The sequence below is a fragment of the Anomalospiza imberbis genome, chromosome 6 (genome assembly GCF_031753505.1).
Source record: "Anomalospiza imberbis isolate Cuckoo-Finch-1a 21T00152 chromosome 6, ASM3175350v1, whole genome shotgun sequence".
NCBI classification, from domain to species: domain Eukaryota; kingdom Metazoa; phylum Chordata; class Aves; order Passeriformes; family Viduidae; genus Anomalospiza; species Anomalospiza imberbis.
Window position 1 is genome coordinate 59135490 of NC_089686.1, and position 144179 is coordinate 59279668.

General features: G+C 39.8%; 1 protein-coding gene and 3 long non-coding RNA genes across 10 annotated transcripts; 3 read left to right on the plus strand and 1 right to left on the minus strand.

Annotated features, from left to right (window-relative positions):
• Positions 1–47284: 47284 nt before the first annotated feature.
• Positions 47285–110382, minus strand: SYT9 (synaptotagmin 9). 4 transcript variants are annotated; one of them, XM_068194693.1, is made up of 8 exons: positions 109888–110378; positions 79598–79949; positions 76971–77517; positions 51924–52044; positions 50724–50895; positions 50011–50140; positions 49238–49394; positions 47285–48242 (listed from the first exon to the last, which is right to left on the minus strand). In XM_068194693.1, exons 1-7 carry the CDS (start codon positions 110033–110035, stop codon positions 49287–49289), a joined length of 1578 nt encoding a protein of 525 aa, XP_068050794.1. In that variant the 5' UTR covers positions 110036–110378; the 3' UTR covers positions 47285–48242; positions 49238–49286. The 4 variants fall into 4 exon arrangements, 2 of the variants coding, with proteins under 2 accessions (XP_068050794.1, XP_068050796.1); XM_068194695.1 differs by lacking the exon at positions 49238–49394; XR_011000367.1 differs by lacking the exon at positions 49238–49394 and having other exon boundaries at positions 48218–48242; positions 50011–50135; positions 109888–110382.
• LOC137476428 (uncharacterized) lies at positions 109771–115104 on the plus strand. Of its 4 annotated transcripts, none has more exons than XR_011000370.1 (6): positions 109771–109924; positions 110985–111122; positions 112548–112713; positions 114133–114280; positions 114428–114549; positions 114769–115104. It is a non-coding gene; the product is annotated as an uncharacterized lncRNA (long non-coding RNA). The 4 variants fall into 4 exon arrangements; XR_011000371.1 differs by lacking the exon at positions 109771–109924 and adding an exon at positions 110640–110858 and having other exon boundaries at positions 114133–114341; positions 114390–114549; XR_011000372.1 differs by lacking the exon at positions 109771–109924 and adding an exon at positions 110645–110877.
• Positions 115105–127184: 12080 nt separating this feature from the next.
• LOC137476696 (uncharacterized) lies at positions 127185–129568 on the plus strand. The gene is made up of 3 exons (XR_011000531.1): positions 127185–127475; positions 128695–128847; positions 129385–129568. It is a non-coding gene; the product is annotated as an uncharacterized lncRNA (long non-coding RNA).
• A 7584-nt stretch (positions 129569–137152) lies between these two features.
• On the plus strand, positions 137153–138899 carry LOC137476429 (uncharacterized). Its single transcript, XR_011000373.1, has 2 exons — positions 137153–138186; positions 138687–138899. It is a non-coding gene; the product is annotated as an uncharacterized lncRNA (long non-coding RNA).
• The last annotated feature ends 5280 nt before the right edge of the window (positions 138900–144179 follow it).

Below are 144179 nucleotides of genomic sequence, written 5' to 3' on the forward strand. Positions count from 1 at the left end.
TTAAAACTATGTTCTGCTGCTGTTCAGTGGAAGTTGTATGTGAAGTTTTGACAAAAAAAAATTACCAGCAGGAAATTCAAAAGGCATTGAGTAGCTCCATTTTTGTATTACATAAAATGTGTTGCTCTACTAATAGTTTTCCTCGTGAAATAACATGGAAGTCCACCCAGGTATTAGGCATAATTTAATTCTTTGCTTTCATTTATCACAATATTTATAATATCAGATCTTTACTGGCTGAAGTGAGCCAGGAAGAATAGCTGCTTGCTTCTCTTGCTTTTTAAAATGTTACCACAAATCTCCAAACCTTTTTCTCTTTTCTTCCAATGTTCAGGGAATGCCACAGATAAATCAAAGTAGAGTATCCATTATGGGATGTATCTGGATGATCATTTACCTCTCAGATGTCCTTCAAACTAATTTGGGCTAAAATAAACACTAGAATTTTCTGTCCTGAGTGCTTCAGCCATGATTTCTCACTGACTAACTCAAATGAGTATTTTGTCATTTGGCTTCTTCACGTTAGGAGGATAAAAAATGAGCACTGTCAATTGAAAGCACTCTAAATAGCTTAGGAGCCATTTCCTTAGGCTGTACCTTTTACTCTTCATTTTGTCTCGATTCCAAGTATGACTTTATCATTTGTTGACTACTTTCTCAGATTTGCAGCCTCAGAAGATGAAGGTGCCTTCCTGTACCCAGGACAGCTCCCACAAAGCTGCCTAAAATGGTATTTTGGAAATGCATCACTATAAATCTTTAAATATTTGCCCTGGGGGGGGCACATATATAACCACCCATTAGGGGAGTGGTGCTTTCAGTGCCTGGCCTGGAAAAAAAAAAGGAGTGTATTGATGCTGCTGAGTGAAGCACTGATCTTTGGTTTTTATTCTTTTCACTGTTCTAGGTACAAACACAACCCATTCCTCGAGAAGCTGAAGGCATAACAATGTTCTCAAGGGTAATTAGTACCAGAAAATATTGTTTTCTCAGAGTCTCACGTGGTGTTTAATAACCACAGCAGGCTGTACATAAATGCACCATGTGATTGTCATTTATAGCCAGGGACCTCAACATATTTTATGGATATTAATTGTGAACCATATCCAGTAACATGTATAGGAGAAGAAAATTTATTTTAGTTTCATCTTCCTCTGAGTTTGAAAGTCCTTTTTTTTTTTTCACAAGCATCTGGAGGTATTAGGACCAACTTTAGTGACTGGGTTATTTATTAAAATCACTTTTAAATTTGAAAATTAGACCCCAATACTTAACCCTCAAATCCCATTTCATAAACTAGAACATAAAAACTGAACTCCTAATTCGAGGTGATTTGTCAAAGATGACAGAGTTTAAATAAATCCACAAAATTTTACAATTTAATGTTCTATTCTTGTTTATTTATTTATTCTTTATCCTTTCTTGGTAAAAAAAAACAAAAAAAAAAAAACAAAACAAAAAAAAAAACAAAAACAAGAATTTAAGTGTCCCTGTAAAAATGCTTCAAAATTACAGGAATTAGAGCTGCAGCTTAGAGATTGAAACAGCTTTTGAGAGACTGAAAGTGTTCTGGAAGCTGTCCTGAGCAAGCTGGTCCCGCTGTGAGCTGCACTGACTCTTTTTGGACACTTGCACTGCACGAGCTTGGCGTTCTCTCAGCCCCCACGGAACATTGCGGGGGAATTTCCCGCGTGGTTCCCACGCGGAGCCCCAGAACCTGCTGGAAACCTTGGGGATGCACTGGACAGAAGTGGCTTCTCTTTGGCTGGAAGTTGTGAGCTACACTGGCAGAATTTTGGGGGAATTGCCGTGTGTGGACACACAGGGTCATCCAAGGCACATCCAAGGTGTTTTTACTGATGGACTGTGAGAGCTTGGTGTGCTTTCTCTGCAGAAGAACAATAGAAATGGCATGGCTGGCTGAAGGAAAAGGACTCAGGATAGCAGAGACAGAAAATCCTTAAGAGAGGGCTGGGGTCAGCCAAGCTTGAAGAATGTGGGGTTTTTCTGTTTGTTCCTTGTGGTTTGAGGGAGCAGGTAATGCCAGCTCTGAAAAGGCAAAATTGAGTGTGGGGCGATATTTTGTTGAAGGTGACACTGATTTACACATGCAAAAAAGGACAGAACTGGTTTCCTGCACCAAGGCCAGGAAGGTATTTCTCTGGAAATCCCCTAAAATACACACTGAGTGCAGGACCAACATTCTCTGCGCCATTCCCAGCCTTTATGACCTGTACACTCCATTAGAGGGGTAAGTGATTGCTTCTGTGTATGACCAGATGTTTGATTTGAAGACCATTAATCAAGTTTCCCAAGGCAAAAGAAACACTAAGCAATTAATTAAGATACAATACTAGACTTGTAAGAGAGTTCTGACTGCACTAATTAATCAAACCACGTAGGAAGATTTTGTTTAAGGAGCTCTGAAGCACTTTCTGATATACTTCAGAGAAAGGAGCTGGAAGTATTGCAGAGGAGAGCTGAACTATTCAATGCACCCGTCTTGTACTCATATCTGCTGCCAATATGATGGATTTTGTGTTTTAAAGTCATGGTGAAATCAAGATTTATTTTTTGTAGTCACAAAAGCCTTTGTAATAAGCTGCACTTTGGTGACACAAGAGAAGCCCACCTTTCCCTCTGCTGAAGCAGAAGAAAACTGCTTTGAATTTTGAAGATGAAGCCAGGCTACTGTTTTAAGCATTAATTGTGGGGAAATATGTAAAGAATATACAGTTAGGAAAAGCTACATCATGATCATGCTCATAACTTTTAATGTTCGCTGCAACCGCATCTAGGATCCATGGTTTGAGGGCCCTCTCTTGGGGACACTGTACACTTCCTGACGAAGGAAATGTTCCTGTGTCACTAGCAGAATTTTAAAGCTGCAGAAGACTTCTTCATGTTTCCTCATGATGGGCACAGGCAGACTCTTCAAAGGCCAAAATGAGAGGTCCTTCAGATTTGTATGAACAGGACAGCAACTTTCATTTGGCACTGGAGGCAGCAAGGACTGGTCTGTTAGCTGATTCTCATTGGAAAGCTTTTCAAACAAGCTCTAATTTTAGAACTCCTGTTTCTTGGTCTGTTGTATGAAGGTCCTGGACAAGGATCTCCAGTGGTCAGTCATGCAGGAAATAAAGTAATGGGAATTAGATCAGATGGTTCCAAGACTGTATTTAAGAAATGTAACCATTACATATGGAAATACGTGAGGAAATCTCTCTCTTGACACATTAGGAACTGTAGCAAACAGGAAAATTAATGAAATATTGGTGTAAATTTTCAGACTAACAGTTAGTAAGTGAATGGATGCATTTGGTTCCTTGGTTATTGGAACATATTTTGGTTGGTATGTCAAGAGACTTCCACAAACTGACTTGACTTTTTGGGATAGGTATTTGTTGAAGAATATGTCTATGTAGAAGGCAGAGAAAAAGTTCATTAATCAAAAAGATGTGTAGCACTTGAAATTGAAAATTGAGAGCCTGCAGTTATTAAAAATTAAGAAGTACAAAGTTTTAATGTCCTGGAAGATCTTTGACAATTGAGGCAGCAAAATGGGTGGGTTTTTGCCAGGCTGAGTCAGATGAGAGGGCAGGAAGTGAGCTGTGTGGGGTTTGTGAGATGGGCTGTGGCTGTCAGCCACAGGGAGATTTGCAAACTCAATCAAGGTTGAACCAACAGCAGCCAGGACCAGCAGGCAAGTGGTGGCTGTAGCAGAATTTCTCCAAAACAGGTGAGCATGAGAATAAAATGTCTTTACAATGGTTAAGAGCAAAATAAAATAAAGGAACATGACTGGGGGGCTGACTTGGCTGTCAGCTTGGGAAAGCAGGCAGATGTATGTTCCCATAGAAACCAAAATGACAGATCTGTTTAAATGGTTGCTTCAGGGCCAGAGTCTTCCCTCAGTGCCCAGAGAGGGCTCACTGGCAGTGGATGGAACAGACAGGTGCCAAACTGATGAAATCATCACTGGTAATGAAACCATTAACGGGGAGGGAAATTGTGCAGGGGAAGCTGATACATTTGGAGAAATAAACAAGCAGTGCTCATCCATCTCTGCCAGCCTGTCTTTTTGAACTTTGCTAATTGGTCTAATAAAAGATATTACCTCTGTCCACAAAGTTTATCTTTATGCCATTGATAGATTATAATGGACCAAACATTGCCATTGAAAAACAAAGGTTACTATTTTGTTTTAGCTGTTATTTATAACACCCCTTTTTTTCCCCTGAGATCTTTAGATCTTTTAGGAAAACCCTGGACACCAGTATTCATGAACCAACTCAAACTGTGACATGGCTATAGGAGGGCTGTTATAGTTAGGATATTATTAAAAAAAAAAAAAAAAAAGAAAAACAAACAATATTTTTTATGCAGAAAGAGCTCCTGCTACCCTTATTCTATTTAATATTTAATGGTTTCAGGTTTCCAGTCTCCAGCAATTTTTTGTCCCTTAAATCACAGAATCTCAGAGAAATGTTGTATGAGACTGATAGCTGAGAAGGCAGATCATTCTGTGATCATTGTTCAAATTAAATAATGTTGGGGTTTTTTATCACCTATTTCTGCAGTATTTCAGGCTTAGAAACATGATAGTCCCACATTTGAAGAAGGATTAGGGCGTATCCTAAAATATGAAAGTCTGAAATGAGGGGAGATTGCATCAGGATATGGTTGGGAAGGTTATTTTCATCATAGCAGACATACATGTCTATACAGCTTGCCCCAATTAGTATTCATAAGTTGATTTTTTGAAGGTCATGCATGTTGCATTCTCCTGAAGTTAAATCTTAGATAGCATGTATTGGATGTAGCTACAGTGTTCATTATTTCATGTTGAGGTATTCAATTTTTTATATTTTTAATTTAAAGGCTGTGTCACTTGAGTACATTAGTTCTACTCCAGGATAGTTATCAGGCTAAAAGGGCAAAATTGTTTTATTTTTACACTTCCAAAAAATTCTACTTTTTTTTTTTGGATAAAATAAAAACAATTCCTTGAGGCCTATCTTCAGTAGATATTTATTTCTTTGAAGTGCATGCTATCAAGGAATTATCGTGAATATTTCTCTTTCTGGATAAAAGGTGGGACTGAAAGGGAGGAGAAAGAAAACAGGGAAAATCAAATCTGGACTCGGCAAAGTTTGCAGCAAAAGTTTCAGTCACGTGATTGGGACCAAACTTTCATGAAAAGTTCTAGGAACATTATTAATAACTGAATATCATGGCTTTTCATACTGTTTCTATGTGAAATCTGCTATACCACCTTGATCCTGTGAGGTTTTTTTCTCTTGTCTTTGAAACTACAATGATTTATGTAATACAGTTGACTTTATATTCTTGCACAGTCAAGTTGAGTTAATTTATTTTACTTATAAGATTAGTAAGCTTTTCCCTCTCACCCTTGCAACATGAAATATTTGTGGCTTTTAAGTGTACACAGCCAATACAAAATCTACATAAAACCAAAGAAAATTCTGATACACGAAAAAATTATTCGGTATAAAATTTTTTGTGAATTTCAGCACGAACATAAAAAAAACAAAAATCTTTTTTCGGATTAAAGATTGAGATGATTAAGCCAGAACTACTCTCCTGCTATTTAAAAATCCTTTTTCAGTAAGCGTCTTCCATCCTTCTCTAGATATTTTTTGCGTGGCTCTTTTAGGAGCCCTCACTTCTGTATTAATGGAGATGTAATTTAGTTATATGAAGTTTCTTTACTTTCATTTCCTGTGATGGCACCATTGGGACAATTTGTTAGCTGTCTTTTGTTATTTTGCATCCCTTCTCAGCTTTGATGCAAATGAGTGCAGCAGCTGCCACTCAGGTTGGTCCTTCCAGAGTGTGGGGCATGTCAAGATTCCAGCACTGGGCTCAGAGAGTGCTGGGAGACTGGGATGTGAACAGCCCAAATCCCAGTTTTCTCTGGAGCCCTTCTCCAGAAGCAATCCTATCAGTCAGATCACCACCAGCATACTGACATGTCTAGCAAGACAGCAAATAAATCTGGAATCTCTTCCCTTGTCTCCAGCTGTGAGCTCCATGCTGCAGGCACAGCCTTTCCAGCAGGCTGCAGGAGACAGGAGAAACCATCAGCCCAAGGAATTTGCATTTCAATCCCAGTTTGCACACTGGCTTTCTTATGATTTTGGCACACCAGTCCATTCTGACCTCTCACCACCTTTCAGAAATGCCTGCGTGCTCCACAGGCAGATTCCAGAGCAGGAAATGCATCAGGGCCTCGGCTGGGAAAGGCACGTGCTTTGTTATGGCAGATCTCTTCGTAGCCTCTGACCTCCAGTGCTGACAAGTTCTTTTGGAGCAAATGAGGCTTCACTTGGCTCAGTCTGCTGGTTCTGTTGTTGGGCTCTTTATCCCAGTGAGTTCCAGTTGATCTTTTCCCGAGGGTGAGCAGAAGCCCCCTCTGCTCTCTGCTGGAGCAGAGCGCTGGGCTCTGCCTTCTAAGGGCACTTTAGCGTGTGCAGGAAACTTCCCGAGGTGAGGAAATGCTGAAGTCACTCCCAGCATCTGTCACTGCAGGAAAAGGAAGCAGTGGTGGCTTACGATTTGTCACAAGACAAGAAGTAACCTCTGAATATTGGTCTCATTAGGTACAGGCTTGTTATGGTAATATTATCATCCCAGTTGATGCAGAAAACTGAATAGGGTCACAGAGCAGTAATTAGAAGACATGTCAGAATGAAAGAATTGGGTAAGAAATAGTCTTTCAGGAAGAGGTTGTTGGCAGGTTTCCCAGGAAGCTTCTAACACAGAGTTGCCTGATCCACCCAACTCCTTGATGCAGTCGACACAGCACAGCAATAATGTGTAATAATAATAATAATAATAAAAATAAAAAATAAATATATAAAAATTTAAAATGATATTACATTTTGCATAAAATTTTATTTTATTTTGTTTTATAAATGTATAAATTAATTAATTAAATAAATAAAAATAAAGTTATTAATAAAAAAAATTGCCTGCTTTCTGAAGGAGGATCTTGGGATCAAGACCATTCACTAAATCCTGAATGCACCACATTCAGCTAGGAGATTCTTTTCTCTACCTGTCCCATTTAGGAACAGGTAGACTCAGTCCTGCAGGCTCTTGGGGCTCCAATTATGATACAGAAGCCTTTCAAAGCGTTCAGAGTTTGTGAATGAGGTGATCATACTGTGTGTATTCAGTGTTTAATACATGCAGAAAGATGGTTGCAGAAGGGAAGATTTTGAAGTTGGTGCTTTTGAAAAGCTCGACAGAAGGCATTGAAAAGCAAAAAATAGTTTCTAAAGAGATGGAAGATTAGGGTTGTTAGCATGGGAAAAATCCTTTGCTGTGCAAAGAAGAGCTTTGTTAAATGAAGTGATTTTTTAACCTCATTTAATGAGCAAAGAGAGTGCTTAATTAAAACAAACAACAAGATTTAATTGTTGAGAGAAAATTTATCTGGAAGTTAAATAATATCAGTGGGCTGAAATTTGCTGAATGGTCTTGCTCCAGCCCATTTATGAGCTGATTTATCTGCTTTTGCAAGAGGCTGTAATGGAATCAGATCTAAGAGTTGTGTGAGAGTTTGGAGATCCTTACAGGTACCTGTTTCCAAGGCAGAGGTGAAGAAGCATTTTGTGGTTGTGAGGATATCTCATAAAGCTCAGTGCATTAGTTTTGAAAGTCTACAGCTGGATCCTGGTTAGGTTTGTAGGTAGCCAAAATTAAGAAGCAGCATCCCGTTCTCTTCCTGTCCCATTCAGCCTTTCTTTCTTAGAACAGGCACAAGCAGCATTCACAGCTTTTACAGAGGGCTAAATGCTGCCTATAATATTTTCCTGACCTTCAGTGAACAAGGAAAATGTTTCTACAGTTTAAAACCAGGCTTAGGACTTTCTTCTTAGGCTGAAAGAGCTTCATGCCTTGTCTTTCATACCATTCGAAAGACACAATCGTTTGCACCAACAGAACTGGTACAGCAATTTTGGTGCTTTTAACTGACTGTTTCCTCATTTCCTGAAAAATACCTTCACAATACTCTCATGTGAGGAATCCATGTAGGAGAACTTCTGTGTTGCCACTGTCCCTTTTCCAAGCCTTCCTCATGACACAGGATATTTAAAATTAAATTTTTAGGCCCCTGGAGTCCCAAACTGACTGAGGCATTGGTTCCTGTGCAACTTCTATTTCAATTAGCAGTGCTTAAATATGTACAGAACACCAGGTATTGGTGTGCAAGGTACAGGTATTTATCTACAAAGAACCTTTTTTTTTTTTTCAGTTCAAGAGCACTCAGGATATGTTGATTCTCATAAATTACACGGTGCCAGGGCACTTCAGTTTTTATCAGAATATTATTTTCTCTATTGCCACACTTTTCAAAAGGTCTCCTACTCCCCTTTGGCCTGAGCTCACTGACATTTTCCCATACAGGAGCTAGGCAAGATTCAGGCATCAGTGTTAGTCAGGAGCCTTCCCAATCTGCCATCTGAACAGAGCCTGGCTGGCAGGGAAGGGAGTTTATTAGTGTGACATGAGCCATTCCATGCCAGGTGGCCTGAGGGCCAACCAGCAGGCTTGTGCATATTAATTTATTAGCATAACAAATACACACATAAAGGTTTTTTTCATTTCCTTCTTTTTCTTCCTTTTTTTTTTTTTATTTTTTTTGTAAAATTAATTGTAATGAAATTCAGTTTCAAATTTTCATTAAAAAAAAAAAAAGTCAAGGCCTTTGTTTTCAAAATGCCAAAATTAAATGTTCCAGCATTAATACACATTAGCTGTCTGTTCTTTGATGAAATCACTCCAAAATTCATTTGTGTGCAAATAAAAACTCATTTTCTCTGAAATTGTTTGGAAAAAGTTTTAGTGGTCAAAATTCTTCCTAAGCGTGGAAGTGTTTTAGCTCCCACAATCCCTCATGTTCATAATTTGTTGTATGGAACAAGGAAAAGAACAGAATTATCCTATGATTTTCTGTGACGTTGATCCTTAGTAAAATGACACATTCAGAAAGATATGAAATGGTGAAAATAACCATGGGGCATGGGGCAGGGGGGAGCAGAAAAGCCAGGTCTGCTGAAAGAACACGACAGAAGCAGAGGCTGCACGTGGTTAAACCAGTGTCTGTGAGGGGGAATGACTTGGAAAAGCCTGGAATTCTGCCAGCCCTGCTCAGGATGCCCAGGGATGGATTCCCTGCAATTGGCACGTGCTGGTGATTGATGCTGCTAAGTGGTGGCTTGGAGCACAGCATCAGCACGTACGCAAGCATGTGCAGACATCCAGGTCCTGCAAACTGAGCCTGCTTTTGGGCAGCCAGGGTGAAACGTCCGTGTCTGCCCGAAAAATGCTCTTATCTGTCAGGCAGGGGTTGACAGACAGATGTGATGGGTTAGGTAAGGTGAAACTCATTAATTTACATCTTTTATTACAACAGCCAGTGAGTCCCTTTGCTCTTAGAATTTGAGGATCTTTAGTGAGCCAGATCCTAGAGTGTGGCAGAACCTCCCTCTCCAGGGAGCAGAGCAGAGTCCTAAATATAGCTGAGTCTGGAAAGTGTTTGGATGTCACTGGGGTAGGGAATGTTTTATGAGGTATCCATGTATAAATAAAAGATGAATGTAATTAGTCCTCACCATAGGATATTTCCTTCTATGTGACCCATATTTATTTTTTCCATGGCTTTCAGCAGGAGATGTGCCATCAAATGCCTTTTGAATATCAAAAGGGTTGAACGAGCTGCCATAAGCAGCTCCATAACCTTTTTTAATCATCTTTGTGCAGAAAAATTTTCCCTTTGAAATCCAAATTGGCCATTCTCTTTCAGGTTATTACTTCAAATATGTTTTGTAACTCTCTCCTAATTAGTGATTAGTGATTTTTTTTGGTAAGCTGCAGATGAACAGTGCTATTTTGGTCTCTCCAGGTCAGGGGTGCAGGCACATTATAAACACTGTGGCCTCATCTTTTGGACTCTCCACATTTTATTTGTGCCGGTGATCTCACGGTGATTGCCACAGCCTCTGAATTCACCCTGGTTTGAATCTGGACCATCAGGTTAATTCAGAGCCTAAGATTTTCATGAAGCTCCTGGTAGCCAGATCTGCTCAATCCCTCCAGTGTCCACATCTCATTTTCTCCAAAACTAGAATAGGATCAGCAGAGTTTTTAATGTTATTAAACTACTGATGTAAATTTCTGCTTTTACTGCTGTTTAATCGTGAAATCACTGGCATTAATTAGAATTGCTTAGAGTGCAAGTGCAAGCCCCATGTTTTCTCTAGGAGGTAACAATTTGAATGAACACTGAAGGATAATGAGAGCAGTTTGGGTCAAGTTCTTACAATTGTGCTCCTCTGTAACCAATCAGTTTTAGTAAAATGGTGCACCATCACCCTTCCAGAACTTCTAAAAGCCCCACTAATGGTATTACTCTGCACAAAGTAAAGGACAGCTGCTGGTACCAGCAGGGACACAGACATCCCTGAAAAGAGCTGGCCTTCCCACTCAGTTGCAGAGCTTTGAAATCCATCTTTCTCTGGGATTTCTCTCTCCTGGTCCTAATTCCTTACTTGAAACAATCATTGCCTGTTTCTGGTATTGCCACCTCTGAAGCCTTAAGCAATTATGAGTAAGAAATATAGAGGCAAGGGAGCATCATATTAAGGAATAATTTCTTTTCTCTGGATTTGTATTCCCCTACAACAGATTGAAGACAGAAATAGCAAGTCAAAACTCAAGCTATCACGTGAAAAATAAAGTGGGACACGAATGATTAAGATTCAAAATTCTAGACATTTCAGTGAAAGAAAGTTTGGAATGAGAGCTTTGAAAGAAAATGATGCTGGGTACTGCTGACCCTAGGTGTGGATTTTGGAATGCCATTATTCAGTTTTACAGAGGAAACGCAGAGTTTTATACCGTTTTTTGATAAGAAGCAATCTCCTTAGAAGCATTACTTAGTGAGGCTGTGCAGTGCAATAGAAATGCATCACACTGTTTCAGATTTCCAGTAATTGTGCTGCAGCAGTGGAGCAGCTCAGTCCTCATGTCTGTAAATAGTGTTGTCCAATTAATAATCTCAGTAGTTGTGATCTTCCAAAATCCCTCAGGCTGACGGAGAGCCAGGCATAAAAGAACTCCTTCTGTAGTGCTGAATAAAAGAGACTTAAATGGAGGAAATGAAAAAGACTTTATACGATGTGGAATCATCATCAAGTGCAGAAAGAGCATTTTGTCACAATGGAAAAATTTGTATGTGCTGAAGCTTTCAGCCTGTTTCACTCATTGTGTCTCACCAGTGCTGCAAACCCTTAGATACTGCTGAGTAAATTATGACTTTTTATTTGATTTTGCATTTGATTACCATGCATTACATTGTATGTCACAGCAATAATAGTGTTTCTGAGTATCCACTGGGTCTTCATGTTTTTGAGAAAAGGCAAGAGTGTGGTAGGTTGACACCACTGAACAAAGATGAAAAAGTCCAAGTATTTAGACAGAGTGTAAACCAGATCAGGACACGCCTTGTGCTTTTTGTGGAAAAAAAGAAGAGAAATTGATTATGCAGTCTATGACTTGCTGAGACTAACTAGTGCTTGTTGTAGAAATAAACAATAAATAAGCCTAAAAACATGGAAACTGGAGGTTTCTTTAGAGGTAAAATCAATTTCCCTTCCATAATACCAGTGCTAGCTTGGAAGCATTTGTAGATGACTGAATTTTAATTATCTAATAGAGTAGCAAAATATTTGTATCTTGATTTTTCATAAGTAAAATGGTGCTATATTGAGACAGGAATTCTCAGCTGAGTGAGATTTTAGCTCAGCTTTGGAGCATAAAGTGTTAACTGTTCCACAACCACTTATTATCCTCACAGAATGTCATATCACTAATTTCATATCATTTATCCAATTTATCTGTATCATCTTGTGTTATGGTCCTGTCACAGCAGTGCTTGAAATTCTGTTTTGTTTCATTAGAACATATTGGCAGCTTTTGAGAAAAGGTTTGTTTGGAGTGAAGGGAAAGCTTTTTCTTTTTTTTTGACAAATCCTTTGTGAATACTGTCAGGCATTGGCTCTTCACTCTCTAGTGGATGAAGCTGCAATTTTGCACAAGGGATTCCCACTGTCTTTGTTTTTCCTTTTTTAAAATCGGTGTAAAGCATTAAATACTTGGAAGCTTCTGGCTTTTTAAATAAGCTGCTGATTCAAAACTAATTTCTGGTCTAGGTTCAGATTTCAGATTTCCCATTGACTCTAATACAGAGATTGCTTTTGCAGTTGACTCTGCTGGTAAAAGCTGTGTTCAGTGGTGAGTAGGACTCCTAGCATTTTCACAGATGTCTGTAATTATTGTATGTTTATGGCAGTCTTTGCAAAATAACCCGCCATCAAAACAAAAATACTTTTACATGAAAAGTTCATGTATTTTCCTTTTTGGATTTTGAGCTGAGTGATTGTCATAAGGCTTATTTTGCAGTGGTGAAATTTGTGTCATCATTCCAGTCATTAAAAATGCCATTCCAGCTAGTAGGAATTTGATGTTTTTTTCAGGGCAGAACCAGTAAAAGCTTTAGTGCTGTTTGACAAGCAGAGATCCAGGCAGACTGAATGCCCCAGTGCCATGAGCTCTTTTATGGCTTTCAGGACTTCCTCTAAAGAACCACCGTGATGGATGTGGGGATGCTCTGAACATCCCTGTCCCTGTGTGCTTCCAGCATCCCACAGAGATCTCTGGAGCAAGCTGGGAGCATGAGGCTGGATGGTGCAGCTGAAGTGGCATTTGGGATGCTGATTTGGAAGTGCAGCAATCTGGTGCACTTCTGCAAGTTTTCTTCTGCAAGTTTGCAAGTGACTTCCCAAATTCAACTCCCCTCCCACATAAACTCCACAGTCTCTTTACAGAATAATTTTTTTGGTGAGCTTTTAAGAGAACTACTCCACAACAGCATTAAACTCTATTCCCATTTTTATTTAAATTAATCCTGATAAATCTAGCTATAATTCCTTCATGCATCAAGGGGTTTTTTTTCCATTCAATTTATGGCAATTGCAAATTTATATAATTATCTCTATTTCTCTCCCTTAAGACTGTACTGGTGTTATTGCTGCATTGTAGCCAAATCATTTTGTAGTGTTTTAAATACAAGTCAGCAAGAACGGAGCATCCCTGATTTTCCCTCGTTTTTCTTTTAATTTTGCTTTCTCATTTGCTCTTTCTCTGCTTTTCAATTTGGGAAGACTCATCACTACCATCATGAGGTACCTGCCTTGATTTTTTTTTTTTTTTCAGTAACAAGTTCCAGAATAATTTGGTAGTTGCTGAGCAAGTTGTGTGTGTTACATGCATTAATTTATCTGAGCAATGGTGTGACCATTCTCATTTTGCAAGGTAGTGTGCAGTTGAATGGAAGCATCACCTATTGGGAATTCTTGCAGTGGGAGATGATTCTGTGTTTGACTGTTTGGTACAATCCTGCACATCTGGTCCCTGCAGAGCAGCTTTCTAAACAATCTGGAAAACCTTTTTCTACCATTTACCAGCACAGGATTTCTGCTGCCTGATCACACTACTGAACTTGAACTGGTAGATTGAACAATGTAAATGGGAAAATTAAAACACAGTGAGATAAATAAACTGCTATCTCATATATATATATATATATATATATATATATATATATGGCACATATCTTGAGATATTTTACCAAAGCACTGTGTTTTTTCATCTGGCATAAATCTGCCACTGCCTCACTGCCTTTGCTTTCCTGTACTATTTCTCGTATCCACTGCAGCTAATATGCCTTCCTTACCACTAGATTCCACCAGTGCTCATTCACTTCTGCCACAAAAAAACAAAAAAAACAAAAAAAAAAAAAAAAAAAACCCAAAAAACTGAACAGAAGGAGAACATTAAGAATCAGAAATAAAATTAATTGAAATTCACATAAGTAAAAAAAGTTAGAAAGGTTCTTAACAACTTTCATCTAGGAAGTAGAAACAAATGTCTTAAGTTCTGTTCGCCAGAGAGAACGGGAATGTAGTTAGCATTTTCCTGTTCTAGCTGTTCTTGATGCTGTCATAAATTATGGGTTTGTTTTTTTTTTTGGGTCTTTTAAGTGTATATTTAAAAAAAAAAAGACAGAGGAGGTTTTGCTAGTTAAGTAATAGAAACACTGCTAGCTGTAAAATCCTGGCACAGAAACTCCCAGGGATTTCAGAGTCAGAGGGGCCGTGAAAACAGAGCCTGACCAAATATTTGAATTAGAAATTCACAGATTTTGGGGCACAAAATCATTAGCTTGAAGGCCAAGGTGTGGTCAGAGCAGTCGCACAGAAATCACAGATAAGCAGCTTCATCTCTGAAATTCTTGACAGCTCCATCATACCTGACAGTATCCATATGTCCATAAACATTCATGCTGTGCATTGTTCTTCAGCACAGAACTCAAACCCAGCCACACAGTTTACACTGAAGAGTTTGCTTCAACTTGTTTTAATGCCAAAGATGATCTGTGAAGTAATTGGAGAGTACACATCGAAGCTCCTATTTGCCATAAACGGAAAAATTGAAGTGATTGGAGGCTGCATTCTACTTTTATTGAGAGCAACAGAGGAAAGAGGCTAAAATTAAAGGGTTCTGTGAAAAACCAATGAGCATGTGCCTGTGTGAGTTAGTCTCTGCCTGTGCACATCCTTTGAGATAACCTGCCTCTGGGCACAAAAGAATAGCTGCCTTTGTGGCAGGGGCCCGAGAAAAGATTTCCCATTTAAAAATTCATCAGCTGAAAGTAATAGAACGTTACATAATCAGATTATTTTCATAAACTATTGATAGCTTAGTGATGATTTAGCTTTTAATGCTGGCTGGCTTTTGCTTACCAAAAATCTGTTAGAAATGCATAGTTCAACTTTTTTAGTGGCCACAATGATTTACCCCGTTCTTTATATTCTGTCTCAATGGTGATTAGTAAATGTGTTCTCAGTAATGAGCCTTTGCTGAGGATTGAGATATCACAGAACAATCTTCTGCAATTCTGCATGATGATCTCAGCATTTTCAGAACTGTGAATTCCTTGTCTTTGCCTGCACAACTGTGCTGTCACCTCTGTTCTGGTGAGATAAAGGGAAAAACCCAAGAACATGTAAATTGAGAGACAGGAAAACTGCAAGCTAACAAGCTTCTTCCCATGGGCTTTTTACCTCAGGACCACTTTTCCAGCTGACTTCCCCGACATTCACCTGCATCCCCGACTCCGGGGCTCTGTGGTGCTGCACACATCTGTTTTCACATTATCTCACAAGGAGAAGGTGCAGGTTGGCAAATTTTATGTCAATTGCTGAGAACTTCATGGTGGCTATGCAGGAACCTGTGCAAAACATGACCAGTGGGGAGGTTGGCATCACTGACAAACTGTTCTGGACACATGAGGTCTTCTGGGGGAATGGATACAAGGGCAGGTGTGCTGCTGCAAGCACTTAAAAACTGATCAGGCTTTTTTTTTTGTGGGTGGCCAGAGCAGTGGAATTTCCTCTGCCTGAGCTTGGCTCTGTGTTGGAGAAAACAGGTAATTAAATTATGGGACTGTTCAGCACTCTGGGTTTCTCAGATGCCCTGGAAGAGATTGGTAGCAGATTGCTATTAGGAGACTTGCCCCTAAAAATCAATTAGCTGGTCACTGAAAGTGATAGTAAGAGAATGTGAGCCTTCTTTTCCCAAAGGCTATGGATGAAAAAGCTTGGGAACAGCTATGTTTCTGCAGGTGTCCATCTGGGCAAAGCTAAGGGAAATTGAATTTGGAATTGAGTTCAGGAAACAAGGTCTGGAGTTCAATGTGGTTTCTGAGTATTTTGCAGAAAAGCTCACAAATAGTGGCTTTTAGAGAGCTTCCTGAGATCAGATGGAAGGTGACAGCTGTGGTTAGGAGGTGTGATAGATGGTGCCTGGGGAGCTTGAGCCTTGGCACCTTCAGAGAACACTGAGGTTTTTGTTCCACACATGCCTGTGAGGCCTGAGGCAGCTGTAGCTGGGATTGCAGACCTCCCCCAGACATGGTCTGAGCTCCACCAGAGTTGCAGGAGTAGATGAAGTGAGCCAAACTTATGTGACTGAGAAAAGTGGTATGTGAAATAATAAAGTGTTCTCCAAAAGTGCTCATGGTTAGATAATGAAGCCAACACAGCCAATTCCTCTGGAATGCTTCTTGCACTCAATGGGAATTTATATCAGATACTCCAGGCATAAATGCCCAGATGATATCGATTCCAAACTTAAAGAATGCTTTATGTAATCACTGGAATTCATATGGACTCTCAATATTTTGGAGGCTATGAAGATGCTGGGATATTCAGCTTTACAAGTACTATTGAACCTGTTGCAATCAAGAGCAATGATTCTTGGCTTGGTGTTTGCTGTCCCTGTCTAAATGTGCTAGAAGTGCAGGTTATATTAGAATTCCAAAATCTCTGCCAGGAATATGCCTCTGAATGTTTAATTTGCATGTGTTGCTGTGTTGTCTCTGTCTATACATAATCTGCTACGGATTCCCTTAAAACTAAAATTTAAAAATAAATTACCTTTATGTCAGAAAGGTCTTGGGGAATCAATCTCATAACATGGTTGAAAGTTAGTTCTACAGCAAACTCTTTCAGAAGCCTTGTATTTGGGAAATCAGTGTCTGGGACTGGAACCCCAAAAGCAATTTTCATCACTTAGAAATAACTCTGGTAAACAGCAGTGGCTGTGAGAAAAAGAGTCTGGGCAAGGCCTGGGGAGGGAAGTGTGCACAGGAACTGTGTGCCAGGAATGTTCAGCTTGGTGTCTTACCTAAGCTGGCTTTATATTTCTACTAGAAAAGAGACTTCTGTGTCAGGAATAAATATAACAAAATAAATAAAATTATAAAATGAATCTTATAAGATGCTAAACTTTTTTTTTTTTTTTTTTTTTTGTGGCAGCTGAACAAACATTTTGTAATGCATGTTTCCAGTGTGGTCAGACTCTCCTGGAACTTTTGTTGGATCAGGACCAACCAGCACCTTCCAGGATCAGCCCCTGAGTTTGCACAGAGCATTCCTGAGCAACAAAAGCAACAAAAACACTGATGACAGCCTGCAGCAAGTAAATTAATAATACCCATAAAACAGTCACATCTATTCATATGTCCTGTCTTCTGAAGGTTTCTGGTACTATTGATGACAAAGTGATTGGGACTTTGGAAGAGAATGAGAGGTGTGCCCACATGAATGCTGCACTCCTGGTGTGCTGCAGATTTCAATGCTGCAGCTCTGAATCACAGTGAAAAAAAATCCACTTTCAAGAAGACAGTGAGGTACTTGCAGTCTCCTGTTCCTGTGACCTCTTCCCCTCTGTGAAAGCACTTAGAAAATGACCCTATAAAGGGTTGTGAGGTGCTCAGAAACCATTGTAATAAGGATTATCTAAGTACGCCCCCTGAAAACATTCCAGATCAAAGCCATGTGGAATATGGGGATGATTTAGATACACACACAAAAAGTTTCATATTGATACGATATGAACTGAAGGGTCCAAGTTTTGGCTGGCTCAAAACTGCTGTGGGCTCTGAAGTTTTCTCTAGTTTGTGTTTTATCCACTTAGAGGCTCATACGTTCTTTCCATCCTCTGGACCATGAGGGCTCATACACAGCCCTGCCTTTTCTTGCTGAATTTACAGACTAAAATCTGCTTTTTGAAATCTTGTTGTGAGGGACCGTGCGCATGAAAACAGTGAGAAATTAATCAAATGGGAAGCTTGTTTTAAAGATGAGGGAATGTGTACCTGACTAAATGTGTAGTGTAAATAATTAATGCTATGTCTGTAGAATAAACAATAATAATGTACATCAGACTGAGCTTGCCTGGGGGTCCTGCAAGAGCTGTGCTCTGTGTGTGTGCCCCATGGGAGCAGGAGAAACCAGCAGAGGTTCTGCATTTCATTAGAGCTTTTAACAATTTTGTAGACCTCAGGCCTGCTGGGATAAGAGATTGGCCTTACATGACTTTCTCAGATGAGATGTAGTGTAAACATGTTTCTTTGGCTGGAGTTTTCTCAGTGTTTTCTATGATACTGGCTGTTCCTGTGCGGATGAGCAGGCAGCTGGCAACTCGTGTGTGCTCTGAAGAAATGCACTGTGAGGCATCCTCAGCCCTGATGTAAAATGATATAGGCCAGGTGTAACGATGTGTCTGGGTTTGTAAAGCCAGGTGTCTGCTAAGGAAGGCAGGAGCCTCCCTTGAAATGGAAAATGCAAACCCCCTCCCCCTGAATTATTAGAATTTTGAAATTAAGGGGCTCTCAGGCAAAGATATGGGAGTAGGTATAACATCTCCTTATTAGAAAAAAAAGAAACTAAAATAAACAGTGCAGTAATGCAAAACACCACTGCCAGAGTCAGAGCAGGCCCTGGCAGCCTGTGGGTCAGGGAGGTGGCAGCAGTCCCATCCCATGGTGGCTCAGCCCTCCTGCAGTGCCAGCTGTGGCTCTGCTGGAGCAGGGATCCTGGACAAGGATCCTGGAGTTTTCCTCTGAAGCTCCAGGGCTGGTGGGGATGGGCCTGGGCTTCCTCTGGGAATGCAGTGGGGAAGAAAGCTGCTCCTCTGGGAATGCAGTGGGCAAAGGCTGCTGTGGTGTTCCCAAAGTCAGATTGTATCCAGGTAGGAATGCTTTGCTCCTCCCCTGGGCGGAGCCTCTCCCCGTGGGATGATGGAATTTTCTCAGCCATGCAGGGACACTCACTGGCCATGAACAGAAGATAATTAATAATTAATGGCCCATGAACAGAAGAGATCTCCTGGAGGGAGGGTTGGCTGTGGGACAGATAAAGGAAACTGCCCAGTGAACAGGAGATTCCTGCCCCACCTCTGACAGATGGCAATAGAATACACACCCCCAGCCACATCTTCCAACCTAAGACACAATGGTAACATTCTGAGGGAAGTGGCTAGAAACTTTCTTTTTTGTTTGTTTTGTTTATTTCTGTCCACCCAAGATGCTACAGAGATTATGTCCTGCATTTCGGCAGTTGATGAAATATTTTATTTAATACATGTTCTGAAAACCTGCCAAGCATTGCAGGATCCAGAATCTAGTGTCCTCCCTCTGCTCTTTTACTTACCTGCACATCTAATCACTAGAACTTTATGCATTTTTCTTTGTCCTGTGTTAGCAGGACCTTCTGTGCTAAGAGCTGAGCAAGATCAGAAACTCAGGATTAATTTAGCTAATTTCTCTGATTATTTCATATAGTAATCAAAACCAACTTTTTTTTTTTTGTTTTCCAGCAGCAAGGGGAATACAGTGTCAGTTCCTATTAGCATTTCATTTTTGTAGCAGACAGATGTAAACTTTGCTACAGTTGCTGAATATGTTTAAGCTAAAATCTTTGGTTAGCTCTTTTTTTAGTTTTCACTCACTCAAAGCCATGGCGTGGATTTTTCCACCACCGAGGATGTCCACAGTGTTAATGTATTCAGCACTGAATGAAGCTAAAATCCTCTTCATGTCTCTCTTTTAGGTGGCTGTAGCTGCTTTGTTCATTCTGAGGGAAAGATTCTGTAATTAAGAAATAAATTTTTCATTCTGCTAGTACACTTTCTTCCTATTCCTCAAAAGTATGGAATTGTTCGGTAGTGTTTTTAAATGATTGTAAGTATCACCCTTTTTTTTTTTTTTTAAGAGATAGCAATAGAGGAATAATTTAAAATACATTCATATATATAAATAACACCATTTTAGGTGTTACAACACCTTTAAACTTTCTACCAGTGACATTCACGTTGGCTTTATTGCTCTGCTCCTTCTTCTATGAATTGCCTATGCTTTCAAGGTTCAGAGGGTGGAATTATGCACTAACAGTGCTCAAGGGGCCCCTGCTAGTCTTTGATTATGTTCTTTTCTGGGTCAGATTAATAATTCATACAATATTTCTCTTGAAAAGAAATATGTTGCCTGTCATCTCCTGTCACCTTTTTAAGGTTTGTTTCAAGCCTCTAACAGGGCTGAGGCCAGTATAAGCTCACTAGAGGATTAAATTTCAGGGAAAGGATAAATTCTAGGTTATTCGAGCAGGCACCAAGTAATGAACATTGTTTTCTGGATCCTCAGCTATCAGACTGCAAAGCATCTTCTCAGTGAAAATGATGGAATATCCATGACATGAGGCACTTAAAATGCAATTGATAACTTCTGATGAGGAAAAAAAAATATCACTGCGGGGAATAAATTTGCTCAGTGAAAGAGCTGTAGAGACAAATAAAATTTGCAACATATTTGAGGGAAGCAATGAATTTTTCATGCATCTTTTATCTGGCTGCTTTAGGCCATTTCATTGCTCATAAGATCTTGTTCGTGTTCTTTGGGGTACAAAAGTTATTTGATGTAGATTCTATATGTTTTAGTTTTAAAACATGGTGTTTGATTTAAGGAAAAAAAAGTATCAGTTTACCCCAGATTGCAACTGAGTGAGGAAATCCATTTTCAGGAGAGAAATTAATGTCATAAGCAAGGATTTGAACTAAACACTTTAAATCAGAAAATGATGGCCAGGGATCCTGGTTAGCTTTACATTGGCTCATGGTGCTTTTGGGGTTTTTTGTTTTGTTTTCCCCCAGTTACGCTCAGTTTGCCTGTAGTACTTGGGACAGAGTGTTTGCTGTTTGCTGTGCCCTTGCCTGTTGCCTTCTTCCTCAAGCAAAAGAGGCCAAGTGTGGCTTGGCAGTTTCATTGGGCTCCTTCTCCTCTGAAGTGATGCTCAAGGAGAACTCTGGCCAGGGATGAGATAATCTTGTGTAGATAATAGCCATGGCTAGAGATTATCTTGTGTAGATAACATCCATGGCTGGAGCAGCCATTCCTGCAGGGAACAGAGGAAGAGAGAGGGTTGTCCAGCCCCAGATGTGGCAATGCTTGCTGAAATCCTTGTCAAATAATGGAATTTTGTATGACTCTGGGAAAGTCACCACTGTTTTATATCCCTGCCTGTGTGGCCCAATCTGAGGAGAAGCCTGTTAATCTGATTTGTAGCATATAAAAACCTGTTAATCTGTTTATAACACATAAAAACATAAAGAAATAAAACATTCAAATTAATATCGAACAAAAACCTCCATACCAAAATAGACAGATGTTAAAATAACTGTGATCCTATGAAAGTTTAAACACAAAAAAAAGTAATGAAAATCCTATACCTCCAAAAAAAAAAAAAATCTCTATTCCCAGAAGTAAAGATAGTTTTAAAGGTAAATGAAAACAAATAAAATAGTTGACCTTTACACAACTCATCTTTAAAACAGTATCCCATAAGTTAGAATAACCCATAAACACAACTATGAGTAAAACTTATAAAAAATAAGAAAAACTACACAATTACAAATTTTCCCCAAACAACTACTATTCATAAAGAATTAAAAACTACAAGAAAACTATTTTTTTCCTTGTAGGGAAGTCTCCATAAAATCAGCAAAAAAGACTTCTCTCCCTAAGTAAATTGAAGAAAAACCATTCTAAAAATAGTAAGCTAACTAAAATTTTAAGTTTTGTTTCTTTACATTATCATTAAGGAAAAAATATTATAAAGAGAAAAAAGTATTCTAAAAATTTTAATCTAATTCCTATTACTCTTTCTTTTAGTTACTGTTAATAAAATTTTCTTTATGCCCTTTAAAAATTTTAAACCTACTTTGTCTTTCTCCTAATCCTACCTCACAACAAAAAATACATACACTAATAATTAACCAACACTAAACCCATCACACTCATAAATACATTAACCAAAAAAATCTCAAAATTAACAAAATCTCAAATTAACAAACCAAAACCACTACAACTCTGTACTAGAAAAATTGGACTATATGTGTTCTTCTTCTCCTAGAACCATGGCCCTGACATGGAAGAAGGCTTCTGCTTCAAAGCAGACATGCTTGACTCTTTAGCCAAAGAAAATGGTAATTTAACTTCACCTTAAATCTCAGTATCCAAGGCTAAAGTGATTGGGAGCACTAATTGAATCAAATGACTGGAGTATGAGTAATATTGCAGGACCAAGATAAAGTCTTGCTGTCTCTTGTTTGAAAGAGAAATGAATGTATGGAGGGTAATAATATTTTCTGCATAGATAGTTGATGAGAACTGTGCTTTTCGTTTACATTCCAAGAGCCTGGGAGAGACTAATTTCTAAAATATCAGCAGGGATTACAGCATAAAAAATACTGACCTAGGAGGGGCATAGAATTCCTCTCTTTTTGAACAGTATGGATATGGTTAAATTGCAGATGAGGGACTGAGACGTTTTAATTTAGCAGTGAGAAAAGGTAGGTAAGGCAAAATTATTCTTTGAGGCTCAGATTTCACACAATCACACTGAGGGAATGGCAACAGAACTTGCAAGGGAAGTATTAAGCACAAAGAAATTTCTGTGGAAATAGAAAGGCTTAATCATACATGTAAGTACTTAATCTGTGGCAGAGCTTGAGACAGCTTAGACTGCATCTGGAAGAAAAGGAAGTGACTTTGAGATGATCTGTGTTACATTTTCTAAGGAGAACCCAGGACTTTTTTTTGAGCACTAAAAGCAGGAGCACCTGGTTGGTATGAGCTGGAATTAAAGGTATCCTTAACCACAGCCTCCGAAGAAATGGTCTGGGGAGAATTGCCAGTGATTGCTGTGATCCTGGCTCCAAATGCTTCACCCTGTTCTTAAATTCTTACTGTGCTAGGAGGGTGAGGAACAACTGCCAAGAGATTTGCTCTGCCAGTGTTGGATCCTCTGAGGATCACTCTGGGCTGGGAGAATTCCATTTCTCAGCCTGGTTTGAAGATTTCTGGAGGTGTTTAACCCACATATCTTTGCCTCACACCAAGCAAAACTGTGCCTTGCTGTTCCTTGCTGTCTGGCTGGACTAGACGCAGCAGGAAGGTTCATGTTGGAAACAGTAAAGGATGCTGTGGATGAAATCCCTAGTGATTCATCAAAATGCATGTGTGGAACGGAAAAATGAGAGTTTTTTTCACTATGACCCCCTGTATCTTTCTTAATTCCTTCAGTGATTGTACAGAACTACAATTACCATCACTTTAAAGTCTACAAACACACTAAGAAAGGACAAAACTCTCCCTCTCCCTCCTGTTCTTTGCTCTCTCTTATTCAAGTATTCTGTTTTATACCAGATATTATAACACTGTTTAGAGGATAGCAACCTAATGATGATTACATGGCTGTCTTGCAGTCAATAAATCTTCTGAATAGATTAGTACAACGTCTTCTATAAAAATGCAACAGGAGCAAAATTAAGTCAAGCTTATTTACTTTTCTCAGAAGGCAGCCAGTATATTACTGAAATCAAGTACCTTGACATTACATAAACGAACTAGCTTAGATCACAACTTTCTCCAGTGCTTTTTATTCAAAGAAGACTATTTCAATGAAATACACAAAAGCATTTAGGAGAACTTCAATTTGTGTATGTAAAGCTGTATTGTCAAAAAGCTCTGAGCTAACAAATCAATCTTAGGTGCAATGGCTGAGATGCCTTCACTCTTTGGAGTGCAGAATCCATTTTCAGGAGAGTTCTGACGGTGATCACCACACCACCAATGCACGTTTCAGGAGAAAAATGAAACCCACAGCATTTCTACCCTGCTGCAACATTTTTTCTGACCTGTGCATTTGCTATGCTTCAAGAAGGTTTTGCCATGTGGCTGATACATAATTTCAGAGTTTCACAGAGGAATCCACAAGGGTCAAACAGTAAATTCACCCCTTGAGTTATTGTAATGTAGTTTCTCTGGAAGAAGCTGCCTTGCTGTGATGTTTAACAAAACTCAGACCATCGAAACAAATAAGCCAAAAGAGGTTAAAAAAAAAAGAAGGATTGAGGGTCTGGAGGTGGTTAGAGTTATTTCACAGGAGACCTATCATTTGTGGTTTTGAGTGGAGACTCAATAGGTTTCTCTGTTTTTATTCTTTCCTTGGTAGCAGTTAAAAAGCAGGTATATTTAATGAGAGAACATAATTTTATTTCTAATTCTAAAGACTGTCACTCAAAACTATGGCTTGTTGCGTTCTAAAATCCGTTCTCAGCTTTCACTTGCCTGAAAATGTGAAAATAAATAAAACTGAAGAGATATTCATGCCCAATCTTGTTTTGCAGTTTGTTATCCCAGTTATTGGTGCTTCTGCTTTAGGCTGAGTTTCTGGGGTGAGATTTTGGGGTAAAGGAATAAACTCTGTGCCTGCAGCATTGCAGGACAGCGAGAGGCCTGATGGATGGCAGAATTAATTCCATGCAGACCTTCTGTGCTGTATGAGATTTTGCTTAGTAAAGACACGTTGTTCAAGATCAGTGGGTATTACACACTCTGTAGAAGAGGAAAAAATGGAATTCTTGCCTCTCAACTCTGTCTATTCTTTGATAAAATTATTGGTGGCACATATTTATGCTTATACATAAAACAGGTTTTTCCACCGCTCGTGATTCAGAAATCCTTGACGTTTAGGTTCATTTAGGTTTACAAAATTTGGTATGATCCTACCAAAAGAGTAAGTTAAGAGAATCCCAGAATAATTAAAAAGTCAAGAAGTACTGTGCACTTGATTTATTAAGAAGGAGTAGCACATTTGATAGGTGATGTGCAGTCATAGGTGAAAAAAGAATGCTATTTATTTGGTTACTATTACTATGCTGTAAGGACTGGGCTATGCTCAAAAATTAATTCCTGCTAGAATTTACAGGTTTTGGGTTTTATTTCACTTTGCTTAGGATGTTGTTTTGTGAAATGAATTATATTTAATGCTTGCTTTCTATATTTGCACACTATTTTCTTTGCACACTCTTTTCTGTTTGGGCTCACGAATTGTCTTTCCACAGCTGTAAATTTGGGATCAATGTTTTAATAGACTTAGACACACGAAAATAAGATATGAATACCTTAAATGAACTTGTAAATTATCTGACACTCTTCATCTCTCCTGGTTTCATTGATGACTAGGTCTGAAAATTTAGTAGATACATCTTAAAAAGGATTTGAAATTGCCTTTTAGTTCACATTCTAAAATTATCAGAAAGTTTTCTGGTTTTATGAAGAGCATGTTCAAATGGCAGCAAATTGTAAATGAATTTTAATTATATATTTTAAAAATTGAACTAACCAATAAAGTAAAACAAAATAAGTTCAATGGACTAAGGAGGAAGACAGCTTTCCTGTCTAACTGCTAAGAGACGAAAATGTGTATTTTAAAATTTTGGATATAATTTATCTTGGAACATATGTCAGTTGAGATGAGATGACACATCTGTTAAAGAGAATATCCAAATTGCTACTCACAGTATTAAAGTCACAGTTCTGTTTCAGCAAGTCTGTTTAAGAAATTCCATGAATTATATTTTGAGAAATATTATGCCCTTACTGATAGTGAATGTTCTGGTGTATAGCTCTGGTGTCCAGGCACTTGGCTTTCATTGAGAAAATTTGTTTTGATCAGGTATTTCCTGTCAAAAAAGAAAATGTTTGGTCTCTGACTTCCGGCATGTGTCTGATATGGATAGGCAAGAAGAAAGCAGTGATCATAACGTTGTATATTTTTATTCTTTACTGAATTTTTCATAAACCTCTACTTTTCTGTCTTCCTGAGCTGCTTGTTACCTATTTGGTACCACACTGGAACTTTCTGCAGCTTCTGCTAGTAAGTAGAATAATGTTTAAATTGCAGATTTTGGCATGATTGTGGTTATCAGCCCTGAAAGCTGCATTTCAGTGCTGTTTGGGGTACCAGAGGTGGGGAAGTCACAGCAGCAAAGGCAGACTGTTTGATCATTAAGTAACACACACTCTGATGTGTGTGGTGAATTCTTTTCTGGTTTTTTAATAATCCTTACTGTTAAACAAACACTGCTAATCATCTTCTGAAGTTCTATTTGCACTTCACAATTAACTGTAGTAAAATCAGGGCTGTTTTTCTGCACGTGATCTCAAAACCTTTTGTTACGTGACATTTTTTGCAGTGTGCAAATAGAAAGTTTATCTGTATTTGTCCTAATTAGAATTATTTCTGGAGACCTGTTCTTTGTGTATTCAAATCAGAGCAATATGACCTACTAGCCTGTTTTAAAGAAAAGAAAACGAGGTGGAGATGCCATTACAGCAAAAACCTATCAAGAAATACGGGTTTCTTTTATTTATATACAATGATATGCAAAGATGCATTGAAGCTTCCTTTGAGAAGTGGGCTCAGACAATTAAAGGAGCATGTAAATTGTCAGAAATACAAAGACTTTTGGTAGATCTGACAATCAGGCATAGCTCATTTTATCTGGATTGTTAACAGCACATAACAGCTTTTAGCCTGAGTGATTAATCCCTTGAGGTTCCGTTTGGAAGCACAGATTCTTTCCAAAGACCTTGCCAATAACATCATCCCCTTCGATCCACACCTCAGCACAGGGATGGGGGTTAAAAAGTTGCTAGAATTATTTCCCTTCACCCCTTAATAAATGCAAGGTGCATAGATAGAAGGCAGAGAAGGCTTCAGAAATTCAGGATTCAGCTTCAGCCTGTATAATCAAGCAGAGAGTTATGTCAAATCAGAAGCAGAGTGTTTATCTGATGAAACACATTCCTCTCCACAAATCGTTGATTACTCTTTTCTAATGAGAGCTGACTCGGGATAAGAGCCAAGAAAAACCACTGTTTCCTTCACTGGAAGTTTAAAGAACAGCAAATGTCTTCATTCAAACCCATTTAGGGTGCAAGAAAAATTAGTCTTTGTCGTTGCAAAATCAGAAAGCTTTGAAGAGAAAAAAAGAGATTGCTACACTAACTGACGGTATTTTTTAATCTAATGATAAAAAGTCAAAGCTGAAGATTTCCCTTCTATAAATTAAATTTAAAATATCTGAATGAGAGCTATTCCTCCATAATCATTACTTTTGGACACACAGTAATATGTATTGGCTGAAAAAATGCAGAGAGCGTGAAGAATTATTTCACCAGATCACTACATTGCTGAAACTCCAAAAGGTTCAAACTGAAGTGTTTGAAAACCATCCTGTAGGCTAATTGTGTTTCCTCAAGCCCCAAGGGAACACATGATATCTCCATGGCAACTGCTCCTTACTTTTTTATTTAGAAAAGTGTTTATGCATCATACTTCACATATTGTCAGGTATAGGGAAAATGTAATACTGGAGGATTTTAATAGTCAGCAGCTTTTCCTTTTCCAGTATTGTCCTTAGTGTGGATATTATTGTTGTGTTTTCTGACCCTAACTGCCTTTTCTTAATGAAGTGTTCATTACATTTTATTTTTGCATTGCAAAACACTTGCCTGATACAACAACAACAAAAAGTCTCATTTCCCTGCGTTACTGCAGTGACAATTCAGCAGGTTTGAACTGCCCTTCCCACGTGTGCAAGTTTCATGTTAATTTAGCAGAGGTACCAGAGCTGTGGCAGGGATTGACATCGACACAGGATCTGAGCACAACCAACCAGATTCTTTGTGATTTTTTAATCCATACCTTGGGATTGGTACCTGGCTACTGCACTGACTACAGACTGATGCAGAATTAGGTCTAATATACCGAAAAGGGAACCCAAGTTCCTGGGAGTGAACAGGAAGCTGCTCTCTGTGGTGTTCAGGCTGGCATATTCAGGAGATGAACACCTAGAGTCTGTATTTGCCTTTCAAATGAACTCTGAAAATGAATGCAAACAACTCATTTTACCTCTGTAACTCAGCTCCTGCATCCACAGGTGGCATTAATGATTTGTTTTTCCAAAACACTGCAACATCTGCACTTCTGCAAGGAGATGAATTACAGCTCAAGGCTTTTGCCTCTTGCTGAACACAAACCCACTGGCTTTCTGGAAATATTCTGCCATCTTCAGTCCTTGCCTGTTTATTTACACTGATGATCCCAGGGCTCTGTGGCCATTGCAGTCACCTGCACAGCTCTTGTAGTTGCAGTCATTCTAGAGACTCACTCAGCAGTTTCACTTTTACCTCCTCAATTTTGTCAACCCCTCCTTTTGCTACAGCTAGAGAATTGTATTTCTTTGTGTTTGACTCTCACCAGGTTGGAGAGCTCCTGGCCAGTTGTCACTACCTGTGCTTTAACTCACAGCTAAAATTGTGCCAGGACAGGCAAGAGATATATTTAACCTGTTGAAGTCCCCTCCAAAACTATTTCTACAGCTTTCTGTTACTTTTCAATAGGATATTTTTTAATTTTTAATTTTTAAATTTTTACTTTACCAACAATTTTTTTCCCTTCAAGCATTCGACTGAAGTTTGTGTGCATAAACTCTACATAATGGCATGCTCTAAAGCCAGAACTGATTTAGATGCTTCATGGAATTGAAGTCTGTCCTCTCAGTGTTCCATTCCGATTTGTCCCCCTCTCCTTGAGGAATAAGATCCCAGAATGGTGATGACTACGCTGCTGCTATTGTTGTGGTGGTGTTTGGATGCACGAGAGAGGAATATTTTTAAGAACATTTCCTATTGTTTCAATTAAGCTTCAATAAATCAAGGAACAGCAAAACTGCTGTGTGACCTTGACCAAAAATAACACACTTCAATGACCTAAGATAGAGAAAGCAGTTCCCAGACAGTCTGGAGAGTATAAATTGCTGGTCCAGAATAATCACCCAGTAATGATCACATCTATAAAGAATTTATAATTGTTTTTTATGGAAAATATACAAACAACACCCCTGCCCCAACTATGCCAGAGTAATAATTTATCTATCAATGGCATCTGTACAATAACAAGCTGCGGTCTAAGTTCTTGCTTGTCCTGAGAAGAACTTTCAGACTCCTGTGCTAGAGGAAATATTGGAAGGCAGACTTAGACATGCATTTTGTGCCAGCTGATCTAGGCATTTTAGCTGCCTCCATTCAAACAGGTAAACAACTTGCTTGTGTTTTTCATTTGCACAAAAAGCACAGCCATAAATCTGTACATTGCCATGAAACTGAACGCCAACTACTTGTTACCAGTTGGCAGGAGAGAAAATTACTGGCCTCTGTTTGTTGTGGTATTTTAGATTTATTTTTCCCAACAGCAGTAATAAACAAGAAGGTGCTGTAGACTGACTGCATCCCATTCACAATGGCACTGCTTCTCCCAAAACTTAATAGCAACAACATTGTTGGCATTTATTGAATATTTACCTTTAATATCACCAAAGACATGAGCTATAATTTTCCAGGAATATTACAAACACATAGTAACAGTCCCTGCTTGAGACTCTCAGACCTTTTTCATCTAATTTTGATTTGTTCATATGTCTGACTTATTGCAGAAGACATTTCTTAATGTTTGACATCTCCATTTATGAGGTCTTCCTTTAGATCAGGAGCATTCAGAGCTAAGGCTTCAGCTTTTGTTTTTTATATAAAAAAAAAATAAAGTATGATCAGCTGTAGGAGCTTTTGGGGCTCCTAAAGAAGCCCAAAGAGAACAGGGAAGTTGCACACTATTTGTCAGCTGGGTAATTGTGAAAACCACAATACTGACTGCACACCACCTAAAGGCTCATGTCTGCAAGCAGAAAACCTGGTAGGAAAAATCTGGCTGCCTTCTGGTGCATTCTCAGTGCAGAATAACAATGGTGCAAGTTAATAATAGAGAATCTGCTTTCAGAATTAATAGTCATATCCACTTCAGGTGTTTTTAGTGATCCTAATGGGTTCTACATCTAGAGAAATGCTGGGGCTTGTCCCTTGTATCATAGAGGATGTTTCCAAAATGAAAGAAAAAAATTAAATTGTGTAGAAAAGAAGTGAAAATGTGAAGCATTCCAGAATGCATAATCCTCTCCCAGTAGCAATTTTAACTCTTTTGGTGAAAATCCAGCCCAGAAACACAAACGTTGACTTCAGCAAGCATTTCAAGCCAGGCTCTTACACCGTGCTGGGCCCTCTAGGCTTAACCTGAAACAAAAAGAAGTTGAGTGGCTAATAGAAATCTCTCTTTCTTGAGTAATATTTGTATCAGGTAGGATGTTTCAAATTAAGAATTTAGATACCAATTAAAACATTGGTATGCAAGATACAAGGAGGAATGATCATTAATGTAAATGTGAATTGAAGGGTTTGAGTTAAAGATACTGAAAAAAATCAAAATTTTAATAAATAGGAATATAACCTTTTTTTCTAAGCAAAAACTTCTGTGGATTGCAAACAAACAGCACTGAAATTTGGGGCAGTCTTTGTGGGAGAGTTGTAAAAGATGGTGACAGGAAAATGCAACACATGGAGAAAAAAGGATTACAGTTTCTTTTCTCTATCACTTTACTAGTTTTCCATTCCTTTTGTCCAGCTACCAAAATGATAAGTTAATTTCTATAATTTCCATTAATTGACAAATAGCCTTAAAGAGACTTTAATGTTAGGTTTAAGAGGAGGTTTATGGAAGAAATGTAATTATGTGGTAACATCTGGATCTTAACTCGAAAACAGAACCCCTGAAGGACCTTTAATATTCCTGCCATTATCCCACAAAATTCATGGGTGCAGAAATACCAGGGATTGCAACTCATAAGAAAAAAAAGAAATATCCTTTCCATAAACAGGCATTCATTAAAAAAAAAAAAAGGCAGGAAAGGAAACACAGAACTCAGAGAAAGAGATTGCTTTTTATGGCTGTATTTTTAGCACTTTTCACTGGTGACAATTACTGTGGAAAAACAGCTTCTCTAGTACACTTTTTCTCAGTATTGTGTGTGTGAGAGTACAAATATACATGCAGGGCTAATAGTGAAAGATTTTTAGCGTGGCATCAGTCATTTAGTGCATACATGAATTCCCATTTAAACTTTATTTGATCATGTCTTCTAAAGCTACGTTTCTCTAGAAAGTTAATGAAAGATTGTTTTTTCACTAGTCACAAACATCATCTGCTAATTTAAACCAACCTGGGGTTGTTTATTCTGTACCATAGAGGCACATAAAAGCTGATATTTCCCATTCTCCTTTTTGGTAGAGAAACAAGCATATTTCTCCCGGTGTGCCTGGAGATGAAATGGAGAATCAGAAGATCCAATTGATCCCGCATTCCTTTGAAGGTGTCACAACATCCTGATGTAGGTCAGGGTTTAGGGACCACAGCAGAGTCCTCAGTGCATGATTTGCACTTTTCACTTCTGAAATGTTCTCCTTTGCTATTGTAGATATATTGATTAAACTGAGAGCATTAAGAAAACTTGTTCCTCCTGTTTACCAGCCCAGGAAGAAGCCACTCACATGCACACACATTAATTGTATGTAGTCCAGTTAAACCAAGTAAATGATGAATTTGATTAAACCAATGATAATGGAAACCATAACATTATGGTTTCTTAGCATCAGAGATCATGGAAGCGAAGGGAATTTTCCAGGAGAAACAGACTGGAGATTTTGATGCAGGTTAATCTTTAGAACCAGTACAGGCTGCATATGTCATAAATTAAAGTAGCATTTCATAAACAGCAATTTTAGGTAGAGTTTATTAGGTAGAGTAGTTTAATTTTGGCATCCTAAAATAACAGATGAGACACTTTGCTCCATTTAATTTTTATATGTATTTATATGGCTCTGCTTTTTTTGTTTCATTTGTTTTGGAGCATTTGCAGATCTTCTTTGACAACCCATTAAAGCTGTCAGGAATTTTTCTACATCATTGCCTTTAATTCCAGTCCTGTCTCATTTTTTCCCATCACATTTTCCTCTCCTTTTCATCTCTCGTGCTGTTGTCTACTTTTTTCTTTACGGCCCTCTTGCTGTTTTGCTTTCTGATTCATTACTTGAAGTAAAACTTTCTCCATATGACGAAGGATCACAGGCATAAATAACATGATATATTCTTTCCTCCAATACAGGCATTTATCCCAAATGGCAGCCAGGAGCTTCTGAGTAATGTGGTTTCAGAGTATCTGTTGGATCCCTGTAGCTTCAGCAGAACATTGATTACTTCTCTGATAATGTTGTTCAAACTCAAAAAGGCTGTCACTAATGTAGGAAAGATAAGATGAAGACCACTCTGAATTTGATGTGAGGAGAAAGTACACTGGAACAAAATAAAATCCCCTAAAAAGCAAAGCCTCCTAAAAATAAACAAGGCTAAAACTGGGGGTGTATTTATTAAGGAAGGAGTTGCAGAGGCTCAAAACTTTGATATTTTTACTCGTGATCTCTCGAATAGCTGGGAAATACATCAAATAAATGCTGTTTACATCTAATATAGACAGACAGACAAATAGATTTCAAATGTCTAGAGCAATGGGAGCAGTTTGCAATCACACCCCTGAATTTGTTGCACTTAGATGGGACAAGACTTTCAGAAGTAATGAGTAACCTTGAGTGTCTACACTCTGATGTCACAAGGGGGCCTGCTCGAAGATCTTGCTGTAAATTATATTTTTCTCTTTCCCTCCATGTATTCCCAGCTAGGCACCAAAAATAGAAGCCAGCTGAATCAGTGAAACCTGTTAATTTGGCTTTAAATGGAATTCTTATGGAGAAAATTCTCAGCCTCCTCACCTGGGGCCTTCTGATGGAGAAGGGTCAGGATAAGGGGTTTGATAACAAAACAATGGGGCTGTTGAGAAGAACCAGCAGCAGTATTAGTTACTGTCCCTTCAGTGGCGTCCCTGTGCCACCTCAGCAGGAGAGGGGCAAAATGTTTCCATTTAATAACATGTTATCAGGGGAAAAAGGGACAGAAAATTGTGCAGTGCAGTTTCCACAGGTATGATTGTTGTTGTTTCTAATGAAGGAATGGGACCACGGTTGGCTTAAGAATGATTTATTGCTTAGATAAACATTAGTTTCTGAGGTTGTGAGATTTTAAAGGAGTAAGTAGTTGGCTATAGTTTAAAGTAGTTATAAGGTTTTTTTTATAAGATAATATGCAACTTTCTAGTTTAATGGATAGATGCTATAAAGTTTATTTTGTTTTTTAATGTATCACTTTTACTTGATTTTGCTATATTGCAGATACTTTTTTTTTTAAAAAAAAGTATCTGCAATACTTTTTGTACATATACATATATGTATATGCATGTATATGTATATGCATATATTTATATGCATATATGTATATACATATACATATATATTTCTATTATAACTTTTAAGCTCTTAGCTTACTTTATATAATTACACTTCTACATTATAAACTTTTCACTACCTTAATATAATTTTTACTTACTTAAGGTATATTTTTAATTACAACTATAGAAGCATAAGCTTATTATTTTTTTTACTGAATGTTTGTGTATTTTATTTTTTCACCAATCTAAATTTTTCCTAAGTCTGTACATCAAGCTCTTTAACATCTGCGGAAGTTTCTGTTCTTCTGATTCCCACACCCAAGACTGCAGAGCAAGTTGTCTGAAAACACGAGGGAGTCGATGGCAGAGGGACTGAATAATGACAGAGCTGCTTCCATCAGGCTGCCTGGTGAGTCCCCTCTGCTGGCTCAGGGGTGATAAGCCATTTGGAAAGTTATTAACTCAGAATTGAGCAGCCCTTGGACAGTTCAACCTAAAAAAAATAAAAAACAAACTCCAGGGAGACTTCCCAGCAGCCCTCCAGTGCCTAAATGAGCTACACGAGAGTTGGAGAGGAGATCTTTGCAAGGGTTTATAGTGACAGGACAAGCAGTAATGGCTTTAAACTGACAGAGGGCAAGGTTAGGTTGGATATTAGGAAGAAATTCTTACTGTGAAGGTGGTGAGACCCTGGCACAGGTTTCCCAGAGAAGCTCTGGCTGCCCCTTCCATCCCTGGAAGTGTCCAAGGCCAGGCTGGACAGGGCTCTGAGCAGCCTGGTCTGGTGGAACGGTGGAACTAGTTGATCTTTCAGGCCCCTTCCCACCCAAACTATTCTATAATTCTATAAATTATATGATTCTATGATTCCATGATTGTGATACAGATGTTGAAAGGTTAAAATTGTGAGGTGGCAGAAATTCCCTGTGGTTCATAATGGACCTGACAGAAAACATTAATTTTTTGCTACCAGCCAGTCACTCTACTTCTCCCCATGACTGTAACATATCCCTCCAATAAGGATGATTCACACCAGATAATAATATCCTTAAATGAAGATTTAGTTTTTTAATACTGAACAAAAAGAAGCACTGCAGTCCTTTGTTAATTTCCTATGTGTTCTGGACCTTGTAATTTAGGTATGAAAATAAATGAACAGGTTAAGCAAAACCATGTTAAGCAACTTGTTGAGTTATTATTTTATAAGCTGAGGCATATATTAAACCAGGTTTTATTTTTCCTCATTGTAGTCAATGGCAATATTCCCAGTAATGTTATTAAACACAAGAACAGGCCAGAAAGCTGGTTGTGCCTGAATTAAAAGAGGGTACAATAGATTATTCTTTCAAGAATTTGGAGCCTATTTAAAACATTTTTTATTTGGGATTTTGTTGTTGGTTTCTGATTTTGTTTTGTTTTTACTGAGATAGCATCATGCAGTCACTCTTTCAATGAAAAAGTGCGCTAAAACTTGATTAAAATATTTTAATGAGTCACTGAGGGACTGCACTGCTGCCTTCCTGTGTTAGATTATATGCAAAAGGAGGGACTGTGCCATGAAAACTCAGTGCTTAAATCACAGTGTAAAGCTGCAAAAGGAATTGTTTGCTGCAATTAGGGAGCAGCAACAGTTTGAAAGGCAGAGACTCCAGGTTAGCCTAAGAACCTTCTAGCAAACCCAATGGAAATCTTCCCTCAGAGACTGGATGGAGTCAGCAGCACTTTGTGTTTCCTCAGCAGATGGCCAGAAGGTCTCCAAAAATTAAATCTGAAGGAAGGGCTCTAATTCTGCCATCTCAGAGTCGTGGCTGTGACCAGGTTACAGCACTGCCCGAGAGCACCATGGAATCTGCCACGTGAGCTCCACCAGACACCCCAAACTGCGGAAAATTATAAACATACCAACAGAAAAGGCAAAGTTTCTTAGAAGTCACAAATTCAAAAATCATACATAATGTGGAGGCCACATGAAAAATCTTGTGAAGTCTAAACATTACTAATATGGATGAGTTAATTTACTCTCTCACCCTGAACATTCTGATTTTTCCAGATAATTTCTCAGAAACTCAGTGAAAGCTCACTTAGAGATGCTCACCCACTGTCTTGGTTCTACCTTGACTGTAAGGATGAATTCTGAACACATAACACTGATGAAAAAAAAAAAAAAGTGATATTTTATGTCACTAAAACCCAGAATGCATTTAAAGGCACAACAAAAGCATCTGGATGGAATTTATGTGCCCAAATCCAAATCCAGTTTTGAGTCTTTCAGTGCTACTGATATATTTTTGTGAGACTTGGGAAAGGATTAGTTCTGTGAGATGACAAGGATTTAAATAACTTATCAGAACTGGATGTGGAGAATCAGTGTCTGAAGAAGACCTGGATACCCAGGTCTTTATATTTTATATGAAAAAGATAATAAAATACAGAAAAAGCCCTGGACTCCAGCAGACCAGATATCTGCTGGAAATACAAGAGAGAGGAAACAGTCCTGGATGTTCCTGACTGTACACTGGCAGGTCTTGCTCAAATAACAACAGCTTATGCAGGAAATACCATAAAATGACATGAATTCTCTAAAAAACATGGCATTTAGTTTTATAAGTTTCCAAGATTTCTTTTATTACTGTTCTTTGACATTGTCAGTTATTTAGATAATCATATTTGTACAAAATTTTGAAGATTATAGCCTCCTAAATGATGCTTATTATGTTATGTAAATGTTCCCTTTTCTAATGTTTTTTTTGAAATTTTATAGTGGCTTATTTACAATTGGGAAAACATTATGATGGGTTATTGGAAATATCTCCATTTTCTCTGAATTCGTTTCAGGAGTAATTTCCATTAATATGGCAAAAATAGCATTTTTAAAATTAGTTATAAATAAACTCTCACTCAAATACCCTAGGCTTTCTTTACCACTGCTGGCACCCTGTCCATGTTGCAGTCTTGACAGAAACAAAACCATCTGATGGGATTCCAGCTGAAGTTGTGGAAATCAGCTTACACCTGTGAGGCAGCACAGGGTCTGACCTCAGTATAAATACCTAGGAACTTTCATGGACAGGCTTGGACCTGGAACTAAACTTAATCTTGAATTGCCTCTAAAGTCTGTTTTCAGGGGTAGGAAGCACTAGAAACACACTCAGAGCTGTGCCACTTGGAAATGATCTCTTCTTGATCTTCATTTTCCTGCTTTTGTTTAAGGCTTAGAGTTCAAAGCCAGTCATCTGAATTTGTATGAATATTCATGTTTGCATGTATGAGCCATGCAAATTTCATCCTGCACAGGAGTCGTTCTGGGGGACATTTCCTGATGCATTGGGCAGGAACAAGGGCAATGATGCTTCTTGCTGAGAAGATGAAATAAATGGTTGATCCTTTGAAATACATTTTTCTAGATTAGTGGGACACACTTTGAATAAATTCTATGTGCTTGAAGGAGAAATACACTTTTAATGAAAAATGTAAATACCCAGGGAAAACCTTCTATGTATGTGCAGTAACTCCTTCTTAGGAGTTACAGGAAGGCAGAGGAAGAAGGAAATTACTTGTAAAAGGATGTATGAAGTAAGATTATTTTGGAGATGAGAAATAGATCTACACTGTACTTTTCTTAGCATTTCCCAGGATATGTCCTGTGTTTTTCATTTTATTGGCTTACGGGAAATGCTTTTATTTCCAGGACACAAACCAAGGCACACAAGAGAAATGCCCAGAGTAGGCAGTGCAGAAGGAAATGTCAGGGACCGAAGGCAAAATACTCATATCAGATTGCATTCTTTTGTCTACAGTGGTACTGGAATTCATTCATCCAGCTCAGTAAAACCCAAACTTTCATCTTTCTAAAGCCACCACAGGGCTTTTTTCCAGAGACACAGTGAATTATGTGAGGATTCATGATAGAAGAAGGTCATCTTCCTTGGCTGGGTTTGTTCGGCATCCTCTACATAATCAGGAGTGATGCCCACCAGTCACGACACCAGGATGTTGGAAAACGTGTTTATGACTTTATTTAATTAAAAAACACAACATGAAGGAGAATTTGTTCAGAGGATTACCCGGGTTGTGATTTATAGTTAAAGAGAGACCAAAAGAAATACTGCAAAGCTCACTTCATTTTTAAAGATAATAGTTCTTGAAAAGTTAAAGTTCTTGAAAAGCTAATTTCAGGTAGCCTCAAATTAAATATTGCAAAGTCTCACCATTTTCCTATATAGAAGACACCACTCTAGATGGGTTTCCATTTTGTCTAGATTTCTCATCTTTCCATTTCTGATGTGTTTTCATGAGGGTATTTTTAGGACTTTATGTTTTCCTAGTGGAGTAGCATCAGAGTGCTGTGAACAGCTTAACAATTCACTGGAACTTTACAGTATCTTAACCTGAGAGAACAGATTCCTAATTATAAACTAAGTACAAACTGAGCCCTGCTGATACTTACTGGAAATGGGGCATTCCTTTCCATCCATGCCTGACCTTACTCAGAATTACTGTACCATAAGCACAGCCATCGGTAGGGGGATGCAGAAATCTTTGCATTGGAGGAGAAGTCTTTGTGTCAGAGATGATCTGCATTAAAAGCAGATAAGGGAAATTTTACCAGCAGCAGAAGGGAAAACACTTGAAACTCAAGGTCTCACACAGCTTGTCCATCAGCTTCCAGGCACTGGTGATGCTGTGAAGGCTCCAAAGCCCCATCCGGGGGGGATGAGTGCCTCCTGCTCTCACTCTGCTGCTTCTTTCCCCAGGATCCCCAAAAGGGAACGCTGAGTTCTCCCTGCAGAGCATCCCTGGCACAACACTGCTTCAGAGCTGTCACACTTGGCACAGGAATTGTGTCAGTAGGTGGAAGGAGATCAAGAGGATAAGCATTTGTTTTAAGCTCTTGAAATGCACACCAGTCCTTTGATTTTGCCTGACACACAGCCCTGGGCAGCACAAAAATGTGTGTTTATGCACCCCCTCTCCTGTCTTCCTTTGGTAAGCAGATCAGAATGGAGAAAGCTCAGAAGTTTTATGAGTGTCTGATGTGTGTGTCTGGTTGCAGGGGAAAAAAATATTATTGAATGTCAAAATTGGGAAGTCTGGGCAAAATTCTGGAGCAAAAAGGCTGTGCTGCCAGACTAAAGTTGTGATGGCAGATGCAGATTGGTACCCACAAAATAGGTTTGGGATCAAATAGCTTTTATCCCATGTACCTGCAGTGGATAAACCAGACTTGATTTTACCCCTCAATTAACAACTTGGTGATTGTATAGCACCCCATGAGGAAAAGAGATAAAAGGCTCTGCTTGGAGCTCCAATCTCCATAGAGGAAATATGCTTTCCTTTAGTTATTCAATAAACATGGTAATTTTTCACTTGGAAACAAATTTCTGTAGGTTCAGGAATTTGGGAATCTGTGCAATTCCATTTATATGAGCAGGATTAGATGGTAATGATTTAATTGATGGTTGAGCATGCAGACAAACCATGCGTAAAAGATCTTTTCAATAATTATATCTTTTCATGGAGCAACAGGTTTTTGTAATTTAGGTTCCAGACAGTAATTACAGACCAGATGCTATTTTAGGCACAGTCTGCAGCACACCCTTGGTACTTACTAGGAGATTCAAAACAAACAGAACACCATTGCTGGAACACTTGAGGCAGAAAGGTGAATTAAACTGAGGTAATGTGGTAGCACACATGAATTGCTATGAGAGAATTGTATGTATTATTATGACAACTTCTATCTGGGGTCACTGTCATGGAGCATGAATGGTTTGGGTGGAATCATTCTTTTTTAATGCTTTGCATTGAACCTTCTGTGTCAAAAAGTTCAGGTTTTGTTTGCAGACATTGAGTGCTTGGAAAAGAAGGGATGAACTGTTTCCTGGTTTGGAGGTTTGACCCTGGTGGGAGCTCAGGCACCCACCAGAGCTGCTCCCTGCATCTACCAACACCTTGCCATGTAAACAGAATACACAGATAAAAACTGGGGCTTTTTAGCAGACTGTGAAAGCCATTCACATCACAGGATGTCAGGGGAGTCTGGGTAAGAGAAATAATGCATTTTTTGAACAAGATAGTGCCATACTCTGAGAAACATGAGACTTTTTACTTCTGTGAGGAGCCAGGAATTGTTAGCACTGAATACAGGATGTTTTGCACGCTGGGGTGCCGCTGACTTGTCCCAAACCCTGAAATGATGTGGGGTTTGGTTTACTCAGGTAGCCAAAACAAATAATGATTTAATGATTTACAGCTTTTTTTTTTTTTTTTTTTTTTTTTGGCTTTGTCACAAGTAATTACCCTTCTTGAAACAGTTCTCAGCAGGCGCCAAAGGAGAAAGGAAATTAATACAGAGTAAATGGTAAATGCAAATCTCCTTTCTTTAGACATCCTTTCTCTTAAGGACAGCAACATTAGAGTTTGCTGTGCCTTTGGTTTAAATGAAACTTCCAGAAGATATTTATTATTTAATTGTTGTCATCTGGACAGCTGGATAGTTGTGTCTGCTCCCCTGAATCCTCTGGTAACTCGTTTTATAAACACAGTTCTCTCACTTGTCTATTTGCTCTCTGTGTGGCTGAATATTACATTAGACAGGTGTCAGAATGTTCTGACATCTCAGGCTGTGTTATGGCCTCAAACATTTTATTAAGATACTTATTCAAACACCTGAAGACACCAAATGTTTGATGTCTTTAGGAACAGACATGAGTAGCTATTGATTTTGTGATTTGCTGTCACCTTGGATTTTGCAGCATTCATCAAAAGTGTTTCAGGCCTGGCCATTACCATTAACTCATTAAATTGAAAACTGGCAACTTAATTCTACCATGTCCTCACATTCTGCAGCAGTCCTTATGTCCCTACAATTTCGGAGTGTTACCTGAAGAGCAAATGCACACTTTTGTAATGAAGATGTTATTGCTGTGAGGTGAGTGGCAGAGGAAATGTGAGTAAAGGTTGAAGCAGCTCATTACCAGCCTTGTCTGTTGGACCTGGGCTCGCTGGGAGAACCCATCTGTCCAGTAAAAATAACTGAAGGAAAGAGGATGAGGGAATGATTTTGAGGATAGGAGGAGGCAAAACAGCAGGGATCAGAAGTAAAAAAACCCAAATAACAATGATAATACCAGTCAGCAATTAAAATGAAAATCCATCAGGCATATATCTAGATGCAACTTGGAAATTATTTCTACTGGCAATGGAATTTCCAAGGCAAATGGTCTCAGATCTTCTGAAAAGCTGCAGAACCTTTGAAGGTTTAGTTGAAATGTGCTGTTCTGCCTTGGCAGGGCAAGGGCAGAAAAGGGAGTGGGGCAGAGTGGGACTCCAGTTCTCACCCAATCATAAAGATGCTCCTGATGAAATGAAGGATTTTTTTTTCTGAGCAATCTCAACCCATTATTTGGAACAATGAATTTTTATTAAAGATGGATTTATAGTAAGAGTAGGAGTAAGTAACTTCCTGTCCTTCCTCATCAACAGATGATACAGCTCCAGTGTCGTGTTGGAAATTGCTCCTTCTGTTTCAATCCACTTTGACTTTTCAAGTAGTTTAAGTAGTGTAGAAAAGGAAGAAGTCTTGGGGCATTTACAATTGGGTAAAGAAGCAAGAAATGAATTAATTTGGGGAAATCTGACAGAATACCTTGGCTCCTGATAAGAACAGCAAAACTTATTTTATTTATTGTCCAAAACTGTATTTCTAATTGATTCATGGCCAGACTTAGAAAAGATGTTCTGAGGACTTACTGTTCTCTTCCTGAGATGTGGTCTATATTAAACCCATTTGAACTGAAAGGAAAACACCAACATGTTTGGAGAGCTGAGGTTTTGAAGTGAGGAAATACCAATATCAAAGGTTGTTTTCTGGCAAATGGAAGAAATATTTCCACCGGAACAGCAAGTATTTGGACTTGACTTTCACTAAAATACAAAAACTGATTGATGAGTTTGGAATTTTTTCTAAGCTATGTGATTATTCAGGGTTTTTTTCCAAATACTGTTTTATATTGGGAATAATATATATATATATATTGTTTTTTTAGGAAGGAAAAAGTTATTGAAAAGAGTCCTAATTGTTACATTTTGAAAAGATGGTTATTAAAACTAGATTCCATTTTTGGGATGGAATGGCTACTTAATGTAGCTGAACTCTATTTAATATATTGCTTTAAAACTGCTTTTATGAGTTACCAGGCTATAAATGATAGGATTATAGTAACATTCTTGAAACAGAATTTTCCCTGCTAAATTGAAAATTACAAAATAAGGGTTCAGTATAGAATTTGTTGTTACTATTAAGAATGGTTTCTCCAACAAAAATATTTTTATTGACAGTTTTATCTTTGGGTGAAGATCTAACACTAGTTAGCTTACTGACATTTCTGACACTTCTAAATTATTCTTTAATATTAGACAGCTTTAGTCAAGCTCTTTGAACCAGACTCTTCAGGCACTTCTGATGTCTTGGAACATTTACAGTTTTTCCTACATGCGCTGGTATTGGAACATGAATTCACTGAATGTTTTTTGGCAAACTATTAAGTGGTTTAAAGCCACGACCTTTTGGATGGTGTCCTGGGCTAGACTGAAGTGTGTCGTTAATTAATATGAGAATTGTAAATGCATAAGTGCACCCAGAGAATTGTGTGATTCTGTTTAAATGGCAATATATACCAGTCAGGGAGAAAAAACCCATGTGCTGCTTACATGAGAAATCTCTGCTGGGGCCCACTGTGACAAATTTCAGTGACAATATTGTCAGAGGTGAATGGAATTTGCTCTCAGAACAAGACACTCTGTGATTTCCTTCCCTGGAAAGGTTACTTTTGGAGTCCCCAAGTTTCCTGACAGGATCCTGTCTTTGGAAGCAGAGCTTGCAGCCCTGCTCTGTGCCTCTGCTCCTTCCTGAGGCACTGACTTCTCTGTAGCAGCTCGTGTCCTCAGCTCTTGGGGGACATCCCTGCACTCCCACTGCTGTCACTTCAGGCACTTCTCAGGCTCTGCTGTGTCCTCACCAGGCATTCCCCCTGCGGGAAGTCACAGGCAGCAGCCAGCAGAGCTCCTCACTAACGAGGCATCTCCCTTAATTTTCATCTCACTGCTGATTAGCTGGGCAGCATTACAGGGCCTCTCAGGTCTAAGGCCATGTGGAATGCCTTGTTATTGATCAGGCTTTTCCAGGGAGGATTCTCAAACTTTGGCTTGCTGTCATTAGCAGGCTGTTGCAACCACTGTCCCTCTTCCTTGCAAGTCTCTAGGCTACGTATAAAGACTTAAAGGATGATTCTGCTGGAAAAGTGTCTCGGAAGAAGAGATGTGTGGGCCTGTTTTGACAGAGGAAGAGGCATTTGCTTGCTTATTAACAAAGAAACAGAGATGTGCAAACCAGTGTCACTGAAAGACTTTAAAAACAATTTGGAAGTCCATACACCTCCTCTGCTGAGGGGCATTTTATGGTGGCTTATGGGACAGAGAGGGATAATTAGCACTGCATTCACTGCCAGGTTAAAAATGCCTATAGATGTGTCCCTTGCCAATCTTCCACCTCCCAGAACCCCAGCAGGAGTCTACCCAGGGCCTAAAGGTGCTCCCATTATTAAGGACAGTATCAACTTCAAAACTACAGGCCTGTTCTCATCCCTTTTCCATGTGTCTGTGATATCAAATGTTCCCAAGGAGAGAGCAGAAATGAAATTAATTCCTTTGTGGCATGAAATATTGTTCTGGGCCTTAGGTCACGTGCCAGCAGCCCTTTATTAATATGGTGTGTGCAAGCAGGCCAGATCTTCCAAATGAGGAGAGACTGAGCTTATCCCTAAACACACAGAGAGGCTCTTGCTTAATTAAAGCCATCCACATGCACTCTTGCTGATGGACATGTAAATTCAGTTTGTGTAAAAGAGAAGGAAAAAGGACAAGAGTGTTACCTTTTTGGGTGCAGTCTGTGTGGTCATACAAGATATATTTTTGCTCTTTTCCATTTGTTTCTGGGCTCTGCCAGGGAACCTCTCAGAATTTCCTGGAGCTACATGTCAGGTGTTGACAGGAGGACTGCTAAATTTGCCAGCATGCCATGCTAAGTACTAATTTTTGTAATTTAACACAAGGTCACTTGATAGAAGCACTTCTGTAGCTTCTTGATTTTCTTCTTAATATGAAACATAGATGAGATTCACCACTGACATGTCAAATAATCTTTCTGCCATGATGACTGTAGACATGGGATGAAATACGAGGAGGTTTCAGTATCCAAACTCCTAAATTATGTGTGAGTGCTGTAAAGTTAAAAGCCTTTTCTCTCTGGCCTCATGTACTTTATCAAAACACACTATCTGTGGAGAAAAACCAAGCAAAAATATTTCCAAAGTGTTTACTGGCTTTCTGAATAATGAATTGAACTTTAATATTTATTAAATACAAAATAGTAATAAATTACAATTGCACAATTTCTTACAGTTTTTATTAAGATCAAAACTTATTTGTTCAGACTAGATTTATATAAATAAATCACAGTACATTTTTACTTGTGTTCAGAAGATTGTAATACATATTACAAAATTAAGATTTTTTTTTGTCCCTCAAACCATCACTGCGAAAAGAATCATGCATTATTTCTACTAAACAAACAAAATGCCCACCTAATTGAGAGAGCCTCGATACAGGTATGGCCCTACTCTCCAAAATTAGACATGAAACATAGAGATACCAGGACTATTTACTGAACAAGAAATAATAAAGTATAGTACAATGTCGATGTGTTACCAAAACCAAAAGTATACCAAAACAACACAGCTCTCTTCACGCACCTTTGCGATGGGTATCGAGGATGGCAGCTGGCCAAGCATGCAACCGAGTAAAACATCTGTTTTACAACGTCTATGTTTGAGCAGAAAGGAGGAGGAACTAAAGAGCCCAGACAAAAGAAAGGAACAAATGAAGAGCCCAGATGTTTGCAAGTCCTCCCGTCACCTCCCCCTCCGTGCCGCACGCGCCGCCTTCGCTCCGCGGGTGGCGCCTTTCCTGGGCAGCGCCACCACTGCCCTTTGTGCACCTCCAAGGAGATGGATGTGCTCCCAGAGAACTGCAGGGCCCTGGAGAACTTCCAGCTGTGGTTCCTTGCCCAACCCGCTGTATTAGAAAAGAACTGTAAGCACAACTCTTGGAACTAGCCAGCCTTGGGTGCCGCGGTGCCACTGGAATGCAAGTGGCACCTGGCACAGCTCGGCTCACGTGCTGCTGTCACCAAGTCTGTCCTGCTGCCCTTTTCTGCAGCACAGGGGGCTTCTAGTAAATTCTACAGTATTGTGGATTACTTTCTCTACATGATTTTTTTTTCCTACTAGATAAGAAATCCATTGTTTTCTCTCTTGATACTGAGATGCAATCGTTTGGCAATGCACTGTTCTAAGGGGAAAAAAGCATTTCATCAATGACACTTCAGATGGAGTCACCTGATCCACTTTTTTCACTTCCCTCTGTTCAAACAAAATATATTAACAGCAAAGTCATTTCAGATGGATTTCTAGCTGGGTCAAACAGATTTTTCAACTGAATTTCCTGGTCCCCGTTTATTGTTTGTTACTTTTAAATCAAAAGAGTTTTCAGTTATTTTTTATTTCAGTTACAGAAACGTCCCCCCAGTCCTTGAGTGTTGCTATGTGATAAGCATGTAAATCAATATATCTCTAGTGTCTCTGGCTTTGGGTGCTCATGTTAATATAGCTACATGCACATGCTTGGTGTTTAAAACACATGAATGGAACCAAACTAAACCAAACCTGACCAAAGAATAAAAACAACTAAAAGCCCCCTCAACAACCATCCCCTCAAGCCAAGAAGGGTGGACTAAATTAACATTTTTTTTTTCATTCTTTTGCACTGCCCTTTCTGTTGTTTCATTTTGTATTGATACAGGAGTTCCCCGACCAGCAGTTAAATTCTACCTGCATGAAACAAATGTCTCACACATGCTGCTTTTGTGTTTTATGGATCTGCTGGCATAGAAAACTGAGCCATGCAATGGCTGGTAAGAACAGTTTTAACACTGGGTCTTTTATGCTGCATATTGGTTTTGTGTTCTGGTAGTCCCCGCTTCCCCAGATTAAGATGAATTTTTGCTTATCCACTGCCAGGGCTATTTGCAGGGGAAAGTGAAACAAAAGAAAACAGCAATGTTTTAATGTCTTGTGAATCCAGTGGAAGCAGATAAAGAAATATTTGAGCACTCAGCTGCAGAGGAGTTGCACTTTTGAGTGTTTTGTCATGGGAATATCAGGCCACTGTCCATGGTACTCGCCTCACAGTCAGGAACTCGGAAGGTTTTCCCATTGCCACTCACTGCTTTTTCACAGAACAGCACCTGACACGAAGGCTTGTTATGGAAAACTAAAAGTAAAAATTTAATAGCACATTGTTAAAGAGCAAAATGAGATTAAAATCTTGCTGAGGTGCATTTCTAAGTGATTTTCTTTTCTATTTTAGAGTTACGGTACTTGTCATACAATGTAATAATGCATTCACAGCAAATAAGGAAATAAATGAGGGTTTCAGCTTTGAAAACATTCTTCAGTCACCACTGAGAATCATAGTTCAGAAAAGAAAGACTGAGCAGCATTGGGACCATACTTTTTCCTGGGTTTCTAGTTGAGTTTGTAGCAGAATTATCTATCCTCTGGTCCTTCCAGCAGGCTGTGGTGTTATTGTAATACAGTCCAAAGACAGCAGCAGTCTACTGGCCAACCAGAACCAGAACAGAAAAATATTTAGGGTCTAGGGAATACCACCGGTTGAGTGGAGTATAAAGATGAAGAGAGAAGTATCCAAATATAGAAAATATCTATCACTCCATAGATGCACCACTATGATAAGGCAGGTATTTGTAAAAAGCACATAGTAATGCCACAGCCTGAGTAGTAGTTTGCAAGTCATGAGCAAAAATTAGGAGAATTCAATAAATTTAGGGGTTTTTCCTCATCTCTAAGCCTTTGAAGTCTGCTGGATTCCACTTTAAATGCTCACTGGCACAGAGATTTCTTTCCCTGTTTTAGTAGAACTCTGTTCAAAATAATTCTTTTGATGCCAGACCTTTGAGCATTAAATAAACTGAGCATGGTAATAAAATAGAAGAAATGCAACCCACTGGCAATTATACCACTTTTCAGCTGATGTCCATTTGAGCTGCTGGGGACAAATCCTAGAAAGGTTCCTGCACTTTTCCATGGACACATGTTGAGCCTGCTGTGTAGGTGTTTTCCCCTCCCCAGCAGTTTCTGTTGCTAATATTGCAGTGGGAAGCGTGCCCGCTCTGCATTCCAGATAGAGATGAAATGTAGAGTGATTTGTCCAGGAAATCAGAGAGCTCCACTCCAAGGAAGAGCTCTTCCTCCTTTGCTCAGGCCCATCTCCCCTTGGTAAAGAGCACAGGATTCTGCCCTGGGGGGAGGCTGATGCATGAGCAGATATGCACATTATGATGGAGCACCTCCTGATAGGAAGCTGAAGGTGCAGTGAAACAGTTTTGCCATGGCAACATTATTTTTATTCTTTTGGAAATGCCCAGTGCTCGCCCTCCTGAAATTGTGCTTGGGCAGGTTTGGAAGTGCTGTTCAGTTTGCCAGGTATACCCCTGCCTGTGGTAGCTGTATTCTCCAGAGCATGGCAAGAGATTTTTAAAAACAGGTGGGCTTACAGGAATTCTCATTTATACCTGCCGAATACATTTACAACAGATCCAAGATCTCCTGCAAGTTCCAAGATATTCTTTACCCACAAGTAATTCTGATTTTGTGGAAGATCCTCATTGATAGGTTATAAAAGCAATTTTTTTAGACTTGAGGCCAAAATGTTAGATATTTCTTCAAATCTGTGCATGCATATTTGTGGCAGCAGAGTTGCAGATCCAAAATGCTTGGTGAAGACTCAACACATACAAGATGTGAAGCAATGTGTGTGCACATAAACTTATCTGATCTCTACATAAGGACCAGGGCTTCCTCTCTGTAAGTACACAGCAGACAGCTGTATTGTATAAAGCATCCATACTTTGCATTTGCATCTTTTAAACAAAAAATTCCCATGTAAAGACGTAAGTCAAGTTCTCTGTAGAAGACACTGGAGGATGAGAGAACAACATGCATGGCTAAATAAGTGGCAAAAAATTTATCCCAGGGTCTTCTGCTTTGGGGCACAAATTTCATTACGTGACAAAATGCAGCGCTTTGATTAATTTTCTTTTAATGGACAGAATTTGTCAGAATTTACAATATACCATCATGTAAAACAGCCCTGCTAACTCTACCACAAATAATAAAGGAAGTCTTCACAGGCACTATATATTTGGAACAGCATTTTCAGACGACATGGGGGGTGTGTGTGTGTGTTTGTTTGTATGATCCAGCATTGCCACCTGGGACACACTTCCAACAGTCTGCAGCGCCGTGGACACGACTCAGAAACGTTGACTGGAAAATCATCCACAAAGGTTGAGGACTAACAACCTCCATGTTATACAGATGGTTATCTCCTTTCTCAAAAAACATGTTGTCATTACAAATACCATATGCATCTTGTTCTCACCCAGCAGAACTTTTTTTACAGTTTTTCAGATTTGAAGGATTTCTGCAAGGAGCCATATTAATTTGTTTTCACGTCAGGTGAAAGGAGGCACCAGCTGAGACTGAGGATGCAACTTGTCATCAAAAAAATAGTATCTGATGGCAATCATTCTTGAAAACAAATACTTAGAAAGCTAATCATTCACAATACTGCACCTTTTTTGCAAATACAAAGACAATATTTGTTGCTGCTTCCCATATTTGTTGGTTTACATTGCTATCATTTTGCTTGTAAACCTGGGTTATTCTACTGAACAGAAATGATGACTTGAATTTGGGTAATTCTTACGACCATACAAATAATCTACCAGTAGCAGTAGTGTCAGCTGGAGAATTAATGCTACAAGTGGATAACATCACGCTATTTGAAACCAATAGCTCTTCACACAGTTGAAGACTGAGGGTCCTATTCAGCAAATATTCAGGGTCCTATGGCTGTGGCCACAGAGGTTCCAGAAGCTCTCGCTGAGTCTAATCCTGATTCAGGAACCAAAATGATATGCTGTGTATATATTTCTCTGCACAGCCTGGATGCGCTGGACACCCTCCCCCACTTGATTCCTGGGAAGGAAAAAAATATGTCTCTGTTTAGCTTTCAGTGACATGAAAAGCAATCCACAGTAATGAAATCTAAAGAAGTTAGCCAGGCATGTATGAAAAGAACAGGATGCCTGTGAAAAGGGAAGAGCTGTCAAAACCTAATTGTGGGCTCTGGCTGTAATGAAATTTATCAAAGAGGGAAGACAGGTTGGATATAAGGATGTAGACAACTTCTGCTAAGAGACACTTGTTGTGCTCTGGGCAACAGTAACCCTTACACCACACCTTGTGTGCTGCGTCAGGATACTCCTGTCAACACTTGGCTGCAGCTGAGAGCTCCCAAATGCCCAGGTCAGCATTTCAAGTGTGGCACTTCAGCCAGCATCTGCCCTGTCACTGGGGGCACAAACACCTGGGCAGAGCTGCCCCACTGCTGGCAGCACCTGCGCTGAGAAGGCATCGAGCCTTCCTCCTGCCACACAGCCTGTGGGCACTCCCTGCTCAGACTGTGCTGCTGTGGCACCAGGAAACACAATTCCTTATGGACACAGGACAAGACTGTGGGATTTTCCCCAGCTTGCAGCATCTTCATAATGCCTGACAATCTTTTCGGGAACTGCCTATGGCCAGTGCTCACAACCAAGCAGGGAAAACTTCAGTGGCACTGTGGTAACACAGCTGCACTCTGGTGCAGAAAGTAAACTCAGAGGGGCTGTGAACTGCCTGCCTCCAAGTATTAGTGCCCACAGCATCATTCCTGGCTCCATATGGGTACTGTGCTCTGTGCTCCTGCCTTTCAACATCAAGCATAACTCTGGGGCTGCTCATAAACAAGACACTTCCCTTTGACTGGGAGTACTGCCTGACTCAGCCAGTGAGAACAGCAATGGGAACATGGTAACTTTAGGAAGCAATTTAGTTTGATCTTTGATGAATTTCTGTGTCTCATGAATCAGGATTAGTGTTCCCTGTATTGGGGAGAGGATTAGACAGAGGGATTAAAAGGACATCTTTACCCCACTGGACTCTGTGGAATAGCCCCTGAGGATATGGCTAAGAAAGAGTTCAACAGGAATGCCAAATTTCTGCTGAATAGGTTAAAAGGGTGAGGAAGCCTCTTCGGCAGCCATCCAAGCGCAGAAGACCTGCATAACATTCCTGCTGAATAGGGCCCTAAAGACAAAAAACAAAACAAAACAAAACAAAAAAAAACCATAGGAACCTTGAAAAGCTTTTCTGATTGTGTCACTTCTTATGAGCGCCTCAGATCTCCAAAGACACTTAAACATATTTTTGTCAGTGCAGTTAGGCATCCTTTGAGATGTGCTAGTGCCACGGATGATATAATGTTACAAGAAAAGAAGTCAAATTAGGTTGTTGTATATAAAAAAAAAAAAAATAGGTGTTGATTGTTCTGTAAACAAGGTCCATTTCATTACATCAAATAACAGTGAAAGTTACCCAAGATCTTATTTGAAAAGCAAAACTAAACCCTCAATCAAGTGTATAATGCTTGGTCTTTTCATGTCAGTATATTATAGACAACAATTACCTTCTGTCTCCCTAAAATTGAAAGGAGCAGACTTAACTTGTGTGTCACATTTCAACTTTAAAGCGTTTCCAAACCCCCTTCTAGGATTTACCTCATGCACGCGGATCTTGGGTTTGATCATTAAACTTTATCCAACTTCTAATGCCATGTGGGAGAATGTTCAAGATTATTGCAAGGGGGAAGCAATAAATAATAAATAAATAAATAAATAATAAAGCTTCCTCTTGGAAGCCTTACCTCCACAAGAGGATGCCAGTGAGCGATGGGCTTCCGAGGGTACGAGAGCATTTCGTTCCAGTGGTCGCGACCTAGACTCTCTGCATCGTTGCCTACTTGACAAACTCCAATGACCTCATTGTGACCTACACTGTGAAAATGGTCCATAATATTTTTTTCTTAAAATTTTACCTTTGGAACCACAGCAGTTGCATATTTCATCAGAAACATTAATGGTGGATTTTTAGGATTAATTCTTGCCTGGAGAACATAACGCGCTCGGAAATACTTTGTATTGCTTGCTCTTTGTGTTTCCCAGTGCTCAGAACAATTTGCTATATCCCCCCTTGTAGCACACAAAAGGATCTTTCCCTGTGTTCTGTAATTAGCTGCAAAGGCAAACAGGCTCTAAGACACAACTTAATAAATGGAGCGTGTGTATGTAAAGGCTTAGCATAAATGTACAAACTGAACATCAGTGCTTAAATGCCCAGTTACCTCATTCTGCTAAACACATCTGTAGCTTACTGATGTCAGTTATAGATCCAAATCCACATTTTAAAATTTACTAAGGAAGTTCTCCCTGGCAAAACAAAAAATGTGGAGACTTCTATCAAGCCAAACCTGACATTAATTCCCCGCTTATAGGGAAAAAAGTAGTAACTTTCCTTCTGGGTGCAAATCTAGCGTGCAAGACTTTATCAGCCAATATTTGACAGCTACAGGCATCTCACCGGTCATAATCCATAACAGCTATCGACAAGTTAATTTGGTCAATGTTTTCTGGAGGGACGTCAAAGACTATGGCTTCATTGTAAACAGGATTTAGGGTGTTCCTCTTGGTGGAAGTTTTCCTTTTCTTTAGCCGCCTTCCTTCACACATTAAAGAAACCTTCACGTAGGGATCTGTGTGGGTCATAAGAACAATGTTGATTTTTGACAAATGCAAATGGAAAGTGAAGGGAGACTTCCTATGTGCCCATTCCTGCTTGCAGGATTAATCTCCTGGACCAGACTGGAATCTGAGCTTCTCTGTCACTAAGGAATGCACGGGAGGCAGTGCAGCTTTGAAAGCTTTACCTGGTTCACTGCTTATAATGAACTTTTTAGGTTCAAGAAGCTCCTTGTTGTGTACCAGCTTCTCAAAGGGTATTAAAATATCCACTGAAGCGTGTTATGCATGACTATTTTATACAACAGCCTGTGTATCAGCCTATTTATAGCAGCCTAATTACTTGTTAGATTTGTAGGACAGACAGAAGATGACAATGTTTTTCACAACGGGATTTACTGATGTATGGTTAAATACAATTCAAAGTGCAACAATTAATGGCTTATATTTCTCAAGAGAATGATAATTATTTTTAAACTCCTAAATGTAGCAAAAAAGAAAGCTATTTCTTTGTAGCTCCTTTCTGAGAGCTCTACAGCTCTCTGCTAGTACTTAAAAGACATCTATGAAATCTTATTTATGTTTCTAATTTTTATTGTGGGCTTTCGAAAGGGTTGCTGAAAGGATTCTGGGATGATCACTACTTTCTCCATATGCCAGCAACAGCAGAACTGGCTCAGTGGCTCGTGGGGACTGTCAGAGAGGGCCAGTCTGCCTCTGTGTCATAGCTGTAACAGTCTGCTGCACAAACAAATTCCCAGTGCTGGGAATGCATTTTGGCCAGCTTGTTTTACTCTGAATTACAGTAGCATTGGAAATAATAATCTTGCACTCTTTTTGAGAGAGCAACTTATTTTAAACTGTTCCTTGGATCTAAGCTAACTATTGTTATTTATTTCTCATCAACTCCTGCACTCAAGTCGAGGTCTCAGTATAAAAACACCCCTCTCAAAATTCATTCTGGGATTTGACAGTGTTGAATTCTGTGTCTTGGGAGGAAAATGGGACAGAAATCCACACTGAGCATTAAATTCATTCCTACCTGATGCTCCTGTGATATCCATTGCCTTTAGATTTCTTGCCTTTATTATTGTAATAGTTAGTCTACCAGCTGTTGGAAGGTAGCAGAGCGAAAACATAAGGTCACCAAGATCCACGTTATCCTGTTCCAAGAAAAGAAAGATCATGTGAAGCAATAATAACAATTTTTCTACTCCTAGCAGGATTTCAAGATGAAAATATACCTTTGGGGATCTACAGTTATGCAGTAAAAGCTGAATTCTCATTCTAAAACATATCTGAAAAAAAACACCTATCCATGTGCATGCAAAATTCAAGTTACTCTGTTGCTAGACCACCAAAGTTCTCCAGGACAAATGAGGTTATAGTTTCTAGCTTTCAGTCCTTGGAGAGGACACACATTTAAATGATGAAGTGCCCTGTGAGGGACTGGAAAATCTTTGTTCTGTTTAATGTTTTTTAGTGATTTGCCTGTTTCCCTGACAAGCAGCCACAAATGTCTGTGCCTTTCTTTCCGGTCTGCAGGAGGAAACCCACAGAGACAGTCATGGAAAAAAAACCCATGGTTTAGGCAGGACACAGCTTTTTCCAACTCTTAAGTTTGCATGAACTCTGGTGTGACAAGTCAGAAGTATCTATGGGAATGGGACAGTCTCCACCAGAAGAAGAGTAAGGGTAATTATTAATTTTTGATCATAATAATTACAATAATAACAACTTCCTGTGCCTCACACAGACAAGCTCCCTTAAGTAGATTTATCCATCTGTTTTATTGATAATTTGCAACCCTTTCTTGTGTTGATGGCATCAGAGTTCCAGAAAAGTAACAGAAAATTTGCAAACTCTGGTCGTAGTTACAAAGCAGCACTATTTTTTTAAGAGGGAAATCCAGCTCTTTCATTAAAAGAATAGCAAAGGAAGGATTGCATTAAATGATTTTTTTTATTTGATTTGCATTTTTTGGACTGAGCAGTGAATTCACACTTTCACAGACCTGCTTCCTGTAACTTAATATTTCATTCTTGACTGAAAAAAAAAAAATTACCTGATCCTTGAAATTAGCAGTTTCAAGTTTCATGTTCCAGGTTTTCTAGGGAAGGGAAATGCAGCTGCTGTGGAGTAGGTTTATCTTGCTTACTTAGCTTTTTGCAATAGCTTCTCATCTTTCCCAAGCTGCTTCCTTCTCTGTCAGTCACCAAAAGCTGGAGGGTGGTGGATGACAGAGAAGGAGAGGGAAAATACCTGGAAAGAGCTCCTAGCACAGGTTTGTCTCTGAGGCAGCTGCTGCTCAGACCGATGGCCGGAGCCTGTGCAGTCACTTTGTGTCACTTCATGAGCTAGCAGGGGACATAAGCAGGACAGAAAGCATTGCTGGCACAGAGCTGTAGAAAAATGTTGTGTCAGAAGGGAATTATGGAGGTCACTCGGTCCAACCCCTTGCTCAGGAGAGACATCTTTGCTTTAGCACACAGATCATTCAAAGAAAAAAACCAAACAGGTACAGTCATTCAAAAGCAGGTCCTTTCATTGTGCTGTTATTTAAGAGATGCAGGCAAGGAAGGAAAAGTCTGATATTATGGACCATTTGTCAGGAATAACCAGCTTTTAAGCCTATCACCTTTTCCATTCTGAAGATCAGTGTTTCAGGGTGGCTGAAAAGCTAATAAAGGCTGGGACAATATCGAGGTGGCTGCTATGACTCAGACTGTTTAGTGCCTCTTGATAGCTCCCACTTGGAAGCAAACCTGCTGCAACAAATTGTGTCCCTGACTCACTTGGTGGGAGGATCAAAGTGCTGCTTGGGATGCTGTGAGAAGTCCTACAGGTTAAAGAGGTGTCAGCACATCCAGGAGAAACTTCTCTTGGCTAACACCTGCCCTTAACATTACAGGAAAATAACTGACCTCTGAGATTTTCCCAGTGATCAGCTGGAGCTTGATACCTATGACCAGAAAAACAGGGAGCAAAGTTTTCACTTGTCCTTCCCACTGTGAGAGCAACTTCCAACATGTAAATGTACTTCCCCAGCTCTGAGGTGCTGAGATTCATAGCTGTGAAGTTCTCTCTTGTGCTGCAGCTCTGAGGGGGCCAGAATTACATAAGCCATTTAAAGCTATTATTGACTGAAGCCATCTTTTGGGAACTTGTCACTCTTGCAAATATTGACAAGTTGTTTTTCCTGAATTGGTCACTACCCTTTAGAAGACAGTGTTGTTGAATCAGTCAGGTTTTCCCTGACCACAGAGAAGCCCATCAGGCATCTGTTGTTTTAGCTGTGTGTTTTGGCATGCATCAATATTGTCAGCTGTGGCATATTTATATGCATAAATATGGACAGTTATTGATTGGGGATTTGACTTTTTTTTTTGTAATTTATTTTGTAGCACTTTGCAGTTCATCTTTATCGGATAGGGGTGGGTTTGACTTCAAATGTTTCAGAATGTACTGACACAGTATTTTGGATTTTATGTAATCATGGAGGTAATTCAATAAACAACAACTGATCTATGCACCACTGTGAGATATATATATATGTATATATATATCTGTATTGTAGAATGTCCTTCTTACATATTTTCAACCACATTGTTAGACACTCAGTACATTAGTACTTGATGCAGATACTTCCAACTGTTTTGTCTCTCTGAATACAAAATTCAGAGCCATACTCCATATTAAATACTCCATATTCAACTCCAGTGCTCCACGTGCTGACTAGGAATTCATTCTGTGAGTACTATAAATTTACTGCCGCTACCAAATACAGAAGCTTCCACTCCAGACTTGATCATCCTGAACAAACATTTAAAAAATTGTATCCAATTTTTATCAATAAGTTTATAGGTAAATGAAATATTATACAATTGTTTTCGGAATTGAATTCAGATGCCAAGGAAATCAGAAAATCACAGAATGTCCTGATTTGGAAGGGATCCACAAGGATCAGGGAGTCCAGCTCCCATCCCTGCACAGAACAGCCTGAAGAGTCACACCCTGCATATATAACTGCACAAATGGACTGCATAAATGAACTGCTTAGGAAAATAATGGATCTCATTTGTTGAATGCAGAATTATAAATTAGGCCATAATATACTTACCCACAAGCTTTGCCTTACAACTGAAAAATAATTGTCACCTGCACTGTGATGGGTTTTTTTTTAGCAAATGCTGTGCTATATATAGTATACACATGTGTGATATATATATAATATAGAATAATACTTTATCAATGCTTCTTGAAAAACTGCACTGGGCATTATATGGGAAAAAAACAGAGTTATGCCGGAAACGGAGTCTGTGATTTCTCTAGTCTTTTCCAGTTGTAAAAGTTGTAGGTGTTGTAGCAATAGGTCACAGATGATTGTGAGACTGTTCACAAGCCAATGCCTGAGAATGTGACTGAAGGGCAGCTTGCAGGCAGCAGCAGGGAAGAGACACCTTTTGCCATGCAAATCCTTCTCCCTCTCTGAAAAAGAGGCCCTATCTATTCATACTTTCATTTTAAATTGTAGGGAATTAATGACTACTCCACCCTACTGGCTACTTGTAAAGGTTTTCTAAAGTTTGGAAAGGATTTTTATAACAGAGAGAGCTTTTCCCCTTGCCCTGGCTATTCCTCCCTGTCTTACCCCTATTTTCTCTAATCAAAGGGCAACATTGAAAATTGTTGCAAACAATGGGTCCTCAAGGTTCAGTTAGAAAGGTTTAATGAGGGAGCGTTGCTCTTCAGAAAGTCCCACAAACTTTGACTGCCTCCTGTGGTGGTGAAACAGCAGCCAAAGGCCTAAAAACTGAATCCTGATTCGAGCCAACAGAAGCCACGAGAAAGCTGACAGCTCTTCGTTAGCATGATCTCTGGCTGATTGATGCATTATTTGTTCTTTGGCTTCTTTATTTACTAGTTGTTTTTCTAATGCATCTTGCAATCACTCTATGAACTGCAAACATGTCTCTGCAGCACCCTGCTTTACGGCTGTGTAGCTTTGCAATGGTGTGGACATGTTAGTGACTTTTACTATTGCTTGCAACCCCAGACTTTTGGCCTGCTGTCTCACTACCACAGCCCCCCAGAGTCTGCACGGGGGTGTTCATCTCTCTGGGGGGGGACAGGCACCGAGCTCTGTCACAGGCACGGCCCCCACATCCAGCGAACAGAGGTCTTTTCTACAAATGCAGCTTTCTTACAGAACCAAAGCCAATGTATCAGGGCGCAGAGAGGACTGCTGCACATCTTCACAAGTTTAAAATCACTGAGCTACACAGCTTAAGCCACGGATTGTCACTAAAGGTGTGCTGTATTAGCAAGAAATCACTTCGAGGAACAGAATTAACAAGCATAGAGGGCAGGATCTTCTGCAAGGATTAGTTCCTGTTTGAATTGAGTGCTAAGGCATTACTGTGTACGCTCCACAAAACGTGGCACTACAGGGATTACACTGCCAGAGGCATTTCAGAATTTCTACTTAGGAGAAGATTTCATAAATAATGTAGGCTATCAAGTCATGCATGTTGTACTTTCCAAATTTGTGCCTAACCTCATTCAGTGTGGTAGTAATACCATACTGGGCATGTTACAGTGCAACCGTGACAGCCTTAATATAACCAGACCTAAAGGCTGGTCAGTTTTATTAGTAACTCAAAAGAAAGTAATCAGAAGATAATTAAATTGAAATTCTAATTTACTTACATGTACATGCCCTATACTACTTTTCTTTTGGTCCCATTCAGCAGGAAGCATAACTGAATAAATATCCTCTAACAACCATACCGCTCTCCCGTTGTCCTCAAAACCTGCCCGGGTTCAGAGGTAGAAACACAGCCTTTATTTTTAATCTGTAACCTGCCTGTTCCTGTATTCTAAAAAAAGTGAAACAAGACTGGGATCAGCTTTGCATTTCCAGTGCACCAGTTTTGGGCCCCAGGCTTGGGCTGAGGGCTGAGTGCCTTGATGTCGTGAGCTTTGCCTCTGATAATCCCACCTGGATTTGTCTCTGAGCCCTTGCTGTGTTCATGCAGTTCTTTATTCAACGGAGCAAGAGCATGGAGCTTCTTCCTTGAAAATGCCTCAGTGTTACCTGGGAGAGTTCAAACCAGAGGTGTAAATCACAAGGTTTGCCTGAAAACTGTAAACAGGATGAATCTCATAATCCATGAAACCTCAAGGCAAATAAGATTGCTGTTAGGAGCATGGAGACATGCCCCTCTCTCATATTATGCTCCCTTCTTGCTCTGCTCCTGGTGAAAATACTTGATACATTATAAAAATCATATTTTTAAACTATTTTCAGTGGCTTCTACTGAAAGGGTTATCATCCCTGCTTTTCCCAGAAAACATTTTAGGTTTCCCCCCCTGTAAAACTAACCCAAAATAAATATACCTTTGAAAATGCTGAATTCTTATAGTAACATTAAGTAGGCTTTTAGTCTATAATCAAACATTACTCATAGTTTTAAAAAATTATTCAATTTTTCTTGAGATTAGCCTGCAGGATAAATCATTCCCCAGTACTGTGTCAGCAGCTCCATGCTGTTGCTTAGTGAGTATAACTCAGCATATTAAACAGGGAGATGTGCAACCTCAAAGAGCATGGTGACTAAGGGCTCCCGAAATGGCCTCACCTTTGATGCCTTTGAGGCTGCATTAAGCAGCTCAGGCTGGATCAAACCTTCCCAGTGAAACCTCCAAGTCACCTGGTTGTTAGGGACATTCTGACAAATGGGAGTGACATTCGGGATCAGAGCTCTCCTCTTCCTTCTCATAAATACATTAGAGTGCAGCAAATGGGTATGTAAAGCAGGCAGCAGGGGATGGAAGAAAACAAGACAATTTATATAATTTTGCTTCTGCCTCGGATCTGGAAGGAGATTTGCTGTCCCCGAGTTAGGCATTCATAAGGTTTGTGCTCATTTCTTTGGCAACTTGAGTTTTGTATTCCTGGAGCAGAGAAGCTGTGATGGGCCTGCACCACGCAGTGCCTGTGCCACTCTAATTAAAGCATATGTCTCAATTATACCAGGTTCCTCCCTTCTCCAGCTATAAAAAGACAGACACTACTTTTTCACTTCTCTGCTATGTTGCAAAACTAATTATGGGTTGTGAGGTGCCCACATGTATTTTTATGCATCTCACCAACCTAACATTAACTGGAGCACTTAGCAGGCACTGATGCCCTTGCTTATTTCCTATTAAGTTAGTAACTCTTGAGAGAGGTTTTCGAGGCAGAAATGGTTTTAGAGATTTGCTGAATTCCTGCTGCTGTGTCAGAGCTGTACAGCTCAGGCCATGGTAGCTCTGTATGCTGCCTCCTGTAGCAGTTGGACATGACTCTGCAAAGGACACGGGAAAACAGGAACACAGCAGAGGTGTCGTGGAATGAGAAGGTATCATTTGAATCTCACAGAAAGGACTTTTATTTAAGTCTCTCCTTCTCCCCTCCAAGCTGAGGAGCATTAGTTGCATTTTAAACAACAAAAAAAGTATTCCTAGTTCATTCCAAATCTTTCCTGGAATTAAGGGAATTTATGCTGGTATGGTGCAAGATAATTTTCACTGTACATCATTCTAATATTTACTAAGGAGGGGATTTGAATTTTGCAAGGATTTATTTCAGAGGAGGTTCACTCAGCTAAGCCAAGGATGAGTTAAGTACACTAGGTATATGTGTTAAGCCCAAATGACTTACACATGCTTTAAATAGTGTTATCTACTTTTTGGAATATACATTTATTAAATTGCTTATCTGTGTTGAGAAGCCTGGAATAAGATTTGAGGGATAAGATATAATTCTGCTGAGGAACATGTCCAGGACACAAATACTATACAAATCCCATAGACTATAATCTGTTTGGGAATGATAGTAAAGCTAAAGTATCTAATATGAAGAATTTGTGAAGTTAGCTCTACATTTTTTATAATTTCATCATAGAGTCATTTTGAGTTATATCTATGAGAAATATATACCGATAAAAACTCTTTTGAAATGTTGGATTTTAATTGAATTTGCATGTGACTAGAAGAGTGCCAGTTGCTTCTCATTACAGATTTTGAGATGAATAAGAAAAGATATGACTGGAAAATTCTATTTTCATGACATCTTAAATCAAAGAAATGAACTCGAGTGAAGGAGATATTTATTAATGCCTGAATCAATCCATATCTACAGATACGTGATTAAGTAAAGTAAGTGGAAAATGGGAATGGCCTATCTTTTAGAATTATTCTTTCAATACATCAACGTCAGGCTATATTTCATGTTTTAAGTTAATTTTCAAGGGGTACTATTTTCTCAATGTGATTTTATTTTTTAATTTTTTTTTCATTGCCTCTATTTCTTTTCTTTATGCTTTTCTTAAAAAAATGAAAGCAAATAAGCAAAGAAGCCTTTTGAGGTTGGTATATCTGATTTCACTTACTGGGAAAGAACATGAACAAACAATTCAGAAGCTTGTTTTCACTGCAGTGGAGGAACAGAAGAAAGCTGAAGTGTTTGCATGTAATTCACTCTGGATTTTGCACTCATAGTTTCCTGAGCATTTTGGCAACTTCTCTATAAAGACATTACCAAAAACAAAGCCAATACCGTATCCTCTGTCTTCAGAGTGTGAAGATCTTTAACATGGATTTTTAGAGTTTGTGTTTTGGGTTTTTTGGGTTTTTTTTTTTTTTTTCCTCTCCCGATTCCATTATCCTTGTGTCATGACTACTTTTCTTTAATTCAGGCCACATAAGAAGGATTCTCCAGCCACAGCTTTGTGCTGTGCCAGTCATTCATGATGCCTCAGAAATGAGGGTAGTGGGAGCCAAAGTAGGAGCCTTTCACTTCATGAAAGCTCCAGAACAAATCCAGTCAGTGTCCTTGAGGAGAACATACTCATAACTTTCTCCTGCCACAATGTCCTCAGCAGAATCAAGGACAGAGGCCTTTTCTGGTTGGTAATTAATGTACTTATCTCTCTAAAGACCCAACAACTCCACTGTCATCATTTATATAAATAAGGTGGCAGTGATTACCGAAACTTTCCAATTGCTGAGCTGCATACGATACTTGGGATGCATTTACAGGATATATTTGTTCTTAAAGTAATTTAAGACTTTATTGATAAATTATTCTGTATTAAGATCTTTTTAAAAAAAGCCTCCATTCAGTACAGATAAACTTTATCCCATACCTGTCCTTAAACATATGCTGAAATCCTGGCTTTGAAGCTTTTATGCAGATTTTCAGTTCACTACAACTACAGTAGTTTGCTGAATCTGGGCCTAACAGTGAATCTAATGAATTATCCTGTAGCTATCGAGAGAGAAATAATGTCTTAATTTGTTCCAAACTAAACTGATGAACTGCACAGATATTCTGAATTGAGCTAATGAAAATTAGCAGAGACATGATGGCAAAAGCTGGAGCACTTGTCCTGTTTATGTGTGTGTGCCTGTCAGAAATTGATTTCATGGGAAAACCAGAAATGAGGCCTTCTGAAAGTGAAACTTCTGTAGAAAAGTAAATAGAAAAAATTTTTAACTCCCTCATCAGTTATTAAGGAAACAAGAAATACAGAATTGGCTCTGAAGGCTTGCTAGATGGCATTGTTGGCCAGAGAGAAGTTAATTGAAGCCTAAGTTTCTCCTTGAAAATTAAACTCTTCCTCTGAAAGTTATGCTAGTTTCTTGAATTTTTAGTGTCTTTTATTTTTTTAAATTATTCTATGACTTGTCACTTTCTATAAAATGGAAAATTCAGTATAGATTTAATAATACAAAAATTCTGCCCTGGCCCTTGTTTTCCAGGCTGCCTCGGATAATTTTTGGTGGTGCTGGGAGGCAGGGGGTGCATGTGTGTTTGTGGGTGGGTGGGTGTAGGAAAAAGTAGAGGAAATAACTGCACCTTCATGATGGAATGCATAAAAATGTCATAACCTGCGAGCTGTGGGTTCACAAGCGCGGTGCTGTGCAGAAATTGCCTTCTCCTTTTCTCCCACCTCCAGGTATCCCACCTCGTCAGTGTTCACACCTTTGGAATGACACTTCCAGAGCCTCGTGAGGGTGGGTTTGGTTTCCCACTGCTAAAGCTTTAAGGGGGAGCACTCTGGCACAGAGCTGAGTCAGACCTTTCCCTCTGCAGGGAAGGCAGTGGTTGCTTCAGAAATGTTGACAAGCTTGGGAATAGCAATGAAATGCAAATTGCCCTAGACAGGAATATGTGTTTGGAGGGCATGTGCTTTCTTGAAAGGAAATGAGGAGGGAGCTCCCACTGGGAAAAATAAGAGTTTTGATGTCAGGTGAAGGTAGTAGAAATGGAAGGACAGGTAGGTCAGGCAGACAGGGAATGCTTCACAGAGGGCAGTGTCACAAGCCAGTCGAACAGTGCAATCCGTAAAATTAGGACAGTGACTGGATTTGTTCGGAAGCAGTCATTGCATAAATTAAGGACAAAAGTTTTTATGAATGTCCATCAGCATCTGTCGTATGAAACCCAGTAATTTTTCCGCAGACTGTTACCGATTTGGATTAGACCTCTGTTTTTTGTGAAAGAGTGTGACTGAAAAGACCAAAGTGAAGCAGAGGTTAATGGCATTGTAGTATGCACTGCCTTAAATCAGTTTAACCTGGGGGGGCCAACCTTGCAGATTAAAAAGAAAACTTTCAGTGAACATCACAGAGATGGAAAGAGAGGAGAAAATAAACCCCCATGGTTTCAAGGCTAAAGGCTGGTTCGTTGTATGAAGGAGAGGCTAAATTATGTGTTAAGTGTTCAGTATCTCTAGGCAAACATCAGGTTGAAGAAAATGAAGCAGCAAATCCATTCTAATGCATAAAATTATTTCTACCACGAATTATTTGCCAGTTACCCTTTGCTTCCATTCTGACATAAGTTGAAAGATATGTTCAATTATCTCCATATACCACTAATAATGAAAATTTCAAATACATCCAGGAAAAATTGCAAGGGAGGAAGCTGGTTTTCAAAGGAAGTTAACTAATCAAAATGTTTTAATCCAAAATGTCTTGCCTGTTAATTTTTTTCCCCCTAGTGTGTTAGAATGAAAATGTCAATTTAAACTAGATCTGTATGCAAATGAATGGACTGGCCTTTCACTCTACCTTGAGTTACAATGGCTGCATGTGAACTTACAGCTCCACTAAAATATGAATTTCATTCTCAGTGCAGGCATTTTGTGTTGTGCAAAGCAGCTGACTGTTACATCATCTATTCTCAGCACATCACTCTCAGAAGGAGAGAAACTAAGTATCTGGGTAATGCTGCAAAAAGATGGAGAAAGTCACAGTATGAGGAAAAAAAAAGTTCTTTTCAGTCTGCAGAAGCACTTATAATGTGTTGTGGATGTACACATGTTCATTACACTCACATTTGGTGCTCTGTACTGACTTTGCTCCTCAGGCTTAGCACAGGGCATTCACAAAATGGGTAATAAGGAAAGGCCATTTTCACAAATCTGGATCTTCTATTAGTCTAGCTTTTCACTACAATTTTACAGAAATCAATACAAAAAAAGGGAGTAGTCCAAATAGCATCATGCTTGAAAAAAAGAAAGTTAATGTCAAACTCTATGCTGCAGTAGCCTGCCATTTTAGAAATTTTCTTTGAGATATGTTAATTTTTTTTTATTTAATCAGATGTCTCTTGATAGACCTTTCCATCTGCAGTTGAATTCCATTCCAGGTGGGATTTCAGGGGGGAAGATATGATGGCCAGTGTAAAGAATGCAGTAGCTGGAGAAGCACATGTGCCTTGTTCCCTGCAAACAGGCAGCAAAGCAGCACCTTGCCCCTAAATCCTGACCCCTTGGATATACTGTGCTGCCTTCACAGACCACGAAAATAACTTTAGTGCCATTAATCCAAACCCTGTCTGGTCATTTAAAAATTCTGCTGAGTGGAACAGGAAGTGGTGGAGCCACCCAGCCCTGGAAGGACTTAGAAGACGTGGAGATGTGGCACTGAGACAGGCTTTAGTGGTGGCCTTAGCAGTGCTGGGTTAATGGTTGGACTACTTGATCTTTTCCAACCTAAACAATTTTAAAATCTTTTCCAACCTAAACAATTCTGTGATTCTGTGATGTCAGGATACCAAATCCACATTCAATGAAATCCCTGGTGTGTCTTTTCTCTGTCTCTCTCTGATCCTTTTTGGCTTCTCATCCCACTAAAAAAGTAATACAAGAGTTATTACCTAAGTTGGACTTTTCAAAAGCAATACTTTCTGTGAGCAGCTCTTTTTAAGTTCAGAGTCAATTTAGCAGGTGGGGAAAGCAGCATTGGCTTATGAATCTATTTCTCCTATTTTTTTTTCTATAAGTTACAAAGGGATTTTCTTCATTGCTAGTAAAAGGTTTTAATTTTTTTTTTTCTTTTCCTAGGCATCCTTGTGATTCTAAAGCCAATAATCAAGAGGTTTTCTGCTGGAATTTCTCCATGTGTTTTGTTTCTCTGGGGAGACAATTCTGTCATGTGCCATGCATGCCCTCAGGTCAGGCAACAGTGAGAATAGTTCACCTGAAGTAGTATTTTTTTGCTGCCAAAAAGCAACTTCATTTCTAGAGTTCTCTGATGCTGAAATTCTGTTACCTTTGACTTAGTTGCTATTAAGTGATGCCACTAAATACAAAAAAAAAAAAAAGTACACTTTGTGATCTGTCACCTGTGTAACAGTAATCTAAATAACAGTAACAGTTGTATAACACTAACAGTGCCAGACTCCAGTGCACCATCCACAGAAAGTTTCCTCCACCAGAGAAAAGGTGAAAAGGGATCATTATGACTCAAAACCAACTCTGAGAGCATTCTATGCAACCAAATTTAACAACGTGCATAGTACTAATAACACTCCTATATAAAATTGCCCACTTTTAAAGACAGAGAAAACAATTTCCATGGAAGTTTCATTTACTTCTTTTTACGGGTAATATAGAAAAGAAAATATCTGCAAATTTCAAAGTGAAGCAGCCAAGGTAAAGAGAATACTTCACTGCTGGCATTATTCTGCTAATGGATGGGGTGCAAAGGTGTGCAGTTGTAGTGCTTGGAGTGTCCTTGCACAGCCATTCTATTTTAACTGCAACTTAAATGGAAGGATAGAATCAAGGACTTTAATCCTATAAAACCCAGTTTTTAAATAAGTCAATATGGATGAAACTCCTACATCTTCGATACTGCAAAATTATCTCATTTTATAACTTAGAATCGCTCTGGTTTCCAAATACAAAAGGAATTAAAGCAGTAGTGGGAGGAAGAAAGAGGATGACAATAAAATTAATGATGACCAGAGAGCATCATCCCAGAAGTGTGGACAAGAGGACAGTTTTCATCCTTCGGTTCTCAAACCATGCTCAAAAGAAAATTACACATTTGAATCAGGAGAGATGTTGGGGTTTTGGTGATGGTTTTTTGAGGTACGAGGGGGAAACATGGGAGAGAAGGCTCTTCTGTTTCCTCCTAGAGGTGCTATTGAGGATTTCATAACAGTCTGCAAAACCTGCTGACTGCATGTCACGCTGAGATGCTGTTGGTATCTAACTCTGCCAGGGAAACCTCCCTACCTCACCTCCCAAAGCAATGCCATGGAATCCATACTGATCCACATCTCTCAGGCAGTACCAGGAACATTTCACTGTGTCTTGGGCTCTTCATTGCTGGTGCTGCCCTGGAGTTCATGCAAATCCAGCTGCCTGCTTTTCTTCAGAGACAGCTCTGGACAATTGTCATTAGGACCCAAATAGACACACATTGGCATATGTGGATCTGGTCATGGAGAATTTATGCTGTTGCTGTGTATCATCCACCTACCTTACAAATAAACAGAATATTTTAATCATGAAGCTGCTAAGCAGTTCACCAACCCAGCACTACATCTACTTAGCAGTACACAGAAAAAAAGGAGCTCTAAAGCAAAACAAAAGACTGTGAGGAAGCTGAAGGAAGATGAAGAGAGAGGACAGGAATCCATTTTAGAAAATGCAGACTCTGAAATCGAGTGTATCATCCATCCAGGTGTCTACAGCATGAGCAGGAGAAGATGTGATTGTGCAGAGTGTGATAACAGTTCTTTTTCTGTAACACTTGTTCTCTATCAGATGTGTTCCTGCCTCCCTATTATATTTAGACTGCACTGGAGGCAATTTTAGGGCCACTTCAGTGAGCATGTTTTTTCTCCCAAAGAATGCACAGAGGGTAGTGTAAGATGTGAGATAAAGAGAGCACTAAATATAGAAGTGCTTTAGTGCTTTAAGTCCATAAAGATGAGTCAACAGAACTCTCTCCTCCTAGCAGATTTTTCTGCTAACTTGTTTTACCTTACACATGCTACATGTGAAACACACCTAGAGAGGAAAATGACTTTTTTCTGCAGCTTGTTCTGCTCTTCCTCATGGAATTGAGATGAGTGTGGTGAGCTACCCAGACTTAGAGCTGGTTATGACTATAGTCAGAATAAATGGTATGATTCAGTACATATTCACTTATGGGTAGGGAAAAAAAAGTAGCACTGTTAGGCAGCTTTGTGTCTTAAAATCTCACGGTCACTTAAATGCCTTCTCAAGTTTTCAGTTTAGTTGAATCAGTTTGATTACTTTTGGAAATTAAATAATTTGATGGTTTTAGATTAGAGTTGTGAACTGGCTTGTCCTAAATTATGAACATACTTTAGAACTCTGTTAATCTGATTTTGGGGACTTGATCTGATACCTTAAGAGAGCCAAACTCCAGTTTTTTGGAAGTATGATTTTGAAAGAATTTAGTGTACTTACCTCTCACTGTCCTGACTCAAAACTGTCAGAAAAGAAGGATGTGTGTGCTGATTTAACACTGAAAGGTTTCTCAAAATAAGTGACTTTTGACATGATGATGGGGATGAAGACAGTGAGCATCTAATGCTATAGATAATTTTTTTTTAAAAAATACCTGTATTGTAATGAACAAAGTATTACTGTTACAGATGGGATAAGAAGCTTTTTATATGTCCTTTTATGATAAAAGCTTGGTGTCAAATGAAGTGTTTTTCATGGCTTTCCCAAGAATGCTGGTGTTCTAAACATTAAGTGAAGGATTTGGAAAAGGAGTTGGAAAATGAGAAACAATGCTGAGTTACCAAAAGGCATGGGTCAGAGTGCTCACAGCAGAAACCTTGGGGGAAAATAATGTGTCTTCATTCCATCAGGATGGCTGCAGCCAGTCAGAAACTGAAGAAGCAGATGTTGAACTCAGGTAATTTCTGATGGAGAGAACCCTATCTGCTTTCTTCAAAACCAAAGTTGATAGCTCACTCACACTTTAATCATCCGATTTTCGGGGAGTTCAAATCTTTGTTGAGTACGTCATTGTCAGGGGTTTCTTTTGTAGAGAGGAATAGAAGGGTGGTAATTTGCTTATTCTTCCTTTCTATTGCATTTTCTGATGTATATCTCAGGCTACCTGTTTACATGATTTCATTTGTCTTTTGGTACTGATACTTTACAAAATACTATTTCCACAAGAGGACGTGGATGAAATCTGAGCTTCAGTGGGAATTCTTTCCCTGACTTTACAGTACAGTAGAGTCAGGATCTAATCCTCAGCACTACTCATTTCAACCTGCATAAAGTGTGGTGGTCCCAAGAGAGTGAAGTTTATAGTTAAATTAGCATTTACTGTAAGATTCTCTGCTTAGTGAAGTGCAGATATTGAAAGGTTTTCATTATTTTTAAGTGATTCCTTTCTTCCTGATGATCATAAATATCTCTCTAGGGTGCTTGGAACTAAAGTCTTCTGTTCTTTTTCTATAATTTTTGTACACACTTTTGTTTCACTTTACAGCATACATATTTATTTTATTGTTGGGGTTATTCAGAAGAGTTATCATAATGCAGATCAGATGGTTGATTAAATCACAGCTGGCTTTTAAAAATACTTATAAAACCCCAGCATGCTTTTAAAGAGAAAACACATATAGAGTTCAATGAATTCTGAAAACAGATGTACAAAATACAGTATGGAGAATTGTTCTTTTGTTCTTTGGAGCTAACCTTCAAAGTATTTCTCCTATTCACTGCTCCTTTCCAAATAATTTTACTGCAGGAAACAGGAGATGTTAGGCAGGGGGGCAATGACTTTAGACACACATTCTGAGGATGACAGTAATTGGTTGCCCGGCAAGAAAGGCGATGTTTCCTGATGTTGTGATAAACCGCTATTTTCTTAGATGCCAGGTTTGCCCCAAATATCTGAGTGGGGGATTTTCCCCCAATAGTTCGTATAATCCACTGTGAAAACCTCCAGCTGTCAGTTGTTTTCTGCTTCCCTGACCATCACAAGCAAGATCCCACCACTAGTCAGGAATCCTCTTCCAGATGGTGTACGTAGCTTTAATTTGAAGTTTGCCTGGTGAAGGGAGTAGTGAATGATTGAGCACTCACTAAGGTAAGAGGTATTTTGTGACTCCTGTTTTCTTGAGTAAATAGAGCAAGGTGTTTAATCAAGCAATGAAGGACCAGGAGAATGTAGCTACACAAGTCTCAAATGTCATGATAGCACAGACATTGCTAATGCATTCCCATCATTTGAGCCTGTCACTTCTCCACAGTACATGGTGTGAAATGCTCACTCTAAATCTCTGTTAGGGAGCCACAGGAAGGCTCAGATACTGCAAAAGCCTCTCTGCCTCATTTACCTCTATGAATACTTCCAGTAACTTCAGCAAGCCTAGCTACAGGGGTCATAATAGCCATGATTTTAGAATTGGAGTGTGTATTGAGCATGCATCGCCTTTGTGAGAACCAGTGCAGACTTCAGAGATTTGTGTGTTTGTCATTTAATCTTCCCCAGGCAAGCACAAAGCAATGTTGCCATGGCCTGTTGGGTTTTTTTCAGGGAACATCACACTTTTTATGTTGTTCCTGATACACATGTATTCAGAATGTTTAGAGAAATGAGTGTTCATGCCAGGAAATGAAATGAAATAGTGAATTAAAATTAAATTCTCTGCTGCAAAGGCGCCATGAAGTTGGGGCTGGTAAATCTCGATGGAAAAGCTTTCAGTCAGGTCTTCAGCTCTGCCATTGTTTCTTCAGCTCAGCTCTCAGAAAAATAGCTCACTTAGCATGAAAGAATGATGCCTTCTGCCCCTCTTCCCCTGGGTGGTTTGCTGCCTATTTTTCAGAAAGTGAAAGAATGGAGTAGCAGAGCTGTGGATCTTTCTGCAATGACCTGGGCAAGGTTCTCTACAGAGAGAGCCCTCGTGCTCTGAGGGGCTGTGACTGAACACAGAAAAGCTGCCACACACCTCGACCTCCACAGCCACCCAGGGACAAACAGGGCCTCCACAATATCTGGAATTATACTACTCACAGCAGGACAGAATATTCTGAAATATTCTGTCTGAACCCACAAGCATCACCCGGCCCAACCCTTCAGTGAACAGCCCTTACAGGGATCCAATCCACAACCTTGGCATTATCAGCATCCTGCTCTCACCAGCACAGCCAATCTTGCACTAAATCTTAGGAAAAATGGTTTGTGTGTCCTTTGAAGTTCCTACTGTCATTTATGGCAGTTCAAAGTTTCCTGGATGAGGAGAAAAGCTAGAGAATCTATACATACATATGTAGATACATACTATGGGAATGATATGTCCTTCTCCCCAGGTCAGGTCCCACTTCAGCTGCAGCTTCTAATGTTTTCCCCCTACAAGGGCATTGGAGAGGTCTGAAGACAGTCCTCATGTCATTATTTAGAAAATGGTATAGCCTTATCTTAAATTTGGCAAGGTCTACAATTTAATCTCATGCCTCCTAGCACTAGTTATGATCCAGCAATTCCTCCCTTCCGTACAGATGACATTTTGTCCTCTGTTACAGATCTTGGAATCCTGAGAGGTTAAAGTGTGACACAGCTGATGTCTTCTAACAGGACTTTGAAGGGGGCCAGACAAATCTTTTGGTGAGAGAAGAGCCTGGGTGTAGTGGCACTTTCTCTTCCACCTGGGTCACAGACGTGCTAGAGAAGATGAAGTCAGGACTGTGCCCTGGCACTTCCACATTTCAGGCTGTGTTAGCATGCCAGCCTGTTGGATCTGGTGTGCTGGAGGTGCTTCCCAAACAGCTCTGCTGTCCCCTGCCCCAACTCCCAGGATACCCTGCTCTGATTCAGGGCCCACTTACAGTGAATCCCTGAGGGAACTGGAACAGAAAAATCCACTTACTCTTAAATAAAAGGCCCTGCCAAAATAACATGAGGACTGGGTAAACAGACTGCACGGAGAGGGAACTGTAAAACTCCGAAATACCCTGTTTGGTGGAGAAAGATGCCTGATGGCTGTGATATCTAGTGGGGATTAAAGGCTAAAAATGGCTTGAGGCTTTTCACATAAGCACAGTATGTTCAGAGGGAAGAATACTTTCAAGTTTGGCTTCAAATATTGAAACTTAATTTAAAGAGTAGGATTTTGCAGAAATTTTGATAAATCCATAAGCTATTGAAATGCTTTTTGTGACCTCTGTTAAAAAAAAAAAAAAAAGATGGAGTAAGCATTCCCAAAATTGTTCAATAATTAAATGAGTGTTTGAAGCGATTTTTTTCCCCTGCCTGGCTAAATACATGTTTAAATTGAAAGTTATATAACATTGTAGAAAAAAAGGCTATGGCACAGTCTAATCCTGAATTATGTGCAGAATGGTTACAACCAAGATTCCTTTAATACAGCTATTTTAGTCCTAGCACTGTGCAAATGCTCTTTGCTTGTCTTCAAGAATTGCTGCCTATGAATTGTAAAATACTGGAGCAGGATTTTTTTGGCATTTGCAGCTCCCACTGACAATTTTGGATGGTATAACTGAAGGACAGGCTTGGCTGACCAGGATCACATTTTGACTTTGGTTTATGTGCAGTCAGTGTTGCTGTGAGCTTTTTCTCTCCCAGAGCCTTGCTTGAGAGAGATTTCTGGGGGAAAAAAGGGATTGGCAGAGGAGGGTGAGAAGAAAGGAGAAGGGGGACGTGTGGAACGGGGACACTTAGAGACACTTCCACCAACAAGGAAGCAGGAATTTAGGATGGTGTCTGACCTTTTTCAGCATGCAGCTAATGCGTGGAGGAAAATACTCTTCATATACCACTGCTGTTCTGGGGTTGTTGTGCCAGGGAAACATGGAGGACACAGGGACCACGGTGAACTCAAGAAGATCCAGCACTGATGGGCAGGGAAAGTAGCAGTTTAGAAAGCAGCATTCTCATTTGATAAGGAATTTTGAGTTATTTCCACTTTGAAGCAGAATACCCATTACTTGACTCGAAACAATTTGCTTTCAAAATATTTTAAAATATAGTTGTAGAAGGGCATTCCAAATGAGAAATCAAATTATCTTATTTTGAAATTTCAGTTTGCTCAAAATACTAACTTGAAATACTTTTTTTCTATTAAATTTTTTAACTGGAATGATGCCGTTTCTACTACATAGGTTTTGTTTTTTTATTCTTTTGGTTCTTTTGGCTGCTTCAGTTTCTTTTGTTTGGCTGATTTTTTGTATGTAGGTTTTTTTTTTTGGTTTTTAATTTCTTTTTTTTGTTGAGAAATATCCATCCTGAAAAAGCTCCCTTGGAAATTCTGATGGCCACACTCCCGGGCTCTGTAAACTTCACATGGTGCATACACACGGACACAACTCTCTGAGTTATTATTTCCTTAAACTGCTCCCAAACCCCCAGTAAATGGTAGCTGAAACCTCAGTAATATTACAGGATCCATCCTGTTTCTGGCCATGCCTGTGGAATTACAAGGCTGTTGGGAAATCCCTTGCATGAAATAGACTTCACTCCTTTTAGAGCCAAGCTTGCAGTGCTTGTACCACTGACTCGGGACCAACAGAAAAAAATTCCTTATGAAACCACTGCTCTCCAAGGCACTTGGCTTTTTTTTTTTTACTCCTGACTCTTCCCAAGTTTTGTTGTTTATTACTCTCACCAGTTGCTCCAGCAGAATTAGGCATATGCTGCCTTTACCTTTCTGAAAACCTGTGAATATTTTATCTCTACCCTGTGTGATTGTACATAACCGTGTCTGTCCTTTGTTTAACCATGCTGAGTGCTGGCCCCGAATCATTTAAATGTATGGCATTCCTGACAAATCTTCCGCAAAGTAATTATTACAATCATTACATTCACAAAGATAAAAACCCCAAAAGACAAAAGGAAAAGCCCAGTTTTGAAAATTAATGCATTTAAATAGTAGTTAAAAATATATTTAAAAAGAAAAACATGGGCTGCAGCTGTTCTCTACTGTACACTGAGTACTATACCTGTTGTGCTGATGCTGAAGCCTAATTAATTTCTACTTCCTCCTTAGTGTGGTGACCCTTAGGAATTGGAAGGATTAAAGATCTATGACTTCCCAGCATCTTTTGGCTATGAAATGATTCATTACACATGCACTTTCATTTTTTTTTCTGTATAGTTGATTAAGAATAGACAGAAAATATAATGCAACAAAGGGTGACCTTGTGACTCAGGAGAAGATGAATACCCACTGATCTGCCTCTCAAAGGCAATTATGCTTTCTGGTTTTGGGGTTTTTTTGAGTACTTCTGGTTTTGATTGTGTTTTTTTGGTTTTGGTTTTCTTTTAAATTTTTTATTTTAATTTTTAAACAAATTCATTAAACAAGGTGAATCTTACCCATTGTGTTTACTGCCTTAAAATAGCCATCAAATAGATGTTGTTGCTGCTAAGCTTGTGCCATGATTTTAAACAGGGAGGATTCATGGGTTTGCAAACCTGTCTCTTCTAAAGAGACTTGCATTTGCAAATCAATTAAATAGGTACATCTCCACAACCATAACTGGTTGCTTCCCTGATGCCAAAGCCTAAAGAAATAGAACACCAGGTGAATACAGGATAGGTTTTCTGTATTGGAAAAAAAAAAACTCAATTTTTGTTTCTCTTTTACTGACACACAAAAAAGTAGATATGGCACTTGACATTGATGGGTTGGATTTGAATTCATAAACAGAGACTTGGTTTGTTTCTGTTCCTCCTCAAATTCAAAAGTTTTGTTAACCACTGTAAATATTTTAAAGGCTTTTCTGAGCCCTTGCTCACTGCCATCACTTCTCCAAACCCTGCAAGTTGCCAGAACAGGGATTTCAGAAACACTAGCTAAAACATCTTGACAAGCTAAACAGTTTTTAGAACTGGAGTAGGTGGACTTAGCTGACTTCCTGCCAGCTCCAGAGTCTGCACACTGTCGAGGGAGATAAGCAGTGCAAGCGGAGTGGATTAGAGCTGGTGCCAGGAATCTGCAGATCCTGGACCTGCTCTCATCTCTGCCATTAGCCGCGCCGTGTCCTGAGCAAGTCCTGTCCTTGCTGGCCAAGCCTGCTCCTCTGTGGGTGAGCTAGGGGCAGGATTTACCTCTTTCTTTCAAAGAATGTTTATTTTCCTCGATTTTTGAGGGTTTAAGCCCTCAGCCCTATGAGCTGCACCTATTCATGTGCATTTGGCAGATGCTGAACTGCTCACAGCTCTTAGCAGGAATGGACCTCAGCCATGCAGCCTTTGAGGAAGTTCTTTTCAGTTCAGTCAGATTTCAGTATTTTATGCTTTTATTATGCTTTCCATGAACAACTGACTGGAATATTTAGCCTCTTTTCATCTCTCTTCCACACATACTGTGCTTGGCATTAACATCTTCAAAACAGGGAACTTGAAACTTCCTTCTGGTGATGTTAATCCAGTTGCATCTCAGTTATACAACATAAATGCCTAAAAATACAAATTCTGAAATCTTTCTTGCTTGGGCAAACTCAAGAGCAACAGCCATGAACAATTAGCATTTTTAGAATGCAGAATTTCAAATACTTATAGCCACCCTAATTTTTAACTCTCTCCTTGCCAAAACACTACCATGCATTTCAACATGCATATTATTTTTTTTTTTCCAATATACTTTTATTTCCTTAATATGTGCTAAAGGAATTCAGCTTTATCTGATACACTGTTGTGTTTTTGAACCAGGGTGTTTTGACTTGCAGAGCTTGAAGATTCCTACAAACAGATGAAATCAATCTCTTGGCTTTGAAATTTCTGGCACATGCTGGCTCTTTCTGGATGTCAAAGTGAACAACTTGATATACAGCTCATGTCTCTTCATAGCTTTGAACTATCCATTACTCTCTTTTGGGTTTTAGTAAACACATTCCTTAAAGTCTGTGGCATGTTACTTCTCAAAATCTATCTGTATTACCCAGGGTCTTGTTTCTGTACTCTCTTCTCTCTTAGATCCAGAATATTTCCTTCTGTTTCCATTTCTATCTGCACCTTGATATATTGGGGCTTTTTGCGATGAGAGAAAACTGCCAATTGGGTGTTAGGAATAGGAATTTTTTTAAGTGTATATATGAACTTAAACATACAGAAAAAAGAGCAGTTTTTGTTGTTCAATGCCTAGATTTTAAACGTAACTATATTTGACAGCTGAAAAGAGCATCAGTGGCAGAAGCTATTACACTCTAAGACCAAAGCCACAAAGTTTACCTGCTAAAATGACTTCCTCACTCCAGTTATTCCTCTCATCTAAGTTGAGAAAACTCTTCAAGAAAGTTTACCTGCTTATCAAGTGCTGAGCACTTTGAGAATCCCAAGAGCCAGGAGGAACCAGAGCTGTATTTCCAGCTGGCAGAAACGCTCTCTGTGCCCTGCATTGGCTAGTGATGTTTAACAAGCAACTTTTGACAAAGGATTTTCCTTTCTAGGGGCACAGCAAGTTATGTAAGAGGACACTTGGCACCTTCTGAAAGAGAAGGTTTTCCTTTATCTGAAATGGACCATCTGACACCTTCCTGCTTCATATCTGACACCTTCTTCTTTCATGGTTTTCCATTCTATCTTGTGACAAAGCCATGTGTTTTTGCTTGATCCCACTTGAGTTTGAAGATGGCAACCAAGGCACTATCAACCACTTGTTTTTTCTCCTCAAACATGCCATCACTTCATGAACAAATGCAACCAAAAACCCCACCCCAAACCCTGACTATGTTTTAGATGCTACTAAACAAAACATGACAACAAAAGAAGCCCAGGCTAAAAATAAAAAGTATCTTTTTTTCTTGATAAGCCAGAAACCAGTGTAATCTGACTGTTAGATAAAAAAAGCTTATCTAGTTCATTTCATGCTTATGCTAAAGTTGATCCACTTAATTATTTCTACCATTATACAGCCCACTGCTGCCTTTTTCCTGCTTGGAAAAAGTGTCAGTGTTACAGGAGAGAGATTTTATGCTCAGAGGACCTGGAATTAGAAAAACAGTCATTTTGATATTGGAGATTTGTCTTTGGCACCAGACTGCTTCTAAGCACGTAAAAATTTTTTATGCTGAAATGTGTCTGTGTTACAAAATAATTTCAAACTCTGGGATGGTAAGAGATGTTATAGTCTAAAGAATGAAAACTGCTGGTTTAGGATAAAAAAAATCTACCACTGTTATTAGAAAACAGAGGAAAGCACATAGCATAATAGGTCAGTTTAATGGCATTGTTTGCAGTAAAGCTGACATTTCAGGCATAATCTGCAGTGCTCACTTGAAGTAGGACATTTTGCTGGGCAGAGAAGGATTTGATACATTCTTTTATATTGCTGTGTCAAATTGGATTAGAACATAATAAAATGGAGAATGTAAAATAAAGGCCTTTGGGCTCGCTGGTTAGGCAGTTTAATAAGATGCACAAAGAATTAAAATGAATTGTACTCTTCAGAAGTATGACAAACCTGTCGTGCAGTTTGTGTGGAGCTTCCCTTTTTCTCGTTCATTTCCTAGGAATATCCTTCCTGTGTGCACTTTCTGTTGACCTACATAAAGTGAATTCCCTTCAGTGACTTTGCCCAGCATTTTTCTGTTCTCTAATTATTATTTGAAACAAGACGATGCTTGAATATAAATTACTGAAAATCTGTTACAGTTGATACAGTTTTGGTTTCCAACCATAAACTTCCCTATGGGGCTCAAACCTTTGCCAAAATTTATTTCTGAGTTTCACTAAAGCTGTCTGCTGGCCTGGAGAACAGCCACAGGAGGATTCACTGCAGCAGCCTCACCAAGTAGCCCTGCATCAGGATCCAGCTTCTGCTGTCAGGCTGAGAGATATCTCAGCTACACAGACGAGAAAATGAGCTGAAATTTGGTTTCTTAAATGATGCATGGAGTATTTCTCATAACCTCATGGAATGAATTCTAACCTTTGAAATTTCGGAAATGTTAATTGGTAAGCCGGGTACTCCATACTTTCATTTATCTGATACTCTTATCTCAGAACTCACATCACCCAAAATTGGATGTGTCTCCTATGTGCCATGAGTCACTTGCTTTGAAAAGGCCTCTGTTAGCTGGAAAGCCAGTGACAAGTCTCCATGGCAGGTAGTGTGTTCTGTTTGGATAAACAGGGTTACACTTCATGGGAGAATTGGTATCAGGAGGAATTAATAAATGACTCATGTTTCAGTCCTGAATTTCATTTCATATATTACAGAAAATCTGAATACAAATGATATGCTGCATCACTTTTGAAATTTGGAAGAAGTGATTCAAAAGAAAATACCAGAGCCAATCTTCTGCCTAAGTTAAAGCAGGGAAAAATGACCTGCTCATATCAAAGCAGCCCCAGCGTGCGTGCACATTCAGCTTTCAGTTGACTGCGAAAAATGAAGTTGATCTTTGGACACTTAATGCTGTATGAAGGCAGCCTTTCACTTGGAATGACTGTCATCTGCTCTGTCACATCCTTACTTTTCCCTTGCAGCTGAAAAGCAGTAACTTCTACAAAAACCAGATTTATCCTTCCTGACACCAAGCGTCCATGCCCCTGCCTGTACCCCAAATGAGGAACTGCTTGTGCTGCTGCTGCACTTCCAGCCTCATGTGGGACGGGATTGTGCAGAGAATTCTCCTTAAAGCTAGGAAAATATCCATTTCCATAAAGAATTTTCCAAGGAAAAACAAAATCAAATTGGTCTGTAATATGGGCATGTTAGCAGACCACAGAGGTATTCGGTGAGGGTCTGAATTCAGTAAAGTTATTTGTCTCAGAACATCCTTTACTTTTCAATGACTTCTTATTCTCAGCTAAGCAGATGTTTCAGTGCTTTCCTGAACCGTAGTCTAATAAACTTACCCTTTGATCTTACTGCTAATGATGTCTGGTTTATTTGACTCTAAAATGTGCACTCCACTGGAGTATGGTTTGACATAGCAAATGAAATGTTTCCTGACACTTGGCACTGGTGCCTTCACCCCTGTGGGTTTCTGCAATGTATCATTCTCACTGAAGGTCTGTCCTCCCGAGGATGTGTGGGATTCATCTCTAATGGCATTACAAGGAGGTTGGCTCCTGCTCTGAGTAGAAAGCTCCTTCTTTTTTGGAAGTAATTTCCATGATTTTATACCTAATCAATGTTTGGATTCCTGCACAGAACTTGATAACAGAGATTCTGGGATAACTGAAATACAGACTTCTAAAATACGTTCCTCATTTCCCTGGGAACACAGCGATGCCAAACAAAGAGTTAAACCAATTCAGTTCACTGCTTTCATGGAACAGCATTGTCTGAACTCTATTTGGCTGGATTATAGCTGTGGGGTTTTCTGACTTTATGAGAATGAAGTCTTCAGTCTTTTGAAGAACTGAAGATTGCTACATAAGAAATGTTGAATCTGCACTTCTGGCTGATTAGTGTGCTGTAAGTTATATAAAAAATCATGCAAAACAGGAAGACAGGCAAAATAAGAAAAGTAATATTTCCTTAAGTAAGCTTCAGATTAAGTAAGATTAAAACATTCTCCAGCATTTCTGCCCTATCAGCAGGGCAATGACTAAACTCACTGTCTCCTACATAAAACATTCTTTAATATATCCAAGGAACAAGAATTGAGGACTGAAAATGTACTGTCAATTTCCCTGGATTAAGGTCAAAACTTGAGAAAGAGAGAGAATAGAGTATTTTCCTTCACAAATTGAACAGACAATTTCAATTTTAATCAGATTAGGGAAATAAAGTCAGAAACAAATAAAATTCAAAAAGAAGAATTATAATACTTACGTTGGTGACATATTCAATATCCTTCCAAATATTACATTCCCTGGGAAAATCTGCCAAATCTAAAAAATTATCCACTACCACTTGGCCAATCAAGTCGTGCCTGGAGAATCTGTCAAAGTCATACACAGAGAAATGTAGTTTCCTTGTGTTGAGATCATTGTAGGGGACAGTAAATAAAAAAACTTCATCAAATACTGGATTTAGGGTCTTTCTGTGCACTTTAGTCTGGTGTTTTGTTTTCCTGTCAGGGAGCAGGTATATCTTCACGTAGGGATCTGAAGTTCCAGAGAAGTCCTTTGCCGGCAAGTTGACGGCCTTGTGAATCTTCACTATCAGCTGCTCTAGATCACAGTCGTACTTGAGGATGAAGTTGAGTTTTCCACAGGCCTTGCTGTTACTCCTCCGGCCGTCGTCCGTGTCCAGCGATCTCTGCTTGTACAGCTCTGGCTTGATGCGGCCGATGCCTGTCAGCTGCTCCTGCTTCTGGACCTGCTGGATGTTGAAGTCAGGGTTGGACAGGTTGAGCTGTCTCCGGAGCGAGTTGTGCCTTAAAGCCAAAGAGAAAGAATTGAAACAGGCTGTGCACACGCGCTGAAGATCCCATTTGTGTTTGGTGTTTCCTTAACGTACGACGGGGTCGGGTTTGTAACAAAGGGATAAACCCTGAGACCCAGAGTTTGTGAGAGCTGACCTTCAGCACCAGACTGCTAATGCCACATCATTGTCTGTTCCCATGTCTCAAGCTGGGCTGAAACGGTTTGCTGATCACTCCAACAATTGTTTTCCTTTTTTTCTCACACCTGATGTAATAAACTCTGAGGTACTTTGGCTGAAAAGCTCCTTTACTTTCATTAACTGAGGTTAAGAAAGTTGCTTTTAGCTTCGGTCCAGTGAAATTTAATAATTCACACTTACTGTGACTGAAATTTCTCCTTCATGGATGGTAACAAAAATCAAATTTTCAATCCCTGTTGTGGTAGGGAGATGTGAAAGTTGAATTAGGTAAAACTCTAATCTTTTATGAGTTCCATTTTATTGTCCTATTCATATGCAGCAATCAGTGTATTGGAGCACCAGGAGCTCAGGTTGAACACAGAAAGAGCATGTGGAAAATGCCAGCACAGGATTAATTCAAAGCTATCTATATTGAATGTAATCAGCAAGAGTTCCTCTGCTATAATTGTTCATTCATTCCTGGTAAATATCTGTTTACCCATGCTTAAAGCAGGAACAGCCTCTTATATGCTATCCTAATGTTTTTTCTCTTGTTGCATAATAAATACATAATCTTATGGCTCTACATTAGTCATTTCCAGCATAAAATATTATCATGTCACCAAAGGAAAAAAAAAAGTTCAACCCTAAAGCACCTCATGTCAGTGAGAGGCCTAGAATATCCTGTGGAGGAATCAAAAGAGGCTAGCAAAGAGCCACTGGGCTAGTGCTGTACCTTCTCCAACTGAAGTGCTTCTGCTTTGACTCAGATATTTGCTGGCTCTTAACATGCTGATCCTTATTCTCGCTGTATGAAACATAATCCTTTTTTCACCTGCCCCTGCACACACTCTCAGCCTCCCCCTTTCCTCTTCCCTTGTGTACTGGTTTTCCAGTTTCGCTGGAGACTTCACTGACTCTTGTTCAGTCGCTCTTCCCCCCACAGTCATGATTGTGGTTAAAATCTATGATTTTTTTAATCCTATTTCTAACTCTTGCAAGAGTTTCATTAGCTTGCCCTACTTTTCTTCTTTGGAAAAATCTTTGAGGAGATATTACTGAGTGTTCAGCACCAGTGCTAAGTGCAAATGAATATGCTTTACAAGCTAAATCTAGGCTGTCCTGGTGCTTTTAAAGGATGCAGGGCTCTGTGTTATCCAGCTCCTGAGGGAAAAGCACCAATGGGACAGTAGTTGTGATGCCTTAAGAGTTTAGCTTTTATATTTTTCATACATTTGTAATCCTGCAATTCCTTAGTGTGTAACTCTAAACTCCATATTGAGTGTGAGCTGCTGTTATCCCAGTTTGGTCAGGCAGAACAATTCCTCTCCAGGCCTGGGAATCAAGGACACCTCACTTTCTCAGGCCCCAAGAGTTGTAAACAAAAGTGAGTTGGGGAGGAGTAAACTGGGGGTAAATGACTTAATTACCTGAAGCTGTAATTGGAAGATCAATCCCCAATATGCAAATGAACCAAACTTACAAAAGTATGAAACCCGTGGCGCATCCTCCATTTTAGGTGTAGCCCCTGGGTGGGCTTTGTCTGCCCAAAATGTACCTGAAGGCCCTTCAATAATGGGCCTTCAGGTATTTTTTTATACTTACTGAAGATTATTTTATATTTATTCAATAAATATATGTATTTATTCAATGAACACAACTGCATTTTATTCCCTTAATTTTGCCTGGTGCCTGTTTTTAGGTAGTCCCAACATGGCATCAGTTGAGAGAAGAGTGGAAGAGGATTGTGATCCTGTTGCTTCAACCTACGAGGTTTGTACACCTCAGTGAATAACTTATATATATATATATTTAAGGAACGTGGCAAGAGAATGATACCTTGTTTTAAGATCACTGTGCCGTGCTTTTTGGGCTGTATTCGCGAAGAACAGAGAGAAATTGGAGTTACTGACCGGGCAGACGAGGTGGGCTCAGTGGTCTGGCGCTGCATCCGCACGTTGGGCACGCAGTTCTCCTTGGCTCCCGCCTGGGTGTCCAGCGGGAGGTCGGGGGACGTGTGGCTGATCTTCATGGAGGCCTCGGGGTAGGCGGTGGGCTGCCCCAGGTAGTCCTCGCTGTAGTCGCGCTCATTGGCGTCCGCGTCCGCGTAGTGCAGCGGCTCCTGCTTGCTGTCCTTGTTCCCGAAGGGCAAACCCCGCTCCCGCCACGGGATCCAGCACAGCTTCCAGGACACGAACAGGGACACGCCGAACAGAGCCAGGCCGCAGGCTGTGACAACCAGGGACAGCAGGCTTATGGAGATATCTGCAAACAAGAGAAGCGCAGCCGTGTCACGCCTCGGCGCTCTGGGTCTCCGGAGCGCCGACACGGCAGGCAAACACCTCTGCACTGCAAATTAAATTCTGGTCCCTGCAACAGTCATAAAATTATTAAAAGTTCTCATTTCTTTCCCCCCAAGGGAAAAGAAGAAGTTTGGAATTCAGTGTAAGACTTGAACCTAGCTTATAATTTCCCTACAAAAGCTGGGTGGGATGAAAGTTCATTCTAAATGTGAAAAGGGTTTTTCACTTGCTCACTCCACTTCCTGTTGACGAAAGAGCCGTGCCTGCAGTACATTTTATCTTTTTGGTTTTCTTTTTCTTTTCATGTAGTGAAGTTTCCTCTACCTGTTTTACCAGTTCTTGCTAGCTTCTCTTACAGATCCTCTATTAGGCTTAAACACCATGAAAATATGCACACAAGCACCTCCGTGACATGAATTTTTAAAGTATTGCACTGCTGTATCTTGGTTTATTATTTTAATTCCATCCCATCTAATTTTAGACTCATTCCTATATTTGCAAATTATTTTTGACTATCAATGCATGGCTTGCTCTTCTTAATCTAATTAGGACACCAATATCTCTTTAAAACTGAGGTTTTACTGGGTTTTTTAACTCCAAAGGCTCTTTCTTTTCTTTTTCCAAACTTCTGGTATAAAAAGGAATGTGGAGATGAGTTTTCTGTTGTTTTTTCCCCCATTTCCAGCATTATCCTACTCCATCAACAGAAATAAGTTATGGGAGTGGGTTCTGCTATGTTTTGCTTTAAGTTGCACGTTGGGAAAATGACTCAGTGGAACAGCTGGTTTTGTGGTTACAATGTTTTTGAAATGAATCTCTCTGTGGATTACACAATACATCATGCCTTGAACACAATTAGTGAGGATTCTATTTTACTGCCTTAAATTATAAACACAAGCTGATCAAAGCAATTTTTCACACTGTGTGTAGGTTCAGAGTGTCAGGCTGCATCTCTCTAAGCAAACAGCCAGCCTGAATTCTCAAAGGATGACAGAAGGTTGAAACGCACTGCTTCTACTAAGACAATTATTTAAAAATGACAATTCAAATGAAACAGCCCCAGTCCATTCCAAAATAAAAATAACATTTTTTAAAAAAAGTGGACAAGTCAATACCTTCTGCCCCTGCTATGAGTCTCATTCTCACCAGCCAGCCAGATTAAATTTCCACAGTGGGGGGAGTGACACTGCAATCCATTTCACACAGGAGCTGTCCAGTTTATTTTGCATGCTGCAAACCAATTTCAAACAATTTTAGCCAGCATGGCCCTTTCTGTCCTTCTCCGAGTCATATCAAGACAAAGCTCATGAACAGTGGGGACAGCATAGCGGCTGCTTGGAATTACAGCAAAGAGTTTTCCAGAGATAAAATTAATTAAAGAAATTCCTTCCATGCATAAAAGAGAATTTGGGAGAGAGTGGAATGGTAGTTCTTGATACTTTTTGAATATTTTTTGGTAAACAAATTGGCAGTGGAGGCAGAGCACAACCTCTTTTTGATTAAAGAGCTGAGGATCAAGGATACAGAAGTGAAAGAAGGCCTTTAGAATAAAGTAATTTGTCTTGGATTTCCTGGAGAAGTCTGCAAAAAGGCCATTTCTTTCAAAGACCTGATTCAAGTAAATGACCCAGCATTGAAAGAAATGAGAAATTTGGAGTTATCCGAAGCAGCCAGAAGATTACAAGGTGAGAACAGAAGACTGGCCAATGATAAGGGCGTGTGAATATGAAGGTGAGGAACAATTTGAAAAGTAGATCAGCAGTCCCCTACCCTACCATGAAGATGACTTGAGCAGAGGAAGTTTTCTAGAGAACAGACACTGTGAGAAAAAACACATGAGGGCAATACAAACTGTTTTTTCACCTGGAGAGTTTGGGGGGCTTTAATAACAAATGTAACACCTTCACCTCACAGCTTGCCTGCAGAGAAGCTGGGCAGCAAACAGTGCAGGTCACAGCATGACAGGGGAGTTTTTGTCCATCATCTTGGTTTTACTTCTTCCCGATTCCTTTGTGGCAGGAAGAAGTTTTTGTATGAAATTTTTGTTTCTGTGGGTGGAAAAGAGACCATCACGTATCTGTCTTGCTTCTGTGGAAGATAGCAGACTAAAGGGTAGTGCTCTAAGCTCTTCCCTTTCATCAGACAGTAATTTTCACATCCTGTGTGCCTGGCAGGCAATTTTCAACAACAGTGCAGATCCATGGTGAACATCTAAGGTGAGCACAGTCCCACGTGAAGAGATTTTTGGCTGCATCCCTGAGCTGCTTTTCTATTAGCCACTTGAACTGTTACATACTGTATTTTCTCTATAATTTTTACTCCATCTTTCCAGATGTCTGAGTTTTTCTAAGCCTGTTTATCTGTATTCTCCTGTGGTAGCAGTACTCATCTGATGCCAGTGATTTCCTCTGCTTTTTAATGAGAGCAGGGTAAGTCTTTACTACTTTGTCCTCACAGAAATGAGATCTGCAGCACAGAAAGTGTTCCTCAGAAATCCAGCTGCTTCTGAATTCCCTCTGTGAATGCCATGACGCCAGCCAAGCATCTTGATATGAATCCAAGTCAAAATTTCGTAATTCTACCTTTGTCATCATGGCTGCACTAAGAGCTGAGCTCCCAAATTCCAGCATGTCAGAATACTTGGATTATAGCACATTGATTATAGCATGCTGCTGCTGGGCAATGTGTTCCCCACTACCAGAAGAGGCCTTTGGATAGACAGAAAACAAGAGAACATACCTGTAGCGTGGCCCCAGATTAAACATTCTTGAGACCTGGTAGCTGCCTTTAATTCTTTGTCTATTGAGACTGTGACTTCGTTGTTAGAGGACTGGGGAGGCACTGCCATTATTTCCATGCAGCTCCAACAACCAGGAATTCAGCTGTGCTTTCCAGGAAGGACACGGGCTCTCTGAACATCTTGCTCATGGCATTGTCTTACAGATATTCGGATGCAATAATAAATTTTTGACCAGGTTTCCATGTTTCAATGCCTTTTATTCTACTGACTTCAACCTCATTTATCTACTATGCTTATCTATCAGCATAGTTTTTTCAGTTTTTTTTTTTTTTTTCTTGTTGTTGTTTGTTTGGTTTTGGGTTTGTTTTTTTTTTTCTTGTAGCAATCACAAGGTTAAAAATGATGTGAAAACAGCAAGTTGAGTTTTCTACCTTTGGATCACACCATCAGTTGTTACCACAGACCGGAGAGATGAATGTGGCCTTTCTGTCTGTGACAGATTTTATTACAGTCAGTGAGATAAAAAAACCCCTCAGCCCTTTTATCAAAAAGACTCAGTGTGGTCATTGCTGAATGCTGAATCTTTTTATTTTACATTTTTTTACTTACATTTTAATGTAGATCTGTTACACAGAAAAGAAAAATCCCGCTTTTTATGTCAAGAGATTGTATGATAGGAATATAAATTATCTTGTCTTCAGATTCTCTTATTAAAGAGAATCACAGAACCTTTGGGGAAGGGATCCCTTCAGATCATTTAGTTCAACACTCTGCCCAGGCAAGGTCACCTCACACAGAATATGCACAGATGAAATTTCTCCAAAAGATGGAGACCTTCCCAGCCACTGTGGGCAACCTATTCCAATGTTTGAGAGTCACCAAGTAGGTTGATAGAATAATCTCACTTTGGCAGGGATAAAATACTAAGTGGGTTACATTTTTTAGATCACAATAAACAAAATTTCAGTAACGATGTAAGACATAACTGCACTTTGTAGATTATCTAGTAAAAATGCAATAAAATTATGCTTCTATTTATATTTCAGAGGTTTTTAGTACAGATCCACTGAACATAAACTTTTATATTGACTTTGAATAAAATTGTATGTTTTTCTAGAAGAATTTGAATTGTTTTGAGCTTTTACATACATGGTGCATGAGTGTTGTTCAGTATGGGAGGCTGCAAGACCAAAGATAAATGTATAATGATTCCATTCAAACACTGACAGTACCACAGTGCAGGCTTGTGACTTGTTTTTTCTGGAGTAAATCATTGTGCTTTATCCTCTAAAACTCTGATGCTGAAAAATCTCACCAAAAAATCAGACCAGCAAAATACAGAAATGTGGTGGCTTTGCCTTTTCATATGTGAAAAAAGGACTGAAGGTTTTCTTTTTCCTCCTTGTATTTATTAAGTTACCATTTGGATTGCTAAATTTTATACAAAATAAAATATCTAAATTAGCCAGCAATGGGAAAGGTCGATAGCTAATGCAGATCAATTTATGTGTCTAGACATGCAATTGGAGCTGTGGAGTCAAAAAGCACAAATTATACTGTTTGGATTTGTCTGACTCCAAAAGATTCAAATAAGAGCCAACATATGAGAAATAAAAAACAACTGAACAGGCAATTTCTCATCATCCAGGCACAGAGGGGACATTTAATCAAAGGAACTGCTGATCAATAATGTAATTATTTAGGCAATCAAGTTGTTGGTTGCCTGGATGTGACGGGTGTTCTACCAAATGAACTCCTATCCCAACAAACTGGCTGTAATTTGGTTTAACTTGAGGCTGAAGGAGTTTTACTAGAAATCCTAACTGGGAGAGTTTTTACACATTCTTGTCAAAGCACAACAAACTTTCTTCTCCCTGCTGATTTACTCTCCTGTTTTTATTAAAATGACTATTCCAATATTCCAGAAGTATTGTAATATACAGTCAATCTGTTGGGTGAAGTTTGGCTAGCAAGTGGTGAAACAAATCTCAGCAATTCAAAATCTTGCAATACAGATTATTTTTAGTGCAAGAGATGCAATCTTTCCCTATTTACACCCAATAAATTTCAAAAGGCATTCAAATAAAATAATGAAGAAATTTTTTTTCTGAATAATCCTATTACTAGAATACAGGATATATTGGGACAGATCAATCTTTGCAAATATGATTCTGTCTAAATCCAGTGGAAATTTCAAGCTGTCATTTCCTGAGGAAAAAAAAATTCCCCTTTTCATTACTTTTTTGTTGTTTGGGGGGAGATTTTAAGGAATATGTTTTTGAAGTCTGGTTTCTTGAAAAACAATGAGAACATCAGTGCCTATTGCTTAAATCCTAGCTGTGATTTTGACAATCTGAATTGTTTTTCTTTTGTGCAAATACATCCATGGAGGGTTAGTAGCCATCATTCAGCTCAGTAGTTGTACTGCAGGAGCAACTGGAGGGTTTTTTTTAAACCTAAGACCCTAAGTTTTCCAGAGAAGAAGTGTTAGGATCAAGTACCTGAAGCAATTTTTACCTGGCATTGCACTGTAGTTTCCTCTGTGCTTCACAAGTTTTTCTTAATTAACATAACCGGCACTTGTTCAGGATGGAAGGTGTCCCTTGGCAAAGACTCCTGGGACAGAGGAATAATTCTCAGCTAATGTATTCTTCTCTGAAATGTTGTTAATTATCCTTAATACCTTGTTTAGAAACTTTCAGTGCAATTCTTTAAAGGAAGGCAGCTGAAAACCAAGGGAATGAATCTCAAATTATATTCATTTTATAACACAAAGATGCTCCAACTGTGTCTGACCCTGACATTTATGAGTGTGGACCCACAAAACAGGCCTAAATGAGATCAGTGTCAGGGCTTCACACGGTAGTAACATTCTCCATGCTCTGAAGATATATTTGTAGCAGGGTCTCACTGGTATTTGAGGCTGTTATTAGCTTTTAGTGATTTTTTTTTTTATTCCCTGGTTGTGTGTTCTACATCTTCTAGGTAGGCTTTAGGGTATGTAAAGCTCTTGTGTTGGTTAAGGCACGGTTCTAATCCTCTGAGTGGCTTGCATGTCTTTTTATTCCTGAAAAGTGTTACAAATTCCAGTTTATCAGTGTGTGCTTTCTCTTCATCTGCTTTGCTACGGTTACAAATTTGTTTAATGTGTTTTCCAAATATTGCTTAACATTAACTAAGTCTCATAAATGTAATCCTAGGACTTCACCAAGGTACTTGTCAATTAGCTTAAATCTACATAAATTTCACAGCACAATTTCCATATGAAATCAGAATTACTAGATGGCCATACAAAATACTCACAATAACAAGTGCAAAAGCAGTAAGAGATTTGTTTGTGCTGAGTATTTTTCTAGCAGAAATCGCTGTGATACAACTCAAAACTGACAGAAGATTGACATAATAGTTTATTGATAAGATCAGAAAACTAAAGCTTAAGGCAAAAAAAACAAACCCAAAACAAACAAACCAACAAAACCTAAAGCAAATTGTTCATGGACATTAAATAACAAGAAAAAAGTACACAGAACACAGTAAATTACACCTTTTTTTGTTTTGCAAAAAGTTTAGCTTACAAAGAAGAAAAGTTATGTAAGCACAATGTCTTGTTTGTAATTCAGGTAAGGCAATTTCATACTTAGATAGTTGATTAATTACAAGTGAAATTGTATGTGAACTTGTTCTAAGAAGAATTTATTACTGTTTGCACAGAGGATCTCTAATATATTTAGTCTGCATTAATGCGAATATCTTTGACAACTTAGCTGACACATAATACTGTGCTACAGTTTGTAAGTGACAAAAAAGCCTTCACTAATCAGACAGCTGGCTTCATGAGCAGTGATTTTTAAAGACAGAGCTGAGAGGAGTCGTATGTCCAAGGGCTTGCATTTTTCCCTGCCATCCTGCAGCAGTATCTACTGACAAAGAATGATGCTGCTCCTCTGGTGAAACGCAAGCTTTTGCTCCGCAAGTGACATGGACACCAAGTGCAGTAGAAAAAAAGAATTTTTCATGTCTGCATATACGCGGCTGCAGTAAAATTTTCCCCAGGTCCCCATGCCTCATTCATGGTTCTTTTTTGCTTATTATTGATTTCTCTTTCAATACACACTTCATACGAGTGATAAAATGTGCCAAATTACTGTATACCTTTGGTTTTCTAATGCCGAGCGTAAAAAATTTAAACTGGGGGAAAAAATCCATAAATTAAAATAGAACAGAAGAGAGGACAGCAGTTCTAAAGATACCATGCCAGATTTTCAAGTACTCTGTGTATGGAGATGGCTTTAATGGTTCTATTTTACCCTGTTAGGAAGAATCATGGGGAGTGATACATTTGCAGGACAGGAAAAGTAGCTGGAGCAAAGGAACACAAAATCTTCTAAAAGCCATTTGGCATTTGAGGAATGCTTGTGTCTTCTTAGCTAAAAGGGAAAGCTGGTGATATTACAAGTGGGAAAGGAATTTTGGGAGCAGACACACACTGCAAATTCTTGTGACCATCAAGCTTGTGAGGTCCTTCACAGTGAGCAGTTGTGTTTGTAGGACTAAAGTTCCTGTGACATTTTCTGCTTCTTCGCTGCATGTGTTAAATCACAGAATCAGATTATTTATTCCAAGAAAACAATTAATGTGATGCATTTTGACTTTTCTTTTCCTTGCAGGATCCTTCACAAAGTGAATGGAGCTGTTAATTAATGTTTTGCAAGTGTTTATCCTGGCTTTTTTTACGCTATGCAAAATAGAAGTTCATGCAGTAATTGAAGGATTTAACTTCTCCTCTAGTTGAACAAAATGACTAGTCACTTTTGGCAAATACTGTGTATGTTCCCTCATTAGCAGAATGAAAGGTTTTAATAGCAAAATGAATGACAGAGAATGAATAAAGAATAACCGAAGAGAAATTTTCCAGTAGAAATTTTTTTGGACAAATTGCATGTGTAAAAAATTATGAAACTGTCAAGATTTGTGAATATTTTAATGACTAAGCCATCCGAGCACACATTAATCTTGAATATTATGACCTTATGAATAATAATGAAGAGAAATTGCCATTTATTTCTGCAGTATATAGCCAGCAGCAGGAAGTCCCCAGGTTATGGAAGAGCAAACAGCTCATTTGAACCACGCCAATAAGCTCCAAGTTCCATTATAGTCCTTGAAAGCCCAGTAAGCTGCAATAACAGTAAAGTGTTTTAGAGTACTAAAGGAAATGACAGAGCAGCATTTCATTTCCCATTTGTATAAAACTGTACAGGAATATTCTCCCAAAGTGCTCAAAACGACAGCTAGAGAGATCATAAAATCATAGGATGGTTTGGGTTGGGAGGGACCTTAAAGACCATCTCATTCCAATCCCTCTGCCATGTGCAGAGACATCTTCCAAAATTTGTGAAATTAAATTAAGACAAAGGACTGAGAGATGTGGACAGAGCACTAAAGAGTATGAAGGGCTGTTGGAGCTTCAACAAAATTTAAGTTTCACATTAATACCTAAAGACTAAATATATACACACAAATCTATAATGTGATGAATATGATTAACAGATACTTTCACAGAGACAGCCATGGTTAATTAGAGTTGTGTTGCTCATATAGTTCTAGTCAAAGTCTGTATTTTTCTTTCAAACTTCCAATCTTTTTCCTACTAGAAGCACTGAATTTCACACACCAGTGGTCCCTCCTTCTCTATAACCTTATTAAGTCTAGTGGAAACAATTAGCCTTTCTAATTTTGAATGACCTAACAAAAAATATCTATTTTTGAACCTTTTTTAATTTTTTGGTGTATTTTTTTTTTTAATAAATATTTAATAAATAAGAAGATAGTATTACTTTTCTGGACAATTTACATAGAGTAGAAGTGCAAGCTTCTCTTTAAAGCCAGATTGCTTGCAATGGAAAAGAGGTCAATTATTTCATTAGCTTCCTTTTCAGAATCAACGACTCTAAGCCTACATTATGGGAGTCTGGCACTTGACAGTGGTTCAATATTTACAGTACTTGCTTTACATTTAAGGAAGAGCCAAAATTCATTTGCTTTCTCTATATTGGCAGATCATAAAAAGGTTGTCACAAGTGTTGAAACCTCACAAGGGACTTCAAGAAAGTTGCCTGCCTAGACTGATATGGATAAAGAGGAAATTTATTGCTTATTAGCATCACAAATCACTAACATCTTAAGCTGATTATATAGCCTGATTTTTCTTTTAGGAGGGAGTTGCTGGCACAAAAGGAAATAAAGGCAGCCTTGAAAGCATTTATCTTTCTCAGAAGAGGAGCCAGATGCACTGCAACACTCACATTGACTTCTGTTAAAAATATTTCAGCCACAGCTAATGTATTCTGTGTCTGTTGTTCTTTGTGAACTTAGGGCTCCCACTTCATAAAAGGAAGATTTTTGGGCTGATCCGTAAGTATTAGGGGGTGATGAAAGCCTTACTGGCAGGGATATTTACTACTAGAAAAGAAAATGAATTAATAACTTACCATCAAATCATGTCTACTATGAATTCACTGTTAGGAAAGAATATGGAATATATATATATTTTCTATTCATACTCCATTGCTAGAGAGCAAAAGAAATAGCTTAAGTCTTTCAGAATTATGAGTGGGTAATTCTGGAAGTCATAAACTCATAGAATCATTTGGCTTGGAAAAGATCCTTAAGATCAAGTCCAAATGTCTTGTCTGTCAACAGCACTGTCTAAGAGAAAACTGCAGAACAGATATGAAAACAGAGAAAATCAAGAGAAATCTGAAGTGAAACATCTTAGGAATGCAGCAGCTAAAGAACAGAACTGAGAAACAGATTCGATAATATTATCATTCAGACTGCTCTTCTGCTTTTTCATTCCTAGACATGGATTATTTTAAAGCTGAGATGCTCTTGGAAGCCTTCCTAATTTTGGCAAAACTGAATACAGAAAAGAACTTCAACTTGCTTGTTTTTGCAAAGCATATACTAAAGAATGTATGCTTTGAGTAAGATCTGAATAAATCTGGAATGTTGTTTTCTTGGGTTTAATTGTACAGCCATGCAAGACATTTTAATAAAAGCAATCTGTAGAAAGAACAAGTAGCAACAACTCTTGTAAATGGAACAATTTCTTATGAATTGCATCATTTCATGTTGTATTTAGTCATGAATATAAAGTTGAAACTGGGCAGCTTGAGGGGTTTTTCTCCTTGTATTTCTCACTCCACAGTGGGCAGGAGGCATCCAGTTCTGCAGCTTTCTCAGGGAACAGCAAACTGGAGGTACTGTAGTTCACTGAGGATGAATTCAGGGTTTACTCTCCACAGCTGCTGATTTAAGCACTTTGATTGTGCTGTGATAGATTAAAAAAAGGGAAAAAAAATCAAGATGATAATAAATCTGAGCCACGCACTTCAGCATCAGTGAAGCAACCATGGGATTGCTGCTCTCCAACATAAATGTCAGAGTTCACAGATGGGATGCAAAACTCTTGTCAGTGACTCAGGAAGATCGGAGTATTAATATGCCCTTAAATTCCCTGAGTCAAACTGGGCACCTATACCTGGAGAAACATGGCCCTGCCACACAGCCAAAGGGGCACACTCAACAAATCACTTACTGTGAAAAGGTCAGGGGCTGCTGAGAACCTGCTGGATTCATAAGGAAAACAAATCTTTAGAAGGAGACAGGTTGGGGACAAGGGACAAAGATGAGACTTGATATAACCCTTCGTGCTGTCAACCCTGATCCCTCTGGTACCTTTCTGTTAACAACACCCATAGCTTTGTACCCATAGAATAATAAGCCAGAAATGCCACAGAACAATATCAATAGCTAGTTCTTTAAGGCTAGAAATTCTGGCAACCATCAAGACTAAGATACTTCAGCATTTATGAAAAACAGCCTATTTTTGCCCTTCCACCTCTATGTAAAACCAGACATTTTCAAACAAATACAGTCCTGCAATCCTAGAAGTGACTTTCTTTTTCATTCATCTTGACATAAAAGTCAAGATAGTAATGCTTCAGCATTTCAGGGTTTTAAGGCTGATAGTAACTTCACAAACACATTAGCCTTGCATCTGTCTGGGGGTTTCAAAAGCTGCAAGGGGCTTCATGGTGGATTTTGCACCTAAGAAAAGCAAGAGGTATTTTTATTTTAGATATTTAAAATCACTGTGAGCCACAACTCAAGAAACCTCTGAACACCAGAGACTATGGCCAGAGGAGGGATCAGAAGCTCTTATACAAAAAGTCATTTATAGCAATGGCTGCATGTTGAACCCAATTTAAGGGTATCAACCACTTTAAAGAAGTGTGTTAATTTGATGCATGTAAAAATATCCAACAATTAAAATATGAATGGTTAATATTTTAAAATTGTTCTGAAGATTTTAATCTATTACCCACTACAACAATGAACAGGCACATTTAATACATTCCAGTTTTCCAACACTGCAGATGGATCCACACACATTTACTCTGGTTTGTTTGTTCAGAGGTTTCTCCTTTGCTTTCATTTCTCCTTTGCTCCTGTGTTCTTCTCCCTCTCTCCATCCCTCCCCTTTGACATACACACTCACACAAAACCATCCCAAGTCTAAGATACATCAGCATGGGTGGAAAGATAAGATTCTGACGTATGTATTAAATACATATAAAATGATCACTGACATAAGCTTAATAAATGATATTGCCTGTAGGGCTTTGGTGGTCTAAAAAATTACTAATGCTGAGTAGGATAGATGTGTATGGCTGAGTCACAGCTCCTTGCTCTGTTTTGATGGAGCTGTAAGGAGCTGAGAGAGAAAGCCAATGCAAGCTTCCCTCCTTGACCTTACAGGGACTGAGTCACCCTCCCTGGAAGTGTTTAAAAGGTGTCCAGGCACGGCACCTGGGCACTCAGGGCCTGGTTTTCATGGAATTCCCAGTGCTAGGTTAAGAGTTGGACTCAATCCTAAAGGGGCTTTTCCACCCTTAAAGATTCTATGTTGTGATTCAATGAAGATGTCATCAGTCATCAGTTATCAGTCACAGGGAGCTCAGAATTACAAAGCTAAACCAAGCAGCACCTATGAGACCCTGATTTAAGGAGTCATTTAATTACTCTTCAGGAGTGATTAAGAGAAGGAGGTGACACTTTCTTGTCCAAGTCTCCAGACCACCTTTCTGATGCATAATTTACTTCATTAATGTCCATCAATTTACAACATGCCTCTTGACGTCCTGGACTATGACATGAAGGTCCATTAAAAATATTTTTCTCTGGTGCTTTCAAATATCATATGAACAGGAAAAGACATGAAAATTCAGATTTTTAATTGGAAAGATATAATTTTTAATGTTTTAAAGAGCAATTTGCAAGCTATTTTTTTCAGTCTTTATTTAAGTTTAGTGACCTCTGCTATATATCTGAGACATAAGTGACAGCCTTCTGTCCTTATTTAAATAATCAAGGAATCTGACATTGTTGATAGGGTGAGTAATTTTTTTTAAATCAAGATTTACTCATGAAAGCTGTGAGAAAGCATTAAAATGTGTCTGGACAGACACAGTTAAAACCACTGTGAGTAAATCTGTATCAGTAGAATGTTAATGGAATGTAAACAGAGCAGAAATGTGCTCAGAAACCCAAGTGGATATTTGAAGAATTGTTTGTTTTTCTATTCACAATACCAAGTAGACCACAGAAAAAAGCTGTTAAATTATCTCAGTGATTAAACTGTTTATCACTAAGTAGCTTTTCCCTTTATAAATGTCACAGTTACTTAAATGTCTTTTTAGAAATAGGAGCAGAAACCCAAGACGCAGCACAGTTCTCAAGGTGAGCCTTTGTGAAACAGTTTGAAGAGCTAAAAAGGGAACCTGGATCTTCTCACTCCTCACTGTGAGTCTAGCAACCTTCCAGCTGCTTCTAGAGAAGCGTGATGCCACTGAAGAGAAGGGACACAGGGAGTTTGACTAGCATAGCTTAGCACACAAGCAAGGTACTGACCACCAGACAGCTGGGATAGCTTTTTCAAATAATCCAGCTAAAAACGAGTTAATTAAATTACTGAGTCCTGAGAAAGCTGTCATTTCTCCAAATGCACCTGCTTTCAGCAGGCACACGGCCAAAACGTGAAGGACTGAGAGGATGAACAGATTTTGGAGAAGGAAAGTGATACAGGCAGCTGAAAAGCCACGTCACCAACCCTGCAGAGTAAAAAAACTCATGCTGAGCATCAGTTCTTAGGTTGTAAAACAGAAGGATTTCTATTTTTTTCCAGAATAGAGTCTAGGAAGACTGAAATACCTATGAAATCTATGAATCATAGAATGGTTTGGGTTGGAAGGGACCTAAAAAATCATCTACTTCCAAACCATCTGCCAAGGGCAGGGACACTTTCCAACAGACCAGGTTGCTCAGAGCTCCATCCAACCTGGCCTGGGACACTTCCAGGGATGAGTCACCCACAACTTCTCCAGGCCTCACCACCCTCACAGCAAAGAAATTTTTCCTAATATCTAATCTAAATCCACTCTCCTTCAGTGTGAAGCCATTTCCCTTTGTCCTGTCACCACAGGCCCTTGTAAAAAGTCCCTCTCCCTCCTTCTTGTGGGCTCCTTTCAGGTACTGGAAGGACCCATTTAGGTCACCTTCTCTTTCCTGGGCTGAACAAACCCAATTTTCTCAGCTTTTCCTTGCAGGAGAGATGCTCCATCTCTTTAATCATCTTGTTGGCCTTTCTCTGGTTAATGTCCTTCAGGTGCAACTATAAAGTTGCAAATCAGTTATAATCAACATCTGTAATAAAAAAACTGAAAATGAGGCTTTGATAAATATAGCAATTCTGGAAGATCTAAGCAGAAAATCCAAGGAATGGTATTTATGTACAATCTTTAATGATTCCTACAGTAAAGATCTGCAGTTGTCTTCCATGCCCCAAGTGATGCACCCCATTTTCTTGTGGAATATGCAATTGTAATGGTACATGCAATTGCTATCAGAGTTAATAGCCTCTTTCAAGTTGGAATTCTGCAGATTTCAATCTTGCTGCGCTTTCTTCTGAAGCAAACTCTGCAGCATTTCTTTTATAATCTCTTATTATCAAAAGACTATTTTACATATTACATAAGAACATTAATCTGATAATTGGTTGAATGGAGAATAAAAAAAATAATTAACTGGATTAAAAGTAAGATCTAAACTAGTTTGAATATCTTGGAAATCAGTTCATGGTCTTTAGGCTTGTTTTTTTAATTTGCAAGACTTAAAAAAAAATTCCTTTTTTCATCCAGCCTTCTGATAGAAGATATTTTTAATGTTTTAGACGTACAATTATTCCCACTATTTGTCAAATCCAGACTCTTGGAGATATTCTGTGCTTGCAGCAAGTAGAATCTACACTCACTACTAGAAAATGTGTTTGACTGCATTTGCATTTCCTTTAATTAAGTTAATTTAGCTCGATCTGTATCTTACCTCCTGAAATTATTTCCTCCAGAAAAAATTAGAACTGCTAGTTTCTTAACACAAGAGTATCCTCTGCTTCAGCAATGAAATTTCTGATTAGGTCTTCCTTGACCAATCCAGTGCCACATGAAAAGAGCAGGTGCCCTCATCCTAATCTTGAGAACCTGACCAGTCCTCCAGCACCCAACCCTTGCATGACAGCAGGAGAAAATACAGTTCTTCATTCCTGGGAAGGAAAATTTTGCAGATTTCTGTTGTTGATCTGTGAGAAGGGCTTCACTATTTTTTTTTTCCTGTCCTAGACTATTTCTTGGCAAAGCTCTTAGTTTTATTGAGGTTTCTAGACAGTCCATGCTAATTCTGGAGCCTTGGCTGTTTAAATAGAAAATATTGCCAGGATAAACTGGCAGAGGAATTCATGTGAGCCATTCAGTGCTGCTTCTACCTTGTGACCTAGAGGATGTGGAGCAAATACATTCCTTTAAAGGATTCCTGTCCAGTTCCACATGCAGAAGGAATTGCTCTGTCTTACAGACAGAACAAGACCTTTTTAACTTCGGTCCTGGTGTGCAGAGAATCCAGCTCCTCTTGCCGTGTCCCACAGTTTGGTAATGGAAATTGACTTTTCCTGCCTTTATGCACAAGTTCCTGTCCCTGAGGCCAGGGAGATTTCAAGCACAGAGGGCCATGAGTTTGGAACATGGATGATATTAAAGTCTCCATAATTTTCCACTCTGAAGAAAAGTCCTCACCACAAAGGTCCCCTTATTCTGAGTTATGTTTTTGTAAGCAATTAACTCACCATTTTTGAGAACCAAACAGCAAACCAGCAATGTGCTGTGTGCTTCAGAATAAATACAGTATAGCAATTATGGTTAATTGCATATGAGATTCTCAATGAGACCGGGGATGAAACAAGGGTGACAAGCAATTTACCAGACTGCACTTTCAGTGCCAAAATCAATTACCACGTTCCAAATCCTGTAAACATTAATAGCAAACTATATGTCATTGTGCATCTTTGACTGATGTCCAGCGCGTACTGTCTGCTTCTGTCTAGCTGTGGGGAACATAAAGCAGTAACAGCTCCTTTAAAAGACAGTCTACATCACATATTTATAGAGGGAGAACAAAATATCTGCATGGACATATATTGCTGCTGCTGCCAGCGGCTCCAGAGTGTTTAGGCCAGCCACTGGATGTCATTGATAGCATAAATGCAGAGTAATAATTAATTAATTTCTAAGCAATGCTAACCAATGCAGAATAAGGCGGGGTATGAGGCTGAATTCATAGCACCAAGCTCATTATTCAATTTGGCTCACTACTGGATGATAGCGCCAGGGGATTACAAATCCCTCTGGGGGTTATTCTGCAGTGAAATACCACCAGTTGCACAGTATCCTACTTCTTCTAAAACAGAATTTCAAATGTGCTTGCTTCACTCAAGCAATAAACAAGAAAGAGAAGATAAACAACCTTAGCAGAGAGAGAAATTATAATCAGGGGGTATGGCACAGGTTTTTTAAGATGAGCTCAATCATAATCAGTGATACACTTTCCACATGATGCACGCACCAGCCTCTCCAGGTGGACGCACACAAACAAAACGGGATGTAGAGAAGGGAGCATCAGCCTTGAAACCTTCTTCTTGCAGACTCATGACTGCTCTTCCTCGGGCCTATTCCAAGGGGAGAACCACTGCTCTCCTCATCTCCCTCCCAGAATTACAAGGAGTGTGAAGGAGATATTGGTGTCAGCCCGTGTTCCTAAAACCAGAACAACCACTGCTGAGGGATACTTCAGAGAGCAGCGTGGAAACACTGAGCTTTCACGTCTTCTCTCCTCCTCCAAGACTTGCTCAGCTGGACTGCTCTCAAATCTGGGGTTTTCCTTGGCTTTGAAGAACTTAAAAAGTTCTGCTGCTTCTAAGGGAAAAACAAATACAATGGATGGTAAATTTATAGCCACAGTTTTTTTCATCTTCTGCTCTCTCAAAATAGTAATGGGGGTTCTCATTTCTGCAGAGACAGCTACATCCCACTTTTCTTGCTAGCTGGAATACACTGATGGGATTTGCTAACTTTTCAGCCACTTCAGTGGAATGACTTTAGAATAATTTTTGAGAACTTGGTTCTTTTTCCTTTGTCATCCAACATAGGTAGATAAGGCACCCACCAATATCTACTTCTTATCCTGGTTCCACATGGCCCCTCAAAATAAATAAAGAAATTAGGTTGAAAGAAGAAAATAAAATCACTCATCTGATAGCTTGATTATATTAGGGGAAAAAAAAAAAACCCTAAAACTGAATTACATGAACAGAACTTTAAATATTTTCTTTAGACTCAGGTGCTTGTACACATCCTTTTCTCAGGAAGTCCCTGTGATCCTATGTCCTTAAAATCAAAACAATTCCCACCATCGGGTTGATTCAGATGATCGTAGGAAAAAAAGGAATAATTTTTTGAATGACTAAATGTTAAGAAAATAGAAAACTTTCCACTTGTAGGCATGACATTACACGCACAAAAGACTGACAAAAAAGAAGAAGGGAAAAGGGCCAAGCACTTCCAAGAACTGCATGTTCCAAACTTCCAGACTCGTGAAAGTTGTGCTGTTAGTGGTTTGTTGAGTAGAGTTACCCCCTGTAATTTCTCTAGAGAACTTTCATTTAAGGGGTGGGTAATTAATTCTGTAAGTTTCCTAAACATGAGCACAACATACATAGAGGCATACTGAAATGAATAAACAGATATCCTCAAGAACAAGTAAATAGAGCCAGTAAAAATACACTCTTTTATCCCAAATGTCAGGGGGAGACAAGCTGGAAATGGCCCATATTAAAAACGTGCCCCTCCCCAAGAAAAATATGTTTTATTCTGCATTTCTGCTACAATAATGTGAACAAGACTACCACTACCTTTCAGTTTCAGTCTCAAGTGGTACCACACCAAGATGTGCATTTGTAATCCAAGCCAGGCCAGGAAAGCAAACGCTCAAAACTCTGAAATTATGCTGAAAATGGGGCAGTAAACAGCAAAATGCTGGGATATGCAAAAGATTACCTAAAGTTACCCTATTAGAGTTGTTGCTGTGTCAGATACGGGCTGGAGTGAGTGGCACGATTTGAGTCTGAGAATGTAAATCCAAGCTTGCAAAAAGGTATCATGAATAAATTCCATGGCTAAACATATGAAAGCTAGCATAGAAATAGAAGTTTTGAAATCCTCCTCATGCTTTTATTTAGTCCCATTTGAATACGTATTCCACGAAATCACTGCCTCTCAATTATGGCTTCCTTGCTGATAACAGAGGCACATTTCTATTTGCTAACCCACACAGGAGGAAAATGTATTCTGTTTATTATTTATAAGAGTAAAGTGCTGAGAGGCCTCAGCAAAGCCCAGGCTCTTATTTTGTGTTTGCTATGAAAATAGAGTGAGCCATATTCAGGCTGGCTACTTTCCACCTAAATCCTTGGGCCCACAGTTTTCTCTTGGCTGCTTTTTAGGCCATTTTCTGCTCAATGCTTTACTGACATCACACTTGAGACATGCCCTGCTTTCTCTGCTGATTACAGAAACGGCATTAGATAGAATTTTTACTGCATATCACTACTGAAAAAGCAGCTGAAAGGGTAGGGAAAACCAGCACTGACAGATTTCTACATGATCACATCTCAAGTTCACTATTCAAAAAACAGTCTTAGTTTTCACAGTCCCCAACTAGTAATCTATGGCAGCCAGCTAAAACATTACTCCTGTCTCTAAAAAGCATCCCTGAGTCAAACACATTTGTATTAAAAGATTGTTGAGTAATATGTGGTCAGCAGGATTTACAGGCAGGCACCTCCTGTGCTGTTTTGTGAGTTCATAGTGCTCCTCAGCTGGGTGAAGTCCTTCCATTACCTTGAACCAAGTGCTTCAGCATCATCCCTTCCATTCAGCTGCTGAGTCAGGAAATACTCTGTCAAAGCTTGCTTCTTCCCCTTATTTTTTTTTTTCCCAGAGGCTAACAGGTACAAGAAAAAGCAACATTTGGGTTTTTGAAAACAGCAGTGTTAATATTTATCTCAGGATGACCTCGGGATTTAAGATCTATTTGCTGTCATTTACTGGGAACAGTACTTCTTGAAATGCTGCAGAAGGGGAGCTTCCCTGATTATGAAGGCTGGTTATGCAACACTTCTGCATCTAATGTTTTTTCTATTCCTGTCCTAATAAAACTATTTTTATTTATTAGCAACATCTGCAAATTTAACAACCCCAGCACGTGCTGTACTACGTACAAGGAATCCAAAATCTTAGGTGAATACCCGCTGTGAGGTGTTTCTTTTAACGTCAATGACTCTATGATTGCAATTATTAGTTGGAAACTGTGTTTCAAACCACTGGGACTGCCACAAAAGAGAAAGAATTGCTCTTTTACAGCTTGGGAAGTTTTCTACTGCTGGAGTCCAAAGACTTACACATTTCCCAGATGCAGCTGGCTGTTCTTGCTGTCATGCACTCCACTACACTCCTTTACTGATTGCTTTATCACATCCAGTTTGCTCACATATCTTTGAGATAGCATGTTAAGGCACTAATTTTTCAGCTTTCTGATCTACTTTGCCTGGTGAGAAAATAAAAAGGGATTTTCACCAGCCTTGATGTAGCAATGAAGACTTGAGAAAGGAAAAGGGAATAGGATGGAGGGACTGCACAGTTTCTTTGTCTCTCCATCTCCTGTACAGCATATGTCATAGCAGATACTGTCAACAGGGCTGGGGAGAAGAAGCAGACAATGGAGAAAGAAAAGCAAAGGGAAGAGAGCTGTTAAATTTATCCTTGGCAAAAACAACTCACAAAGGCAGCAAGACCATCCTGAGAGGAAATCCAGTGTGGGAGAAAATCTGGGATGCTGCTCAAGAGAACAGGACCTGGTGAAATAAAAGGCAGTACTGATTTGGGTTTTGAATTCCCTAATTCCCCTCCTCCCTGGCTCTCATGATTTTGAATGAAACATTAATACTGCCTCAGATGCTTCTTCCCTCCAAGGCCAATCAGCTGCTCGGCAGGGCGTGAAGCGGTTGTTCATTTGAACAGCTAACGAGGGAGTGGAAGGACAGAGCTGATTCTGAGGCTTTTCCAGCACTGCTGAAGCTCACATTTGTCTTGACACACAGGGAATGACCTGAAGAGCCTCTCCACTTTGGAAGAAGAGGAGTGGTGTGTTAATTCTGTGTAAACAACCCCGAGTTGTCAGAAGCGATAATTTTTCACTATACGGCCGTAAACATCCAGTTTTGAGACGGGAGTAGACACTTCGTCCTGCTTAGTGCCATGGCAACAACTACCACTGAAAATCTTCCACATAGAGAGGGGTACAGAAAAAAAGGAGGTAAAACTGCCAACCAACCAAAAATGTTAAATCCCGAGCCTTCCATTTTAACAAAATTACTGCTTCATCTCTCAGCGCGCCCAGCCTTCAGGACAAGAAGTAAATCCCAAGACTGAATTTTGGATCTTCCTGAAGGTGAAAAACTGCTTCCCCCTAATCTGGGAAGGAAAGAAAAGTTGAACTGGCTGAAGATGCTGCTGGTCCTGTTGCTATTAAGGTCTGTTCTGGTTTCTAGCTCCCAAGAAAAGGAGAAAGGAAGAAAAATCCATCACAGGAAGAAAGAGCAGGTTTTGTTCACAGTGCTGGGTCTGACTTGTAGCACTACAGAAGGACCTATAGAGTAATCACCATCCAATCGCTCTGGCAAACCTATACCTGTGCACTGCTATTTTGGGAACTGCTTTTAGCTATTTTATCATCACTGGCTCCTAGCAGCAGCAGGAAAGAAATCATCTTGACTAGTCAATTTGCTCTTTATAACACAATGACAACAGAACAAGAGACAGGTACAGAACGAATAAGGTAGGCAGGAACAAGACATTAACTTGAGAATGAGAGCAGGTATAAAAATGTTTCACCTTCTGCAGCTAAGAGAAGCTGGCAGGAACAGTGATGCTGCTGCACAGGGAAGAGTCAAGGTGACAGCTTTTCCAGAATAGGGGAAGCCACGATGGCCAAGCCTTCTGTTTACTGATTAGCCACAGCCCAAATGTCAGCATCAAATCCTGATTTCTCAGGCTGGCTTAGAAAGGCACTGAACCCACAAAAAACCCACCAGTCAACGAACAAACCAGTGACAGGACCCCAAGACAGACAAAGAATTTGGACAGGTCTACTTTATCTATTTTTTTTCTCCATCAAACTTCAAAAAGAAGCTCAAAAAGCTTCAAAGATCAGGACAAAAAAGGCAAGTTTTGGTGTAATATAAAACAGAAATAGAAATTTTTACAATGGAGGTATAACACAGTATATCCACAGCCTTTCCTGTCCACTATGTCCCCACCGGCAGGTCCTCAGAACCCCAGGCTTCAACTCTGCTAACTGATTTCCAGGTGACAGCAAGTCTGCTTGATGCTCTTTGGTCCCTTAGGAATATGAGTTTTATCTCTCTCTTCAGAGGCCTGGCTGCCTGTTCTGCTGCTCAGGTCCATCTCCTGAGCAGAACAGTGACAGGCACCATGCTCATGCCTGCTGCACCTCGAGGTTTCAGCACTCTTTCTTTGTGAAACACTCCTGAACTTAGAACAAACAAAACAAAAGGACAAAACTGGGCCAGCCCTTCACCTTCTGTTTACTTGCTAAGCCTAATTTCTCACCTCTGTTTTTTTTTTTTACCTCACTAGTCTTCTTCAATGTTTGTCAACTTAAAACAAAAACAAAAAGGAAGAAAAGTTTACATTAGACTTTTGTTATCATGGATACCTTAGTGGCATCTGGAGAAATATACCCTTTCTTGATGCATGATCTACTGCAGGAGAGAACACAATCACAGAAGAAAATTTGAGCAACTGGTTTAGATTTGTGTCTTGTATTACCCCGAGTAAATTGGTATAGCTTAAAAAAAACCAGAAATGTACTGATAAGAGAATTTTCTCTTTAGAGCTTCACTTATTTTTGAAGCAATATCAGATCTGTTTTCTCTTGTACTTAGTTGCTAATGGACCTAAAATCTCTTTACAGCAGGTAATGCCACTGCTACACATATCCTACATCAGCCCTACCAGAGGGAATAGGAGAGCACTCAGCGAGAACAACTCAGTACCTGCTGCATTTTCCTGCAGCCAGGCTCAGGAAACTCTCTTTTCCTTTCTGCTGTGCAGAGAGAACTTAGCATAATGAACACTTGAGATCAGCCTGTTTAGGGTAGGCTTCCCAAAAAGAGATGGAATAACTAGGCATTAATCTTATCCATTTCACTTCTCTAAGGGGAAAAAAATAAACTCCTCTTTTAAATGGGTAAAACATCTGCTACAAATGGAAACAGAAGATCATAAGACTGTTAGTCTCATTGATAATTTTCTAATTTGCATTGTACATTCCTTTCTGTAATAGTAGGATAATTTGTACAGAATTACAAGTTGAAATTATTTATAAAATTGGAAAGATGTGAGAAACAGCTTTTGGAATGCCTTAATCTGTACTAGTGAAACCATGAACTCCATAGCCATGAACCTCTTGCAAACAACAAAAGAAGCAGAAACTTTTAAAAGGGAGCTCTAAAGGAGTTTTATATAGCTACAGACAGATGCCCAGTGAGACAAGTGTGTAAGATGGGTCCATCTTTCTGTACTGACTGATTACACAGCTACTGAAACTCTCACTGCATTCTGAAATTTCACTAAATGTGAGAAGAAAAACAAACTATATTGCTGAAGTCAGACAACTAAAACAGAGGTGAATTGAAGAGATTAAAAATAGGGCAGTAAATAAAATGGGATGCTGCTTGAGAAAAGGAGTGGGAACACCCCGATGGGCAAACACATGGAACACTGGTGTACATACACACATGATTTATAAAAGGAGTGGAGAAACCAGGCACGAAGTAACCTGGATGGGAATGATGAAGACTGGTTTACCAGAAGAAATTTTCAAAGATAAATATTAAGTGTTTTGTATACACACAGGAAAGGTCCACCACAGGGGGAAAGGGAGCATCTGGGGAGTTCACACACTGTAAGATAGAATTAGGATGTTCTAAACAAACTCCCTGATGGACATGTAATGAACTGAAGAAACTTACATCCAAGGGAAGTCAGCAAGGCTCTCTTTTTGTGTGCATGTGAAACTCAGCAGGAACAAAAAGAAAGTGAGAAAGTATCCTGGCAGGAATTATCCTTTTTCAAATCCTCGTTATTCTTATTTTAAAATGAAATTTGGAAGGTTTCTCAAAAAGCCCTTCAAAAGTTTTAACTCCAAAATCATTAGTGCCTGACTTTTTTTTTTTTTTTTTCTTTCGTTAGCATGGTGGATTTACAGAAATAATCCAAAAGCTTATAGATTCTTCCAACATTTAGCTTTGGTAGACACACATCAGCTGTAAATTGGCTTCAAAGATACACACACACATGCCAGTTTCGACTGCATCTCCTGCATTTCTGAATTCCAGCTAACTTTGGGAGATGCACAGGATCAAATCCTGCAGTGTACATGCCAGCCAAAGGAAGCCAAACTGACCTCACTTGGCTAATGAATGCCTAAATCCAAAAAAAGAGAGGCAGCTGAACGTCTTGAGCAGCTTAAGCCACACAATAATACCCAGTGTGACCACAACAGCAAATGTAAGAAATGTGCAAACCACCACCTGTTATACACAACACTTTATTTCTGTACTCTCCAAATAAATGGATCAAGTACTCTCTACTTAACAGTACTACAAAGCATACAAAAAAGATTGATCTTGCAAAATTATGAACTTTAAAAACTGCAGTTGCAACTGACAGCATCTGTAATTAATTATTCTAAATTTTTATCCCTTGGGCTAAAATTTTGTTAGCAATATGAAAGGGACATAAAGCTTTAGGTCAAAATAATCTCTCTTTATCTCTTTGGTCTAAATAAAGCCACAGAAGAGCTTAAATGAATGACAAAATATAGCAAAAAATGTACAGTGCAATGTTCTTAAGTACAGCTTTGCACTACATCAACAATGATCATTATTTTCAGTGGGGGAAGAGCTTAACCCTAGAAATGTGGTTTTAAACAAAAATACATAAACTGCAGTTTGTGCTCAGCCTCTACATATTGCACATCAAAGCTGGTACAGAGCTGCACAGCCTCGAGACTGAGCTTAAGCAGATCTGCTGTTATGACAGCAATAATTTTGGACTTACATTTCTAGGTCTCTGAATTGTCAGTGTAATTAAACTCACACAAATTAGTTTGGAAAGGAATTTTCCAGAAAAATATCTGGGGCAACATGTGGCTGATCATTTGTAGTTGGGTCACGAAATGTGGGGATCACAGAAATACCTAACAATTCAGTATTCTACCATAATAAAATACTTAAAATGTCATTATTGTAACACAAGTTCATGGGTTTTTTAGGAATCAATAACCCATAAATCTGTTACAGCAACACCTCTGCTTAAGCAATCAGAGCTTTTGGTGACAAATGTAAACTGTGGCCTGCACAAAGATTTTGGGTAACTCTAAAGAAAGCATAATTAGAAAATTATTTCCCCTCTTCTCCCATATAGAAGGAATGTGCAAACCCCACTGAAATAGGAGCGACAAATGCAGCCATCAAGATTTAGTGGCAAAGCCAGTTTGCATGTACAGGGTCTAAATTAACCTATTGCTCTTCATCAGCAAAACTGGCACTTAAACAGGAATTCAGGTGTAAGACTGTGTGCTATCTAGGCATCCTAATTTTCCAAGGTCATTACTCTTCAGGCTGTTTTCAGTGATAGATATTTTTGTTACTTGCAGTTGAAACTAACTCATTTTCCTTAATGTTCATTGCACACATGGAAGAGACTTGCATAAACTGTGTGGCTGTAGAGATAACTGATTTCTGATTCAGTTAGCATGTTATTCTAACTTGTAGTATTACTTCACAAATGGGCTTGCAATGACTCCAGGAAAGAAGTATTATTTTTATATATGTGTCGTATTTGAGTAAACACATTTTCTTCTGTTAAATACAAAGAGGTGTAGTTGGCATCAGTCTATTTAACCCAGTGTTACAAATTGTTGTAGCTTCAGGGTATAAGGGCAGGGTATAAGGGTTTTAGTCCTCACTTATATGGGGATTTCACTGAATGTTTGTTGTTTACAAACAACAAACATTCGGTGAAATCCCCATATAAGTGAGGACTAAAACCAAAATGGAAATGGAAGCCCCTACTTTCCACACCTGTACTGAATCTGGATGCAGAGGTCAAGGAGGGCTGGAAGCCACCTTCCTCTTGCCTTTTTTCTCATAGACTTGAAACATTTCTGCTCCCCACAGTGTCCAGGAGCAGCCATGGGACAGCAGTGCAGTGAGGTTTGGTCAAAGGGACTACAGAAAACCTCTTCATGTTTGGCTTCTCCAGCTAAAGTGCAGCTGCTCTGCACGTCTGGAAAATATAAAGTGATCTCAGTAGAGCTGGCTCTTTCATATCTGAAGAGTATTTAACATGACTGTGCTCCAGCCTGATCAAAGCTTGGTTTTATCATGAGGAAAATCGTTGTAGTCGTCCTTTTCTCTGGTTCTGAAGAGTAAGTCCTAACTTAAACACCTATAATTTTTTAGGTTTCTGCTATAATTCTTTAGGTTGTCTGCTAAAGGAACAAAAATGCATTCCAGGAAATTGTTATATGTGGTTACAATAAATTAAAATCTTTGTTTAAATTTATTTACCTTAATTACAGTTTCAAGCCATTATTAAGGGCACAGCTAGTCCCTTTACTTTGAACATGATTTGCTCTTTTCTACAATTTGTTTCAAAATTTAGCTATCTGTTTAAAACAGATTTCCAAGGAGAAAAACAATATTAAACTCCTCCAGTATGACAGGAAAGTCTCTGAGAGCCTCTTTGTTTAGAGGGAATTAAACTAGCAGAGCATTTTAGAATTCAAGCAACAGGAAGTAATTGTTTTTACCTTCTTCAAACTTGTTCCTGACTTTTCAAAAGAGAAAATGAATACCTGTTTTTAGTCTAAAATACATAGCATCGCTGTATTTTTTTCAACTCTTGAAAGAGCACTTTGGTTCTCAAAACCCAAAGAACTTGGGCCTCACAGTGTTCATTCATTTGACCTCAAGAGAGGAAATATGATTTACACTTGTCCTCTATCCTAAAAAGCCTTGCACTAGCAGGACACATTGAATACTATCAGGAAAAGAAAAACAAAAAATGTGGAGAGCAACAGCTCACAGAGAGGAAAATAAAATGAAAAAACATACTGGAAGTTATTTCACCCACTCAAATGTATTTCATCTCTTTAAAACTTGTAAACGCTTCTTGAATTTATCTAGATAAATCCAGATGTACTTAGCATCTTGATGGAACTCTGCAGCTCAATATGCTCCTGGAAGATTTGGGGGGTGAGGAGGGAATAAATCTGGAAGTAATTTAAGGTATACAAATTTTAAAATATCTTTTTAAGGAATCTAACTACTTTCTGAAGAGAGGTTTTGTTTATAGACTCAGTTCTGAATTAAAGGGAAACTTTTTGAGGTACAATTTAATTGCAAATATTAGCTTTCTAGGGAATGAGCATTCTACTGGAACAACACCCTCCACAGAAAACCTTGGCTCTCACATTCCACCAAGGGCTGTGAGGCCATGGTTATGCCTCCTTGGCTTTTTGTTTCTTTCTGCTTTTCTCTGTCCTGAAGCTGAAAGTAGACATTAAAAAGTAAAGTACTTATTCATAAAATGCTTAAATTCTACTGCAAGACCACAATTGCAGTTTCTCGTACATTTTATCGTCAATATCCACTGCATTTTTACTCCCAAATTTGTTAATTTCTTGACTGTCAGCTACCTTTACCTCCATCAAGTGCTAAAATCTGGCTTTCTGTCACTGTGAAATATTGATCTGATACTTATGACCTGTAGAATACTTTATGCCTAATGGCCATTGCTATGCCCACAATATTCATCATATATTCTGTTTCAGCATCTATTAGTAAATTTTAAATAACATAATTAAGAATATTTTAAGACCTTGATGGCTCATCCTCAAGATGTGCAATCCAAAGCAACAGAAAACTTTACTTTTTATTTATATTCATTTTTCCATTACAAAATTAATGAAAAATTCACTATGATTAGTGGCCTGGACTTTTGTTAGAATCCTTATTTCATAAGCAGCTTTTTTGTCTTAATTCTTCTTTTAATGGTCAGTCTCTCAAGATTTTCTGCTTTCATGATTTTGTTGTTGTTGTTTTGGTTTACTGGATTTTTCTTTTTTTACACATTGAAGGAATTCTTCTGCTCATTCCTGCCCTGCAATATTTGCTTTATCATGTATCATGGGGTGATATTCCATGATCTTGAGTGATTGTTTTCATATGCCCATATGACAAACATTGTTTTTACTTGAATATGTCTGAGAGGTCCATCTGACTCTCCTTTATGAATGCATTACATACTTGATGTGTTCAGACTTTGCAATTTGCCCTCACAAAGCCCTTCAGTGATACAGAAATATTATTGACATTTTACAAGGAATAGAAAGCGAGTCAGCTTATTAAGGTATCTAAATGCTTAAGGATGCCTTTTGGGGATTTTCAAGGTTGCTCTGACATATAACTCTTATTGAACTAATTGAAGATTTTTCACTAAATGCCTAATTTGCATTTTCAGTTTTCTGAAAAGCTTTAAAATCTGACTCACTCGTGTCACCCTTGAAATCCAGTGGACCAGCATGTTAAACCCAGATCTCATTAGCCCTTAAACTCGTGCTCAAAGCACGTGCAGAACTCCTCAAAACAGGGGAAAACCGCAGAAATATACTGAAAAACTGAAAAATAAAGATGCGGCACACACCACAAGCATCCAGTCCCCTCCTGGCCTGAGTCACACAGCCAAGTGGTGCATCAGATGTCAGGCAAGAGAGGAGTGGATCTCCAGGGACCTGGCTGCTCCGTGCTGGGGCTGAGGGGCGCCGGGAGGCTGAGCTTGGACACAAACACGGGCACCAGGCTCAGCAGCCCCTCAGCTCCCTCCCCCAGTCACGGGTGGGTTTGTCTAACAAGTCCTGACAGGGGACAGAGCCAACACCCACGAATGGCTTCAGCCAAAGGTGCTGCAGAATTATCTGTACCCACCATGTCACTGGGTTTAGGCGAGACTTCATTTCAGAAGCACTTTTCAAAGCACGTCCCCATGCACTAATTCCTGCACAATACCTAGTCGTGTACCTCATCAGATACTGAATCGTGCACTTTTCTCCGCTCTGATGCCGTGGATCTTTTTAGATTGTTGTTTTGGGTGGCCTAAGAGCCAGTTAGTCAGTCTGACTAAAGCTCATCACCTTCACACCTCGGGAGGCAGGAAGCTGGAGCAAGGACAGCTGCATCTTTTGCCCAGTTCTGGTAAGGAGACGCTGTCCTTCAGCACCACTTTTCTCCACATCCCTATTCAGGCCTCCAGTGGCTGCAAAGGGAATGGATCAGCTGTCAGGGCTGTTTAAGGCCATTTTGCCCTTGTTAAGTCAATGAAACTCACTCCACACAGCAAGCTGGGTTTGGTCAGTGTATTCACTGCCCTCTCACTGTGTATTGCTTCATTTTGGAAGTCACGTGCACTGTGTTCTTACAGTCACAGCACCACAGCTAAGGACCAGCTAAACGAACCACGTGGACAGCCATACTGGGATAAGAAACACATTTTAATCCAAGAAATATGAGATTAGGTAAATTAACAAATTCCTGACATGACTACCTCACAGAACTATCGTCCAAGTCAGGGTTTATGGGTTACAAGTTGCCTGCTAGACCCTCTGAGACTGGCTGCAGCTGCAAAAAAGAAAAACGTTCAGCTTGAGGCCAATGGGAAGATGCTGCCTGCAGCATAATTGCTCAGTGTTGTTGCACATTGGCTGGCGAGGGTTAGGGACTGCTGCTCTGTGTAATCGAGCAGGTTCGCAACGACACCGGAAGGCTGTTGTGTAATAACAGTTCAAGCAAAACAGGTAGAAATAAACACAATTTTTCTTTTTTTTTTTTTGTCATCTTTAGGTAGAGGTGATAAATTTTTACTGAGCACACCATGTTTTAAAAGCACTCCCAAACAGATGCCAGGTATTCTTTTTGCCTGAGGCTGATGAAAAAAAAAAAAAAAAAAAAAAGCAGGTAGCTTCTGAAAGAAATCTGAAAAGCTGTTAGCCAAGTGGCGGAGGTTAAAGTCTCCATATGCATTTCAAGTAGTTTCATATCCAAAGTGAGCACTGATTTAAGCAGACGGCTATGGAATCATGACCTGATATACCAATACATGACTGATCCTTTAGTAAATGAAAATTACAGAAAATCACACGTGTCTGTCCTAAAATTACTGCTTATATGAACAAAGTAATTAAATCTGCCTATATGAACCAAACAATTAAATTTCCCTACTTTTAAAGAAACCCTATCAAACATTGCATGAATCACTCCAATTAGAATATTTTAAGTAGTGAAAAGCCATAATGGCTGCAAATAGCTTTGGATACAAGCAAACTGAATGATGGAAAATTCCTTATTCATTTATTGTGACAGCACATCTTTTTCCTCCATTGAGAATTTTTTTATTTAGTTTTACTTGTTTTCTCCAGGCCTCCAGCATATCCAAGGATTTGTCAGGAAGTTGCACTCTGGGTGTTACTTCAGGCTACTAAATTACAGAAAAGAGTGTCATTAGACTGCCCTGTGCTAAATGGACTGATTTATTTCAGAGAATAATGAAGCAATGAACACTGTGCTGCGATAACTGGCTGATCTAACAGCAAGGCTTCCCAGTACTGCAAACGTTTATCAACTTCTGTCTTAACTCAGTAAATTTCTCCCCATACTGAGCAACCTCAACTTGATGATGTAAAAATAAATATAATAAGCTCCTACTCTAAACTGCAATTTGCCCTTCCCTTGCATCCAGAGACAAATCCTCAATCTTTTTTGGTTTTGTGCAGCTAGAGCTCAGCTTCCGTATGAGAAAGCTTCCTTAAGTTAAAGTTTTTAAGTAAGAGTGTTATGCCACGATGTGGAAGCCATAACCCTGACAAACACACAGAAACCAACCCAGTGTACATCCTGTCAGACCCGCATCCCCCGCATCTGCTACAGAAATGCGAGGAACAGTCTTTTTAGCTTGTGACACACGGAACCGGGCAGTTGCGTTAACCCGCGTTCCAGTTAAACCGAGCCACGAAGCGCCTGGCCGCTTCTCCCCGGGCGCTGGGGGGCCGGGGGAGCGGCGGGGCAGCCCCGGGCCGCCGGCGCTGCAGCAGAGCGGCGGCGGCGCCGGCCAGGGCGGCTCCGACCGCTCCGGGCGGCAGCGCCCGCGCAAAGTTGCGCGCCCGCCCCCCGCGCTGCCGCACCCGCCGCGGGCTCGGGGAGCGCTGCGGGCTCGGGCTCGCATCTCCCCCAGCGCCGGGCGCTAAAACGGAGCTCGGCGGCACCGAGCCCGTACCGGCGTCCTGCCCCGGCCGGCCCGGGAAACCCGCCCGGCGCCGCGGCCCCGGAGCATCCCCCCGCCACCTCCTTCCCTGCGCGGCCGCCCGCTGCCGGGCAGCCCCCGCCGCGCCGGCAGGCCTCTCCCCGCGGCTCCCGGCAGCGCGGGGATGCTCGGCGGAGCTCGCCCTCCCGCCGCAGCCGGGGCCGGAGGGAGGTCGCCGGTGCCCGCGCCCCCGAGGGCGGCGGCCGTACCTGAGTCGCTGAGGCGGGGCCGGGCTCTGTCCCGCAGGTAGTAGATGAAATCCCGGCAGTTCTCGTTCTCCACCGCCCCGACGGAGCACAGCTCGGCCAGCAGCTGCAGCGCTTTCTGGCAGATCTCGTCCTCCCTGTCGCCGGGCATCGCCCCGCAGCATCCTCGGGAGCGGAGCGGAGCCCTGCGGTCAGGCGCCGCGCCGCTGCCCGCCGCCCGCCTGCGGCCGCCGCGCCGCCGCCCGCATCCTTCTCAGCCGGCGGCGCCCGCCCCGCCGGGCCGAGCCGGGCCGGGCCGGGCCGGGCCGGGCCGGGCCGCCCGCCGCTCGCCGCGGTGCCGCGGCCGGGGGCGCACGGGGGTCCCACCAGTTGAACGCGAGGGCGGGCAGCGCCGGCGCCGCGGCCGCCCAGCCGCGCTGGCGCAGCGCTGCCGGCGGGGGAGCGGGCGGGGGCCGCCGCGCCCCTCTCCGCCCCGGGGGCAGGACCGGCCCGCGCCCCGAGCGCACACGCTCCTCGGGGAAACTTCAGAGGCGGCGCTGGGGCTGGCGGAGCGCGGAGCTGGGCGCGGGTCCTAACGGGCAGCGCCCCGTCCCCCGCCTCCCCGCGGCGGGCGGGCCCGGCCCTCCGCCGGCTCGTCCCGGGCCGTGCGCCCTTGTGGCTCGGTGCCCGCTCGTGCTTGGAGCGAGCCCGTTCGCCCGGCTGAGCGGCTGCGAGCGCCTCGCTATCCGGAACGCGCGCCCTCGCAGTCGGGAGGGGAAAGTGTTAGAGATGTAGCCCGGGCGGAACGGCGATCTTCATTCAGCGGATTCATATTGACGGGTTAAAAAGAGTTAAAGCACGGCTGAGACAGCTCAGGCACCTGAGACCCAACCGTAGCCGGAGGGGAGGGCAGCAGAGCCTTCCCGGAGGAGGTGGGGGCTGAGGAGATGTCTGCCATTAGGCATGTTTATCCTGACAAGTAAGAGATTCGTAAGGTGCTGCTTCGCTTTCTGGGTTTGTAGGCTGGGAGCCTGGTGGGTGTCATGAGGGGAAAAGCTGAGAACTGGCTGCTCCATTTAACTTCATTTTTTTTTCTCTCTCTCCCTTTTATAATACTTTAGGCAAATATCAAAGGCCACGGTAAGCTCAGGAAGTTCAGACTGGTGTGGATGTTCAGCCTCCTGTTTAAAGACTGCTGATATCGGTTCTAGAAATAGCATCATCTTCTAGTAGAAGCTTTTTTCTTCTTAAAGAGAAAAGTATATCATTGAAATGAGATGCATTTTGGGAGAGGGTATTAATAAGAAAAGTTGTTTAATAATACAACTTGTCTCCTAGTGCTTTGGCAACATTGCTTATGTCTGAAAGGCATTTCCCCCTCCACCCCCCTCTTTTTAATACAAAAATGATATCTGTAAAACATGATTGTATAAGCCAGGCATAATTCCACCAGTAATCAGGTGACTCGCTCAGGCTGGCTTGTCATTGTTAAGAATTAATAATAGATAATAAAATAGTGTGTAGCTGTTACAGTTGTTACCATTGTAATCATATTTTTGAGGGCCGGAGATTCTGATGACATCAGCATATGTTTTCACATCTAACCGTGTGAAACTCTGCTGCTAGCCTTAATAAATGCCGCACAAATACTCGTCTTGCTGCTGGAAAAACCAGTGGAGTTTTTGTTTCTCCAAGCATACAGGGAGAAAGACAACTCGTAAGAGGTACTGCCAGTCACAGCTCTTCCTCTGAAACTAAGGACAAGGCTTCAGCAGTCCTGCTGCTTAACCTACTGCAGTGAAGAAGGGGTACATTTTAAAGAACTTTGTAGACCCAGAGGTACCAGAATATCTTTTAGGGAAAAACAGGTTCAAGGGGGCTATCAGACTATTCATATGTATGTAAACTCTCTAGAGGCAGAAACTTTCTAATTTGTAACACAAAATCAAGTCCAGGCCAATGCTGGTGATACGTCCAAGAGGAGGGAGGACAGTGGAGCTATCAGAGACCAGTGACAGAGATATAATCTCTAAAGTACAGAGCCCAGTGATCATGTGTGACCAGATTTTGAATTACTGTGTACAATTTGCCTATAATTTGTACATTATTTTACATATTACTTGGCTATAATTTAGTCGTTTGGCACTGACCAAGATGGCTGTGCTGTTCTATAGATTGACCTCTTTCCAGGACAGACAAATACATCAACTGCAAAGTGATGTAAATGCCAGAGTGTGGTTTTTATCCTGTGGGGCCACAAGCCCATTGCTAGCTTGGGATTCGGGCTTGCTGCAGAGTGAGCTCTGGACAGCCTGGTGATGAAGAAGTAATTTCTTTATCCTTCTCCTATAACAAAAATCTTGCTTCATTTTTTTTTGAATAGCAGCAATTTGAAGGTGCTGAAATGTTTGTAATTCAGGTGCTTGGAGATGGAAATTTTTCAGTCTGGTGGAGGAGAGAAACTATTTGGACATCACTGCTTGTAAACAAAGGCATCTATTCTCCAAAGCTCTGAGCTCTAAGTGCACTGTGTGTGCAAATGCCCATGTCTCTGGAGATAACAGCAGTAAAGGTAATCAGCTGTGTCTCAAAGCAAGGCAACATTTCCTTCCTGATCTTGCCTCTGAGAACCGGGTTATATCTGCCATTTTGTTATCATTGATTGCATGTTTGTCTTCTTGCAGGCACTCCTAGTTTACTCCTGTGTCAGCCGCAGATTTCCCCAGTTGAGGGGACTATGTTACATTTGAGATCCCAAATGAATGCTGCACTAATTAACTTTGGTCCTAGAAGGTCATTGAATGATGCAGTGGGATGCTCCTATTAACCCTACCCTGAGAGTTACAATCTGTACTGACTGCATTAAGTCTATAGACTGAGTTAAGTCTGGTTTTTTTTCTGTTTAGCTCAAGCTGCCCTCACACAATACAGTGTACTCAGAAGTTAGAAAAAAAAATCCCCAAGCCTGCTACACACAGAGTTAGAATAAGTTTAGCTGTTTGACCTACAACAGTTCTGTCATCATCAATTGACACGTTTGTCTTTCTTTTCTTGAAATAAAGCTTTTCCCCAGTGTTCTGGCAGCAACACAAGGATTGCTGGCAATGAAGTCACCTTCAAAGCTGAGGCATTCATGGAACAAATGCATTTTTGGAAGCAACTAAGGCAGCTTGCATCAGAATCTTTGTTATGGCTGTGCTGCAACCAAAACTTATCAAGTATTTGTGTTGAGTATTTGTAATTGCTTGACTTATATTTGCCCATATGGGCACAGCTCATCATGGGAGTACCTTTTTCTTTAAAAATAAGGGAGGAAGGGAGGCCAGGGGTATTTCTGGAAATCAAGAAAACACATAGAACAATTAAGTCACTAATGGAACACAGCAAGCAAGACTTTTTTTTCCCCCAAGAAATAAAAGTTTCTGAATCTGTAGTTAAATAGGAAGACAAAATGACTGAAATCAAGAATATTGCTGTGATTAAAGGAGGCCATTTCAACAAAGGCAGTCACCACTTGTAGTCCAGCCTGGAGAAGGGAAATGTCATTGTAGGCTCAAGGATCATCTATCAAAAATCTTTCTGTTATTGGCTGTGCCAGATTTTCTGCCTCACTCTCCCTCCTATATACAGTTACCCTTCTATTCTTCATGGATATATCTTTCTCTGCTGCTGAAAAGTAGAGAATGTAAGTAGGTAAACATACAAGAGCATGGAAATCTGAGTAACTACAACTGGGGTTTTTTTTTTGAGACTATGCTTTTCTGAAAAATGTCATTCTAGAGATGAGTTAGTTATTCTTCACAGAAAGTATTAGGAATGCTTTTAAGGGGAGGTTAGTTAGAAAACAGGTATGTGCTTATTTGGGCTTTCCCTCATCATTGACTTTTAGAGGTCATATGGAAACAGGTTAGTCTTAACTAAAGGGAAGATGGTATCATCACTTTGATGATGTTGGCGTGAAAAAATAGCTCTCCTTGAGTATAATGGAGTAATTCAAAGATTTTGAGATCAGAATTACATACTCTGATGAAAGAAGGGATAGTAGTGTATTTTCATTATGGTTTTTATAAAATCTTAGGGCTTTTTATTTGAACTCACATGTCATTTATTGACGTCTGCTCAGATTTTTAAAATGTAATGCATAAAACCAGTGTTAAATGCTAGGATAGTACCGATCTTTGTACTTTCCTCTGCAGGAGTCCCGTGAGCTGTTCCCTTGTCAGAACGAGTAAAATGTCATTTTGGGGTTTTCTGAATGATGGTAGGGAGCTTTCTCCCAGCAGGTCCTGAAGGAAGAACAAAGTGTCCCTCCTGAGCAGAGGAAAAATGTGTCAAATGTCTGAGATGCCATCAAGTGTCACTAGAAGTTGTGCTGTACCAGAGGAGTAGGAGTGTACATCTGCCAGCCAGCGTCCTGGTACAGTTGGGACTCAGCTGTGTTCTACAGGGTGAGCTGAAGGGGTGTGGGTAATGAATGAGTTGTCTGAATGGAGGCTATGAGCAAAAACAAGGCTGCAGCTCATCAGTGGGATTTTTTTATGGTTCCTTTTTTCTTTTTGTTCAGTTGTTCTTTTCCCCTTGCTGTCATTGGACAAAACTTTACTGCCTAAGGAAAAGTTGCAAGCTCAAAGTAGAAGACACTGCACAGAAGACTGTAAACAGCTCAACATGAACACAAGCTCTTTGGTATGATGCACCACTTTCATGACCTCTTTATAACACATTACCACTTTTTTCTTGATCTTTATACCATTCACACTGTTAATAGAGAGTACTCTGGGTGCTGTAGCATGTCACATGCAATTTTAATCTATTTTAAGAAGGCTTCCTTAAAACTTGAGAAAGAGGGAGGAAAACACATCTCTTCTGATTTGCCTTCTAATTTGACAATCTCTTCCTTGACAGCTTTTGCAAACTCTACTGGGAGAACAAAAAGAAGTGTACTGAATAATTCAGCCTTGAGAGTGAATTGAGCTTGAGGAGAATTGTTGAATTCCCAAGTCTGTGGTTTGTGGTTTTTGTTATTGACTGCTCACATGGATTGAAAATCCTGTCTCTGCAGTCGGTGGTTTTTATCTCCCCTTCAGATTCTGCAATTTTATCTGGCTTTCCATCCCTGATCACCAGCTCTCTGTTCTTGCAAATAAACACACAAGAACCATTGAAGGACCTTCCTGCTTCCAAGGAGAGCCATAGGTAGCCTGCTACACTAATAAATCAGATTTTAACATTGGTCCTGAATGTTGAAGATAGTCCAATGAAAGTTGATGGAGTCACCATGCTAAGTATGAGGCACTCTTCCTACTATCCTCCCCTCACATGCTGGAATTTCCAAATTCTTAAGGAAGGTGAAAGTTGGATATCAGAAAAGAACCTCCTGAAAATGGGGTGTCTTAACTCACGCTGAAATTTGTTGTTTATATTAACATGCTGATGGGAGCCAGACAATAACAATAGGACCTGGTCCTGCATTTATGCATTGGCAGCCAACAAGTAAAAAAACCCCAAGTTAATATCATTTGAGAATTTCTAAATGCATGAAATATAGAGCCCATTTTCTCCAAGGTGGAATGATGATGAATCTGTCACTGAAAGTAGCTTGCCCAGAGAAATGTTATAATTGTAAGAGTCTACCAGTATTCAGGACTCTGTATAAAACCTGAACCATGCTCATAATTTCTTAAAGCCACTGAATAAACTAAATGTTATTACCTCTAAAGCATTTTTTCCCTAGTTCAAAAAGCAGAATCATCTGCAGAAAAATAAAATATAGCCTGAAAATTGTTATCACACTGTCTAGTAGAACATTTATTTAATTAACTCTTATTGACAATCTCACTGAGTGGTATAGTTCATATCAGTAAATATCTGTGGACTGCAGGAAGGCTCTGCTAATGTATTTCCACTCAGCTGCTTGCAGCTGCAAGTTAACATTTCCTAACCAAAATAAGGAAATAAAAATGTTTGGTGGATTCATGATGAATTTGTAAGAGAATGCTAAGGAAGTGACTTTCAGTGAAGAGGATGTGGTCCCTTATCGTTGAACTTTAAGAGATAACAGAACCTTAACCTAAAAAAGGAAAAAAAATCCAAACTAAACCAAAGCCCAAACCAAATTCTTAATACCCAAGAAAAAAACCCTCATTTTTGATTAATGGTAAACTAATGTTTTGTAACTTACCCATTTCACCAGTGTTTCTGTAGTCATGGACTTCTTTGAAAGATAGCTAAATATAGAAAACTTTTAAAATTAAGTGACAGGTCAGATGGGATCTGCTTGCAAGTGAACCAAATCCACAAGTCTCCTTGTGGAGGGATGAAAATTTTTATTCCTTAGTTCTGATTAGCATCTAGTCATATAAACTGGAGTCCATCCAGAAGGCAGTTTTTGGTTTAAAATAGTCAGTTAACTGCATCAAGAATATGCTTTCTGCAAGGTATTTTTGAGGTAGGAAATGTAGAAATGGTGTCTGTTCTGGGCTAAAAATCCCTTTTGCCACAAGCAGGAATTCAAATCAGAGTTGTAGCACATGCATGCACACCAAGTGCCAGAACACTTCTGGTTCTAGTTAAAGGGAACAAACCATGTCCCTAAAGGCAGGTGCTTCCCAGGTGTCTGTGTGAATCAGGGCTACCCCTGCAGTGCTCCTGGAGTGCTGGTTTGAGCATCCTGAGACAAAATCCTTTCCTCAAATCTCTGGCTAAAGATGAAAAACTTACCTTGAAACTGCCCAGCTTTTGTAACAGCTGACTTGGGCACAGCCTTGTTGCTGGACAAGGGAATGACAGGAATAACAAATCCCTCTTACCCAGGTGAAGGAGGAGAGGAAGGACTCCCAGAGGAACAATAACAAATCCCTCTTATCCAGGTGAAGGAGGAGAGGAAGGACTCCCAGAGGAACAGGGTGCTTTGCCCACACTGTGACTCGTGGTACCTCGGTGCAATGTGTGCCAGCCTCCTGTGCAGCCACAGGGCCCAGTGCTGGGCATCAATCTGGGCACAGGACAGGGAGAGTTTTATGGGATCTTGGGCATCTCCTTTCCCAGAAGACTAACAAACAGCTCCTCTGCCCTATTGCAGTTGAAACACTGGGGGAATAAATGAGCTGTGCTGCTGTGTGAGATACTTTTGAGGGAGAACCAGGTAAGCTGTTTCTTTGGCAGAGGCATAATTTAAACTTGTGACTGAGTCCCTTGTGTAAATGAGTTTTTTCAACACAATAAAACACTTCCATCAGCAGAATTGTGTTTTTTAGAAACGTATCTCTTTGTGATACTGAGGCAAAAGACACAGCAATTTGCTTTATTTGTTGTAACAATTATAACCTATACCTTAGAACAGATTTTTCTTCCACCCTGTGATCATCTCCCCAAACAGCTAGGAGCTATTTTTTCTTCTCTGAGGATGTTCTGATGAAGCTGATGCTGTGTGGTAGGTCCTGGCCACCTGCTTTACTTGGTCATGTGAATGTTTTCCTGAGTCATACTCCCAAAATACATTGATGCCTAAATCTAGGGGAAACTGACAATCGGTAGCAGTTGAACTTTCATATTACAGCAGAATTTATGTTAAAAATAAATTCTCACAAATTACAACTTTCTGGAATACATGAGTTGCTTGCTAAGAAACTAGGCAAGCACCTAGTTCACCGTGTGGGGTTTCTTTTGCCATTAATTACTCCATGGACTAAAGTCCACACCAAAACACTGCATAGGAAATTAAGATTCACGTTCCATACTTTTCTGGTTAAATACTGGAGCTGTCACAGGAATGTTCTCCAGCCTCTGTCAGCTGCTGTTAGCTTTCAGAGCCGTGTTCATTCTTCTTTAGGCACTGAGATTTTCAGCTCTTTTCAACACAGGAATATCTCTGCAGCCAGAAGAGTTAAGGTTGCTTTAGCTAGGCAGAGGGCACGGGCCATCTATAAGTTATTCTGTGAGCCAGAACCTGTGGGAAAAAATATTTTCTGTGATGAAATGACTCCTGGCCTCACCTTTTTCAGTGTGATCTATGCGAGGTGCTGTTTTACTGAAATCCTGCTGTTTTGGCTACTGTGGCTTTTGATTTTAACCCTCCTGAAGCAGTGCCTGCCTTTGGGAGAGGATTCTAAACATTATTCCAGGTGGCTGGTGGAGCCCTTATATTCTGAAGGAAAGAGGGGAAATGTAAAGTATGGTGCTGGTCCCAGTACTCCCTGGGGCTGTCTCTGCAGTGGTGTTTGAGTTGGTTGATGCCAGCAATCTCCCTGGTCAGTAACAGAGCTAGTTTGAATTTTGCTGAGGTGTGTGCCTGACTCCATGGATTGTGTGTGAAAGTCAGTGGCCTCTTTCCTCCATATCAGAAAATAAAAGGTGAAGAATGCATAATCCACCCTGTACTTGTGCTGGCTGGAGCAGGGTTGGGAACACAAACTTAGGCTCATGGGGAAAAACAAACAGAGCGAGTTGACAATGTGAAGCTGTTGCAAAAAGAGACAAATGTGACTGCAGTTTATGGTGAGGAATATTGCATGAAAGGCAAAGGACAATTGTTCTGATTTGAAATTGCTGATGCTTCATCCAACGCGAGTTTCGGATACTGCAATTTCAAATATAGACAAGTTGAAGAGTCTCCAGAAAAAAGAAACAAAAAATAATCTTACAAAACAATGATTTGTAAGCATTTCCTGTGATAAAAAGCTAAAAGAAATAGGTTTCATAAACTTTACTAAAAGACAATGATGTTATGACTGTGGAAAAAATTGTTGGTTTTGTGGCCAGGTTTTCTGGCTTCTTCAAATAGAAATTGAGTATGATTACACAGAAAAATGGGGCAAAATATAATCAACAGAACATATAGGAAAGTAAATGCAGTTTTCTATTCAATAGAAGGTGATCTAACCTAATAAGAATTTAAGTGAGAATGCATTTTTGTCTTAAATGAAAATCTTGCAGAAGCATTTTACATTGATGTCTTAAAAGTGGTTTAGTTTAGCAAAGATTTTTTTTTTTATTTAAAATATTTTTCTTGAGTGAATAAGCATGCCTTTGCAGCTGCTGTTGAATGTGTATTAAGTTCAGAGAAAACATAAAAGGTTTTCTTATTTGTTCCAAATGCAGCCCATCTCAGGTCATTCAATATTAAGTGAAACTCCCAGCAAATCCCTTGTGAAGGCTGTGGTGACTTTTTCCACACTGTCAAACAGCCTTTACTCCCAACGTTGGGTAAAAACAAAGTGATCTGTGAGGGTGCCTGTGTTTGGGGTATTTCAGTACATGGCAGCAGTCAGTTCTGAGATTTGTTTGTCTGTGTGGGGTCTGGGGATTTTAGTGCAAGGTGAATCTCATCTTGTCCTCTACATCTTAAGTTCCCACTGTAAATTGTGGGCTCACTTCAGCACTGCAGTGTTGCATAGAACCAAAGGATTGGGAGATGAAACCTTTACAGTTCTTTCTTCTGAATCACACAGTGGACTTAATTTTTCTCACTTTCTCTTTTTTCACTTGTACTCCAAAAATACAGAATGATTAAACAAGACAAGTATGTCTACTTCTCAGTGTATACTTTATCAAAGTACAGATGTGAGCAAACTAAGGAATGTGTGATATGATTTTTTATTGGTAGTTCTCCTCACTGAACTGTCAATGGTGACTTAAATTTCTCCACATTACATAACAAAGATGTTATTGCTAATAACTTTGCTCTTCCTTGGCAGACATGCCAGATATCAAAGGTACAGGAATTGAATCTCATTACTGATAGCAACTAGACATTTTTAAGATATCCATCAAAAAGATCTTTGAACTTTTTGTTCTGTCCAACAACTTTATACTCAGAAAACAAGGAGAAATTATAATAAAATATGATCACCGTGTTTTTTCCAAATGCTCATCTACCTCTCACAGGAGATTTTAACCTTTGATCAAAGTATCTAAAACTGCACAGTAAAGACCTCGATAATTAACAAGTCAAGATTTACACTCAGTTATGTCTCACAACATAAACCATATTCATGTGAATGTAGAAACAATCTCTTCTGACTAGATTTTCTGCTTATTACATTGAAACCAACATTGATTAATAAATTGTAATTAACTTACTATAGCCTTACATAATCAGAGTGTAATTTCTTAAGCTGAGAGTTTCTGACCTGAAAGCTATATTTACAGTTTGTATCTGAATTTAAACTTTCATGCAACCAGAGATGAATGAGAAATATCTTTCCGATTATTTGAAATTTGGAGGAGTTTCATGATAGCTCCTGCTCTAGCATGGGCAGAAAACACGCTTTTTTCAGAGTGTTTTGGAGTTTTTTGGTTTTGCTGTCATCTTGGGAAGAGAGCACCCTGAAACAAACGCCTGATACCTCATTCTATGTGAGTTTCCTCCCATTGGCATATCCAGCTGGGAGAAAGGAACTAAGACTCACCTTTTAAATTCTTTTCTCCTTGACTCTCTCAGAAAGTTTATTTTTCTTATTAGCATTCCTGAACCAAATGAACACACTGGCATTTCTTTACAGAAACCTGTTCAGTTAAAGCTTTCCTGGCAGTTTGTGTTGCTGTCTCTCGAAGGCTTTGGCAGAGCGAGCGGTGAGTGGGACTTCTCTATTTTAGTCCCAGCATCTGGATTAGGGTTGGCTAACAAGATTCTTCTTCCTCCCTTGAGACCTCAGATGGCTTCTCATTTCTCTGTATCTTTTGTTGTTTTCCTTCTGTGGCTGTATAATTTTTTTTTTGTGGTTGTTTTCTTTTTTTCTCTTGTGTAGCTCATAAAGTCTTGACACACAGACATGAGGGGTTGGATTACCTGCTTTCCCCAGGAGTCTTAACTCTTCAGTCCAGACTCCTTGCTGCCATTAGGTCAGCAGGCTGGCACCAGCCTGCTTACTGCAGATTGTCTTCACCCACTGCTGCCAGCTATTTTTCCCTCAAACCATGTGGAAAAGGAGAAATGATCCATAGCCAGCCACAGTCTTTGTTTTTTCCCTGCTGTTCTGTTTCTGTTCATGTGCAGGCTTTTCAATTTCATGAAGCAGCTTTACATGAAAGCTGAAACGTAATTGCATCCTCCTGAGTAAAATGGACAATTTCTGTGCTAACCATATTTTTAAAGAATAAGATTACAGCATTCACTCTGCTGCACGCTTTCTCTGCGAGTGAATCCCTTTGCTGATGTAAAGGGATTAAATATTCTGAGACACTAGCCAGACCAATTCTTTATAATTCCATAAGTGTGAAGAAGATCAGCTTCATTATTTTTGTCAGGAGAAGAAATAAAACATAACAGGGAGGCCTCTTTCAATACACCTTGCTTTACTCTAGCAAATACAAGTGAGGATTCATTTCAGCCTACATTGTGCTGGCTGTTCCTCTCAGCTCTCCATGTTAACTTACACTATAATTTCCTTGTGGAATTTTTGGCTTTGTGGTATGCCTTGCAGATATAAGGCAACAAAACAAATATTGTGCCGTTTTCAGTTTTTGCTTCTTTGTTTTAAACTGAAGCCCTGGAGTGTGATAACATTTGTTACCCTAGGAAAAAGAAAATAAAAGGGTGCAGGGTTGCAAATGAAACAGTTTTCAAATCTCTTTTTATGCCCTACTTCTATAGTTTCTAGTACTCTTTGTCTTGCTCATCATATCTTTATATGGCTGTAGGAAATATGTGGTTTTCAGTATTTTGTCTTTCATTGATTGCACTTGGTAAGATTTCCAGGCTGTGCTCGTGCATTTTATGTTTGACTATGGACAGCCATAAAATAGTTTTGTTGTAGTTATGTTGTGGGCATAACAGTGGCACTGTATCTCACTTTCTTGGAATAATGTATGGACTTCTGTTCTCCCTGCCAGATGATGTTGCAGAAAGAGTACTTGATATCAAGATTACGCAATGTCGTTCTTGTTACCAAAATTGTTCTTGCCCATCTCAAATCTGTACAATCCTGCCCTAAACATTTAAAATTGTTCTCTCAAAGCCATCTTTGATATCTCCCAGGGTGGTGCCAACAGCCTAATGAGGAGTGGTTAGAAAAAATAGCACTCTGGCTGTTTTAGGAGAGGTGGTATTTGCAAAGGTGGGAGAGGTTCCTAAACTCAGAACAACCTGAAGTCGAGAGAGGCTGGGCTATCTGGGGCAACACAGTTCTGCTTTGGACACAGCAAAGACAGTTGGAGGTATGGGTAAATTGTTAGGTCTTGTAGTCTCCTTCTGGGAGCTGCTGAAGGTCTAATTCCCATTGATGTACAGTCCAGCATATGTTCTGTGTCATGGGGTGAAGGGGGTGACAATCTGCTTCTCCTCTGGTTATTGTCATCCCTCCTCACTGCTGATTGCAGCTGCTGCAGGACAGACCCCGTGGTGCCACATCAGTGACTTTGGGAGCACTGCATGCTCATCCCAGGCAAACAGCAGTAACCAGACAAACCCTAAGGAGCCATTAGAGCCTATGTCTATAAGATAAGATTATGTTCTGAAAGATGCTGAGCCTCAACTCCGAATAAAACCAGTAAGAACAGGGAGTGTGCAGGGTGACACAGAGAAATACAGAGGAGGCACTGTGAGTCTAAGAGCATTGGAACTATGAAAGAAACTGTTATGAAATTAAAAATGGGGAGATGCTTTTAACTACGCTGCAGCAGACTGGATTCTAAACCAATGTGAACACTGCTACTCAGGGGCTTGGGGGAAGAGAATTTGGGTGGATCATCAGAAGAACTGAAAATGCCAAGAGAAAGGACTAAAATATCCTAATACTATAATATCCTCATGTGATGCCAGATTAATGAGTAAAACATTAGGATGAGATTGTCATCATTGTGTGTCTGCTTCTGTATGTGGAAATCTAAAGGGTTCTGACAGCCTTCTTTTTAAGGAAATCCTGAAATTCCTTTTCTTTATGAATAATCATAGAAATGTTCTTTTTGAAATATAAGGTGCTACAAATGCCATGATTTTTTCTTTCGCATTGCAAAGCACAAGAAAAGTCTGCATTTTCAGAGAACAGCTGGCTATTACCGTATGTTTTCTTACTGTTAACCTTACTAAATCATGAGAGAGGCAACCATAACTAACATAATTTTAGCCAAATTGAAGCTAACTTACTCTTCAGTCTCTAGCTGAACAAAAGCATGCATCAATCACCTTCATGAGTTCACAGAATCCCAAGATTACAGGAAAATCTGTTGTGTAACCACCTGCAGATCCCAATGCCAGACATCCTTTAACAGTGTCCCCTGCCTAAAACGAAAATGGTTCAAAGCTGTTGTGGGAGAGAATGGAGGGGTTTTCCTTTCCAAGACAAGCAGTTCCCTTCTTTCTTCTTAGTCCACGCCTGTAACTACTTCAACCTCACAAGGTCTGCCTTTCAAGAGATGCTTAAAAATTCTAGAGATGTAGTACTTGAAACCTGAAGCCAATGATTTTCCACCATCTGCACTACTTATGATCTATGAAGACCTCTGTTAGCTGGTAAAAAGAAGAGTACTTTATTGGAGACTGCTGGTGATTACTTGCTCTTTTAGGTAGCACTGATTTTGTGTGATATTTGTGTGGAGCATTACTTGAGTCTTAAATTTAGTCTTTGATGGTAGATATTTCTGTCAAGCCTTTAGACCTTTCTCATTGTACTTGATTTTTGAGAAGGCAGAGCCTATGCTGTTGGACAAGTGCAAACTGAATTGGCTGTGTTCAGCACTCAAAGAGCAATAGCAGCCTTCTGGGGGCTCTTATATCTAATTCCAGCCTTCTGTTTGCTGCCATAAATTGGTATCTGTCTTAAACAGAATGATAGATAAGTCCACTCTCCTCCCTCCAGTCTTCATTTTTCCATGTGAGGTTTTAAACAATCACCATCAATTTCAGCTTTCTAGCTCTGTGTTCCTAACTTAAAACCAGCCTAACCTCTCTGGATTATTGCCAGAGGCTCTGTACCTGCAGTAACAGGAGTAGCAATTCTTCTATGGTTTCATTCCTGTGTCCTGATTTCCCATCTTTGACAGCCCATAGCTGTTTTCACCTCTAGAGTTTCTCTGTACCTGACCAGCCACAGCCCAAGCTGTACCCACAAGTCTCATACCAGCTTTAGAAGGAGTGACATGACATTGCTTCCTGCTTCTTCAAGCTCTTATTTTAGCTGTGTGAGCATGTCAAGCTCTATCACTCAGCTGCATATGCTCTCCTTTTCCAAACTCTATCCTTAACCTAAATTCCATCTTTCAGCCTGGCAGTGGGACTTGCTTGTTTACACCTCTGACCACTGTCCCCAGGTCACCTGGAAGGTTCTCAGCCTGCAGCACTCATCTCCCTCCTGCTTCTCTGCTGTTCTGAAAGCTGCCTCCCAGTGTAGTTGTAGGGCTGGCTGGTACTTGCCTGGAGTGACAGCTCATTTAGCCCTGCTTCCTCCAACTCTCATTTCAGGTGCCTGAAAGTGGGGTTGAGTCTTGAAGGGTTCGCAGGGATGAAGTGAGTGCTATGGGCAGGACAGGAAGGTGCAGTCCATTCTGCAGGGTTTCAAGTGCCTGCTGGATTTTTTAAGACCCACAGAGCTAAAATGTGGCAGGCACATTTTAGGCATAGCTTCTACCTTACTTATATATTTTTATCATACTTTTACCTGTGGTCTGGCTTGTCTTTTATGATTTAATGCCTGTTTCAGCTTTATGAGTTCTCCTTTCTTGAGCCATCCTTGACAGCAGTCTCAGCTGTCACCACTGGGCTGTTATTTGTCTTCTCATACTAGAAACTCTTTTAAGATCTAGTCCTGAAGAATTTTTCCCCCCTCATCTCTTAATATATCCCTGGCCATGTGACTTGCACTTCCCATTTAAATTATAAATCATTAATAAATCATTTACTTGTGCTTACACCATAAATGCATCAGATGGGAAAAAGATACATCTGAATACATCCTCAGGTTGAAACTGAGAAATTTGAGTTACATTTTGGAAGACATCTGTAAGATGTCCAGCTGGAGCAGAGTCCAGATTAAACATGCTCTGAATTCCTATATAAAGAGAGCTTTTTCCTCATTTGTCATCACAAGAATCAAGTATCATCTTAGGGCTTTAGCCCCTGCTTTCCTGATCCCTGTTCATAGTCTGAGCCTCCTTATTCCAAGTAATAAACCTAGCCAAGTGATACCAACCTGATTCTCTAGGTAGCCAGTCAAGTAATTTTTGTCCAAAATAGAGGTCTAATCCAAAACCAATTCTAGGTTTACAGGCCTTCCAGTACTATTTAGTCCACCTTCTCTTCTTCCCAACCTTCAGGAAGTTGTGTATGGATTACTGAGTTTAGTTCTTCATTCTGTTTTCTGGACTCCAGACTTTCTGCTTGACACCTCTAGCCTAGAAATATATATCTTTTAATTTCTCTGCTGTGTTTACTTTGGTAGATAAATCGAGTTTATACCTATGCAGGAGAAGTCATACCTAAAGTTTTGATTGGAAAGCCTGTTGAAATAATGCATTCACATAACCAATTCAATGTAAATCCACACATTTTCACTCTCAGAGATGGCTATTCTTCCACAGAAAGCTGTCCTATTCACTAATAGCACTAGCAGTGTTAATGTGTAGCCTTTCTCTGTTCAATTGCATGACATTTTCAGGGTGTAAGGAGACAGGCTCAGGCTCCCCACCCACCCCCACCCTACCCTTTGGGCTAGATTTTTCCAAGGAGAGCCTCTCTCTAGGAGAAGCACAGGGAGTACTTTGTGTGCTGTGCTCTCTTGAAAAATATGTCAACCTGCTATGATCTCTCCATGGCAGCAGATCTCTTGGAAAGCCTGGCTCCCATCCAAGGGAGCCAGCATGGATGTGTGTGGTGAAGCCTTCCTCACCATGAGACTATCAAAAAAGCTGTACACATGATTCTTCAGCTAGATTAAATTCAGTCCAAGCACATTTTCTCTGATGCATTCTAATGCTTCTCAGCTTGGCAGCTGCCAAAGTGTGTTTCTTCAACCTTTTGAATGGTAAATTTTTTAAAATATTTCTTCCGTTGGATGATGAAGGATACTTATAAAAGATATTTGCTCTTGAAGGAATGCAGTTTATCAATTTTACAGAGGAATCCCTGTGAATTTAATGCAATATCCTACCCGTAAATAGCAGAATTTAGGTTGGAAGGCTGATGTTGTCAGAGTAGATTGGGAGCAGAAAACCCAGATTAGAATGAATCTGTAAACACAGTTTGCTAGTACGTCAGGAATGGAAAAATCAGTTTTCAGGTCTTGAATTTTCAGAATCATATTTAAGATCTTGAGTTTTCAGACTGAATGAGATCTTATCAGAAATGAATGACAACTGTAGGCTTATATTTGTTTTATTAAGAGATTTCAGGAAATGCTTTATATCAAGGCTAACTGCATGCACATAGTTACTCTCAGCTTTAAACTCTTTTCCAAAAGGTATGAGGAGAAGAGTAAAAGAAGGCTGGCAACATCTAAGATTCCTGGAGTGCTCCAGATGTTCTGAGTGCTGAGGCCTTGCCAGCATCCTGCTGCCTTGAAAGATCAGCAGGCTGGTGGTTGAAGACAATGATGTTCTGTGATGTTAAGCTAAGTGCTTCCACCCAGCAGCTGTGAGTCACTGGAAGACTTTCTGCTGCAGGCACCCTGTGCTCTCCTGTGATAAATTAGAGGTAAGATAACTAATTCCATAATAAATTTACATTATGGCAGGTAAAGTAGGTCCTTTACTTCCCTCGAATTAAGATTGAGCAACAGCAAATATCACTCACCTGTTTATCGATAAATCACAGGGGGCACAGAACTGAAGAGCTTTGATTGTAGTAAAAAAAATGAAACTCGTACACTCAGCCAAATTACATGGCAGCTTTTTTATTTCTAGCTCTTTGACATACTTGTGATTTTGAACCTGTTACTTTGCTTTTAGTTGAGGACTTCTGAACACAGTCCAATGCTTTGTTGTTTGCCAGTGGGAGAGAGAAGACCTTTTGTAAAAGCAGCAGTTTTAGTGAGAATTCCATGGCTAAGGTTGATAATAGTCAGACCTTGCTTTAAATTGTAAGCAGCAGTCTTTTTTTTTATTATTTGTGATGAAAAGAGAAGGTTTGATAACCCTGCTTAGCCTTTCTTCATGCTATGTGATTTAATTTAATAAAATACCACTTTGCCTTGGGCTTTCTGCTGACTGTGCTGCAAGACTTGTACCCCAAAATGTGTTTGTCAATCTCTGTCACGTCTTTTCTTATCTACCTTCATCTCTCTGTCTATTTATTTAGCCTTCAGTATCATCAAATGCTTATCAGCCCAGGAATTCTGGAAAATACTCTGTCACAGAGCTCCCGGTGCGAGGGGCCTGTGTTTCCCACCTTGCTTCTGAAAGGATGCTGCACGCCTGTGTCACGTTGTACCTCACAGCTGGGAGTGCTGAGGGCCTTGTAATTAGGTGAGGCTGTGCTTCCAAGGAGAAGGGGGGGCAAGCACAGGACTGTGAATGCTCAGCACTTGATTTCTGATTCATTTTCTTTTCTATCCTTGTAATGAGAGCTGGCAGCATCGGGGAGATGCTCTATGAATGAGCTACGCAAATTTCTCAGAGAACCTCTGAGACAGGGAAGCTCAAAAGTGGTAACTTCAGCACTTTTTCTCTAAAAATAAGTTTCTGTGAGTACTGATTCTATTTGTCCCATACAAAGTGAAGGACCTTCCTTTCTGCAAACAAGGAGAGAATTACAAACCAAATGAGTGTAAGACATGCTTGACTGGTTAAGGGATAGTATGTGATAGAACAGTATGTATATGGCAACAAAAGGGTGTGAACATGTAGAAATCTAGGAGAAAGAAGCCTGGATTACAGCTGGTTGCCTGTAAAACTCATCACAAATAGCAATGAGTAAAAAACGAGCGATAATTCTGCTGATGAGTTGGTACTGGATTAAAGCCCTGCACCTGAGCATTCACCAGGCCCTCGCCTTGTCGGTTTTCTTCTGTTACTTTCTCTTTTGTGTGTTTTTTCAGCTGCAGGATCAAGGGGAATAGAACAACTAGATCAATCCTCCACCCTTATCATTGTGCATGTTGGAATTTTCTGTGGTGTTGAGATTCTGCTGGTTTTATTTCAAACTCTTTTCCTTATTTCGTTTTCTCTTATCACCAGCTGTGCTCAATATCTGATCTCTCAGTCTTCTTTGAGGATTAAGCAAAACAGGTATTGAAAGTGTTTGGGGAGTTTTGCATTTGCAATTTGTCTTATTGGAGAAATCCTGGACTTGTATTTGTCTAGGTCTAGTTTTTTATCTTTCTTATTGCTATTTGTGTCTTTCCACAAATCCATTTCACACTGCAGCCCCCAATTCTGGCATTACATGGCGATGTTTTTTTCCCCACGTTTGTCAGCATTGCGCTTCATCTGAGGCACCTGTGAGTTTGACCTGGAGCTGTCTTGCTCCTGTTCAGCTTTTCTCACTTCTTATTTCCTGCAGAATCATTGGCGCTGTCTCTCATGATCTCATTCAAAACACCTTCACACATTTATATTCTCAAACGCTTCATTAGTCAGGTCTAAAATAACAGTTTCTTCCACCTGATTTTTTCCTGTCTCCTGAATCAAAACTTTTCCTCATTGCTTTTCCTGAGTTTTTGGTTAGCCTGTGCCCAGGTAGATGTTTAGGATGCAGGAACTTGCCACCAACAGTTGTGAATCTCTCAAGGGCACTTTCCCAGCCCTGCCCCACAAGTAATACCGGGCTCTAAAGCTGATCTTGGAATTACCTCAGAGAACCCATTAATCTACTGCACAATTACAAAGCAGAACTGCTGTCTAGGGTTTTCATGTATTTTAATGATTTTTTTTTCTTCCTTTGATTGCTGTCAGCTGAGCTAGATTAGGACAGGCTGAAATTAATCAGAAGTTTCCCCAGGCATGCTCTTTGCTCCCAGCAGCACCCTGGAGTCCTGCAGCTCACCATCTCCATGTCGGCTCTGCAGCATTCTGCCCGAAGTGAATACATGGAGGAACACCAGCAGGAAAATGAGGGTGAGCCACACAAAGAAGCCAAAACATGTGCAGGTACTTGGGGATGGATGCTAAACTTTAACTGGAGAAACTTGAAGCAATTTCTCCAAGAAAAAGCTGGTTCAGTGCTTCCCTAGTGTGTTGAGAACATGTGAGTGACAATAGGGATGTGGGGAAGGACAGTGAATCTCTTTAACTGTGCACTTTGCCAAAACAAATCTGCTTTTTGTAGATTAGGAAGGCATTGAAAATGTGATTATACATCCTGTGGGCTCCAGTAGGTTTCTTGAGCTTGGCTGAGGAAGAAAGCAGAATCCTCCAAAGAATCCAGAATACTAAAATAGAGAATTGCTGATACAACATAAATGTTGCCTTCAAGGTGTTGCTGATGGGCTGTGAAAGGATGGATTTTGGGTCTCAGGAGGGTGTGCCCCATGAGTGCTAAAGTTAGATTATTGCCCCTGCTGTTGGTTGTAATATACTGTCTGTGCTGCCATGTTGGAGCCTTTCCTGCCTATTATTTTGCCTTGAAGTAAAGTTTGGTAATATCTGTTACAGAGAATGTTCTGTCAAAGGGAATCTCAGGAAGTGACACCAATAGCGAAGCTGTGTTGGCAAACTACCCAAGTTGTTAAACTTCAGGTTTGAGCAGCAGATTTTCTCTGCATTGAGCTACTTTCCTATGGCTTTCATGGCTTTACTTGCTTTGATATGACTTTGATACACTTGTTAGGAGAAGTCTATAGAGGTCACTTGTCTCCTTGGAAACCAGAAGATAAAATTACTCTAGTCGTATCTGTATTTTGATAAAAATAAGGTTTTTCTTCTCCAAAGGATAGCTACATAGACACTGAAGCATTAACGATTTTGTAATGATTTTCTGTCTTTTGCAAGGTTGAGGGGGTCTTACAGTAGAAGAACAATCACAGCACTCTTAATTGACCATCTCAGTTGTACTGTTTGCTTCAAGCACCTTGCATTCTAATTAGAAATCAAAGCATTGCAAGATGTTCCCTTCACCTCTTACTCCTGACAGTTTGTGGAGTTTCTCTGTCTTTTGTCCAGTCTTCAGTGCAAGGTTATTTCCATGCAAATGCTTTAAATAAAAGCTTTGTGGAATGTGTTCTGTCTATAAACCTTAGACTTCTGTTGGTAAAGAGATCATTTATAGTCCATGCCACTGAAGCAGCTGTTATTATGCAGTTACTAGTGCTGCACTTCAAGGAGAAGGAACACGGCAAGGTGCAAAGAGTCTACTAACTGTAGGTCAGAAACACTTTTAGCAGATCAAATAGAAGTATATTTACTTTAAAAGATATATACAGTGTGACAAGTGATTTTTTTACCTAAGGGAGTTGTGGTAAAAAGCAGCAACTGGACAGATGTGCTCTTAGGAGATTCAGTCTCTAAGCATCTTTATTTACTAGACTATTTCTTGTACATTGCAGTGTTTAGTGCAGGGAAAATGACCACCTGCAGGGAGCCTAATTGGGTTTGAGCTGTATCACAGCTATTGACCTTATGATATGGCTTCAGGCATTAGAAGGATGGCAGTGTAGTAGGAATTTTCTTCATGTACAGATACATACAGTGTAATGGATGTTTTCTAAGGCATAGAATTGCTCCTGCCATGCCAAGAATTCCCTTTTTCATTTTGTGATGCATCTCTTATTCCTCTCCACATGACACTTATGGGGTATCACATAGGTTACAGCAAAAGCCTGAGCTTCTTGACTCCTCATTTCCTCTAAACCCTACTTTGCTTATAGAGGGGAAGCCACAAGGTTTGCGTCTGTACTCGACTATTAAGAGAACTAGAACAAATCCATTTTTGGGACTGAGCAGAGCAGTGCATTGGGTATGGATTTTGACTTGAGAAGATTCCAGACGACAAAAAATCTAGTATCAAATTAATCTGCTCAGAGGAATCACATGCTAAGATGGTTTGAAAATCCTCCTGTTGAACAAACTCACACAGTACCTGTGAAACTCTGTGGGAAAGGATATATTTTCTTTTTTTTTCAGATGATTGCTGAGTGTTTTCTCTAGCAGCAGCCAGTTTAATTGCCAGGAGTGTGTTGCACCATTCCAGAACAGCAGCTATGTTTTTACTGTCCCATGTGCCTCTAGAGCTGACTATTTCACACATTGCATTTTACTGTGGCTTAGGCTGTCCAACTGGCAGATTATTTCTCCACTACTAATAACAGTTTTGTAATTAGTGTAACATGCAATCCACATTGTCTCTTGTGAAAATTCAGTCTCCAAGGCTGCTCTGTGATGCTTTTTCTCTTCAAGCCAGGTCTCCTAAGCTCTCAGAGATAAGCATTATACCCTTGATAGCTCAGCACCCTCAGGTGGCATAAGAGAAGCAGGATGGCTCCTGTGACAGTGTTGGAAACAAAAAGTTTTAATAAAAGGCAAAATAAAAAGCTCTTTACAGAGAAAAACCGAGCCAAGGCAAGAGGTTCTTGCTCCTGCTAAAACACTTCACAGAAGCCATTACTTCTTTTGTTCTCTTCTTTTTCTAGGGAATTGCTCAGGTCGGACTTTTTTGGCTCTTGTCCAATTAGCTATTCTTAAGTTTGAGATGAAGTCTCCAAGGTCCTATGAGGTGTCTTTTAACCAAATTGAGGAGGGAAACTTCTGGGCTTTTTTCCTTTTTAAGGAGACAAAGGGGAACTTGTTTACTCCTTCAACAGGGGGCACATTCCTACAGCTCTGTTCTGTTAAATTTTTGAGCTGCTAAAAATTAGGAAGAATTGCCTTGCTGGTACAGGGTGTGTTTCCTTTCTGCTCTTGTTGTATACCCTTACTTTTACTGGGCTCTTGGAGGCTCTTGGCGATGACAGAATTGGAGACACACTGCTCCCACAGCATTCTCATTCTCTTTGCCTGATTTTTCCTGGTCAGCAGACTTTCTCCTGTCCCCGTGCCAACCAACAGCAGTTCATCAAACATCTTGTGATCGTGTCCATTGAATTTTAGAAGTTCTGTTGTGTTCTGCCTGGAGCGGGTTGCTGTAGAGCTAGAAATGACTTGATGGAAAACTGGATCTGAAAGTGCATTTGGGTATTTGGGCGAGTTGTGTGGCACATGTTAGATGGCAAGTAATTGTTTTGGCATTGGAATAGTTTGCCTGTGTGTTCTTTCTCTGACTTCACAGCTCAGAGCCTGATTTTTGGTTGCTTTCATGTGTCCTGATGAGCAATGGCTGAAGCCCAACTTCCAGTGCTACATTGATTCTCCCTGAATCAATGGGAAGCTTTTTGTAATCTGATACAAAAATATGAAATAACTACTTTGTGTCTTTTTGTCCAATGCAAAGCTTGTTAAGGGATTTCTGTGTGTTCAGGTAAATTTATCCATGGAGAGATGGACATGAGTTTCTATTAGCATTTAATGTTCTGCAGTATTTTTCTGTGATTAACCGTTAGTGAGTTGCAAATGGGCATGATGACTAAATTACGCACAGGGTTGGTCTTTTATCATTTATATGAAAATGTTACGACTGCTTCTTCTTCTTGACTTATAATATAACAAGGGACAACAAATTGAGTAGCACTAAATGTAGAAAGATATGCCTAAAACATTTCACAATTTTTATTCTCACTGAATATTCTGAGTTGGAAGGGACCTACAAGTAAAAGAGCAACTCCTGGCCCTGCACAGGACACCCCAAGAGTCACACCTTGTGCCTGAGAGCATTTTCCAAACCCTGAGCTCTGTCAGGCTTGGTGCTGTGACCACTTCCCTGTGGACCCTGTTCCAGTGCCCAGCCACCCTCTGGGGAAAGAACCTTTTCCTGCTATCCAACCTAAACCTCCCCTGACACAACTTCAGGCCCTTCCCTTGGGTCCTGTCACAGTCACCACAGAGCAGAGATCAATGTCTGTCCCTCCTCTTCCACTTACAAGGAAGTTGTAACTGTGGTGAGCTCCAACCTCAGTCTTCTCCTGGATGAGCAGACCCAGTGTCCTCAGCAGCTCCTACACAGCTTCCCCTCCAAAACCATCCCCATTCTCAAGGCTCCTCTGGGTGTTCCCTAGTACCTTTATATCTTTTTTCCTTTGTGGCACCCAAAACTGCCCCCAGCACTCAAGGTGGGGCTGCCCCAGCTCAGGGCAGAGTGGGACAATCCCCTCCCTTGCCCAGCTGGTGATGCTGTGCCTGATGCCCCCAGGACAGGGATGTCCCTCCTGGCTCCAGGGAACTGCTGGCTCACATTGAACTTTCCATTGACCAGGGCCCCCAGGTCCCTTTCTGTGGTGCTGCTTTCCAGCCTCTCATTCCCCACCCTGTCTGTACATCCAGGGTTGCCCCATCCCAGGTGCAGAATCCAGCACTTGCCCTTGGTAAAATTCATGCAGTTGCTGATTGCCCATGCCTCTAATTTATCTATGCAGGGCCCCTCTGGCTCAAGGGAGACAACAGCTCCTCCCAAAATCAGTCTTGTGTCCAAGTCATTCAGAATGTTGCAGAGCACAGGGCCACGGATGGAGCTCTGGGGATCCCCATTAGGGGCAGGTAATGTGGTGTTTGTAGATTGTCAGATCGTATTTTGGTGCTCAACTCTGAAGAACTGTCGGGGGGATACTTTCAAGAGTAACAAATCCAAAGGCAGCCAAGTGCACGGCTGATGGAAAATGCCATGGAAGCTTACAATGAAAAAGCAATAATAAGCAAAAGATTGCATGTAAACTGTGCATGGTCCAAATGAAGTTGAAATTGCCACAGATGAAGTCTTACATGCAGAATTTATAAGGCCCAAGATAGAGTCTTATCTTTTTAGGCCACTCTGGAAAGGAAGGTCAAAATCCCAATTTTTTTCACTAAATGCTTCCCAAAATAAAAAAAAGCAAAAAATCTCTACAAACTACTATCAGAGCACCTAGATGCCTGTATTAGTTAGATTTTTCTCTATGGAAACTGGAAAAGACTGTTGTAGGAAGTGGATATTGGAGAATTTTTTTCTTTAAAAAGCACACAGCATTGACTTGTTGTTGCCCTTTTTGAACTAGACATATAACTCCATGTAATTTAATTTAGCTTGCATGGAAATCAATTGTGAATTGTCTCACTCTTTCCCAGTCAGTACTAAAGCATTTTAATGGTTCAGGATTGATCTAATGAGCCTGGGAATAACTTATATCAAAGTGATTTGGTAAAGACTAATTTAATTTTTCTGACTAATACTGTCAGGATTTTAGCCTATTGGGAATAATCCTGAAAGCTGAACGAGTGCACTAAGTGGAGCTGAGATGGGCTAATAAAGCCTTTACTGGCTGTAGGTGGTCTGATGTTCTTTCACTTCCAGATAAAACTCTAGTTTTATGCTTCTAAGTTTTTTTGCAAAATTTCCAGTTTGTGTCCATGGTTCTGGTGTGAGTATTCAACAGCAGAAAGAAAGCAGGATCAATAATAGAATTAAAAAGTGTTCCGTACTAGAAGAGTATTGAAATGATAGTTTGAATTTCAGCTGAAGATAAAGTTTGTGTAATGCTGCTCTGCTTTCATTTTGAAGTCAGCACTTTATGACTGGTGATAGATGCTTGCTTTGTGGAGGATCTCTACAGCTAGATGTATTTTAATGAATCTGTTTTTCTTTGGTATGCACAGTTATATTAGTAACTAACTGCAGCTTGGCTTGAAATATTTTTATCCCACCCAGAGGGAACTGGGAAAAGAAGATGAAAAATAAAAGCAAACATTTTGTTCTAATACTAATGCATGGTTTTCTTTGGAGTTTATAAAAACCCTGGAACTTTTAAACTATTTCCTGCATAATGCTGTGAATTATTGACATGAGTCAAATTTACATGAAGCTATTTATCAGCAAGGTGGAATTTTCAACATGAAACATTTTTGAATAGTTGGGTTGCTTTGGGTGTTTTATTGGATTAGCCTAACACTTAGGTTTTGAGAGATTTTGCATATCTCTAAAAAGGTTTTCCAGGAGATGGCAAATGAGCTCGCTTTCCAAAATGCTTGAGGTGACTACAGTTGAAATTAATTAGAATGTAAAATGTGATGCAGAACTTCTCATGTTTCCTATGTAATAGATATAATGTGTAGGAAAGGCAGATTGGGAAGCCCTCGTTCCGTGGAAAGGTTTTTACTCTGTTAAAACTTGGTGACTTTGATAAACTGTTCATAGATTAAAGGTCTCCTGAGTGCCTTTTTAATATGGCCCTAAGGGATACATATAAAGTTTTAATATTGTCTGAAAGAAATATGTTATTTCAGTCATCCCCTCTTACTCAATTTCATCACTTGATGCTGTACAGTCTGTTAAATTCTAAACTGACCAGTCGGTTCCAAAACTTCTGTTTTTTTAAAACAATGTCTTTATACAAATATTATTTTGTTAGATTACTGGGGCAAACAGGACTCCATTGGGGTGGTTTTCCAAACAAAGCAACTAATTTCATAATTCTTTCAGTTTATTTGTTGTTGCTACTGTAGTACCAGAAGATAATTTAGTAATTGTTGCATATCCTATTGACCTATTGATTCTGCAAGTTTTACAGAAACTTAGAAAATATTCTAGTTCTTGGAAATATTAGATTTATCTTTCTCGTTGGTTTAAAAGGAGAAGAATGTTGGCTGCATTAGGATATGGGTGCTGTTTGCTGGAATCCATTTTTGGGTAATAAAAGTGCTAGATTAAGTTGCTATGTAAGAGGCAATGGAAGTGCTGATTCTACTTCCATTTTTATAGGGGAAAGATACAACAGATGTTCAAGAGGATGTTGGGAAACAGCCAGTGCATTAACATAGCATCCAGCTTCTTCTTTTGCCTTGCCATGTGAAAATAAATGTGGTAATAAGTACAGTTATTTTTGCTATTGAACACCAATCTCCTAGACTAAGTTTGTTTGTGACTTTTTATAATTCATCGTGACTAGTCAGGGATCATTACATGAGAAATATTATTTGGAAAATGTTATTTGGATTTTACTTCGACCAAATCTGAGCAGTGGGTTCCTGGAACATGATAGAAGACCTCCAGTAGAGCTGTTATATGCACATAAACCACCATTAAGCAAACATAAATATGAAAAGTAATTAAATATTAGAGCATTTGCTGAATTTTCAGGAGAAATATCTAAAATACTTGGACAATCTCCTCTTTTTTAATGAATAAAAAGAAGATCTTCCTAAGACATGCTGTAATATCAAGTTCAAACCTCCCCATGCAGACAGTTGGGTGCAGTGTGCAGTAAAGAGGTAGCAAAAGTTGAAAGTCATCAGAATAAAGCACGACTCTCCAATACAATGAAATCAGTTTCTTTTTTCTTTTTCTATTTTTTCCCATTTCTTTAAGGCAATTTCTGAATCAAACAGAAGTGGCTGCTCCCAGACATTCAGAAAGCAGGAATTAAAACATAGAATATGATAGCTATGTTGTCTACAAAGTACACAAAGTCCTTGGAAAAAATTTGTCTTGCCCAGCTCCCTCTTGAGCTGTTGGCACCAGCTGTGTGGGATGCAAGCTGAAAAACTCTACTGGGAGATAACTACTCAGTGCTGACTGATTTTTTTTTTTTTTAATTTCTTTATATTGCTCTTAATTCTATCATTATTAATCTGTACTGCAATATATTGAGTCATGGGATGAGAAGCATTGCAAGGGTCCTTTAAAGTTTTTAAGTGTGAAGGGTTTTTTTTTAATACATCAGTGCTCTGTGCTGGACACTTATGGTATGTGTTTTAGAAATATGCATAATTTGAGCGCATGTGGGAAAAAATAAAATTGAAAAATAGCACAACTTTTCAGCTCTAGCTACAAAGCTTCTACCTCTGGAGTTAATATCTAGAGTTTTTTTTTTTTTTTTTTTTGTCTTCTACACAAGGCTATACTGAAGTAGTTTTATGTAGCCCTGAGAGCAGCAGGTAATTGGGCTTGATGATCCTTGTAGTACCCTTCTAATCTGAGATGTTCTGTGTTAATTTATGATACTTTTTATTTTTGTTTGGCACTGCGGCTATTCCTGGGCCTTTGATATGAAATTCCTGCGCAATACTGTCACCACAAAAATTTTGACCTCTTGAGGATGTTTTGGTTTGGTTTCCCTCTAAGGCAGTTAATTAAGCAGTGAGACTTGCTTTTGTAGGATGAAATAGGGAACAAAACTAAGAGTTCAGAAAAGAAATTTGATAGAGTTATGGAGAAAAAAATCCCCAGGCTGATGTTCAAGAGGCTTCCAAACAGTGGATTGCCAGAAGCAAATTATCTTAGACAAGAAAACCCACCTTGGTTTTTGTAATTTTTTTTTTTTTTTTCTCAAAGATGCTCTTGGTCTCTGTTGAAGAGCATCTGATGGAAATATATAAGCCTGTGCTGAGGCGTTTACCTGTCCTTAGCTGGACTGCCTGGCTGGGTCTAAACATCCTTTTTTCATACCTTTATCTTTTTAACACTTTCTGGATTTGGATGTAGAAGGCGTAAAGAGAAAAGGGTGGTGGGGGGAAGGAAATAGTGGTCACGTGCCATGCCTCTCCAGGCCGTCCTCTCCAGATGAAGCCATGGATCTGGCAGGCTCCAGACATCCTGCATCCTGCCATCTGCCACAACTGGTTGAGTTAGAACAGTTTGTCCATTGCTCTGTCTTATTTTGAAACATACTGACGTGTTTATGGGATAATTTGCATAAAGTGACATCCGTGTGCAAAACCTGGTAACTCTGAGCCAGATGCTTTTCAAAATTATTACCATATCTGATGAATAATTTTGGCAAGGGAAATTCTGTGCAACCCACTTGTAAATAACTCGTGACAGTATTTCTCATTGTGAATTTGAGCTACCTGGATTAGAAAGACATAAAATCCTGCTGTTCTCCTCCTTGATAGGATGAGGCATAACTCTTCACAACAGCAAGCAAAAGATGCTGTTGCTTTTTTTTGCCACCATTTTAAGACTGCTCCTTGCAATTGTGCACAGCATCTCTGTCTTGTTGGTGGCGAATTCATGATTCCACATCCCTGGCTTCAAAAATGCAGTGATACTAATGTTAATAATTCATCTTGGGAAAGAGCACTGCAATAGCTATGGAAACGCTTTTTGCAATGTACTGCCTTTGTAATTTTATTATCGCTCTAAATACCTACATTTTTTCTGAGTAAATATAATTAGAAGTATGTAATGGAGTCGTGTTAGGAAAAAAACTACTGTTTTTTTTTCCCTTCTATTCTACACTGAAAGCTTCTCTCTCTTCTTATGCCTCACTATTTTCTCTTATGTACAAGAAAGATTTGGCAAATGTATGCCTCAGGCTGACTTGTACAGGAATCTTCATTGTCTTTAGAGTCCAATGATGACCTGCTGGACCATAAAAAGCCATCAAAACGTGCCTGCAGGTGAGCAGTGCTTTATAATGTGACTAGGAATAATTTAGTAATTAATATTTTCTGTACATTTTTCATTGGCTTGTGAGCAGCCCACTTTTGGTACTGAAACTGGTGAGGACACTGGGCCCACATGTCTCTAAAATATGAGTTTGTTGTGGTGGGGAAGAATGTTTTAATGATCAGCAAATACTAACTGTTGTTAAACCACATTGTACACTGCTTCTGTCTTAAGGCAGTAAAATTTCCTCTGAGGTGTGTGTGAATTCCCATTAGGTTGGATAAGCATTGCAAAAACTACCATTGTGTTTCAAACCTCTTTGATTCATGGTAAGAACATAAAATCTGTTACCTATATTAACACAGGCAGGGATTTCAACAAGGGAGGTGAGAGAATAATGCACAGAGCATCTCGTTCCAGTCCTTGCAGCTCAAGGCTTATAAGGCATCTGTTAAATGCTGGATGGAGATATGAATGCTTTGGAAATGCTCTTTTTTTTTTCGTTTTCCAGAAACCATCATCCTAAATTTCCTGGAGACATGTTCTGTTTGTCCTGATAGCAGAATTTCAAAGAATGATTGACTGATTCTCTTATTAAAGACTATGCCCAAGAGGAAAAAGCTGCTCAGTCTTTTGTTTGTCAGAATTTTTTCATTGCCTTTTATGTGTCTTTGTTAATGTAACTGCTCATATTAATTACAAACTGTAGCTTTATTTCAAATAATACTTTTTTGAAGGTTTAGCAACGATGTGTGTTTGTAATGTAGTGCTAATGTAGGATCCTAATGTATGTTCTAGTTTCTTCCTGCTGTTCAGCTGTGACCTGGGCTGTGTTAACCAGAGTGAAGCTGGCACCCTTCCCACCCTTCCCCTCTCTTCAGGGCTTGCAAGACGTGGAGTACAGTTGCCACTTGAGGAGTGGGATTGAGCCAGAAGACTGTAGAAGTCAGTCCCTGTGCCAAGGCTGAGCCTTCAGCCTAGAGAAGTTACCTTATTGTGGCCTTTCAGTACCTAAGGGGCAGCTGAAAGGTGGGCACAGACATTTTAGGGTTGCATGTTGTGATGGTTTCAGACTGAAAGAGGTCAATTCAGATTAGATATAAAGAAGGAGGTTTTTGCAATGAGGGTGGTGAAACACAGGAGCAAGGAGATGGGGCACTGAGCAACCTGGTCTAGTTGAAGACATTCCTACCTTTTGAAGGGATGTTGGACTTGCCAACCCAAACCACTCCACGATAAGTGATGGGTTTGGGACTCCGTCATTCTACAAACTGGTCTGAAATATTTTAGTTCTAAAACTTAAACACAACCCAGTACTCTGCTAACAAGGATAATTGGGGTTTGTTGCCTTTCTTTCCTGGATGGCATGGAGCAGGATAGCTGATAGTACTTTCCAGCTGAATATTACCCTGAACTGGGGCATCTTGGAGTGCTTTGGGGCATAGATCTGTCAGAATCATGCTAAGAGTGCACTTCACTCTGTTAAACTCAATGCCTTGGGAACTTTAATCAGCTGAGTTAGGTCAGACAAGGCCTTGTGGCTGGTCCAAAACATTTGGAAGAAATGACAAACCCACTGCAAATCTTTCTTGTGGTGTTGGTTTTTGCCTTTTTTACTATTCTCTTCAATTTACCCGATTAATTGGGGCCACTGCTTTGAAAGCAGATTTTTTTTTATTAGAATGAATTAATAATACACTTGCTTGTTGCTATATTTTAGAGTCTGATTTATAGAAATGGAAGAATCATTTGGTTCTAAACCTGGATAGCTTAAAAATAGGTGTGGGTGACTGATTCTCTTGTAGCAATATTATGTCAAAACATGAGTTGAAGAAAGGACAAATAATGCAAAGTGTTGACTGCATCTTGTAAAACTCTTTTGGTGAAACCCTGGCGTCTTTTTCAGTGCGAGCTTAGTTTAGCTTCATGTTCTGTGCTCTGAAAGGCAAAGATGTTCAAGATGACTAACTTACTAAGTAGCACATCCTGTTGTGCTGGATCTGCCAGGGAAGAGTCAAACATGGCAAAACCATTCGCCAGCAGTCTTGCAAAAGAAGTTTAGTGACTTAGATGTACAGGCAACTTCTGAAATCTCCCAGAAAGAATATCCACAGCATAAACAACCTCACTAAATTGCTAACAGCTACTTCTGAAAGATGTAGCTGTTAGCAATTTGGCACTTTGAAGAGGGTACATCAATCAAAGTTTCATGAAGGAAAAAAATTTTATAACGAGGAATTTTGAAATATTCCAATTCTTTCAAATCTTCCTTCACATGTTTGGTAACTGCTTTGAAAATTCTGTGGCTAGTAAAGGAGACCTAGGCATTAAATTCCAAACAAAACTGTGTTGCTAAAATTCCTGTTTCTATTAATAGCAAACCTACAGTACAACTGAAAGAGTTCATACTTAAATGATTCACAAAATGTTATTAAATGCACCTTGAGTTGTACTTTTTCATGAATGCTTTATATACTATTAATTATGCAGCTGGAGTAGTAATGCTTTATAAGCAATATATGTCTACTGATTAGTTACTAAAATAAACCTCAACAGTTTGGGGGGAAATACTGCCTAATAATGAGCCATAACTTTTAGAATATAAATATTTAAAAAAAAAAAAATGTTTTGTTCCTTTTTAACTCAAGACTTTGTCTACTACATGCATGATATCTATGGAGGCTCAAAGGAAATTCAAGATCCCGTGGAAAATTACTCAATTAAGGAAAGGTAAATTAGAACAATGTTTTGTAAAACAAGCTCTGTTTGGTGGGGAGAGAACTGTCCTGAGAGAGACTGGAAATAAGTTTGTTTTAAAATTTTCTGTGGATACCATCTGCTTAAGCACAAAAAAAATTTCCTTTGCTTAATTTTGAATAACATTTCTTTAGCTTCCCCAGCTCCTGCTCTTAATAGGCAGCAGTGTAGATTATCAGAGATGAGACTGTTACATTAATATCCTGTGGCAGTGTGTGGATTTAAAAGATGGAGTACATTGTTAACTGCTTAGAATTTTCTCTCAGAGGACAGATTTTGCTTCAAGTTATTGTACCAGTTTTAAGGAAGTTTGGTGAAAGTGAAGAACTAGCAAGGAGAGTAAATTTTCTACCTTCACTCCAGTAGCTTTCATGCTTTTTTTTATTATTTATACTCCATGAATATTCTAATGGAAGTAAAGTCTGCTTATGAGCATCTGGGTGGGAAAGGGAGATGTTAGAGAAAACATTATTTTATACTCTGTCTCATGTTTATAACTATTCAAAGGACAATGTTTCCACCTAGAATAGGTTTCAATAAAAATTTAAAGGCAGGCCAAATAAAAAGTAAAAATTAACACAGAGGTAATAATCAGATGGCAAATAAATCCTGACAGTTTCTTTTTTTGTAAAAAAGGAACATAAAGGAGTTTGAAAATGTGATCAGGGTGTCTGGTCTAACATTTTCCAACAGCACCGTTGACACAGTTTCCATCAGGAGCATTTGTTTACTGCGGAAACGCTGTACAAAAATAAATCCTTGGGAAGAACAGATATTTTTGCTGGGTATGCTGCGAGTGCAGTGTGGCTGTGCTGGTGTTTAACTCGAGACAGGCACAGTTTATCTCATCAGCCCCTTCTCATCTCTCCCTTTCTGGGTCAGAGCCCGCGCGCCGATGCAGCGCCCGTGGCATGCGGCGCTCGCTCATCCAGGGAGGATGAGCTGCTGCAAATGTCACCCCCGAGGTGGCCAGGCCAAAGGGAAGCCCAGGGGAAAGCTGAGCCCTTGCTGCCATGAGGTACAGCTGGGGCATTTCAAATCAGGGCATTCAAGACTCTTAGAAGTGCTGAGTGATGCAGTCTGCGTGAGCAAAATGTGAGTTGTTCTCCACATCCCATTTCTGTAAGGGCCAGGGCTGCTGTGACTAATGCCACGTGAAACGAACCCGGTTTGGGGTTTGAAAATCTTTATGCCTTTAAACCCATGTTTGAGACTTGTGCACATCATTGTTTCCAGTCCTGCAAGAGATACGGATGCATTGAAAATACTGCTCCAGGGTCCTGATTTACAAATGTTTGTTTGAAGGTAAGGGATTTGATCAGATAAAACCGAAATGGTCCCTTTCAACCTTGAAATTATTCTCTGATTTTTGCTGTTGGTTGGCTATGTTAACTGGAGGAAATGCTGGCTGTAATAATCTGTAGCATTTCAGGGACTTCTTATATGCTTTCTGAGAGGCATTTAACATCTATCAGCAAGCACAAATGACTTACCAGGGCCTTTTATCCACCAATGCAAAACATTTCTTTGAGAATTCTAAAGCCAGTTCAAAACAAACTCAAACCAGTTCTGCCATGGATCATCATCTCAGATCATTAGCTTGCTTAATTATGGGCTTCACACAGAACTCTGCAGCCCTCTCTAATGCTTTTGCACCACCTGTGAGCATCCAGCAGTTACCCATGAATGATTGTTCATCCAGCAGCCAGGCAGATTTGGAAAAGGGCTTTTTCAAAATGGTCACATCCTTTGTTTGGGGCTAGAAAGAGGCATATGGCTTTCTGCATTATTCTGCACGGCACTGTTTTAATTTCTGTGTCAGATGAGTCCGGGAGGGCTGTCATGAGCAGCTGTGCTGTGCCAGCCAGTCCCTCACTGAGCTGCTCTGGGGTTCCAGGGCACTGCTTGGTGAGAGACGCTGGGACAGGACGAGCTGTGCCGCTCGCTCCTCTCCGTGCTGGGCAGCAGGGCCTCTGCTTTCACCCAGTGCCCCATCGTGCTGGCTCTGGGAATGAGGCTGCCATGCCCAGCCCCTGGGGAATCCTCCAGCAGGAATGTCTGGTCATGATTTCCAGAGCTGGGGCTACTCCGTGGTGCTGCAGTGCAGCAAAGTTATCAATACTGTTTGCGCAGCGCTGCCAGTAATAGTCCTTGGTGTGAGGAGGAGAAATAACCAACAGAGAGGAGAACAGGTAATCCTCTGCTAAGCTGTCATTTGGCTGTTGCAAAGCCTGCTGAAACTTAAATGTCTTTAAGACACACTGTGAAAACGGTGCTATAAAATACTTTAGATTAACTGGAAAAAAATACCTCACGTTTGAAATCTCTTGGCCACCCCCAAGGGTGGCAAGCCCTCCTTTCTGAATTTATGATTGTACAAAGACCATGCTTTTAGCATGTTGTTATGCTTCCCTCTTTGGGAGGTTGATATTCAAAAGTAGGAAAAAATATTCTAAGCTTCGCCATGGTTTTATATGGACAAGTAGTTTAGTGCTGTAGGCAAGAAAGAATACAGGTAAAATAACTTAGGTTTTAATGGTTAGTTGTTTCATGTCACTTCTGCCAAGGAAAACCATTCAGGTACAAACTTTGGGAAGCAGCTCCTGTCGTGGACAAAGAGAGGTCTAATTGTTATCTGACATTGTTCCAAAAAGAAGAAAGAAATTGGCTCTGGTGAAATGCTGATTGCATAGGTTACCCTGAGCGACATGTAGGGCGTGCAACTTTTTGTGAAGGTTCTTCACATTCCTGAAGAAAATAGAATGTATGTGCAGCGATTCTAGAAAAAGACAGAAAGCATTTGTGAATTAAGTTTATTGTTATGTAATGACTTCTCGCTGGTTGTGAAATGCCTGTGCATTAAATTATCAACAACAGCTGAATGTGCCTCTTCCTCAGCAGAACTGTTGCTTTAGGAGGTAGTTTAGAGGTGAAAAGGACCATAAGTGTGCTTCCTTCATGGAGCTGGGTCTGTGGGAGCCCTGTGTTTGTGCCACAGCTCACATTTCTCTGTGTTACAGCTACTTGCCCTGTTCTTAGTTGGATGGCTCCTCCTCCTCTACATCAGCCAGATCCTTCCCTGGGTGCACTGCCTGCCTTAAATCCCAGATAAAGTGGATTTCTGTATCCCTGCCCTTAATTCTTCCGGTTTCATATTTGCTCCTTAAGAAATATGGTGGCAGATTTTTGATTTTTCTTTTTGTGTGTAATATTTAAATGCAGCATCTGAAATTACTCCTGTGATAAG

Bases quoted from the DNA above. Each gene is read 5' to 3' on its own strand.
- SYT9 (XM_068194693.1), bottom strand. From the start codon at position 110,035: ATGCCCGGCGACAGGGAGGACGAGATCTGCCAGAAAGCGCTGCAGCTG. The intron at 52,045-76,970 runs GTAAGTATTATA...TTCTTGGAACAG, and splicing joins ATATTGAATATGTCACCAAC to GATAACGTGGATCTTGGTGA. The intron at 50,896-51,923 runs GTAGGAATGAAT...TGACCCACACAG, and splicing joins GGATATCACAGGAGCATCAG to ATCCCTACGTGAAGGTTTCT.